Source organism: Centruroides vittatus, unplaced genomic scaffold (genome assembly GCF_030686945.1).
Source record: "Centruroides vittatus isolate TY-2023 unplaced genomic scaffold, ASM3068694v2 contig_854, whole genome shotgun sequence".
NCBI classification, from domain to species: Eukaryota; Metazoa; Arthropoda; class Arachnida; order Scorpiones; family Buthidae; genus Centruroides; species Centruroides vittatus.
This window is the reverse complement of record NW_027122558.1, coordinates 1,089,552-1,195,848: the sequence shown is the minus strand read 5'-3', so window position 1 is coordinate 1,195,848 and position 106,297 is coordinate 1,089,552. Positions and strand designations below refer to the sequence as shown.

General features: G+C 31.6%; 1 protein-coding gene across 2 annotated transcripts; it reads right to left on the bottom strand.

The window, feature by feature from the left end:
- Positions 1–2,396: 2,396 nt before the first annotated feature.
- LOC136982556 (G-protein coupled receptor-associated protein LMBRD2) lies at positions 2,397–102,660 on the bottom strand. Of its 2 annotated transcripts, none has more exons than XM_067279054.1 (15): positions 102,611–102,660; positions 95,703–95,900; positions 91,136–91,283; positions 86,213–86,315; positions 82,947–83,114; positions 79,387–79,597; positions 68,845–68,922; positions 62,869–62,970; positions 56,379–56,556; positions 52,128–52,309; positions 48,782–48,915; positions 42,732–42,840; positions 35,716–35,917; positions 29,024–29,128; positions 2,397–4,776 (listed from the first exon to the last, which is right to left on the bottom strand). In XM_067279054.1, exons 1-15 carry the CDS (start codon positions 102,641–102,643, stop codon positions 4,544–4,546), a joined length of 2,184 nt encoding a protein of 727 aa, XP_067135155.1. In that variant the 5' UTR covers positions 102,644–102,660; the 3' UTR covers positions 2,397–4,543. The 2 variants fall into 2 exon arrangements, with proteins under 2 accessions (XP_067135155.1, XP_067135156.1); XM_067279055.1 differs by having other exon boundaries at positions 102,511–102,658.
- Between the last annotated feature and the right edge of the window lie 3,637 nt (positions 102,661–106,297).

The following is a 106,297-nucleotide window of genomic DNA, read 5'->3' as shown; positions in this document are numbered from 1 at the left end:
TCCGCCTTAATCGAAAATCCAATTTATTCTTCCGGCCGGGTTAAAAGCCCGGTGATTCGGCGCGGTTCTTTTAAATTTCTAAACAAATCCACCGAGTGTCTTTAAAAACACCGTATTATTATTTACCGGATACGGCCGCGGTCCCGGCTGAGGTAAAATAAAACACCGGCCGTTTTATTAAAGGCCGTCGGTGGGGGACTTTTTCGGCTTAACCGTCTAAACGACGGCGGTGCCGGCCGCGAATTCGACGAGGTTTTATTATTTTCCGACCGACGAAAAAGGCTTTAGTCGAACCTAACATTAAGACGGTTTCGAAGCTTTCGTCCGCTTTGCGGAAAACAAAAGGCGAATGCGTTTTATTTTCGGAAGAGAAAAATGCGCCGAGAAGAGCGTATTTTTGCCAAAAGTTAACGAATTAAAGAGTTGATATTTAATTAAACGCCGGGAAGATTAACAAAGTGGTCGGACGAGATCGTTATTACTTCGCCACTTTTAATCGCGCCTTTATTCCAAAAATAACCTCTCTTAACGAGGGCGGTTATAACGACGTCGTCGTCGGGCTTCCGTCGAAACCGACGCCCGTCCCCGCCGCAAAACGGGCGGCCCACCGCCTAAAGACCGTTTCTCGCAGTCTCCTAATTCCGTCGCGCCGTTTTATAACCGGCCTATCCACGCGCTCCCGATTTTCCGGCCTCGGTGACTTACGGACTCGAACGGACGGCGCTAAAGACGAAAGCGAACGGCCAAAGGCCGGGCTTCCACTCCCTTATTAACGACGCGGAAGGAGAGGGCTTCGTTAGAAGCCACCGGCGGCGGAACGCGTCGGGGCACGTGCCACCGGCCGAGAAGACGCGCTTCCGGTACCGATCGATACCCGCCGGAAACGCGAACGTAGGTCGTCGACCCCAACCCGCCGCTAACGACTTTCCCGGGGAAGGAGAGAAAAACAGATTTCGCCGGCCTCCGGCGTTTAAAGCGGGTTTCTCGATACGACGACGATCGACGACGGAATATCGAGAGGGGCGGAGCGCGCGGTCGACGACCGCGCCAGCGTTTTTTTATTCTCCGCAGACGGAATTCTGTGGAAAAATCGATCGAGTCGGAGGAAATGCGGAAAGATGGATCTTGTCGGGCAGCCGACCAGTATTTTTGCGCCGTCTGCAAATTCGTTTTTTGCCGGACGGATCTACCCGAATCGAGAGAAATGAAAAGAACTCTTATTAATATTCCCCCGCCCGGCCGTTCCGTTTTTAGTAATAATTTTACGAATATTCTTCCCTAAATCGTCGCAACTTAACTACGAATAGAGAAAAGACCTAAAGTCGTTAGGCTAGCGCCTAAGTTTTTTCCTGCGGGAGAGAGAGAAAATGTCGAATATCCGGAGCGGGAGATCGATAGAAAGCTTTCGGGACGCAGTCTTCCCGGCAAAACATTTCCCATCGACCCGAACCCGGAGGAGAGTCACGTTTTCCGGTAAAAGAGGAGGCGCGGCATCGATCGTCCCACTTCTGGCCGAGTTAAATATAGAAACGCCAGCGCCCGGTGGCTACCTGGCCCGAAAGCTCCCGGTTAAGGGCCTGCGACCAAGCCCCCTTTTCGCTTCTACCTTTCCACTGGTAATTTCTCCAAAGAAGAGACAAAAATTACCTCTTCTCCGGACTTAATTATTAAAAAACGGGCGGAAAGCGGCGGTGTTTTCGTCGAAAGGGAAAAACCAAAGATATTTCCATTAATTTTTGCCGTTGTTTTCGAGAAGGAAAGGGGTACGGTAACCGACTCTTCCCTTCTTTAACGATTGTTAATTCGGTGGCGGGGATTCCGCCCTCTTTAATTACGCTTACGTACGGCCGAGGTTAACGCCGACCGACGCGAATCTCGGAACGTTACGGATCCGGTTTATCGTCCTCCCGTCCGTTAATAATTGCTCCGGTCTTCAAAAATCCAGTTTTAATCCAAGAATTTCGAAAAAACCAACTATTTTTTCTTTTCCGCCGTATTTATCTTAAATATTTACAACCGGCAGACAAAACTTTCCGCATTAATTCGAATCGCGGGCGCCAAAACCCGTCGGCTCCCAACGTTTTAAGCGGCTCCGCCCCAAATTGTGCTGGAAACGAAAATTGCCAATGCCGGTCGATAAGATAAGCCTATCCGCGGGTTTAGCTATGGCGGCGCACGAATTCGAACAAAAAAAAGAAGAAAAATTGGGAAGATGCCATCGAGGAACGGTTTTACCTGGGAATTTCCAGTCGGTCCGGATTTTATCTACGAAAGGTGGGAAGAGGCGGCCGAAAAAATGTCGGTTTAAAGGCGGACAGAAATCTCCCGGAAAAGACGTTTAGTCGTCCGGGAAAAATCGAGAGCGGAATTTCCGAGAAAGAAGAAAACGGAAGAAGTGCGGAAACTTTGCATTTTATTACACCATAATGTCGTACAGAGCGAAGAAGTCGATGCTAGAACCAGACACTCCAACCCTTATTTAACAGACTTTGCCGCCGACCGCTTTAACGCCCGCACTACGAATTTCGTTTCTATAATATTTAAAAGAACGTCCGCTAGGCGTAAATTAAGCATCCTTCTACCCGACGTTTTAAACGTCCAGACCGCCCGTTCCTACGGAAAATAGACGCTTCCGTCCACTTATTTTCGGTAGAAAACGGAGAAAATTACGGAAACGAGATTGTCTCGACGTGTAATTGGCTACAAAAATTATTTTACATTTTCTTGCAAAAAACGTACAGTTAAAATATGGCACGCGTGAAAACAATTTCTTACATTATTTTACTTTTCGGTAACAATAACCGAGTGTTCTTAAACAAAACAAGATAGACACCGTCGATTTCTCCGAAATAAATTATTACAAAACGAGAAACAAGTAATTTATCCCCGCAAAACGCGCCGGGCCTTCTTCCCGTCGGCGGAACGTCCCAATCTTTCCGACGCCATTTCGGGCGCTTCCTTCCTATTTTACAGAATCTTTACGCGGCGCGACAAAATTCGGAAACGGGATCTCGGCGGCCGGGTTAAAATCGTATTTTAACGGCGTTCCCGGTGGGAGGAGGAGCGGGAGATTTTTTCCTCGCCCGCGAACGGCAAAGGCCCCGCGGACAAAGCCGGCAGCCCGGCGATGTCGTAACCCTTCGGTCACCATCGCCGTCGCCTACGTCCGGTACGTCCAGACTATCGTTGCATCCCCTAAAGCCGTTGCCCGGTACGTATCGACTAATAATTTTGGTACGAATTTTGTCTCGGGACCCGATTATTTACCCGCATATTTTTTCGAATTTCGACAAATCGACCTTCTCCCACGCGTATTCGATCTAACAATGTCAAAGTAACCTTCGAACGGCCGACGAAATTTCCAAAATCCGCGTACTTCCGGTTTCTGCCCTACGAAGATTTCCACGCAGAAAAACGCAGTAACGCATTTGGGTCCCGCAGGCTGACTTTTGCGGCAAAAATCGGATATACGTATTAATTTCCGGGTGACGTAGGTAGCGACGTTGCCACATTCGACTTTGTACTTTGACTTTAAAATAACGCTCTTAACTGCGGCAATCGATACCGAAAGGGTTACGGTTAAATTTTTAAGATTTTTCCTTCGAGTCGGTCCATCTCCGGCTTACGCTTTTATCGTCGGTATCTTTACAGCCTTATAACCCAGGCCCGCTAATTATCTACGTTAATTTTAAGAATTGAATTCCGGGCCGAGTCTCGTACACTTTAGCTGGGGCAAAGGCCTTCGGTGGGTTTCCTTCGGCCGTTTTACGCCCGGTTATTATAAAACTGGCGCTTCCTCCTCCCGGCCCGATGGCGCCAGGCCGGGACCGGGATTAAACTCCCGAAATATTGTAAACGACAGAAAAGTTTAAAAGCAGCCACCAATTATCGTTTCCGAATCGTCCGTTTTTTCCCAGCAACGATTAACTTTCGATCGATCGGAAATTAATTACGATTAAATTTAAATGTTTCTACGGAAAAACCGTTACTATTAATGGCGGAAAAATTCCAAAAACTCGGAGGAAAACCACTAAAAACATTTTCGTAAGTGGTAAATTTGCTCTCCGTTCCTTAAATTATAACCGACGAATGTTTTCTCCTAACAAATCTACTTCCGTATTTAAAACGGAAATTATTTTAACATTTTTCTATATTGGAATCCGCACCCGGAAGGGGTTTTTTAAATTTATCTATAACTTATAATACGACAAAAAATATATATATTAGAAATAGTCCGGTCGAGGCGGGAATGTAAGTATAAACGATAAAATTTAAACGCCGCGTAATCGGGCAAGGTGCTAAATGCTAGAATCCGACCACCGGAGAAAGGGGAGTCGGGTACAAAACGTAACTAAAAGACATCGGTACGTTCTAAAAGGTCGACGTAACGACCGACAAAAAGATACAACTGGGAGGCGGTAGACGTCACGCAATAAATAAGTGCTTCCGGTTTGGTATTTACACCCGCCGTTTCTGACAAAAGGCTAAGGGAACGAGAAGGAAAAGCGAAAGAGAGGAAGTGGGAGAGAGAGAGAGAGTGGAATTAAACGTCGTCGAAGAGGCCCTTGGGGGGTTGTCCCGCCCGGTTCCAGAAGACCCGGTCGTGGGGGCGGTCGCCCTCCGAGTATCGATCCCGGGAGACGGAAAGCATCTCGGTGGCCCCGCCGTTCTTGGCCGGGTGGCTCGTCCTCTCTTCGGTGTAGTCCACCGGCTCCACGTCCCTCAGCAGCTCGGTCCGGGCGTTTTCGTCCGACGGCGTCCGCATCAGCGCGTGACCTGACGGAAGTAGAATTTCGTCTTATGAGAAAAGTAGGCAATTCCTTCGGATTTATTTCGCGTCATCAAAATGAATAATATATAATATATATAATATATAATGCCACTAAGAATATACCAGAGTTTAACGTAACCTTAACTCCCAAGATATACATACGTAACACATACGTATATCTCGAATTTAACGGAACATTCACTTAATGTAATACACGCGCACACTCGCGGAACTGGAGCAACCTCGGATGAAAAAAGAAAATTAATACGAATATACAAAATCTGCCGTAGAAAGACTCTTTTACGCGAAGACCAGACCTCGTGTCGACCTTCTCTATAAACAAGTACGTGATTTTTACTTTCGTACGTCCTAAATATCGTAATTACACAAAGTATTCGTATAATTTTGATACGGCGAAAATAATATACCGCAAATCTGCGCGCTCTGGACCTAGCCCGTGTTTTGTACGTATCGCGCTGTTAAATAATGGCGGGTTCGGGAGGAGCTCCGCGTTACGTATTCCCGAGAATTTACTCGAGATAACGTTAATAAAAGTGATGATTTGGAAATACCTCTTTTGCCAGCCGCAAGATGAATAATTCATAAAATGAGTAATTGTCATAGAAGATCGAATCGCGAACAAAACAAAACGTGTCTCAAAAAGATGGAAGGCTTATTTTCTACAAATGTCTGCCGCAAAAGAATTAGTGGCCTGCGGAAAAAAATTTTGATTTCAATTATGACGAAAGGGGGGATGGCAAGATGCGCAAAATCCGGCAACCGGTGGCGTAACTTCCCGGTGAAAAATACTTACGTTTAAGAAAAACGCTGCGACTCGTTAGCACCCGGTTAAAATTGTGCCTGGCGCCATCTGTTACCAGATGTTATTAAAAAATAACTTTTATATTATTAATCATCGAAAGACAAAAAAGGCTTAATTGTCGATAGAGGCGCGTTTGTAAAAATATTGTAAATACCAACAGCCAGTAAAATTTTCATTAAGTCCGACCGCACTCGACCCGTTTCTACCTCCCACCACACCACCACCAAAATTTAATAGCATCGATGCCGCTTATATACGAGTTATCGGCAAAAATGTCCTTTCTTAATCTTTATCCCGTCTCGAGATATTAGACGCCAACACGGAGACGTGTCCCAGATTTGACTTTTTTTTTAAAGTTGGGGAGTCGAGATTCCGAACACCCGGAGGGTCGAATGCGGCGCGATTACAATACTTCCGGTGTTATAACAACCGGAAAATGATATCTACGCCTATACAGAGTTGCAAACTCCTCTACTCGCATCGAAACATCGTTACTCGAAAGTCGAACTCGAACGAAAACACTGGCGGACAAAGGCTGGACGCGGAATCAATCCTACCAACAGAGTTACATTTCGTAACACTGCTTAGTGCTTACCTCTCGCTCTGTTTCCCCACGGAGGGCATTTAAAATCCACCGTAAGGTGGATTTTAAATAAAACCCAAATTTTGTTGGTCTTTTAGAATACCGGAGGAACGATCCTCGGCTCGAGAACCCCAGCATTTAAACAGTTTTGTTAAATTTCGGAAGCCAATAAATTTGGGAGTTGGCAACTTTAGTGCCATGCCTTTACGTTTTATCCTATTACAATGCAACACTTTAAAACCTACAAACGCAGACACGAATCTAATGCAGTACATAAAATTCACAGTCGCCATTGGGCCCGGAAGGACGAGCACCCTAACGACACGTTGACGGAATTGCGTCAAATTGCCAGCCGAATCCGGATGCCTCTTTGTGGAGGAGTTCGCGACTCCGTATAAGACGGGATCGTAGACAGACAAAAAGTAATACGGTATACAGAAAGCATATTTTAAAAGACGACACTTACGGATGACAATTGTAGAAAATTCCACATCGTGCACTAAAATATACAAGCGACTTGGGATTGTAAGCATTTAACACAGACAGACTAAAACACACTGAAATAACCAAATAGCAAATGTAATACATTAAAATTTTACTCACGAACAAACTACTACATACCCAGAAACCATACTACAAATACATACTAAAGATGATCCTAGAAAATACAAAATATACGGGAAAGTGGGGCAAGAGCGCAAGTTTTGCTGTAACGTGTAATGCACAAAAAACAAAACAATCATTGTTCAGACTTTTCGATCATTCTAGATTTTAAAAAAGTGGCGAAACAAAACCGCGTGGAACGAAATTAATATAAAAGCGATTTTTCGAAAACAATGAACGCGCGCAATTTTGCCCGTTAGGGGGGCAAAATTGCGCGCGTTTTTGCCGTTAAAAAGGGCCTTTCGAAAAACTACCAACGTGGCGCACGTTGGTAGTTTTCGAAAGGCCGAAAAGAGTGGTTTAAGAGTGCGCGGTTAGCAGTGGAAGTGTGTCGTTTCTTCGAATGTGGAGCATTATTCGTGCCACCATAAAAAACGATTTGAACCGTTATGTAGGAAACATTAAAAATTAAGATCGATGTCAGAATAAAAATTGTGCTTTAAAATTCTTAAACGATGCCGAAATGTCAGCAACTGACACTAAATAGTTTCCCTTTACCGAAATTCTCGTTAAAACATTATTTTCATGAATCGAGGAGGGAAGACACTCGCATTTTGCCCCATAACGCAACTTCGTAAAAGCGAGTTAAGGAAGGACGTCCGTATGTCCTTCCTTAATCTCGAGAACAGTTAGATAGATGAAAGTCGAGACCGAATATGGAAAGCTTAGGGGCGGGAGGCCTAAATTAATTATATACGAACTTATGGTTTGGACTAAAAATCGCGTTATTTTAATTTTACAATTTTCTCCCGAACGGCGTTAGATAGATGACCGGCACGATTCTCTTGTTAACAGGAAAAGTAGGATGTGCGGGGGCAAGACTACTAAAACCGAGAGCATTGTGACCGTGTCGTAATAAATAATTGCTCGTTCTTTTATCTTTGCTTTCGTTTTGTTTAAAAACGTTATACGAGGTATAAAACGTGAATTTTTTTTAAATATGTGCGCGCGATCAAAGCGACTCTTGCGATCAGGGCCGGCCTTCTCGATAAAGGGGCCCGGGTGCAAGAAACTATTTGGGCCCAAATGTTTTTCTAAAATAAAAAAAATTTACAAACACGAACATATATTAATGCATGTTTATTTAAAGCGTGATTTTGTTCTTGCTAATACATTAATTACTTCAGAAAAATTACTAAAAATACTGCATTCTTGATAATGTTGGGGCCCCCTCAATCGCGGGCCCCGGTGCGTAGCATCCGCCGCACCCCCCGATGTGCCGGCCGCTGCTTGCGATAAACGATAAGAATTCCTAGAAAATTCGACACGGACCTTTCTCCGAAACCTACTTTTAAACAAAGCGTACCTTTTACATACCAAGGTGTAATGGTGTGACGAGGATTCTTAGAAAATGTGTGTACTGTAGATCTTTACTTGAAGAGCACCTTTGGGGATGAACATTCCTATTGTGATTTCTCTACTTTAATAAATTTGTGATCTGCCGAGTTAAAAACAGTTGTTTATAAAAAATGTAGCGCATAAATGTGTAACGTAGTATTCGGTGTACAGTTTGTAATAACTATAAATTGTAGACATTCCTACTGTAATTGTTTGTAATAAATTGAGTTCAATTATGAAAATTTTTTTATCCTCTGTGTAATGTTATCGGCCGGTTATTGTCATCAAAACTTGCGAGTCCCGAAGTGACCGAAATAAGCGGATTCCCCCGTATAGGCCTAAATGCTAGTTATATGATGTTTGAATAGGTAACAATTTTTCTGTAGCTATTGGTCTGGCATAACACTTGGCACAAAAATTAACCAAATAAGATACACGATACACAATAATACATAATAATAAAGTTTGACGACCAGATGGACGAGTCAAGCCTACCCGCTGGGGGGATCGAATAGGAGCCGTCAAAAAACCCCAGTTTTTCGGAGGTGGTCCGTCCCAAACGTGTCTTGCTTCGTCTTTCTCCATCCGACCAAACTCACAGAAGGGTCCTCTTAGTGGCCACAGGACAGAGATTAAAAAAAATTACTCATCATTTCCCCTAGAAATAGTCATTATACAAGATAATAAAAATAGCACGCATCATCAATTGTAGTCAGGCTAATTAATAGTTTATTGAGTAGTTGAAATTATAATGATGTTTAGTGTTAAAAATATATTATAATTTGCAGAAATGATCTAATTAGATTCTTAACTAGCATCATATCATTTTCTTTAATTACTATTATAAGCAAATTTTAGTTTGATTGATATTTTATAATTGCTCTTTCCTGAACTTATAAAGATCGAACATTTAAAATGATTTAGGAAAAATAGTAGTAAGTATAGTAATTATCAAAAACAACAACACGGTCAAATTGTATTGATAATATTTGATCATTTTATTATACAGTATATAATTTGATAAAATTATAATAATAAAATGACTGATTATATACAAAATCTTTTATAAAATGAAATTATAAGTACAGTATTAATTTATATTTATTTATAAAATTTAAAAAATCCCATAATTTCAATACCTTGCATTAGTTTATAAAGAAGAAACTTATTTTTAAAACATGAAATACTCTTATACAATGTATTAGAATGGTACTAGAGACATTTTGAATAAACAAGAGATACCGTGGATCTTTATGGACACCAAAAGTGCAAAACCAGAATCAAATTGTGTATTTCGGCGATCGCTAGAATAATTAGAAAACCACAAAAGATAATTTAAACGGTAAGAATCTCTCTCCCGGCCGTTTCGAGGAACCCGATTTAGGTTCGGATCCGAAATCTCGAAACTTTTCTTCAACGATTCGACCCGACCGGTCGGGGATGCTTCTTGCCGCCCGGCCGGACGAACCCGGAGTCGACACGATTAAAAAGTTCTCTTAATGCCTTCGGGTAGATAGTTAAAAAATAATAAATTATAAAAGAAATTACTTACATAAATAAATATGAAAAAGTAGATTTATTTCTTGTTAAAAATAAAATACTGAAAATAGTTTTTCTATGAGAGGATTATTGCATCTCTAAGATAAACAAACAGACTTTTACCAAAAACAATGATTTGTATTGAATGCAAGTCTGTAAACAGATACTGTTGTTATATTGATTATCTTAATATGTAGGCCTACATGATTATGCTTACAAATATACACCTCCCTAACTCATTACACAGATTGATAGATTAAACAAGAGGCAAGCACTTGTTACAATGAAACTAATTTCCATACAGGTTTTATAGGAATTACTTATTTAATCCAAGGAAAAATCTCAGTTATCTTGACCTACATTTGGCACGAACTAGCACACATTCAAATGACAATAGTATAACAATTTTCATTTCTAACTTACTAAATCCTTTTTTACAAATTTTCCTTATGCTTATGCATTTAAACATTGCATACAGTTTACGTAAAAATCATAATTTTTATATCTTTAATGAAATTGAGTAGGTATTACTGCTGATGTCCGGCAAGATTTTCATTTCTAATCCGAATGTAAACTACAGTAAATGAACTGGACATAATCCATTTGCCGAAAATTGAAGATTATCGTCTTTCGGATTCCATTTGTATTGGAGATTGCAAATATCGATAGGAAAAAAACAAATACTTTTTTCAATTTATACACCTCTTCAATTTACTGTAATTTTGACATAGGGTTTTAGAAAATAGGCTAAATGTCCCAAATGTTTAATTATGAAAACTGACTTTGTTTTTATTTAATAACATACTTATCATTATTAATCTCTAATTATAAATTGAAAGATCATTTAACTTCCAACAAAATTCCAAAGTACAGATTAAGCTTCTGATAAAATCCTGTCTTCAGGCACAACTAATTGCTTAATAAAAATTACATTGAAATGTTAGAAATATTTATAACAAAACTTTTTAGATCATTTTGTCAAAAGAATCTTGCAATTTATGGCCCATTTCATATATGAAAAATTTGTTGTTAACAACAAACACATTAAACTATTTTTATTCAAAATAACAAATAAATAAGACAAATACAGTATACATTTAATTGAAATTGCTTTTTAACAGTTTACATTTCTTTATTTAATTAGTCTACATTTCAAGTTTTGTTTTGTAAGGTTTGAAAATTAGAACAAAGGAATCCAAGAAATCGAAATGCTAATAAATAACACTATTTAGACTATTAAATTTATGTATCATTGACCATTGAAAAGACAAAATTAATATTCATTAAACTTCTGTTATTTTTGCTGCAAGAAACAACCACAGAATCCATTTTTAGGTGTTCTATTAGATTTTAAACACATTTCAGTTAAAACTAAGAACTAATAATATTCTTGAGATACTGAAAACATTAAAAATCTGCAAATTGTTCATTCAAATAAATATATACACTGGTTGGCCAATGAATTAGAAACCCCCATGCATATTAAATAAATGTAATTTTGCAGCTTATATGCAAAACACTTGAGTCGCGTGAGTTACCACGTGTTCGTAAGCTCTTATTTAAGAATGATGTTAGTTAGTATGGTCATTAAGTTTATGAAAATCGGAAAAGCAAAGGACTCGACAGTTTCAAAAAGGGCCGATTGTGGATGTCCATTTTGCTGGAGCCACCGTATCAAAAACTGTAGAGCCGATTGGTTTTTCCAAAAGGTGAGATATCCCGAGTGTTCGATCAGTGAAAAAATAACCCGCAGTCAATGTCTAAAAGAAGTAACTGTGGCTCCAAAATAGTTAATCAGGAACATAATTGATGTCTGAAAAGACTAGTGTGGAAAAAAAGTACTTCTTCTCTGCAGCAATTGACGAATTTAATGAATCCCATCCCCAACCCATATCTACCTGAACTATGCGCAGGGAATTGAAAAGAATCGATATGAACAGTTGAAGTCCTATACGAAAATCTGATTTCTGCAAAGAACTGGAAAGTTTGTCTACAGTGTTGCCAAGAGTGCTGCAATTGGACATCTGAGGACTAGAAAAAATTAATGTGCTCAGACGAGTTGCAGTACACTTTATTCTGTATCGACAGTAGACAGAGGGTTTGAAGGGAGCCCCGTGAAGCAATGGACCCTGCTTGCCTCATTAAGCAAATACACCAACAACTGCCGTAAATGATTTACGGCAGTTGTTGGTGTATTTGCTTATGATATCGGGTTTTGTTTGATGTGTATATTTGCCTCATTAACATGACTCAAGGTTCTGGTGGGAGGTATTATTGTATGGGACATGTTCTATTGGGACGTAACTGGTCTTCTGATATTCCTGGAAGGTCAGGTGACTTCCAACGAGTACCTGAACATTCTTGCCGATCAAGTTCGTCCTGCAATGTTGCATTTTTTTCTTGCACGTGACGGCTCTTTCTTTGACGACAATGCTATTGTCCATCGCACAAGAATTGTTCTTCAGTGGTTCGGCAAGCATGAAAACAACAACTTTTGCTACCCACCCTGGTCACCACAGAGTCCAGATCTTAATCCCATTGAAAACGTATGGGACACATTAGAACAACAGACCAGCTAGTAAAATCCACTTCTGTCAAATCTATGCAAACTAAAGCTAAGTCTAGTGAATGCCTGGTATGCATTGGGATTAGAAGCACTTCAACATCTTGTAGAATCCATGCCAAATTGAGTAAATAATGTAATTTGAGCTAAAAATAGTCCAATAAAATATTAAACTGCTGTTTCTAATTCATTGGCCAGGGAGTTTATATTCTAATGAAATTTAATACAAAAATAGAAAAATTATCAGTATATTTTAAAGATTAAATCTATGGGTTTCTATCATTTTTTAAGGATAATTCAAAAATTCTAAACAAAATTGTATATTACTGCAAGAGAAAATTTTATAAAGTCAATTACATTTTAATCTAGTTTCAGTTAAAACTTTATTAGTTTGCTTAACAAATTTAAAATTTCACATTATTAAATTAAAGCATTTTTAAAAAGGATTTTTTTCCTTTAATATTTTAGAGAAATAAATATCCATTTCAAAATTTATCATAGTACTTTTATCTTAAGAATAATTTTGCTTTTTACACTCTGACATAGCAATATCATAATTATCAGAAGCAAGACAATGTATTCTATAAATAATAATGGTTAAACCCGATTTGTAGTAAAAGATTACATAGCATCTTTTACTACAAATGTTCACCTTTGATTTCTTAAAATTCATGCTAGAGGGGTTTTGTGTTTCAAGTCTTATGTGATTTTTAATTTTATTATAAATTTATTCTTCTTATAAGACACGTATGACCGAAATGGCTTGCGGAGTAAATTGTTTGCCCATTTTGTAAGATGGCACAGATTCCTTGTAATGTTTTGTTTACTCACAACAGCATTAAATTATATTGTTTTGCCAACAATATCAAAACTGGAAAACTTAAGATGACATCACTAAGCTGCAATTTTAAAAAAATTAAAAAAATAGACCGAAGAGGGGTGAAAGCCCGAAACGCGTCTCTGTAAAGATTATGGATTAAATAGATGAATTTGCCAAGTGTCTATGAATTCACCAAGTCGTGACACCAAACAAAACAAGAAGACACGGTTTCGACGAAACAAATAAACAAGATTTTAAAAAATTGTAGGCCTATAAATTCCACTGTCGTGTCTGTCGGTCTGTCTTTCCTTAATGTTGATAACAGTATTAGATAAATGAAATTCAAGATCAGATATGGAAATCTCAGGCAGGAGGTCACAGTTAACTATATACAAACTTCTGATGCAAACTGGAAGTCACATTATTTCAATTCAATAATTTTCTCCAGAAAGGAGTTACATAGACGACAGGCATGACTCCATTGATAACGGAAAAGTACGACGTAAGGGGGCAAGACACTACAGTACTAGTTCGGGGTGAAGAGCATATATTTTAAATTAAATAAATTAAAAATATGATTAAAATTTGCAGCCTGGCATGTCCCAATAAATAATTGCTCATTACCATTTTTATTTTCTACTTTTTAAACTCTAATTAATATAAAATGGATTTATACATTGAAAACTAACATTTGTATCTTATTGAAATTGTTATTGAATAATTTTTAAGTTTGAAGACAATAGTAAAATATATTTTTCTTGTGTAACATTTTCTAGATAGCAACTGGATGAAAACAAAACAAAACTTCAGCATCCTATTAATTTTGCCTGCTCATTACAATCCACAAGGTCTTTATCGTATCATGTATATATACGATAAAGACCTTACACACAAAGATTATATATATATATATCTTTGGTTGAACAAGTATTTATTTATTTTCATTTATATTTTCAATACTTAATGCACTTTAGGTGATTACATCCAAAATATCTATATATTAATTGAAAGAATGTTTCTAGTTGTCCAACTTATTTTGAGTAAGTGACTGGGTATCAAATTAAAACTCATTTGCCACTGCAGAGAGATTTGTGAAAAGAGCATTGATTCGGGTGTGGCAAAGTGGCAAAGGTACAATGTTAAGTCTATGGGACAAACACCTCTTGTTAACTTTAGCCCGATCAATTTTTTTCTTGTATTTTGCAGTTTCATTATTATAAATACTGAGGTCAATAAATATACATTTTAGTTATAGGACCATTTTTTTACCATCCTCTTTGAACTCAACTTCACCAATCCCCCACCCCTCAAAAACCCAAATAACGCAGAGCACGAGGCTAGTTCTTTTTTATTTTACTTATTTTATAATTCCATCTATACTGAATTACTAATGAAACCAAACAAAACATGAAAAAAGTGAAACATCTGAGGAGATGCCTTTTGAACTGTATGTGAATGACACGTTTTCAACCAAAGATGTGGGATATACAGCCATAAGGACTACATGATGATATTACTTACTAAAATAAAAGTAATATCATGTAGCCCTCGTGCATATTCTAATGAGGAGAATAAGATAATATCTATTTAAGAATTAAATATTCCATAATTATTTTAAAATGAAGTGAGTGATTATATTGCCTAAAATGAAACCTTTCTATTATATAAAAGGAATCCTTTTCAAGTCTAAGCAATCCTGATTTTACAAATGGAGAAAAAAGCAATTCAAAAGCAAGACAATATATAAGAATTTATATGGAAATTCAATACAAGTAATTTTGATCACACACTATAAAGACAGAAATTAGATTACATTTAGAATTGCAATATACATTTTCCAAATATTTCTTTATCATAATTAGAAAAGAAGAATAGTTTTCAACAAAAACAGTAAGGGTTAAAAAAAAATTACACACATGTGGTAACAAAAGATAAGTGAATGAAACTTAACAATATCCTCACAATATCGAATTCATAAGATTTTTGTATGGTGTTGATAGGTACAAGACTTTGTCAACAACTTTGTACAATGTTGATTGTTGTAAGTTGTTGACAAAGTCTTGTATCTATCAACACCAGAAAAAAATCTTAGATAACAAACTGCCTAACTGACTCAACTTTTTATGGTGTTATTTAGAATATTTTTGGCATTGCTAATGCAAAAAGTTCACTTTATATACAAACTATAAAAATAAAATATATTCTAGTTTCATCATAAAAGTTGTCACTTCAATCACCAGAAATAAAAGTTTCTTCAATTATACAATGGTCACCATAATACAATTTGTTCAATTTTGGACAAATATAATACACTCAAACCTGTTTTTGTGCAGTATAGTTGGTGACTAGTCTCATGCTTTGTTTTGTTTTAACCTTTCCATGCCGGTATATGCCCTTAGGCGTATGTCACGACTTGCCATTAATTCGTGATGCGAGATTTGCCTTTAGACGTAATTAATAAAAAAATTCGATTAATTTGCGTTATATTCGAGTTTTCCGCAATCTTAGCTTTGATTTGCTCTTTTGTAGGTCGATTGACTTTGTTTAAGCCAATAAGTGTTTTGTTACCACCCCTGGGCCATAAATATTTCGGTAAAAAGGACCCCCTACCATTCTACAGCAAATAAAAAATTGCACAAAAAAAGACCGCACAAAAACAGGTTTGAGTGTATTTTTCTACGTGAGACTTTTTTTATGCGGTCCCTATTCGCCGCATAAAAAAAATTACTTTTTAATTGTGTTGCGAAAACTATTTTTTATAGCTATTCGTGAAGTTTTGTGTGATTTTTTTAATGCATTTTCTTTTATGCAGTCCCTATCCACTGCACAAAAACAGGTATGAGTGTATATACACACATCAATGAACAAAACAATAGGGCACATGAATGTTGATTTAAATTGAGAATGCAGAAGTTAAAAATTTTTCAATATGTCCAAATTACAGTAATATAAGATGAATTACATTTAAATAATGCTTATTTTCCCCAATAATCAAAGCATATAATCAATTTGATCAAATGTATTGCTAAGAAGCAAAATTATATAAATATTTACTGAAAAACAATAAGCAATTATGTGTGACATTGTCACATTGCCAAGCTGCACTTTTTAATCACATTTTTAATTTAATTTAAAATGTATGCTCTCCACCTCAAATTAGTATTGGCTTGCCCTGTAGTCATACTTTTCCTTTAACGATAAAGTCACGCCGGTCATCTATCTAACACCTTTCGGGGAAAAATTTTCGAATCGAAATAATGGACTTCCCATTTGCATCAGAAGTTCGACTATAGTTAATCGGGGCCTCCCGCCCCTAAAGTTTCCATATTTAGTCTCGTCTTTCGTCTATTTAACTATTCTCGAGACGAACGAAGGAAAGACAGAGACGAATGGACGACAGTGGGAATTTATAGGTCTACAATTTTTTCAAAGTGCAGCCCAAAAACATTAAAGAAGTTTGATTTGATGAAGTAATTGTAATAAATTATTCATATGGTAAAAATTGAAATTCCCAAAAATTTATATAAATGAATAACAAATGGCATCAATGATTTTTTATCATTGTGTTTACTTAAATTTATTTAAAAAGTAATGAATTATAATTGCACTAAATATATCTGTACAGATAAATGCTATTTTTAATCTTAATAATCAATTAGATCTAAAATCATAATTCTTACACAATTTTAACTAAAAATTTACAACTTTGATTTTCATTTTAAAATTTTTTCTGGTACATATATTATTATAATTATATATATATATATATATATATATATATAAAATCTAATCTTTAACAGTGTAAGTAGTGATTATGAATTTTAGATTTTAGTTTGATCAAATTTGTTATTCCAATATTTAATTAATTCATACTTATATCTTATAATACAAATCTCTCTCTTTTATTGTACTTCTGACTTTTGATTCAAATATAGACTTTAGATTTAATCTGTATCGTTGAAATTTTTATAGGCATTGGTCTTAATTTGGTTAAAATAAAAATTTATTTATTCAAAGACTATAAAACACTATTGGTGAAAAAATTTTTATTTTTAAATTATGATATTTCTTACAGTTACGATGCAAATTTTCTTTCCAAAAATAAAATAATTGAATCTAGTGAATTGTTTTTTCTGAAATATGTAAGTGATTCACAAGCTCTTTATAATTATACAAATAAGATTTCTCTCTGCCAAATTTATTTTCAAAACCAATTTTCAACATGCAACGAAAGCGGTATCATTATTACCAAGTTTGCTGCCAGTTGATGAGATTTTGCTCGTGTGGCTTTCACCCGACGAAGAATTACGTCGACTGGCAGCGAACGTATTAATTTGAAATCGGTTATTTATTTACATATTAATTTTCAAATAGTACAAAATTTCAGACTATACATTTTGAAGTCAATAATTCTTTATAATGTATTAATTAATAAATCTGCAAATATAAATGTCCAATAACCCAATTTTTAGTTTAACACCGGTTCTAATAATGGTACTAATTATTATAGCCCAATGTAATCCGGCAACCCTTTAGTAATATCTACTATTACAATAATGCTTTACTTTATATTTTACATCTTAACAACATGAATTTCATTTCATTTACTAGGAATTTTGTAATTATAAACAAATGTATGATAGTAGTACAACAGAAAAATTACTAATGCAGTATATTATTATTTTTTTAAAATTACTGTATAGGAGCATATTTACAATTTTTGTTTTTTATTAATATTAATATTAACAATAGAATATTAATTATACTGAATTTAAAGTGATTTTAGAAATTGGTCTGAAAACTGTTTTGGTATCTGATATTTAAAACTAGCATTACCTTAACCATAGATCAGACAAAGGGTCTATTTGAAGGGTCAACGGACACTTCCGACATGCCCTAAAAACATGTTTGTAACTGCTGACTAGGTCGTATCAGTAGATTGCACAATTGCTCCTTACATCCTTATAATATAGCAAAATTGAGAAATGAAAGTGGGCATACTGCTTACTTTTTGGAATTGGTGGTTGGTCTTGGGCACATATTTGTTGTTGTCACCTTTTTTTTTCACAGAAATGCAAATCACCACTGGTCAAAAGATTTTTGGTAAATGGTAGAAATCTTGCTAGAAGTTTGTAAACTACAAAATATTGAAGTTCAAGTACTGTACCTCAAGTATCTGAAAATGTACTTTTCAGATAATATGCTGTTTGATTAATTAACATGTTCAGTATGTTCTATGTTAATAAAATATTGCATTTAATCAGAGTTTTTTTTAATTAAGCAGCATTCAAAATGAGCAGAACTAATCTGTATTATTGCTGTCAGCCTGTGGTGCCTACATTCATCCAAATCATTATTAAACAGCAACAGTTTCATCCTCAATGTTTTCGGCCTAATTTATAGACTATTATCAGACGTTTCTTTAATATCAAATTATAAAACATTTGTCTGTTATTGAAAAGTTTTGAAATATTTCAAAAAACTTGTACCTAAAAAGGATTTTTTTACTAATTTATTCTTTCATACTAAGTAATGTTATTGACTTTTGTGAAATGTATGACTTTTTTAGTAGTAAAATTTGAAAATTATCAAACTGTATATTAAACAGATTCAAAGATTATTGTAATGAAAAGTTTTTTCAATATACAAAATATTTAGTCATCATTTTACGTAATAATGAATTGATAATATATATATATATAATACACGATTAGTCGGTCACGACGGTCACTGTATATATACAGGGTGTATTTTTTATCTTGAGACAATGAAATAACTTAATTGGATTTCATTATTTTGGGAAAAAGGTATAGACAAAAGTTGTGGGGTTTCAAAGAGCCAATCAATTGGTGACCTTGGATGTGACTTTGACCTTCAAGGTCATTTGAGAGTCGAGTCTATTTTTTTTTCAATGGGGAACACATATTTTTGACCTTGGCAATAGAAAGAGCGGAAAATTTCACAACTGTATCCGGTTGTGAAATTTCCTTTGACCTTATGGTCTAGGTCAAAGGTCAAGATTATTTTAAGATTTAAATTATAAGCTTTTTCTAATGGGAAACCATACTTTTTATTACTGGAATAGGCAAGGAGGTAAAAGTTACATTTTTTCATGACCTTATTACTTTGATCTTTAAAAGCATTCACTACTTTTAGCACTACCCAGGAGTAACAATATGGACATAGTGGTTTTCTCCTCCCTTTGAGATGCTTATTTTCGGTGCGTTCTCTTGCCTCTCACAATCACAATGCTTGTTTTTGGTGAGTCACTTTACTTTTCTTCATTGTTTGAGATGCTAGTTTCGGGGGAAAATTTTATAACAAATGTTCAAAATGATGCCCTTCCACTTTAATGCATTTGTTGAGCCGCACTTCAAATTATCATGCTTGAGATGACTTTCAGAGGTCAAATTTGGGGTACTCAAGGTCATGGCTGATTGTGAAATTTTCCACTCTTTCCATGTAAATGTAACTTTTATCTCCCTGCCTATTCCAGTAATAAAAGGTACAGTTTCCCATTAGAAAAAGCTTATAATTTAAACCTTAAAATAATCTTGACCTTTGACCTAGACCATAAGGTCAAAGGTATATCAGGTTGTGAAATTTTCCACTCTTTCCATTGCCAGGGTCAAAAATGTGTGTTTCCATTGAAAAAACAGACGACCTTCAAATGACTTGGATGTGACCTTGACTTGAAGGTTAAGGTCAAGGTCACCAATTGATTGGCCCTTCAAAACCCTACAACTTTTGTCTGTACCTTTTTCCCAAAATAATGAGATCCAATTAAGTTATTTCATTGTCTCAAGATAAAAATACACCCTGTATATATCTTATAGAAACTTTTCCTGACACTTGGAGTCTTATAAATTAAATTATAACTATCTTAGAGTAATCTCCACAAAACTGACAAGCAAAAATACAAAATGAAAATATATTGAAAACAGAAGGAAATCTTACAAATTAACTTCACCTAACAGTCATCAAGAAAATTCTACATTGTCAATGGTACTTGAAAGTCTTGCTTTTTACTTCACTCGATCCTTAGATCCACCTCATTCGATCTTGAGCTTTACCTCCTCCTTATAGTGCAGTTGTAATGATGTTACATGATTAAATCCACTCAACCCTATTACATACTCAAGTGGCTAACATTTGTTTTATTCATTTAATTTTATAATATAATCGAGATGGGTTGATAATGATGATTATGATAATAATAAGTGCAGAGCCCAAATGATTAGAAGGTAAAAGTTCAAATTTGGTACACAGAGTACGTCACAAGAACGTATACTAAGAAGGGATTTTTCGAATTTCTCCCTGGGGAGAGGGACAGTATTAAGGCTTACTGTGAAGAACTCAGTTTCTATTATACTATTTTAGATGCAGTTTTTTGCGTTTTTGACTGCATTTTAGTAGAGTATGCTATTAGAATGCACATTGAAAAGGGATTTTTGGAAATTCCACCCCAAACGGAAGAAGGGAAGAGAGTTAATTTTAGTCAGTATAAAACGTAAATAATAAAGAAGGAAAATAAATAGTGGCATATATAGCATATATTTTTGTATATTACATATATAGTATACAACCCAACTAACAACAATGAAGGTACAGAGCTGCGAGAAGACAGCAGGTAAATCTCCAAAAGATTGTAAACTCAGAAAATGACAAACAAGAAACAGTACAGCATGTAACAGCAATGTCAAAGTATGTAATATAGTTGGGATCAAATCTGGCCAAGCTGGCCATGACCTGTAAATCTTGTTTATGTCGGTGTTTTCGATTAATTACAGCTACCCAGTGTAGGGTAGGTTACTGGGATAAAATTGTTATGCACAGCATTGTAAAAAATTGTAAATAGCATGTAACAAAGTATGTTTATTAATTGCAAAGCAGATGCTTCTTTCCCACTTTTCTATCTCACTTTACTTCTTCCCTCTACAGAGGGATTTCTAAAACCCTTCTTTCCAACTTCCTAGGGCAGATGTCTACGAAACACAGACAGATCCTTTAATCTTTAAATAAATAAATAAATATACATTTTGGCAATTAATAAATATTTTAATCATTTCCACTTTTCAGGTAACCCAAAAACAATAAATCCAAAATAAACGAATTTGAATGAATATTTGAATTTGTTTCAAATTCAAAAATTTGAAATATTGAATTCGAAATATAATGTTCCAAACAAGTTCTTTTAGATTTTAGAATTTAAAATTAATCATTTTATTCAAGTAAGGTTATTATCAAGTAAGTTCACTCTCTACTATAATGAAAAATTGGCTATAAATTAATAATCTTAATCTTTGCTATCTTTACTTTTTGCCCGAGCAACGCCGAGCTTATCTGCTAGACTATTATAATTTTTCATTGTTTGTATTTGGTAGCAATTGAGGCGGGAGATCATACTTTTAACTTCCTGTGGAAGTCTCTTCCAAGATGTCGTTTCAGGGTTCAATGATGGAATAGGTTGCTTCCAGAAGTCATTGGATGTGTTTGTTAATAGCGGTCGCTCTGCATCTCCACTACTACAAGAGTGCACTGTTGTTTTTAGGCATTTAGGAACGACGGTGAAAGAAAGAAAGATGGCAGCGCCTGCACTATCGATAGTATTGTTCCGTCTCGACACCTATCAACTTTAAAATGCAGCCTTCTCATTCTAATTCCAAATGTTTCCTCCATCACGATACTATCATGATGGAGGAATCTAATATTCTAAAATATGAGCTTTTAAAGGAAAACAAAAAGGGTCCCAATTGTAAAACTTAACGAAAATAGCCACGAAAAAATTATAATGCCAGCTACCATTCGAAAAAAATTTGAAAAGACACTTACATCACTGCGTACACTAACTTGCACTTTCACAACTTCTAAATTTTCATTCATGAAACCACATAATGGACCCCAAAACAAAACTATCTGAGCCATGGAAGACGCCATGTTGCTTTCCACTGTAAACTACTGCTACGAGCAACCGTTTTTGCCGTTCGACGGCGTGCACTTTGACCGAAATTTAGAAACATGATCTGCAGGAATTTTTAAACGGATGTTGCTCACGCGGAGTTATGCAGAGGAATAAAAGAACATACCCATCATAGTAAGGTGAGTTTAGAGTTTAAAATTTTGTCCAGGCAAGATGCGGTAGTTTATCCTTAGTGAAATAAAATGCCCCAAAATAAATAAGAAAATAAACTAAAAATAATCCCCAAACAAAATATAATGAGTCGGCATTGACTACTTACATGTTAATCACAATCTTTAGGTTTTACACCATATTGCTTAGTATCCTCTATATAGCTGAAGTCTCTATAGGGGATTATTTTTAAAAACATGTATACCCAAGGTTTATTTGAAATCCCAAGTTTTTTTTTAGGCTTATTACCTTGTAACAAGAGACAAATACGTAAAAATTGAAAGAAATACCTCAATTACTTGTACATTTTCAGAACTATTAAAACTGTTTATTGATTATATTTATGAGCTACAGTTATAACATTTGAAATAACTATTGCTTTCATAGTTAATCTAATTCAGCATCATCTGATTCATTTGTTACAATGTTGTTGTTGGAATCAGGATCCTGACTACTATACTCTGATTCAAGCTCACAATCTCCAATTTGAGTTTTCCTAATTACCCTTCGGCTGATAAACTCTCAATTGTGATTTTTCCATGCTTGGTACTCAACAATATTTATAATTTTACTTCCGGAACTGTTCCTATGAACTTTGGAATACAATGTGCTATTTGATTCTAGACAATTTGAAGAGGTAGAATTTTATAATTAAATTTCTTACCTTTCTCGCTAAACTACAACATTTTGTATTTTGCATTATTTCAACATGCTTCCCATGCTTTTCAACACGAGGTTTATTTTTAACAGCACTTTTGTTCTCTGGGATTTATTTGAATTCCAGGGTTTAATTGAGGAAATTTGGTAATCTTTTTTTTATGAAAATGTTTTCTACATGTCCAGAAATGTCATTATACCAGATATGGTTGCATTTGGACAGTTAAATCTCTCTCTAGATAAAATTAAATAAGGATAGTATTTTAATTATAATCATCCTGTATTTCATACTAAACTAAACCTGATAAAATCACTGATCACTGACTTTATCACTGATAAAATAATTAAAACATTGTTTTGTCTGTTATTTATAACCAATAATATATTTTTTTATTTTTTACTCTTTTCCTGTGGGCACTAAGCAGACATTTTTAATTGTGCCCATCACAAATTCAGCCAGGGCCACAATAATGAATGGTCAAGTGATGAAGGACAGGACCAGACATATCAAGGACAGACCACCACCTTGGAAAATTGCTGGATTCTCTTACCTGGATTTAACCTCAAGTTCTCCATAGTAGTAAAGCAATGTCTTAACTGCCTCAGCCACCTCAACTGATTATTGTATAATATCTTACAATCATAAACTTTTAACAAGTTGTTTATGCATAACTAATTTATGCTGTGTTAATTAAAAAACATTGAACTAATTTAAGTCTAACTTCAATACTCTTTCTGGAGGGATAATGAAAGACAACTGCTCATGTAACGTTTTATAAAATAAAACATATATATATATATACTTGACGGTCAATATATTTTATAACTAACACACACACACACACACACACACACATCACACATATGTAATATTTTTATTTACTTTGAGAATAATTTGAATTATGTATGAATCATAAAATATTTTCAATTAAAATTTAAAGTAGAAAAATTGGTTTTTCATTTCATGAGCAACAACTATAACTGTGGTAAAATTTGAATAAGCTTAGCCAAATTCAGTTTTATAATGTTATTAGAATGGATTCTTACTATGCAATATTGCTGCACAATAAAATACTTTCTTCAAAGATTCCATTACCAAAAATAGTTTTTATTCTTACGAATGACAGTTGAATTGAATTAGTATTTACATAAAAGTAATCATATTAAAAATTGATGTCAATGGTAATTATAATCCAAACAAAAGCAACTAAGATGTAAAAATATTGTACCACGTAAAAAATTATGACAATTTGGATGCAGTCAAATTTTTTCTTGGGAGTTTTTCTTTGATAAAGATAAACTTGGTGCTTCAAAGCAAAATTAAGAAACATTAATACAGGTAAAAATCTTGTGGGTACCACTTCAAAGCACAAAGGTTATTTTTACCAACAAAAAACTGCTAAATAAACTTTGACTGTCATCCATATTGTCATAAATATTTTACTTGGTGGAATTTTTTTTATATCTCAGATGTTTTGGTTTGGATATCATTTGTTTTTGGTTAACGATTGTGTTATTACGTCGAGATGTACGGTTTGGTCGAAGCTTGGCAACGCTTTGATCAAATGGTTTTCGATACACCTTTTAGTAAAAACATTATAAAAAAAAATTTAATTGGCATAAATTTGAGCTTTTGTTATTCTGGATACCATTTTGAATAAAAAATCATTTGTTTTGATGCAATTTTATCCTTATGACAGAAAATTAAGTGATAAAAGTAAAATTGCTCTGTGGAGAACTCCGGTGAACTTTGACCTATCAACCCCGAAGTTTGCCAGCACCTCACTGATAACGAAAAAGACTTAGGTTAAAAATTTGAACTTTCCAGATACAGTAGTTTTTTCTATAGGAGTGTCTGCAGTGCTGGTTGAAGTAAAGAAAAAGCAAATACAGCTTTTTCAGCAATGTTTGCACTTTTCAAGTGCTTATTATTTTGTCAACCTTTTTATAGAAAAACCTGAAATTTGCACATTATCCAAGAAGACAAGTATCTTTCCAATGAGATATTCAGAATTCCAATACAGTCTCTCCAACCTTAAAATTCCCGGTACATAAGACGACAGTTAACACATAAACTAACGTTTTCGATCCTCCACCGAGGTCTTCGTCAGGTTCGTTGATCATGGAATGCGAAAAGAATCGAACGCTTTCGAAATTCAAAAAAATCGAATATCCCCGCGTGCAGTAATGACGAATGCTACATCGTAAATTTAATAGACAGGAGTAAAAACATGATTACCACTGCGGATGTATCTCAGAGGCATATCGCCACGCGCACGATAATACGTTACTTTCCTTGAAATTAATACATTTCCCCGATTTGGTAGCCTTGTAAATCTCAAGAGTCTCCAAAGCCCTGATGTGGTCCGTCTTAAACGACTTCTTAATGAGTCTGGTGTTATCGAAGTCTGCTCTTATATCGGGGTCCGTAGCGTACGTCGACAGGGCGGTGGTGTGTCTTTTTTTGGCCACATCATATCTATGCTCAGAAACCCTTTTTTGAACAGATCTCTTGGTAGACCCAATGTATACCAGGTCCCTTTGGAACCTGCGATCTCTTATCGGGATACTATACACCCCTGGTGCCCTTAACATATCTGATTTGTCTTTAGCGTTTCTGAGAAGCGAGTAGATAGATCGCGTCCTCGAGTATGCCAACTCGGTGCCCTTCCTTAGCGCTATTTCCTTGTACAAGGAATGCAGACGTTTGTTGTATTGTACAACCGTGCGTTGGTGTTGGTCGGGATTCAAATTAGACTCACTCCGCACCGCGGAGGCGTGTCGCGCTGTACTTGTATCAGGGAAATTACGGGCTAAACTACGGATAAGGTTACCTCCGTACCCATGACTAGCGGCAATGTCTTCAATGTGTTTAAGCTCCGTGATCATATCTTCTCTTTTAGAATTATGGGTGAATGCCCTACTAACTAACGCCCTGAACGCCGCTATCTTGTATGGATATGGATCTTCAGACCCAGCGGGTATGTATATAGGCAGGTAGCTGGGTTTGTAGTACACCCGCGTCTCAATATTGATCGTATTGAGTTGAATGGTGACGTCTAAAAAGTGCACTCTGGTGTCTGATAGTTGATCAAGTTTGAGCGTTAGAACGCGCACGTCACGGTGTTTGATTTTCAGGCTCTGTATCCATCCATCAAACTCCAACCTTGCTTCTGCGCCCTTAGGGACGTCTTACTATCCAAGTACAACGTTCCAGCACACCGCAAGCATGTACTTGAGCTCACGCATCTAATGTGCTACAATTCGCTGTTTAGGTTCGGCAATACCACATATCTACAAAAGAGGGGAGTACCCATGGGGAGCCCTATTTCGGGCGACCTATGCGAATTAGTGTTACGGCGGTTAGAGAGGGAAGTCATTTCCAGGTTCACACCTGATATTATTTTGTACCGTAGGTACGTGGATGACGTGATTATCATATGGAAGAACGAGCCGAAGGTTGATGATTTTTTGCACAGCGTAAATGACAACCCGTATGGCCTAACGCTCAAACTTGATCAACTATCAGACACCAGAGTGCACTTTTTAGACGTCACCATTCAACTCAATATGAACAATATTGAGACGCGGGTGTACTACAAACCCGGCTACCTGCCTATATACATACCCGCTGGGTCTGAAGATCCATATCCATACAAGATAGCGGCGTTCAGGGCGTTAGTAAGTAGGGCATTCACCCATAATTCTAAAAGAGAAGATATGATCACGGAGCTTAAACACATTGAAGACATTGCCGCTAGTCATGGGTACGGAGGTAACCTTATCCGTAGTTTAGCCCGTAATTTCCTTGATACAAGTACAGCGCGACACGCCTCCGCGGTGCGGAGTGAGTCTAATTTGAATCCCGACCAACACCAACGCACGGTTGTACAATACAACAAACGTCTGCATTCCTTGTACAAGGAAATAGCGCTAAGGAAGGGCACCGAGTTGGCATACTCGAGGACGCGATCTATCTACTCGCTTCTCAGAAACGCTAAAGACAAATCAGATATGTTAAGGGCACCAGGGGTGTATAGTATCCCGATAAGAGATCACAGGTTCCAAAGGGACCTGGTATACATTGGGTCTACCAAGAGATCTGTTCAAAAAAGGGTTTCTGAGCATAGATATGATGTGGCCAAAAAAAGACACACCACCGCCCTGTCGACGTACGCTACGGACCCCGATATAAGAGCAGACTTCGATAACACCAGACTCATTAAGAAGTCGTTTAAGACGGACCACATCAGGGCTTTGGAGACTCTTGAGATTTACAAGGCTACCAAATCGGGGAAATGTATTAATTTCAAGGAAAGTAACGTATTATCGTGCGCGTGGCGATATGCCTCTGAGATACATCCGCAGTGGTAATCATGTTTTACTCCTGTCTATTAAATTTACGATGTAGCATTCGTCATTACTGCACGCGGGGATATTCGATTTTTTTGAATTTCGAAAGCGTTCGATTCTTTTCGCATTCCATGATCAACGAACCTGACGAAGACCTCGGTGGAGGATCGAAAACGTTAGTTTATGTGTTAACTGTCGTCTTATGTACCGGGAATTTTAAGGTTGGAGAGACTGTATTGGAATTTATTTGTACCGGTAATCACGGGTGAAGACTGTCTTTCTATATTCAGAATTACTATAAGTATTTGGAGGTAAAGAAATTGGCAACTCTGATTCCTGTATATAGTCAGTCAGTGACTTTTTCACTTGGCATGGAATCACTGCCATGACTCTTGATGAAATATAATGAAATACACTTGAAAAATTTCAAGAATAATTAATTTTTTGGCGACAACCCATATTTCATATATATATGATATAAAACACTTAAAATGAATAATATATACTTAAAAATTATATTTTTATTCTAAAAATACCATAAAATAATAATAAGTGGAAAGTAACTATCAATATTGTCAAAAAATTATTTTATTTAACAATGTCAGTAGTTACTTTTCATTTATTATTGTTATTTTAAGCTTATTTTCATCAAATTTTTGAAATTCCCTCTCAATATTTCTATCAAATTTCATTTATCTGCATTTGAAATTTGAACATGTGATAATATTTATTTATTTTTTTTTATGAATATAATTGAATGTTTTTAAATACAATGCTAAGCTACAAATAAAATTAAATACTGAATGATCTTTTCCATTCCATTAATATCCAAGAAATCAAAATGTATAAAAATAAATAATAAATGAACATGTTATTCAGATTATTAACAATAATTTATTAAGCATAGACTATTAATAATTTATTTAATAGTCTTGTAAATTTTAGCTGATTTTTTTCGGAACAAAAAATTTGTCCAAGTATCTCTTCCAAAATAAATTAACCATTTTCAATATAGAAATCTAAAATGCTTCCCTATACATAAAAAAGTAAAAATAATATATTAATAAATACAAAATAACAATTCAGTTAATATGTTATTTTTTTAATACTTACAGTTGAATCTGATTAATTCAAATTATTGAGTACTTTGTATTGATTATTACTCTCCTCAAAATTTGTACTTAAAATTAATGTTTAAAAGTGAGTTAATTCAAAAAAATTTTTACTATAAATTTAAATTATTTAAAGTCAATTTTTCCTGTTTTAGTGACATTTGTGTCTAGAGAGAGTTGTTATGCTATATTTTTACGACGTCCAAGTGTGGAACGCGAAGAAGTTTCTCTTTAGCTTAAAAAGTCGAAATGATTAAAAAGGTAAAAATGAAAGTAAGAAAATATCAAAGATACAGACTATTCTGTATACTAGAAACATAAAAAATATTGTAAACTTTCAAAAACAAGTAATTCAGATTTTGATATTGCAAACTTTTTGAGATTCAAAATTAAGAAGATTCAACTGTACTAAAATTTTGAAGCAATTATTGCTGTGATATCTATGGAACAATGTTTTTGGGATTAATATTTTCTTTATAGGATTTTTTATTTCTAAACTGAAAATATTTATTGAATATGTTTCAAATTCCAAAATAGTTTCAAAGCTTCATTAATTGAAAATCAATATTAAATTCAAAAATTGATCAAAATTTTTATTAAAAGCCTTATAAACTTAACATGAAAAATATTTTATAATCTATTATCAAAATATTTTTAGACTAATTTCATACTGTGATTTCTCGAAGAATCTTTTCTGTTATATGCCGAACCTCCGAATCTCGTGTGAAATTGGCGCCGTTGTTCTCCTTCTTCTAAACGCTGACGCTTGTTCTTTTCTGTATTAAAAGCATTTTAAAGAAATCGTTAATTCCGACATATGCACTATTAACTATACACGTAGGACGTTTCAAATAACGAGCTACTTCGTTTTATTTTAAATTTATAAGTATAAAATTTAAATGTACGATCACTTTCGCCAAAGACAAATTTAAAATCACTTAGATCACATTTCTTAATGTACAGAACGTTAAATAGAGAGAGAAGTACGGTAACGAGAATCTTGATCGATTCTCTTTATATGGTGTCGAGTTCTCAATTAAAAGAAGTAACATTTATTGTTATTAAAATTTAGTTTTTCTATATTTAAAAAAATCATTTCATTATTTTCCAATAAAAAAGTTAATTTTTGAATGAAATAAAATGACAGAAAATATCATATGCAAATGCATTCATCTGATGAAGAACGATTAAAAAAAATTAATTTTTCTTTCATATTAAGATGTCATAGAATATTATTATTTTGAATTTCAATTTGAAAACAATAAAATCTGCTGGCTTTCTATTAAGTTATTTTTAAAAAAATTTTAATAACTTTCAGTGTATAATAAAGATAAGATATAAATAGTAGTATGTACTTTCAACAATTTAATAAAAATTAAAAATTTTTTTTATAATTAAAATTATATTTGCTTAGAATCAAATATTTATTTTTAAATAAAATTATTAATATTCTTGTTTATTTGCTTTAATAAACTTTAAGGTGAAAATCAACAATCCATTCTCATCAGAAAAGTAAACTAATATAACCAAATTTTATTTACATAGACCAATATTCACAGTCATAGATTATGAATAGGGCTAGATTTATATGCATTTAAAATCACAATAAATGTGCATATATAAACACAAAAAATGCCAGATACAGAATATAAATGTTAAAATGCTCATAATATGCTTTATACACATTAAAAGCACCAGTAATACAACAAAATTTGTAGGTTGAAATGCATAAATATTTTATACTTCTGTTTACAAGTAAATCATTTAACATCTGTTATGTCATACTTTTTAGGAAACAGGAATAAACGTGTAACAATAGACGACACGAGGAATTTACAAATTACGACATCGCAGAATACGTAATGATGTTCCAATTAGAAAGCGTGAAGTCGAGTCAAATTACGAACAAAATTACATGCTCGATAGCATTTTATACTTTCCTTTTCTATTTAATCAATTGTTATTGAAGTTATTTCTATATATACAATTGTTTACAAGATGTTTGAAGATGACTGAGTTAACCTAGCTTCTCTCATCCTTTATTTTGCTCCTGATTTAAAATAGTCTATATTTTTGTTTATAGCCTCATACAAATGGCAAAAAATGAGTAAATGCTGTTGAAATTTGAAATAACATTTGAAATTTGTGCACGCATCTGTAATTTGATGAGAGTGATATTTCTCACAAACTATAGATGCACAGATAGCAGAAAAACTATAGATCATTTTAAAAAATTAGCACTTTCAATCAGGCAAACAAATTTATAAATATAAAGCAAATAGTTAGTCCTGAAAATGATCAAATCTGTAAAATATGAAGAATAAATCATAAATGCATATTTTGTGTGTGTTTTTAAAAACTTATAAAAAAAATATGTCTTATTGGAAAATCTTAATTTGATGCACTTGGACCCAAATTGTATTTATATCAAAGTTTCAAAATCATAACACTTAAAGAAAAAAATATGCATGTGCAATCAAATTATGAATTAATAAAATGTGAAACCAGACTATACGGTCGACCTTCTCTAATCCGCCTCCTTATCCACGGCAAAAATTTCCGAGAATGGAACGGCTTGAATCTAACAGACGTATTCCCCTCTGAATTTACTACGTGCCATCCACCACACTATTGGAAAAAGATAATTTCCTAAAATATGGTTTTATTAGCAGGTTTAATGTATTTTATTTACAAACTTCACAAAGTACACTTGGATCAAGTGGATATCCGGTTCTCTCGGCTGTTCGATCCTCGTGGAAGTGTGGATTAGTTTGCTCAAGTCGGGCTTTGATATGAAGCCACTTCACTTCCCAAGAAATGTTAACGTCAGGGACATTCTATCAGAGTTGGAATAATGAGACAAAAACGAAAAACTTCATAGCCAGGTTAAGTGAGAAGGGAAGGTCAAGCATGGTAACTCAGAAATAGACTCAATTTGTGGACTGACTAAGTAAACACTTTTGGTACTGTTGTCATAGATGAGCAAATCCAGGCAAATGATTTATGCATGAAGCTCAACATGGTAGACTTTCACTGCAATAATGGCTGGTTATATAAGTATAAAAAGCATTATGGGATTGCAAAAAGAGATTAATGGGGGAAACAGATCTGTCAATCTTCAGACTATTGAGAAAGATCAGCAGAAGTCACATGAAGCAATGAGTGAGAACAATTTGAGACACACACACAACATGGATGAAATGTCTTTCTTTTTCTGTCTCCCTCCCAATGCAACATTGCCTTCTCGTGAAGTGAAGGGATCAAAAAAACTCGAAGGAGAAAATTACCATTGCCTTTTCATAAATGTTGATTGAAGTGACAAGATGAAACCAATGGTAACTGGAAAAATCAAAGAAACCTCAGTTGTTTCAAGAAATTCAATCCAGAGCTTTATGTCCATTTTTGCTAAACAAAAGCTAGATGACATCAACCGAATTCAATGATTGATTGACTATATTTAACAACGAAATGAGGAGCAAAAGACAGTTTTGCTCATCCTGAACAATACAACTTTTCATACACATGACAATCTCAATAATGTATGTTTGTGCTTCTAACTCTACATCAATATACCAGCATCAAGTAGTTGCAGTTATCAGATATTTCAAAGCACACTATAGGAATTTGCATTGCAAACTAGTCATGCATAAAATCAATGCTGGAGATCCTGACAACTGGGATTTGCTTGTGTTATGGATATTGACTGATAGCAATAGTTTGGCATAAAGTAACTTTAGTGACAATTTCCAATTGTTGGAAGTATTTTGGTTTCTCACATCCTGATGTCACTGAAGATCAGACACTGCTCTTACCAAAAGTCCAGGAGCTTTCCAATTTTCTGGTTACTGATTGTTCTTTAGTTCAAACAGATGCTATCCTTCAAGTTAAAGACAAATGTACGTACAAGTTTGGCAAGATGACTCAATGAATTTGTGAATTTGTGCAGAGAGAAAACAAGGATATGCCATCAGATGACATTGATAAAGATGATGATTCTGAAATTCTTTCCATTAGAAAACTGCTGGAGTATCTGGGTGAAATTCAAAGGTTTTCCAGAAAAAGAAATTGGCAAAACTGTATATCATGGCAATTGCTTACATGCAATGGTATGCAAGAAAATTAGTTTCAACACACACACACACACACACACACACACACACAAAAAAAACTGCAAGCAAAAATTAAGGATTTTTTAATTGAGTCAGTTAAAATATCTGTAAAGCCATATCTCTATATGTAAAGCCATATCTCTGCTAAATGTATCCATGATAATTGAAATGATATCTAAGATGATTTCAAAGTTAATATTATATCCAGTGTACATGATGACAAGACTTACTGTAATAAAAATTACTTACAAGATAAAAATCTTTTTGTCGATACCATTGAATTTCTCTAATCCCCACCCCCTGTATATGCCCAAAATTCTGTGTGAAGAAAGGTGAATAAATTAGGTAGGTTCAACTGTATTTAAAATTGAAAAGGCAAAAAATCATACTGAACAATATGTAGTATTGTTCAGTATGGATTTTTGTATTTTTTTAATTTTAAACTGTTGTGATATATTTCCTAATGATCAGTTTTACAATTATAGGTTTTATTATTATTTTGTGCTTAAATCAATTGTTTCTAAATTTATAAAATTCTATTCTACAACTATTTATATATATATTTCATATATATTCATATATATATATATATATTTCAATAACATATGTAATATGATGAGACCTCATACTTCAAACAACTAACTTCAAACACTTCAGAGTTTGAATGCAAAATTTGACAAAACTTTGCTTCGGAGTTTAAACAATGCTCTCGAAAATTCGAAATGCATGCACAGTGAAAAATGCACTTGAAGTGTAAAATAAGCTTCTGAACTAAAAATACAATGTCAAATTAGCAATAATGTGAAAATTAATTTGAACACGCAGTCTGTCCAAAACTGGAAACCAAAATTTCTAATCTTCCAGAATACAAAAATTTGATGACCCAACCTTTCTTTTTAGGCTGCTTGGCCATCAAATTTAAAAATGTCCTTTAAAAAGCACAGAAAAATATCCAATTAAAATTAGAAATTTAAAAATTGGAACTGCCAGATCTTACAGACATCTTCCATTTTCTTTCCATCCTTATCACTCAGTGATATTTGAGCTTTATATCTACTGAGGAAAAGGTACTGGTAAATGTAGATTTTTTAATCTTTCCCCTTGTGACGAATTTTTGTTAAATGTCACAACTACTGTTATAATTAAACTTCTATGTTAAATAGGAACAGATGTAAAAAAATACTCAAAAACTTTCTGTTCAATCCAATATCACCTTTACTTATTAATCATGGCATCCAAGAAGTGTGTAAAGCAACAAAATGTAATAAGTTAGAAGAAGGCCGTAATATTGACGACCGAGACAAAAAAGGAAGTTAAGCGATACGTGCACGGCAGATCCGGCCGCCACATTTAAGATGCCAAAGTCGACGAGTCGACGGCGTGCGACCACTAAATGCATTTTTCATTTTATTACACGGTATTTACGTGCTTAAATTTATTATTTCACCATTTAATTGTGTTATTTTTACCTTAAATTATAGATATTTGCAGCTTTAAATTTATCAAAGTTGGTATGGTTTAGGATTCATAAATAAATTAATTCACTTCCATTGTTTCTAATGGAAAAAAATTGCTTCATACTTCAAACGATTCGAAGTTTGAACATCCTCCTGGAATGAATTAAATTCGAAGTAAGAGGCACCAATGTATATTAAAAGGCCTTTTAGTAAGATTGAAAATGTTAGTGATAAAAAGTTTTATTTATGGTATACTTGTTTTTCTAGCTTCAGTCAAAGAATTGATAACAATAACAAAATTTAAGTAATATCAAAAATTTTCTTTTTCAAATTGTTTTAAGGCAATATACATTCTATTTCTAAATAAATTTAACATTTTCCAGTTTATTTAGATTACAATTTTATATTTATAAATGCAAGAATAAATAAAATCTTAAATATAAAATTTATATATCTAACATATCATACTGATTACAATTAATCATAGTGTCATAAGATTAAATGTTCATAAAACCATTAACATCAGAAAAAAATGTATATTTTAAAAGTACATGTAAGTTTTATAACATCAATATTTTTATTTTTAAATTAATTATAAATATTTTTAAATATCAAAAGATACATTACAAAAGTATTTTCTTCCTTCATTTCAATTCATCATAAATCAAGAGTTCATGTTTATTCTATGTTCTAATATTAATTATACTGTTTGTCATATTGGTTTTTAGTAATAAATGTTTGCAAAAGATACAGAAAAAAAATCTAATAGAAAATAAACAAAACAAAGACTTTTGTTTTGTAGAATTTCATATCCTAACTCATTTTTTTAACAATCATCTGTTTCAAAAATAAAATAAAAAACTAAAGTTAAAATATATGTAATTATTATTATTTTTAAAAAATCAATATTCTTTATTGAAAAATATTACTTTCATTTCTTTGTTTCATTTGTAAATTGTATTAAGTTCAACAATCTCAAATTGAGCTTAAATAGGAATAAGAACAACTCAATTACTTTTGAAAATGACATGTTGATCATTCCATTTAAAATCATTAAATATTTAAACTCTTAAATTAATACTGTTAATTGATTTTCTATAAAGTTTTCTATTTTGAAATCCATTTCTTTGATGTTTTGAACTAAATACACAATAAACAAAACATTTATAATAGAAGAATTAAAGAATTAATTCAATATTTTTTTCAAGTAAAGATATATTAACAATGAAATCATAATATGTATGGTTAAAATACAGATGAGTGTGCAAACTTGTAATCTTATAATTACCTTTGGTCTTGATAAATATATTAAAATATGTATAATGTTGAAACCCAATTTAACTTCTATTGTTAAAAATTTGTGAAATTCTTCTTCTTATTTAGTAAATTTTTATGTTATATTTAAATTAATTAAATTCAATTATATTTATGAATACCTTGACAATCCAGTGTGTTTATACAACTGCTAACGTTTTCGACCCCTTCGGGGTCTTCGTTAGCAGTTGTATAAACACACTGGATTGTCAAGGTTTTTCGTGGAAGAAAGAATTATAATTCATCCAGTCTACAGTAAGAAGTATAGTTATTTATGAATACGTTACTAATTAACACTGACAATATTGTTTATATTAAACAATTAACCTTTTCTTCGTAGTAATAACTATAAATGTTACTTCGATTTGATTTATTTAAAATTATTTTGTCATATATTTTTAACTAAATTATATAATTATTTGAAACAATAATATATTATTTATGTATAATTTAATAATAATTATATAAATACTATATTATTACCTCGTTTTATAAGTTCTCTTCCTTCTTCGATCAGGTCGGACGTCATTTCGTCGTCTCCCAAAAACTGCTCGAAGCCCAGCATGTGAAGAATTCTACTTCCGCAATTAAAATAAGTTGCCAAGCATAATAAAAAAATTGCCATCGGAAAATAAATGTTGAAACCGTCGGATATAATAGAAATGACATCCATATGACCCATTATCTAAAAAAGTTTTATCGATAAATTAATATCGAGTCTTCAAATCTCATTGTTTTACTAATTTTAAACAACGTAAGTAAAATATGGTAAGTAATAGAAAAACATTCATATAATTTTATTAGATTTTTTAGAATTTCAATTAAAAACTTCCAAATTTAATAACTGTATAATATTATAAAAAAAGTAATTTAAAGCATGAAAAGAAAATATACTTTCAATTTAATACTGTAATTCTTCAACTTTGTATTATAGAAGTTTATCCAAAAAAGCCAAAATAATGAAGACAAAACTATTTGTTTTATCTTCGTTATTTTGGCATTTTGTGCTTTATTTATTTTTCCTGACAATCACAAGTGGTTCAGTAAAAAAGTGGTACAAGTGATAAATAGTATAACTTGAATATAATAATAATAAAATTTAATATTGGTTAAAAAGTCTCATTTTATCAAATTAAATAGATTTATTTCCTTTCATATTATTGATATTTATTATCCTTCCATCTTTAAATTAATATATATTTTTTAATTTTCTATTTTTAAAAAGAAAACTATTTTGTCACTTATACTACTTTTCCACTCACCGGGGTGTGAGTTGGTTGTTGAAGGTGTTGGTGAACTTTTCGCAGAGCTTAACAGTTGTATTATAACGTACCAGGAAATTATAACCGTATTTTGGTCGAGTTAAGGATGTGGATATTCGTCAATAGATTGATTTTGGAATTAATCATATGCCTATTATTAATTGGTGGAATAGAACCTAATCCAGGTCCTCTTTCCCGTTCTCCCCAACATTTGAGTCAAATGGAGATGCAAAACAGGGGGCGTGGTAGGCCACGTAAGCAAAATTTTAAAGAAATAGTTAAAGAAAATCAAGTGGATAATCTATTGAATGAAGAATTTCTTCAAATTGAGGAGGAGTGCGGTGGAGGTAGTCTTGATACCACAAGATCTACGAAAATACCTGAATATTTTCAAGCATTAAGAGATAAGGATCCCCTGGTACAGGAAGATTCACAATACACACTAAAATCAATATACGAACTACTACAAAATAACTTTTCACAGCTTAATAGGGAAATTCAAGGAATCAAGACAGAACTTAATTTAATGAAGGAAGAAAAAAAGCATTTTCAAGAAGAACTAGTGAGAGTGTCACAGAAAATGGAAGAAATAGAGACATTATCTAAGAACAATAGCCATTTCAGAGGTATGTTCGAATTTGAACTAGATAAATTAAAAAATGAGAGAACTAATAGAAATATCATAATCATAAATTTTCCTTTTACTTCGACCGATTATGCTAACGAAATCAATCAGTTTATTAAAGAGGATTTGAGAATTAAAAATATCTCTATAGAAAGCTTAACCAGGATAAATTATAACGGATCTAACCGTATTGTGAAGATTGTAATAGATTCCTTGTATAATAGAAACTTGATATTAAAAGAATTTTGGAAATTAAAAGCTAAAGTTAATAACGAAGAAAGGAGAAAAAATAAAACAATTTTTACAGCCGATTTATGCAAAAGATCCAGATTAAGAAGGAAAAAATTACAAACGACAATTAAACAAGAAAGATTAAAAGGTAACAAATTTATTATCAGAGATGACTGTTATATCATAGAAAATAAAATATTCACGTACGACATTAATTTAGATAAAGTAATACAATTAAATCAATTTCTTCCTAAAAATTACTTAAGTTCCTCCATTGAGAAATCCGAATAGTGATTCGAATATTTATAATGTTACAACAATAAACCCAGGAAAATTCGTACTGGATGAAAGAAAATCGGAAATACAGATATTCAATTAGTCAATGTAAATTTAACAGTAAATTTTCCTTCTATAAATACAAACTGTAATAATAATAATAAACGTCTAATGGGTTCTGGAATTTCCAAGTCTGTAAGGAAAGTTTCATAGTGTTGCCTAAGCTAATATGAAATTCTACTTCATCATTGGTTTAATAGTGACATGGTTATCTGGAATGCGTAGAAACTAAGGATTTTTACTACGAAAACATACATTGGCAAGGCGCGGTGTATTAGTGGATTGTGCATCTGTCTGGTGACCTATTGCTACTGGCCAAGGAATAAAGATAGACGAGCTATATCTTTTTCGATACAACTAATACTAAGAGGGAATTCCGAAAAAGTAAATATTGTAGTTACCTAGGCTTCACCTATACCAAGTTATGGAGATGAGAGGAAGGTTCATGTGACAGTGAGTTCTAGCAGAGTTCGGAACAATAGTATCGGCATATTATCGCATGAGGGAATTAAAAATCTTATAGGAACTAGGACAATTTAAAGGAGGTACTATAATTACATCATTTTAAAAGTATTAAAAAAATATGACAGTTAACCTTAAACAAAGTTGATATGATATTGTTATGGACGTAGGGATCTTTCCCAATTTATGTTTTGTTCTTGTTAAGAAGCATTAGTCCCAAAATGGATATTACTTCCGTGTGTTGTATATGATTATCAACGTAAATAGCAAATACAAATTTCTTCTCATACAGCAGAATTGTAACTAATTATAAGATATCCAATTTGTTAAAATTTTTGTAATTAAGTTATACAGCATCTTATTTAAAAGTTAAACCTTTCAATAATGAATATATGTCAATGTTAAACTAAATAACTAAGATATATTATATGGAACTAATATGTTGTAATATGATTGTGATTGGTTAATAATTGAAACACCCCATGTAACAGGTTCAATCCTATTACAATAAACATTACTTACTTACTTACTTACTTTTCCACTCACCTCTTCATATATTTTTGGATTGTTCTTTAAAAATTTATAATGGACTTAAAATTTTAATTTAAGAATAATTTCTGTATCTTCCATACAGACTGGTTATTGATAAGTAAAACATTTTATCATAATTTATTCTAAACTTTGTTGTAATGCTAGAACAATTATTCAAAGTGATATATAAGAAATTATTAAATGTAATGCTTTTTTGAATAATTAACTAAAAACTTTATTATTAATTAAACAAATTTGTTACAAAGCAGATTCCAGCTAACAAAAAATTTTAATTACAAAAATTAATTTAGAAAAGTTTAAAAGAAACAGAATGGAAACTTGTGCTATTCTGAGCTTTTTGAATCAGTTTTTTTCCACAGTTATAGTTTGTACTTATTTAATTTCAGATGATTATTATTTTTTGTACATTTTATGATGATTTATATAATTTGTAATGAATGTAAAATCTTTCAAATGCTTCATTAACCAAGCTCTAAGTAGCTGAATTCCTCAATGGTAACTTATTGAAAGTGATCATCCTCTAACTTTTAAAGCTATTGTTTTTGATACTTAGCAATTAAAAAGAAAAAATGAATAAAACAACTTGTGGATAATATTTGAAACTCTTCGTTGTTGGCCAAGTGTATTCCTACCAAATACACTTTTTATTTTATGAACCCATCTAATGTGTGTATATAAAAGTGGCAATTAATTTTACCCCTTTTAATATTTTAGAAATAGCAAAATTAATCCTCAACTCCTTGCTTTAATAGAGGATACTTGAAATACTTATTTTAAAAACAAAGTCCATAGCAAGTAAATGTTTAAAATTTGCATTCCTTATGATGTAAAGTAGTGCAGCAACTAGTATGGCTGACTCGAAGCATAACTGAATTACTCCTCGCAAGTGTTTTTTTCATTTGATCACTTGGTATGTATAAATGTTATGGACAAAGTGACTAATTGGTCATTATTTATAATGCCTAAGAAGGCTGCAGTCTGATAAATATTGAATACCATAATTTATTAAACTGATCAGTCATTATAAAGCTACATTATTATATTTGGGAAATTTGATTTAAAAAAAATTATTTCAAAGTATTTTAAGAACAACACCTTCTATTTTATGCATAATATTAATATAGGTATATTAATTACATAAAACTCTTTAATAATCAACAGACATTATAAAAATTAGAATCACGAATATAAAATGTTTACTTCAGTAATTTCTTTGCACATAGCTTTGACAAAATAATTTGTGAAAATTTCACTTACAAAGTGGAATATTTTTAAAAAAGTAAGTATTAAGTATTATTAACTGTACTAACTAAACTAATGTTGAAAAAAGAACACTTATTGCTTTTTTGAACGGCGGATATATTCCAAAGAATGCCACACAAAAAAAATATAGCTTAAAAAAAAAAAAAAAAATTACAGTAAATACATCTTACCAAGTATTTTTCTAAATGCTTGGTAAGATCCACAGCTTCAATGGAACAAAAAACTAAAAAATTTACTAAGAAATATAATGTTTTTTATTCTATCATCATTTATCATTGACATTATTCATATAAATATAGTAAACATAGATAGCATAGGAAACATAACATCAACATACAATATTCTCTGATACACACAGTACTGCATTGTACTTCAAAAGATAAATGAGGTCTTGATTTAAAAACATTTAATTTTAAAACAAATCTTTCTACAATAAGAATGACTTTTTTTCTTTTTAACACAACTTTTATCAAAAAGCTAAATTTAAAAAATTTTCAATAAACTGTTTTCTGCCCCATGTAAAAAAAGATTAGCTTTCTTTTGTGAACTACATTATTTCAAAATTGCCAGAAAGAAGTGACAAGTGTATTATTAACAAAATTATATATTTTGATCATAAAAACCAACTTAAAGGAAACTACTGGAATGTCATTTTTGATATACAGTGCACAAAACAGTATGTGGTATAGTTTGTCGAACGATCACTCCTCCGGGTTTTGTCGTCACTTTGCCCAACCGGATGATAGCAATATTCACACCGACCCGTCAATGTGACAAATTATGATATAGAACAAAAAATTTATTACAAAGGCTGTTATGTAATAAATGATCTTTGTGTTCATGCTTCTTGTTTCTTGCTAAAAAAGACAGGTCGAAATTTGCTTTAACTAACGATTGCCATACCAGTTCTCATTCTTGCCTTTTCTCATGAGAGTTATCAGACTCATTTATTAATAACTTAACAGTGGTTACAGTTGTAAAAAATGTATAAAAAATTAGAATAAATTTACAAAACATAACTGTGAAAAATAAAAAAAACTCTGCATTGTGGCAACATCCATCACTGCACCATCCATAGGCTGATTTTGTTTGTCATTATTCATAATGGCCAGGCAATATAAATAATGCCCATATTAATCACTTGGTCCATAACATACATATAAAGGCAAAATTTTCTTACATTTTATATGATGTTCAAATAAAGGAAAATAAATATGCTAATACATACAATGTATATATGAAATATACAGAATTAATTAGTTCTGATTAATTTGAAATATATTTTGTATCTATCAGTTTTCCTTGCTCTGGTATTTTCCTTTAATTAGATAAGTATATCACACACATTAAAAACAGTTGACCACAGAATTGTAGTTTGATTGTTTTGACATTTTAATATAATACACATCCCAAAGCCCTATGAATAGTAATAATCAACCAATGATCGCCTAAATGATCGGGTTATAATATGGCTATAATCAAATAATTATAATATAAATAAATTTGTTATTAGAGGTAGACCATGGAAGGTTATATCAAAATTTAAATATTTCTGGAAGCGAAGGTCCACTTGGGGTCCAAGTGGCGCAATTGATAGTGCGCCACACGGCAAGCGGAGGCTGCGGGTTCGTGCCCTGCCCGGGATTGGCTCTTTTCTTCCAGAAAGTTCTAAATTATTTATTAAATTATTAAAATTATAATTATTAATTTAGAAAAGAGATGGTACATAGCATCTATCTCTAATAGCAAATTTACTTATATTAATTATTTGATTATAGCCATATTATAGCCTGATCATTTAGACAATCATTGGTTGATTATTTGACATTTTAATTTATAAAATTTTATTAATGTAATTAAAATTAATTTCAATTTCAAAAAGAAATACAAATACTTAACTTCAAAAATAATATAATAATCTAAAAAGATAACTTTAAAATAAAAAAAATAAAACATTAACAAAAATAAACAAACAATAATACATAGTAATATTATTCAATCTTATGATTAATATAATATAAAATCTATAGAAGATGTAATAATTTTAAAGAAATCCAAATGAAACTAGAAATGTGCAAATTGTCATTATTAAAAGTATATAAATATATATTAAGTCATCTTCAGATAGAAAATTCAGGGATGTAGCCACATAGGGTGGCAAGAGATGGCATTTCCACACTAACCACCACTCACTGCTGCCTCCATACAAGTTAAAAAGTAAACGTGCAAAAACAGTCACAAAGCAGTTGACCACTGGATGAAACAGAAAACGGACACATCGGTCTCAAATACTAGGCTACATAAACAGCCATGAGGTAAAAAAAAATAAAATTTAATACCTGTTTTTGTTCTGCCATTTATTTATTTTTTTATTGAGCATTGTCACGATACAGTATTACTGATTTGCATATGACACATAAGGAGCTGTCTTACCGACGTGGCAGTTCCTTATACAACAACATGCTGCTAGTGATCTTGGTTGTGTTATTCTTACGTAACCTACCTACCTATTATATGTCTATGCAAACTATCAGAGATGTGGGTGACCCACACTCAGAAATTCTAGTTACATCCCTGAATATTTTAAGTTATTAAAAGATCTTGAAAATAAACAAAAAAATTAAAGCCAAAAACACTTTTGTGCTTAGATAAACATTTTTGATGATTTATCTGGAAGAAATTAATGCAAACTATCAACTTTTATACCTTTCCTGATCTTTTAAACATTATAAATATTCAAAATATACTTTAAAAAAATCAAATCTTACTTTTGTGTATGATGTCTCAACAAAAGAAGGATTCTTAGAAACGTGGCTATCCAAGTGGATAAGACCGAGGAAATTCAAGCAGAGAGGAGGAGTTAAGCGACATAATAACCTAAAAATAATTTATACAAAAATATAGTTTAATAAATTTGTGCATCTTAACATTCTAATAATCAAATTTAAAATTATTAATATATCAAATAATGAATTTTAAAATGGAAAAAAAGACATCATTTTTAAATTAAAAAAAATATTAGTCTTAATTTAAATGGTAAAACTTAAAACTTTTACAAACATTTTTTTTTAGAATTACAGTAAATTGTTAAGAGAGTATGAATTTATTACATCAAATTTTATTTACATATATCAAAAGGAAAATAAAATTCACATTAAAGAAACCAATATAAGCAATAAAAAATTTTTGTTTTAATAAGTCCAATCATTTTTGGTTTATATTCAATGTTCTTCATACAATTTCTCAACACAATGTAATTTATATTATATATTTCAGATACAATATATATACTGTTTATGTAGGATATGAAAAGCCAAAAGACAAGAACAAAATACAGTAGAGCGTCGATAAGAGGAACGTCGGTAAGTGAAATGGCCGTAAAGTGGAGTGATTTTCAGTCGGACTGTGTCGTGCTGAATCGAATGTTTTTGATACTAAATTTACTTCTAATGTATAATTTTCATGTTTTTTATATTCTTTAATATATTTATTTTGTTTGTACAAAATGCAGAAATAATTTTTAACGATACGATAGCCTCGATGATTATTATAAAAATTTTCGTTAGGCTTAAAATCGACGAAAATTCAACACGAAGCGACACGCGACGGAGAAAAATTCAACAGGAAGCGATACGCAACGGAGAAAAATTTGAACGTCGGACAGGTTAATGTATTTTTTCGTACAAAGTCGGAAACTGGAACAAATCATTAACTGGAAGGACCCCAGTCCCCAACTGGTTCCACTTATCGACGCTCTACTGTAATGTCCATTTCCACACCACAATGTCCTGGTCTGTCTTTGATCTCCTTTTCCTATCTTTCCTCTCTTAACTTCACAAATTTTGTTTTCCTTATCCTCTAATTGGGCAGATCCTTTCATTGGGATGTTCAGGGCCACATTTAGCCTTCCCTGACAACTCCTCGGTCTCCAAGGGGAAACAGTTTCATAAAATTTGAGACGAAAGAGGCTATCGAGGGCCCTCGTCCCAGTCACAAAGTAGGTAACCGAGAAGGGCTATCAGTCACTTACTTTTGTGATTTTATAGTGGTTATCTTTTACCTTTGTTATGTAATAAGACCCAAGAATTCTGGCAGGTTCTTTTGGGTGGGTCTGTGGAGATTCCATATGGACTACAGTAAACACACAGTCTATGTTTTCTGCAAGGCAATACTTCTTAAAAGCATCTGATTTAAAGTCGCCTCTTCTATCTGTGATAATATGATGTAGATTTCCAAAAGTCTCTTGTTGTGAAGCTAGTTGATCCTTAACTTCTGAAGCATTAAGCATCTTTAAGGGCTTCATGAAGTTTACTTGGATATATCCAAGTAAATTTCATGAAGCCATCAATGATGATGATAAAATACTTATATTGTTTTTAAATGTGGCTGTCACAGGACCCTAGTGGTCTAAGTAGTAGGCAGAGTATCACCTTTTGGATTAGGAATGAATGTTCCTTTCTTTTCTTCTTCTCTACCAGAAAACAACTAAAACAAGCTTATAAAGTTCTCTTGCAGTTATAAAGCTAAAGTTCTCTTTTTGTGTATATTTGGAATATAACATTCTGACTTGATTTTTCTATTATCTTTTTTATGCCAAAATACATAATATAGTAGGCAAAGTGAGGTCAATAACACACAGTGGCTGACATTAAGCTTTAAAACTCATTTGCTGTGATGCTGTCATGTTATGCTGATGAAAAACCAAAAATCAAATTGAATTTTTAACATTATAGTGACTTGAAAGTTTATAGATGACATTCCGTATTCAAAACTGTTTTGATTTGCAAATATAGGTTGATCTTTAGATGAGAAATGACTTTCTTAAAAACATTTAATTGAAGGTTTTAAAAAACAGACTTCTATGAACATAATAGTGAAGTATTGTCATTTTATTTTTATGTATTTCAATATCAAATGTTTTGGCATTAAAAGATTTACTTTTGAAAGTTAAAAAAATCTTTTAAATTAAGAATGTTTTTAAAGATTAGATTTCCAAATGAAGTTGTTCCAGAGAGAATACATTTTTAAAATTATTTCACATTATTTTAAACACAGCATTAAGTTAAAAATATACAATTACTAAATCATCAAGTTGATTAAAATTATTACAATTTATGACAAACTAATCAACTAATAATCTTGAAACATTATTCAGGAACTTTAACATATAAATAATTATACATATTGAGAGGATTTACCAATAACTCCCCCCCTAGATAATTTTAAAAAATATAACAATTACGAAAAAAAAAAATTAATATCTCGTCTTCTAATTCCTACTTTTTAATAAACTAGGCAATATTTTCTTCTGATCTGACTGTGTTGAAAAAAACCAATTATCCAGGAAGAGACAGCAAGTAGGAATTCCTCCTAGATGCCACTTTTGTCTTTATGCTAGAAAATTCTATGCTAAATCTCACAAAACTTAAAAAACCACATGAAAAAATAATTTTATATATCTGTTAATAGATGCCCTAGCTGTCTGTAATGTTTTACATTTGTCTATAAATATACAAACATACTACAATTACAATGAGACAAACTTGAATGTATATATATAATAATGCTTACTCTGTTCAGACCACTACACACAGAATATATATTTGCAAGAGCCTCTCTTTGTACATCAACTAGTTCCACAAGGGATGAAAATTTCTAGCACCTTTTTTTTAAATAAAAAAGTAGAAGAAAAAATAAGGAGTCAAAAATGTCAAAATAAAAAAGATATAGCAGTTACAGAAAAACAGACTAGACAAAAACTTAAAAATAACAGAAGACATTTTTATTTCTGAAAGATCAATATGAAATGACGTTAATGATTATTTGGTCAGTGGCCCTACAGATAGGCCCTAACTTTGGGCTTCAGTAGCATGTAAACCTGTTCTGCTAGCAGGACAGATCCTTTTTCACATTATACTCTACATTGTTGAGAAGTAGCAAAATCCACTTGTTGGCAGTCCTGATGTGAACAAAGATGGTGGCATCCATCATTAGTCATGGCACGCATATGAGTGTTCCGGCTACCTACTTTAAATGGAATGATGATAATTCCTTGTCGAAAGGCAACTTTGGCAACAACTAAAACACTGCTAGATGCTTGGGAACTGTCCATTACGTGAAGAATGGCAGCTAGTGCTATGTACAGTGGGATTTGGATGACAAAATCACACATGTAAATATGTATGTTATGAAAATTGTCCATGATTATACAGAAAGTGCAAGAAATGTTGCTGGTAAGCATTTGTTTACTGCAATTATATTGTTTACAACATAGCTAAACAGTACAGAGCTAACGTGTCAGTAGATACATGTCTCATATCTGTTGTATTGTATATCAAGTTAACAAAAAATATATACAGTAAATCCTTGTCAGTTCAAAATTCAAGGGATGAAATAATTGTGGCTTTAAATTATCAAGTTTGAATAATCCAAAATTTACATATATCTGTACAATATGCCAAATGCCATATAACTGATGTAATTTATTGAGTAAACGGAATACGGATACTTATACAGAACACTATTTTCTTTAATAAATAATGATAATATACCATATTTACTCGCATATAAGACAAGGTTTTTATCTATTTTTCACTGCTTCGAAAACCTAGGTTGTCCTATACGTGCGAGCAAAGGATTCTTTTCATTTTTGTATAATTTTTGTAAACTGTATTTGCATTTTTACCAGATTCTCACCCTCTAGTGTTTAAAATCAAAAGTGAAATGTGAAACTGTAATAGCAAAGCCATATTGACCAGGTTAGAGTTGTTCTTGGTCCATTGTTCTCTTATAACATGGACACACTTCAATCTAAACGAACCAGTTAACGTATGCATATCACAGTTCAGACAATTTTCACTTTGAATTACAGAGTAGCCGTATTTTGAACTAACCAAATTTCTTAACGTATAAATCTCTATATCCTCAGCCGAGACAATAGCACAGTTACAAACTAACGAATTTTCGAACTATCAGAGTTTGAATTAATGAAGATTTCCTGTTAAACTGTGCTGCTGCTACTAATAAAATGTGATCTCCAGCTTATAGTACCATTTTTTTCCCATGTTTCAGTTTCCAGTCAATGTGACTTACTGGCAGTACAAGTTGGTCTTTTAAATTTTCCCTTTCCACTTATCCTGATGGAACGAACCATTTATGGAAAAATTGTTTGTCCTAGAAGGAGGACTGGTCTCTGACAAAATAAAAATTAAACCTTTGAACAAGAGTCTTTGTTGAAAACATTCGGATTGTTTTAATTTTCAACTCCTAATAAAGTATTTGATTCTGAAATGAAATTTTTTTAATTCTTTGAAATTTATTACTGTATTTTCACGAAATGACCAGCATGATGGTCTATCTGAGGAGACTATGAAATCAGATATTTCCATATGTAAAAACCTGCATGCTGGTTTAACCCAGGGAAATGCAGGCATGCTGGTTTAAGTGAGGTTATACATCCCTCTCTACCGGCACATTAAAAATCAAGTGATTTATGTCGGGTAAAAATGAATGCGTTTTTATTCTAAAACTGTGAGACTGTAAGCATTACATCAAAAACTACGATTATATGTTTAATTTCTTCATTTTATCCTCTTTCTATGGATGTAAAATACTTTTGGAATTCTGAAAGTGATTTTTTTATGTGCATTTTATTGTTATTTGATTCACAAATGCAAAAATAAACATATTAGAATTAAGAAACTTGCTGTAAATTATCTCAGCTTACACCTATTAACATAGTTTTTCATGAAATTTGAGAGGAAGATGTTATTTTTAAGGCCAGAGTAGATGGTCATTGTAGCCAACACTAACTACTACTATTAACGTCAATAAGTCATTAATTGTTTTATTGTCCAGTAAATGAAAACACTCTTCCTGATTTTAAGTTGGTCAAATTACCAAATTACAATACTATTATTTTATTTTACTTAGAAGAATGTTTTTTTTAATGTTTAATTAACAATTAGTTTTGTTACATCTGATTAATTTTATATTTTCTGGCTCTCCTGTTTGTATGTGGCATACTGGTCACTCCATGAAAATATGGTAATAATTTTCAAAATTAGTTTTTATTAAAAAGCAATAAAATTATTATAATTATATATGTTAAAATAAATAATCATAAAAGATGTTATACTAGATAACTACATACAAGTAAAGTAGGGCCCTGCCATATATGGTTTCATGTTTAAATTATTACAGATAAAAAAAATAAGAAAATACTTAAAATACTCTTATCGTGCACTAAATCTGAGCTATTTCTTTAAGGTACATGAAGTCTCTGCTTAAAAAATGGTTCAGATTTAATTTTACAGTGGAACAGGCATCAGTCTTTATCTGGAGTTCTTGCTTGTTCTTGTTCTTTGCCAACTCATCACTGTATTATCAGTATTTCTGTTTGTTTTCATTTATGCCAATTACTTTGCAAATATAGCTTCAAAATGCAATAATAGTAATCCCAGCAGTTCTGATAAGCCAAAGTAAAGTGCTTACTTTTTCCTTTAAAATCTGAGAAAAGAAAAAAGTCCGCTTATAATAGTTTTTTAAAGTTTTCATTATTTATAGTATTGTGCTATTTATTGTTAATATAATACTTATTTGCTTTATATATATATAAAGCAAAAGTGAAATAGGTATGATTAGTATATGAAATACTCAATAATTAATGAGGCTCATTATTTTTTGTGAATTATTTATGCTTGCATAAGGGGTTGGAGTGTATATGGCAGAGTCATGCATGGAGGAACCCTACAGTACTTAGTAACATTATTTCTCACAGTTAGCTAGAGACCACAATATTAATTTAAATATTACTTACATTCCACTGAAAATAAGGCTGTACTCATCCGTTTGATGATGTGGAGCAAGATAATAATAATTTAAGACACGAACTTTGAAAACCGTATAATACGCACAAACACACAAATAAGCAATAGTGAAAATAGAAATTATCTGAAAAATTAAAATTACATTTTAAAAATTACTTTAATGTTATATATACATAAACTAAAACTAACCTCTACTCAAGTTAATTAAATAAATGTTATTTAATTTATATTAATTTACAAAAATCTTAATTATTCAAAGTAATATTCATGTAATAAAAATATGTCTCTGTACAGAAATATTTAATAAATAACACAAAAGTACAACGAAAATAAAGTTTAAATCTCAATTACATACATAATCATAAAAATCGTAAAGAGAAGTTTTAAAGAAATAACCTATTATAATTAAGACAAAAATTAAACTGTTTTTAAACAGTGAAAAAACCAAGAGAAAAAAAAAGAATAAATAATTTAAATGCAAACAGTAAATAATCATAATGGAATCAAGCCCAAATCATATTACATATATTAAAAAAATGAAGCTTCATTATTGGATTACATTTTGATTAAAATATACAAGTTCTAAGTAATTTGTGTATCTAATTAGCCAAAATATAACTGGCTCAATTTTTTGATTAGTTAGTAAATTTAAAATAAGTAAAAGACAGAAATTTAATTGTATTCTAGATTCAGACAAATTTTTCCTATTTAAATTCTGGTTTCTTCTATGAATGAATATTTAGTTTATGCACTAGAATTTATAAAAAAAAAAATAGTATTTGATTATTTCTTGAAATAATTTATTATTATTATTATTTAATTCTATTTTAAATAAAAATTACTCTATAATTTTGTTTTTATATTTGGATTGATCATCGTAGCTATTTTAGCTTCACGAAAAATTTAAAAGTTATCTATAGGAAAGTTTTCAACATATCAAAGCATTTGTTATATTATCAAACCAGTTTTTCTAAAAGATTTACATTTCCTTATAATATATAATATTTTACAAGCACTGGGTCAATTGAATAATTTTTTAAAATTGTAACTTTTAATACAATAATAGGTTAAAACAGCCAATCACCAAAAATGATTAATATACAGTAATGTTATCATTTAAATTATTAAATTTTTTTGTAATAGATATTATGTAATTAAGAATCTCGTTTGTAAATAGATATATGTTCTTGAAATTATAATATATTTATTATTAGAATATACAATAATCATCAAAACTTAGTTTTCAGAATTCTTCTATAATATTTTAAACAAGTATTCCAAACATGAAGCAATTCAAGTAACTAAATAAACAAAACAGTAAAAATATTTTGATAAGCTTTGAAAACTGTTTTTATTATAAGATTTATGTTTTATTGATTTTTATGTAGATTATAAAATACAAATATAAAATTATGCAAACAATTTCTTTATCTAAATCAATTCTTAATCACTATTCTAATCTACTTTCTTTAAATCAAATGATTTTATTTTATTGATATAATATATAGATTATAAAAATAAGTTTATAACACATGTTTTAATTAGAAGGTAGAAAAAATTTTAAGAGCATCCTATTAATTAAAACTCCTTTAATTCCATAATTTCAAAAAGTTGATGCATTTGCATATATAATATGTAATTATTATAAACATTAAAGAATAATATATAGCCAGTATTTATAAAATTTAAAAATATTTTCTTCAAAAATAATAAGAAAAAATTATATAAATAAAATGAGCAATTATTTATTGTGACATTATCACAATGTTAAGCTGCAATTTTTAATCATATTTTTACTTTATTTAATTTAAAATATATGCTCTCTATCTCAAATTAGTATTATCTTGTCCCCGTAATCATATTTTCCCGCTAGCAATAGAGTCGTGCCGGTCATCTGTCTAACACCTTTTGGGAAAAAGCTTTTGAATTAAAATAACATGACTTCCAGTGCAAACTGGAAGTTCTTATATAGTTAATTGGAACCTTCTGTTCCTAAGCTTTCCATATCCAATCTCTGCATTCATCTATCTAACTCCGTTCTCTAGATCCAGGATGGGCAACCTGTGGCCCACATTCGTATATTTTGCAGCTCGTGACGCATAAAATGTGAATAAATATATCAATTTCCCAGCTTAAGGAAGTATGCAGCAAAAATTCAAACGCTATTTTCTACAACTTACATATGTGAATAGTTTTCCCACAATGAATTTAGTAAAAATTAAAACAAGAAACCGGCTAACAGATACGTCGAAACTAATTTAAAACTAGCAGTGACGAATATTTAACCAAATATTTCCAATATATTACGTTTACGTCGGTTCCAGAAGCTAAATTAAGTATACCTATGCTAATTTATAATTATATATGAATAAATAATTCTGATTTACCAACATTTTTTTTCTCTTTCTCTTGTATGTGGCCTGCATCGGTTCAAAAGTCTTAAAATGAGGCCCTTACATAGAAAAAGGTTGCCCATCCCTGCTCTAGATTAAAGAAGGACAGACAGATGACAGTAAGAATTTATACGTCTAACAATTTTTTCAAACTGCAGCCCAATACAATATGTAATATGAAAAATTTTACGAGAAGTATTTTTTTTGTTTCAAATCAAATTTATCAAACAAGATCAAAATTTACTGATTTTTGTTTACAAAACAAAAATCAATAGAAATCACTTTATAATTTATAAAACATTGCTCTATTCTTAATTCATAAAATATGCTCTATTTAAACAATCTAACATTTTCAAATTAATTAAATTCATCTCCAAGTTCCTTTCAAATTACATAAATTTTTCTCTAGTGAGAGAAGGATACAGTTTTAAATTAGTCTGTTGTCCCAGATGTACATTAATTAGAAACAGACGATTACATCATTCTAAATTAACACAAATAGCTTTGTCAATGTATGCAAAAATAACTGTTTTTAATTAATTCAAAGCCTGTGATAATCGATCAGTTCAAATTGTTAATACCTTGAGAAAAAGAGTATATGAATATTTTTAAAAATTATTTTTTTTATTATTTAAAATGAGTCTCTATGAACAGATAAAAAAGTTTAATGATTTTAACTTATTATAATATATTTTAAATATGTTTATTTGAAGCAATTATAGTAAATTTTATTTTAAAATTTTTAATATTTAATCAATTTGATATTTACAAAATGCCAATTCCCAAAAATAAACAAACAAATAAAGAGATGAAAAAAATAAATAATTATGTGGGATTTAAATAAATCCACTACCTGAAATAAACTTACTTTAAGATATTATTTTACTAGTTCAGTCAAAATTAAAAAATATAAATATATATAAAATATAATAATAATAATAACCTCAATGAATATATAATTGTAGTGTTTTCCGGCCAATTCCACAAAAACGGCAAATAACGAAAGTGTCGGCGATGCCGTAAAAAATGTCATTTCTGACCAAACAACAATGATGCTGAATATTGCCAATACTATAGCTAGAGTTCTCAATCCCCACACTCTTATTACACATTTCCAATACCATTCTGAAAATAAATATAGTTAATTAACTCAATGTGTAATTAAAATTTTAATACAAATTCATTTAATTATCAAGTACACTAAAGCCAGATTTTTATAATAAAAATTATTTGCAATACTTATTAAAATCAATAAATTTAATTCCATAAAACTAAAAATGAAACAGAGCCACATTGAGGCTTCTTTAAAAATTACTTTACAGTAGCGTGTCGAAAATCGGAATCAATTGGGGACTGGGGTGGTTCAGATTAGTCATTTGTTCCGATTACCAATTATGTAGAAAAAAATATATTAACCTGTCCGATGTTCAAATTTTTATCCGTCGCGTGTCGCTTCGTGTTGAATTTTCGTCGATTTTAAGCCTAACGAAAATTTTTAATAATAATAATCGAGGCTATCGTATCGTTAAAAATTATTTCTGCATTTTGTGCGAACAAAATAAATATATTGAAGAATATAAAAACATGAAAATTATACTTTAGAAGTAAATCTAGTATCAAAAACGTTCGATTCGGCACGACACAGTCCGACTGAAAATCGTTCCGATTACCGGGGCTCCGATTAACGACTCTCTACTGTATTTTTAGTCTTATAACGTGCATTTTTTTTGTATGTACAGTACAATTTATCTGAAAACTAAAATGTGTCTTACAAGCCAAATATATCTTATACCATAAAAAATATTTTTTTCTGAAAAAATTTAATGTGAAGAATGTGATGCATCCAATATAATGAGTCTTACAAGGTAAAAAAATATATGATATATTTTTTTTAATAAATCAATAAACTATAAAAATTTTAATACAATTATTGAGCAAAAGCAAAAATAAACATATCAGTTATATTTGATATAATTGAAACAGTTGTAGTTGAAAATTTAGATTAAAAAAACAAACTCTTATTCTCACTATTTCTTTTACCTTATAAAAGGAATTAAAATTTTAATAAAATTCAATAAAAATATCTATAAATCTCAAAGAAATATATATATAATTAGTACTTATAAGTGTAAAAATAATACATATTTTAAAATATAAGTATTATTCAAATTATTAGTGTTTATTAAATTCAAAAAATGGAAAATGCAAATTTTGGATCTAGAGAAAAATGACTAATAAGTGATAGAATCCAAAATAAAAAATGTTTAATATAATCTATCATCTTAATAGTATGGTACACGTATTTATAGAAGATTTTTCAAAATAAACAACTCTTCTGCAATTACACACTTCAATGTTTGTATTATTTATTAAAACAGTGTTGCAGCCCATTCTGTGTTATGTCAAGTGCAATTGTTGTAGAACTTTTCATCTCTTCTGCCAATTTGAATTTATGATCTTTCAAGTAGACCTTTCATCTCTTCATTAAAATGAAAGTTTGCAAGAGTGAATGCCAATAAGTAAAGGCTGTGAAATTACAGCTATTTAATGTTTTGCCAAATAATCACTATGAGAGCACAATACAGTATGTTGGGTTGTTGCTGTGATGGAGAACCCATATTTTTGCTTGCCAGAGGTGAGTGTTTCCTTCTTACTGCATCACAAGGGTAACCGTGAATGTCAATGTAGAAGTCCTGGTTAATTGAGCTACCATTGGGGACAGACTTATAATGTACCAGATCTTTTGCATCAAAAATGCTCTGGCAATTGCACTGAAGAAAGTAATGCAGCAAGACTGTTTTAATAAGTGATAAGAAAGGTGGCAGAAATATGAAACTGAAGATGCTTATTTTGAAGATGTCTTTTGTGATTTTAGTTGAGTGGAACTTTGCATAAGTCAGACAGCATTTTGTCTGTGAAGTTTAAAGCAACTGCACGACCACTAAACGTTATTTTTTGCAAATATATACAATTTGGCAAAGCCAATGTTGTGTCAAAACAAGATTTTTGAAATTCAATCTATAAACCGAGATATTTAAAGTCAAACTTCATTGTGTAACATCTATGGATCAATTGCCAGTTTTCAGCTGCTCGCACACTACTTGCCAATCAAGTTTCTGATTGCTGTCAATTTACGTTGATCTCTAGGATAATTTTTTAATTTTATATTTAAATAAGTTTTAAACTTTTTTTCCATACAGTTTTAGTTTTCTACACTATGACCCATAATGCTGTTTTCCTAGAAAATACTTAGTATAATTTAACTTTTATTATGTTAATAGTAGAAGTTTGCTTCATTTCTGACTAAATATATATTGTTTTTCTTTTGCTATATTATACACTTTTAAACCCAATTCTTTGTTTTAAGTATTAAAATTTGTAAGTTTTTTTCAATATTACAATTTAAAAATTCAAACCGCTAAGTTTATAATCAAAAACTATGTTTTGATTATAAATAAATTTTTTCAACATCTAAAATAATGTTCATTCTGATCTTGTTCACGTAGGTAATTAAAATTGTTTGTTCTTTTAATTTTGTCTAACAACCTGATTTAGTAACATTGATTTTGGTAATATATTGCATTGTAATTGTTATTTTACTATATTTTGATTTGTCAACTTTACTCTCGATGTTATAAAGATGTCAACTTTATGGTTGTGTTAACTGTCAGTAGTTAAAAAAGTTTGTTTTATTTATATGTGGTGTTTTTCATTTTTCAATCTCTGCTGTGAGGACACAAAGATGTTCATTCTACCATGTTCACTATGGGTTTGGCCAAGTCTATAACAGCAGTGACTTGATGGTGAAGTGACAATCTCCCATATATTTCAGGAACAAACCTGAAATATATGGGAGACTGCCCACGAAAAATTCCTGGAGTTCCCTGCTTAAATTTGATTCCAGGTCCCAAGGGTAGCAGGCTGATGCTTTTGCCATTTTGGGACTCTGGCCATCATCCTTATATATGCAGAGTGATTATAATTAAAGTTCCAATTTCACAATGGTCTGAAATAAGATCCACTGGTCAGAATGACTTGACATTTTGTGTGAATATGTATAAAGCAATGGAACTTTAATGGAAAAAAAATTTAGTTCAAAAATTTGTTGTTAGGGGAAAAAATTTGTGCTTTATTATGGTGGAAAGCAATACAAAAGTAAAAAACATTTACAAGAGACATAACAAATGTTCAATATGCTGGCCTTTGTATTCTAATACAAGCTGAAATCACAAAATATCATGTTCAATACTAGATCTGAGTATTTCTGTAGCGATGTCGATATGATGAGTGATGCTGGCTTTCAGTTCCACTAAATAAGCAATACGTCTATTAAACACAACATTCTTTAGATGTCCCCAAAGCCAAAAATCACGTGGAATCAAATCTGGTGAACTTGCTAGCCATGTCACAGGAAAATGGTGGCCGATTATTTGTCATTTTCAAAATACTCGTGGCCACTTCACACATATTTTGAAAATGACAAAAACTTTTGAGGTGAACATTTCATGTATAATTATTTATTTAATTTATTTTTAAAAATAAATAGAAAAGTCCTAAAGGACAATTGATATATATCCCCCAAAATTAATAAATACACAAAAACAAAGACAACAACATAAAATAAAAAATTTTATAATTCATTTTTACAGTTTAATTTAAAACAATTTGCATCTTTTGATACTGCCAGTATGCATCACAGGTCTCCCTAGTGGCAAATTTTTGAACTAAATTTTTTTCTTCACCAAACAAAACTCTATTGCTTCACAAATATTCTTGTAAAATGTCAAGTCATTCTGACCTGTGATTCTTATTTGAAACCATTGTGAAATCAGAACTTTAATTATAATCATCCTGTAGTTATGAGCCTCCTCTTATTCAGTAAAATTTCATTTCTTCTCCTAAAAAAGTCTGTATGTGTGTTTAATTTTTACATTACAAATTTGAATGAATTTGAATTTTCGTTTGAATGAGATATTCGGAACTACTTCGAGTGTTTGGGGCGAAGAAATGGACTCCTGAAAATCAGCAACTCTAATTCCTGTATGTATATATATAGTCAGTAGGAGACTTTTTACTTAATGGGGAGTCACTGCCATGACTCCTGATTTTATAAAAATAAAAAAAATACTAATAAATGTTAAATATATGGTATTTATAAATATATCTTTCAGAATTAAGCATTTTATTTTTTTACCGATTTTTGGTGTAAGTAAAGCTCTCACAAAAGAAGACCGTCGTGGCATGAAAGTCGATTTAAAAAGACGATCGTGATTCATTTCGTTACGAACGATATCTTCCCATTCAAAGGAATGCTCGACCAACATGTTCCATTGACACTGAGTACGTTTGTACGTTTGTAAAGCACGAATTATCTAAAATAAAAATTTGAAATTACTAAAAATAATATTAACATTTATATAATTTCACTTTTCATATCCTTTTTAAGTCTATTCCAAATAAACTTACAAAGGATATGAGAGAATACATTTTTTTCTATTAGAAGTGGTATAAAAGTGATAAAATTAAATTATTGACAAACTTATCTGTATATAACACTGCAAATGTATTAAGAAATTAAATAATAAATATTTAAATTACTTTTTAATAAATTTCATTACTTTAGAAAATAAAAATTGATTACCTACAGTTATCACAAGATGAACTATTGACAAAATTGAAAAAAATTGCTTGAAAATTTAGAAGAATGTGTTATAATGACTCAGAAATTTTGATGTAATTAAAATCTTTCAAAATTACATAAATTATTTTAGAAGGGAAAACAAACCAAAATAAATGAATGAACAAACATTAATGGCTTAAAAACAAAAAGTACTACTATGAAATATGAATTATGTAAGGAACAGATTTTTTCTACATTTGGAAAACAATCCTGGTTAATGCAAATGATATTTTTATCAAGTTATAGGGCAAACATAATATATTAAAAGGATTCTAATTTGATACGAATTATATTAAACATATTTATTTTCTAATTAAGAATGAAAAAGATCTTAATATATTTTCTTCTATACAGTATACTCTATTATTTAAAAAAATTTAAAACTTATGTTTTATAATTGAATAGATTTTATTTCTACTTTAAGATGATGATTAAATAAATTTTTCTAACCTTTTAACCAGTGTCGATCTATTTTTAGAATTGCAAACGTTTTGCTAGAAAACAGTGTTTGAAGGGAGGAGCATGGAGCATGCGCAGTACAAATATCCAGCTGTTGCACGTGACAACATTCCGAAAAGAAATTCAAATGGAATATTTGAATGTTAACAGCCTATACGACGAAGCCTGAAGAAGAGTCCAGGAGGGGCTGTGAAAACGTTTGCGATTCTAAAAATAGATCGACACCGGTTAAAAGGTTAGAAGAATTTATTTAATTATTACAAATTCCGGTGTGTAGAGAGATTATATTTAAGATGATGAAGGAAACTTATCAGAATGATTCTGAAATTGAATTATTTTCTGTAGAATCATTTGTGTTAGATTCTTGGTATTTGGAACCATTCTTCATTTTATAATCTTGATGAGCCATCCTCTTCATTCTAAAGATCATGAAAATGTTACCCTCAGATGAATGAGATGTCCAAAATAATTCTTCAGTGACATTGGACCAGAAAGTATTTTACCCAGCATATTAGTTTTATTTTTATATTAAATACAGGTATCCCTCATACAACACAGTTTCGCTTTAACACATTTCAAGAATTGGACAAAACATCACAATTTTTAAGTGCAAACTCTGTCAACTGATATTTTTTAATTGAAGCAAACATGCATGTTGTCTCATATTTGCCAATAGATTTTAGAATATTGAAATTTTCAATCTTGTTTTGTCTCTTTCGTCTAGTTTTCTTTGATGAGTATCGATTCTACAAGTTTTCTTTCTTATAAACCAGATATCACTATTGTTGTTGATAGTGTACTAAACGAACCTGAAAGACAGTCACTGTATTTTCTTTTTATATTTCAAATTAAAATAATAAAACCTACTTAAAGCCTGTTACCGGTGAGCTTCGCTGAAAATCGTTACAAACGTTTTCGAACTATAAAGTTCTTCTTCAGGTAACTGACGACCGTTAATCGAATGCAATTCGAATAAAATCCTAATGGAATACGATTCCGAATTCTATCGCTTGGATCGTTGACGTCATCCAGGCATGCGCTCTTACCGGCTGTGTACTATCTTAAGTTCTTGTTTATGAGTGCTTGCCATGCCGTTGACAGGGCGATTTCGTCCTTATTGTTGATGCAGTTATCTTCCTTGAGATTAGCCTTATATATGCACAGAGCTTCTAGCCATCTAAGATGGTTTACGCATTGAGTTGTGTGAATTATTTTGGCTTGATTGAGAAAAGGTTCTATTTCCGGATCCGAGGCATAGATAGCAAGAGCGGTGGTGGACCTCGCGTGTAAAATATCACTCTCGTGTTCTTTTAGTCTTACTTCCAGGGAGCGCTTCGTGGATCCTACGTAGATTAGACTTCTGTCTGTTCTATGGTCCATAATCGGGATGGAGTACACGCCCGGAAGTCGTTCCTTTCTGGAAATGTCTTTACCGTTCTTTAATATATCCGAAATTGTAGCGCATCTTCTATAGGCTATGCGTATATTCTTTTTCTTAGCTATTGATCTGTATATTGCTTCAAGATATGGATTATATGTGATCGGTATGAAATTAGGTCTAACCTCCTCGTGAAGCTGGTTAGGTTGTGGATCTTGTCTATTGTGTTTGCGGATCAATTTACTTGCAATCCCTTGGTAACCATGTTTCTCGGCTATGTGATGTATACGATTCAGTTCGGCTTGTAAAGAGCTCTGGGATGACGAGTGTGTATAAGCCCTCTTAATTAAAGCGTTAAATGCTGCTGTTTTATATTGCGGCGGGTCGCAGGATCCTGCCGGTATATAGAGATGTTCGGCTTCTGGTTTACGGTAGACCTCCATATATTGAAGCAATATACAGATCAATAGCTAAGAAAAAGAATATACGCATAGCCTATAGAAGATGCGCTACAATCTCGGATATATTAAAGAACGGTAAAGACATTTCCAGAAAGGAACGACTTCCGGGCGTGTACTCCATCCCGATTATGGACCATAGAACAGACAGAAGTCTAATCTATGTAGGATCCACGAAGCGCTCCCTGGAAGTAAGACTAAAAGAACACGAGAGTGATATTTTACACGCGAGGTCCACCACCGCTCTTGCTATCTATGCCTCGGATCCGGAAATAGAACCTTTTCTCAATCAAGCCAAAATAATTCACACAACTCAATGCGTAAACCATCTTAGATGGCTAGAAGCTCTGTGCATATATAAGGCTAATCTCAAGGAAGATAACTGCATCAACAATAAGGACGAAATCGCCCTGTCAACGGCATGGCAAGCACTCATAAACAAGAACTTAAGATAGTACACAGCCGGTAAGAGCGCATGCCTGGATGACGTCAACGATCCAAGCGATAGAATTCGGAATCGTATTCCATTAGGATTTTATTCGAATTGCATTCGATTAACGGTCGTCAGTTACCTGAAGAAGAACTTTATAGTTCGAAAACGTTTGTAACGATTTTCAGCGAAGCCCACCGGTAACAGGCTTTAAGTAGGTTTTATTAGTTTAATCCGGTGTAGTAGCAGTTGTCACGTATTAATTAGCGATGCCGGCTAATAGCTACAAGCGAACGCTCATACGCCTAACTAAGGCAAGAGCCAGATACGACTTTCTGAGAGAATGCAAAAACGAAAAAGTACTACCTATGTCTTTTTTCCGAATTCGACTCCCACCGGGTAGTGAACCTTTGCTGCCAAAAGTACAGAGTATGTGCTTGAATCGAGCAATACGCATAACGAGGAAGCAAATATACTCCAACATCGCAGAGCTGATCAAGATTGAGAACGCACTGTTTGATCGGAACCCCTACTTGTTATCCCAGGAAAACATACGTCTAGTAACCATACAAGAAAAGCTCAAGAACTCATTGAAGAAGAGATATAATCGAAAACTCAGGTGGATCTTTCGTTTGCAGACACCACGAAAACCGCGACAACCCTCATTCCCGTACCTCGTGTGGGACGACTTGAAGATACCCGATTACGCACACAAAGTCTTGAGCTTGGGTCCCAAATTTGCACCCACACCGTCCACAGAAGAAATAAACACCATTCCGGAATTAGAATCCCTGATAACAGGTTTAACGCATGTGGAGAAGGAATACTTTAGATGGAAAGCCACACACAAACTTAAAAATTCCAAGCAGCCTCAGGACAGCAAACGAATAATATATAACGTGGAACGCACAAAAAGATGGATGCAACAAAATAAAGTCACCTTAGTCAGAGCCGACAAAAGCCATTCTTTCGTTCTCATGAAGCGGGATACGTACAATAGTCGTATAGAGGAACATATTAACAGCACTCAATGCACCAGGGCTCCCATTAATGCCATAGATGGCTTACAAGTGAAAGTCAAAAGATTTTCCAACACGAAGTTAGCTAAACGCCTTGGATTAAGGAATATCGTAATAGATTCTCCGGACAGTCCTAGGATCTTCGCCTTCGCGAAGACCCACAAACCGGGTCAACAGTTAAGACCCGTTATTGACAAAGCGAGAGCTCCAACCATTGAACTGGAGAGACGCGCACATAAGCTACTATCGAACGACTTGGAAGGATACCCATATGCTCTGACGAACCCAGCGGAACTATTATCCAAACTCGGAAAGTTACCAGCATCTCCCGGCTTCATAACAGTGTTGGACTTTAAGTCGTTATACCCGTCAATCAAACTACCGCCGGTATTTTGCGCCCTTAGAGACAAACTCTTTAACATCGTAAATGACAGCTCTCTGCATCAACAGGTTTTAGAATTGGCGCATCTATTATGTTATAACTCCTTTTTCCAATTCAAGGGGGTCACATATGCCCAAGGTAGAGGGGTCCCGATGGGCAGCCCCATCGCAGGAGATCTATGTGAGATGGTGGTGAGGCAATTGGAATCTAAGATCATCGCGAAGTATTCACCGAACATCTTACTATATAAAAGATACATAGATGATATTCTCATCCTGTGGAGACGGAAACCAGACATATCAGAGTTTGTCGGGGCATTCAATGATAATCCTTATGGCATGACCCTAGAGATAGACCAAGCACACGTTACGGAAGCACATTTCCTCGACATCAACATCAAAATCGACCAAACGTCCATCCACACAGAGGTCTACCGTAAACCAGAAGCCGAACATCTCTATATACCGGCAGGATCCTGCGACCCGCCGCAATATAAAACAGCAGCATTTAACGCTTTAATTAAGAGGGCTTATACACACTCGTCATCCCAGAGCTCTTTACAAGCCGAACTGAATCGTATACATCACATAGCCGAGAAACATGGTTACCAAGGGATTGCAAGTAAATTGATCCGCAAACACAATAGACAAGATCCACAACCTAACCAGCTTCACGAGGAGGTTAGACCTAATTTCATACCGGTCACATATAATCCATATCTTGAAGCAATATACAGATCAATAGCTAAGAAAAAGAATATACGCATAGCCTATAGAAGATGCGCTACAATTTCGGATATATTAAAGAACGGTAAAGACATTTCCAGAAAGGAACGACTTCCGGGCGTGTACTCCATCCCGATTATGGACCATAGAACAGACAGAAGTCTAATCTATGTAGGATCCACGAAGCGCTCCCTGGAAGTAAGACTAAAAGAACACGAGAGTGATATTTTACACGCGAGGTCCACCACCGCTCTTGCTATCTATGCCTCGGATCCGGAAATAGAACCTTTTCTCAATCAAGCCAAAATAATTCACACAACTCAATGCGTAAACCATCTTAGATGGCTAGAAGCTCTGTGCATATATAAGGCTAATCTCAAGGAAGATAACTGCATCAACAATAAGGACGAAATCGCCCTGTCAACGGCATGGCAAGCACTCATAAACAAGAACTTAAGATAGTACACAGCCGGTAAGAGCGCATGCCTGGATGACGTCAACGATCCAAGCGATAGAATTCGGAATCGTATTCCATTAGGATTTTATTCGAATTGCATTCGATTAACGGTCGTCAGTTACCTGAAGAAGAACTTTATAGTTCGAAAACGTTTGTAACGATTTTCAGCGAAGCTCACTGGTAACAGGCTTTAAGTAGGTTTTATTAGTTTAATCCGGTGTAGTAGCGGTTGTCCCGTATTCAAATTAAAAGTTACTACATAAAAAAATTAAACTTTTAAGATCTCTTAAGCAAATACAAGCAAATGAAAATATCAAATTTTATGAAAAAAAGTATAGATGTTGCCGATACTTCAGATTCTGGTAAACAGGAAAGCTTAGAAGATGACTATATTTTGCCAAAACTAAAATGTTCATATTTAACAGTCTTTAGCAGTGAAGAAATAATTAATATTAACATGACACTTTTTCAGAACATGTGTTATATGGGGGATATCTGTATTTTATAGTTGGTACCCATTTATTTTACATACTAATACATCATTTTTTTTTCCAATAAAACTTTTAACTATACATACAACATATAAAAAATAATTACTAATTTGAGTATACCTTTTAAAATTTTTATATTTAGGTAAGCAGAACAAATTACATTAGTCATTATTTCATTAAATTTACAGACTATAAACAAGCTTACCTGCTGATGAAGACGTATTAAAGTTCTGTCTATAGGACCAGATATATCAAAATCTCTAAGACTCTGACGATTACAGATGACATTTTGTTTTTCTTCGGGAAGCTGAAATTTATTTTGTTTGTTATAAAATGTGAATCATCATAAAAAATTGAAAATATCAAAAAATTTATAATTTACATTATTATTAATTATAATTCTAAAAATAATAAATTTATGCAAAACAATTTGACCTAAAAATTATTTGTTGGCACAAAAGCCTGGGCAGACCAAAAAGTGCCAAATCTAGTCAGTTCTGTAAACTAAAACTTTAAAAAAATATAAGATTAAAGTTATATTCCATTTTAACTTCATTATGCCAAATTAACATGTGAGATTATCCTATATAACAATACTTCTTCATTATTTAAAAAACTGGATTTAATTATAAATAATGAAATAATACCAGTAACATCTGGCAATTTACTAAATAATAACAAAAACAAATGTTTCATGATTTTTAAACTGTCTCCATCTTTAGGTTAAAATAGCATTCAAACTTATATATACAAAAATTTCAACATCACTTTAAACAAAATGGGATAATGATTTCATTGGTAGAAAGTGCAGACGTCAACAATGACGTAACCAGATATTTTTTAAAGATAAGACTTAAACTTATAGGTGTACTTCAAAGATAGACTTCCATGCTTTAGAGAATGTCTCAACATCTCTAATTTATTGTGGTGTTTCAAAAAGTCAAAAACAAAATAGAACAGGACGGCTAACAAAAATTGAATGCTTTTTTCAGATGTTCCAACTGATTATGTAATTCGAACATGGGGAGACTAATCACTTCTTCAAAAAAATTGGATAAACTGTTGTTTTTATCATTTTTTCTAGAAGGAACATTTGCATGTGTGGTGCGGCTGACTCACCATTGGATGCATTTCATTTCATGTTATTGCTGTTTGTACTTTTTTGTCAAAATTGCATGAAGAGATTTTTGGGGTTCCCTGTTTTTCATTTAATAAGTTTAAAAAAATTATTTTTGATTCTGATTTGTTTTTTAAGGTTTAAAATGAAAGTAGTTCTTTTATGTAAATTACATCTTGGGGCATGGTCTGTCTATTATTTAACTTGTGGCTGCTTGAACTGCTTGGGCGACTATCTGATTTTTTTTAACAAGTGATTAAACTGTTGTTTTTGTCATTTTTTCTAGGTAAGTTTAGTTTATAATTATGTCCCAGGCTCGGAAGAGGAAGACCTTTTCTCCAACTGTTCCTGAAAGATCAACAGCTAGATTTAGGGGTGAGACTTCTACTGGTGAAGAAAATATTGCAAATTTAATACAGGACTCAAATTTTGATGTGGCAGGAGTTAGGCTTCTATTGCAATTGTATGTTTTGTTGAATGGTAAGATTGATGAATTTATCAGAAGATTGGATCACACGACAGAGTAGATCAAGAATGTAGATGAGGCATTGATTGATTTCAAGGTGAGGTTAGGGGAGGTTGAGTCGAAGGTTGGAGGGGATGTAATTGGTGTTAGGCATTCGTTGGATATGGATAAAATTTTTACGAAATTGACTTTTTTTGAGAAGGAACTGGATGCTATGGATAATCAGAGAAGGATCAACAATGTTGTTATCCAGGGATTGGAAGAGAGGAAAGAGGAGTCGTCTTTGGAAATATTTGACACTGTTAAATCTTTTGCAGTTAATACATTGAATTTATCCTCGTTGCATATTGTAAATGTGCATTGGGTTGGGAAGAGAGTTGGAGATAAACCCAGACCAGTGATTTGTCAATTTGATTCTTTTAGTGACAAATTAAGGTTTAAAAAGGCTGTATTTGAGAATTGGAATCTTAAAGTTGCTATGTATGATAATTTCTCTAAATGCTTAAGGGATATTAGAGATCGAGGGAGGTAGGAGGAAGTTGTATCTCCCCTTTCTGGCAACAGGTCGTTGACCTTTCACTTGTCAAGATGGCTAAGTTTACGATTTTGGTCCGAGAGTCGGGACTCTTCTTGTCGGGCAAGTGGATGGGAGGTGAGATGGGGTCGATGATAAGGCGAAAGTGATATTCGAGTCAAAGAGGACACCATTTAACCATTAAAACAAGATTTATTGGAAGTAAACAAAGGACACAATTACAAAAGTTGACTAATTTCCCTAATTCGCGTAGGGTTCGAGATAGAGCTTACAGGTTCAGTTCATACCTAATTATTAGTTTCCTTATTGAGTTAGCACTTAGATATCCAAGAAATGTATATAGGTATCCAGGAATGGCACACTTTTATGAAGTCATGACTGAGTGCGGTGACGCTGGAACTTAAGGTCCAGAGCGGCGGTGACCTGCAATGGCGTTGGTCAGGCAGAGGATAAGAGACTCCCTGGGAGGGGGGAAGAAGCGACTTTTATAGTTTTAAATTGGTAAAATCGATCATGTGATTGATGGTTGATGGCAACTTGGGTCATAGGTGTTCCTGGGACCAAAAATATATGACGAATTCGGACGTTAACTATAAACTTAAGTTGCAAGATGATCTGTATACAGCTTAAGAACAATGGATAGTTGACAGTTATACGGCCAGGGACGCATATTTTCTCGGCTAGGAATTTTTTCTATCGAGGATGTTTACAATAGGGAAAATTATTACAATTTTGAGTCTGATGGAATTCCAGATCTCACATTAGATATAACCTAAGGGTATTTGGGAAGAAAAAAAGGAAAGAAGGTGCAAGAAGTGTTCAGTTAAGTTATGATAAGTTATTGGTAGATGGAGTTTGGTATAAAGTCGATGAAGTATCAACCAAGGTGGAACCGATTTCATAGCAACCATTAATGACTTCTGTGTTTTCTATTATGGCATGGAATTGTGCTGGGATTGGTAATAAACCGCAGTCCTTTTAGAGTTTTTTTTATTGAAGTATGATGTGTTTTTTTATCAGAAACTTGATTTATCAAGGGTGGGAGTAGATGTTATTGGGAGGAATTAAGAGAATATCATTGTATTGTTGGTGATGCTGTGAGGGTTTACAGTAGGGGCCCTCACTGACCTATGGCCAGTTGGTTGCTTTGTATTAAATCTTCTTTAAAATTTATTATTATTTATAGAGATAGTTATATTGTATTGATTAATATTCTGCTACCATTAGGGGTGTTTAATGTTTGTTTTGTTTATATGCAGGAACAAAGGTGGCAAGAAATTTTTGATGTATTGTCCAGGTTTGAGGTCGACGAGTCGAACTGGATTTGGTTGGGTGATTTTAATGCACAGACCAGTGACCATAATATGATTTCGACAAGTATATGTGATAGTTGTCGTATTGTTGCCAATAAGAGTAGTAGAGCCTCCGAGGGTGTAAATACAAATGTGAGAGGATGGAAAGTACTTCAGTATTGTGCGGATAATGATCTAAAAATTCTAAATGGCAGAGCTTGTGGTGATGAAGTGGGGGAGTTTACTTTTGTTTCTAATCAAGGGTCTTCAGTAATTGATTTGGGAATAGTTACTCCTCCTGTGTGGAATTGTATTAAATGTTTTAGAATAGAAAGTTGTTTTTGGTCTGTTCACTGCCTGATAGTACTTCATTTGGAAGATTTTGCTATAAATTCCGTGGGTGGTTCTGGCACTTGTTATGAGAGGATTTTCTGGGACAGTGATCAGTTGGAGTTGTTGTCCACTGATTTGAAGCACTGCTTGGTGCAGACCTCTAATTTATCTCTGCTGGAGCTCAGTAAGGTGATATTGGAATTCGCTAAAGTGAAGGGATTGAGTCAAAGGAAAAAAACTTTGGTTGGAATTAATGATTGGTTTGACGTGGATTGTCAATTAATGATTAAAGCCAAAAATAGAGCTTGGTTAGAATTTTTAAAAAAATTGGTTTGGTGGCTCAGAGGTGTTTTTTGTGTTGTACCAAAGTTTGGTGAAGAGATTATGTTTAGCAAAAAAAAAAAAAAAAAAAAAATGAATTCTGAAAATGAAAAAGGTTACAAAATGTAAAAAACTTTTATAAAAATAATAGATTATTTTGGAATTTATGTAAAGCAAGAGAAAATTGTGTAAGGGTAAATATTAGTTTATTTGATTGGTTTAGTTATTTCTTTTCCCTTTTGGCTCTGAGAGACCATATAATGTTGATTTAGTGGTTTTTAATGACTGTGTGACTTGGTCAAACTGAGAGACATTTTAAGTAAGTTGAGTATTGGTGGTGCTCTGGGAATAGATGGTATTCCTATTGAATTTTGGAAAATTAACAGTGCTTTCCCTTATTTATTAGATAATTTTAATAAGGTTCTGAGAACTGGTGTTATTCTGGATGAGTGGAAAAGTTCTTTATTGGTTCCGGTGACTAAGAATGGCTCAAGGTCAGTACTTAAAATTATAGAGATATTTCATTGTTGTGTTGTGTTTCTAAGATTTTTTCTGTAGAGTTTTGTATTATAGGTTAATAAATTGGGTGAATATGAGCAATATCCTGTCAGAGAGTCAGGCTGGTTTTCGTGCAGGTTACTTGACTCTTGACAATATTTTTAGTTTGTATACTATTATTTCTAAGACATTAAGTAGGAAACGGCATAAGATTTATGTTTTTTTTATAGATTTAGCATCTGCATTTGAATCTCAATTAGTGCCCAATTGATTGTAATTACATCTGGTCAAATATAAATTTTTAATACATTCCTGGTAGAAATAAAAAAAGAAATTTGGAAGAAAACAAAACAAGCAAGAATGTAAACTTTTTTGAGAATTTTCATATTAATGTTTATAAAGTAATCATGGATCTAGTAATAAATTTTGTTAAAATAAAGAAAATGTTAAAAAATACAAGATTTGAAAAACTGCATTCTTTGTTGTTATTTAATTTGCATACTTTAGCATATGCTAATATATTTTTAGGGTATAATTTGTTTTAAGTGTATTGCCCATTTGGTATCTTTCAAAATATCATTTTTGAAATTAAAATATATTTTAAATGGACTTTGCAATAATTTAAGTCAATGGCATTTGGAAGCATTAATGCTTATGTTGTCAGAAAAAGATATATTAGTGAGAATAGAAAATGAAGGAATTACAAATAAAATGCATAAAAATAGTAATTTATTAAAACGTAAGTTAACGTTGTGTTTTTAGTTAATGTATTAATTTTATATTTATGTATCTTATATGTCTAATGTAGTAAATATAAAAGTTTTAAAATTCATTTATAGTTTTTTATTTATGGTTGTGGGCCTGTGTTGGAGCTTTTTCCAAGACCTAATTTTCTTTCTAGTCTGATCTTAATAAATGTGAACTATATATATCATATTTAAAACAATTAATAAAAATAACTAAGATAATTAGTTAACAATTTTGAGAATCAGTGAATGACAGCAATTGAAAAGATGGAAAGATGGTGGGTGGTATTGGGAGAGAGACTAAATCTTCATCACTGTAGATGGATAAAGATGAGTAATAAAGAATAAATGTTTGCAAAGGAAAAATTTTAAAAAGCATCTCTTACCACCATGCAGTTCAAAACAATCAAGGATTTCAACAAATCATAGAGGTCACTATAGAAATTTAAAATGGCAAATGCAAATAGGACACATTTGTTTACTTTGACATTAAACGATGCCTTATGTATTGTTAATGTAAAGTCTTAAAATTCTGTTTTAAGACACTGTTCTATTTTTTTGTTTAATATCTCATTTTTGCTGATTCTTGGTGTCTTTGTGGTTTTATTTATTACTACATAAAGCCAGTATACTGGTAATGACTGTCTTAATAGAATAAATTTTATTGTTTATAAATAAAATTCAATAATAACTATAAATGATTACAAATATACTCGTATCTTTCCTCAATAACATTACAATAAAACAAGGTTAAGGGAAGACTTTCAAAATTATGCCAATTTGAAATTTAAAAATTCTTGCAATACTTAAACTATTCAAATTGCTTTACTTTTAATATTAAATTAAGTATGAGTGGCAATTAATTAATATTACCTTATCAAGGATAATTGCTAAATAATTTTTTAAGTAAGAATGTCTTCTTGAAACACATTCTGCAACTTGCTGGACTTCCTACAAATAATAGAAGAAAAAATGTTTTACTTTAAATATTAGAATTTTGATTCTAATATATTAAGAACACAAATTACATAAATATAAAATATTAAATTAGTTAAAAAACAAAAACCTTAATGTTTCCAGCAATAAAAACTATTTAATAATAACGTTTTCGACTGTTTTAAACAGCCATCATCAGTTAAAACGAACTTAAACAAAAAAGAATGCAGAAAAAAATAGAACACAAGCAATACAAATATTTAAAATTCAAAAATAATTCCAAAGTAAAAAATGCCGTCGTATATTAGAAACTAACAAAACTGCGCATGCGCTAAATATCGTAGTAAGAATAAAAATAAAAACAAATAACAAAAAATACTGCCGCAAAAATATTTCTATTACAAGAAAGAAACGTTATGCATTTCGGTAAAACGACTTCCATGCCGTGGATAAAGCATCTGCGTCCCTATGGTTAATGCAACCCGTGTTAACGTGGGCTTTGTAGATTTCCAGCTTTTCTAGATGTTTCAGCATTTGTTTGTTGGTCGTGGCCCTAATAATAGATGCTTTGTCCCAATGAACGTCGACATCTTGATGCTTAGCGAAAGCTGCTAGCACAGTAGAATCTAAGCTCTTATTGATGGAGTATCTATGCTCCTTAAGCCTCTGCTTTAAATGTCTCATAGTTGCACCAACGTATACCAGATCTGTGTTAAATCGGCGATCTTTTAAAGGTATAGAATATACCCCCGTCTTAAAACTCTGGTTTTCTTTCTTCTTGTCGTTTCTTAATAATCGATATACTGTAGGATTACGCCGATACAACACCTTCATGTTGTTATTTCTGGCTACTTTCTTAATCATCGTGTGCAAGAATGGAAAATAATTGAGAATCACTTTTCTTCCTTGATTCATAGGAGGAAGCTGCCGATTTTTTGCCTTCCGAAATTTGTCGATAAGCCCATCAATCTCCTTACTCCGATATCCGTGTTGTAATGCTGTAGTGCGGATGTAATCTAACTCCTTGTAGGTGTCAATAACACTGGTGCAATGTGTGTGAGCACGTTTGATCCAGGCGTGAAAAGCTGCATACTTAAAATTCATAGGATCGAAAGAATTTGGATAAGAGGGGTAGCCTATGGGGAGCCCTATGTCCTCTATTTTATGTGAGCTTGTTTTACGTCGCTTGGAAAACAAAGTCATACCCTTCTTTCAACACCAAATCATTTTATATGCAAGATATGTTGATGATGTTTTCATCCTTTGGAAAAATAATAGTAGCGCTCTGCAGTTCCTTCAAGAAATCAACAAAAACCCGTATGGTTTGACTTTAGCGCTGGACCAAGAAAGTGCTTCTAATGTAAATTTCCTTGATCTTTCAATCACATGCAAGGAGGGTCAAATATGGACGGACGTTTATAGAAAACCCAGCTATCAGCCCATTATTATACCAAAAAATTCTTTCGATCCTATGAATTTTAAGTATGCAGCTTTTCACGCCTGGATCAAACGTGCTCACACACATTGCACCAGTGTTATTGACACCTACAAGGAGTTAGATTACATCCGCACTACAGCATTACAACACGGATATCGGAGTAAGGAGATTGATGGGCTTATCGACAAATTTCGGAAGGCAAAAAATCGGCAGCTTCCTCCTATGAATCAAGGAAGAAAAGTGATTCTCAATTATTTTCCATTCTTGCACACGATGATTAAGAAAGTAGCCAGAAATAACAACATGAAGGTGTTATATCGGCGTAATCCTACAGTATATCGATTATTAAGAAACGACAAGAAGAAAGAAAACCAGAGTTTTAAGACGGGGGTATATTCTATACCTTTAAAAGATCGCCGATTTAACACAGATCTGGTATACGTTGGTGCAACTATGAGACATTTAAAGCAGAGGCTTAAGGAGCATAGATACTCCATCAATAAGAGCTTAGATTCTACTGTGCTAGCAGCTTTCGCTAAGCATCAAGATGTCGACGTTCATTGGGACAAAGCATCTATTATTAGGGCCACGACCAACAAACAAATGCTGAAACATCTAGAAAAGCTGGAAATATACAAAGCCCACGTTAACACGGGTTGCATTAACCATAGGGATGCAGATGCTTTATCCACGGCATGGAAGTCGTTTTACCGAAATGCATAACGTTTCTTTTCTTGTAATAGAAATATTTTTGCGGAAGTATTTTTGTTATTTGTTTTTATTTTTATTCTTACTACGATATTTAGCGCATGCGCAGTTTTGTTAGTTTCTAATATACGACGGCATTTTTTACTTTGGAATTATTTTTGAATTTTAAATATTTGTATTGCTTGTGTTCTATTTTTTCTGCATTCTTTTTTGTTTAAGTTCGTTGTAACTGATGATGGCTGTTTAAAACAGTCGAAAACGTTATTATTAAATAGTTTTTATTGCTGGAAACATTAAGGTTTTTGTTTTTTAATAGTTTATTTTTCCAGTAGCTGATTTAATTATTAAATTAGTTCTTGTTTAAATATGAAATGACCAATTTAAAATTTAATTGCAGTAGCATATTAATTTTTATAGCATATTCTTTCTCTTTTCAAGGAGCTAAATATATTGATTCATATTATTTTGTACTAGACAAATACTCTAACATAATTATTATTATAATAATAAATAAAAAAAATTAAAAACTTAGAAATGTTTGAGTATAATCTCTCAAAACAAATCACAATTCATAGTAGCAAAGTATGATATACCATATTTCCTGTAATAATTGGCCATTGAGAAATTTTTTCATTTTTGGTGAGTGATTATTGGATTAAAACATATTGATATTGCAAGAAGGAAAAAAAGAATGATCCCAAAAGAGATGTAAAACTAACTTAAAACTAGTTAAGTCAGAATATTGTAACAAATACAGGGTGCGGCAGAAAGAACGTTCAGATTTGGCAGAAGCGTTGCTTTGCTCATAATAGAGGTACAGCAGTAGGCGTGGTCTCTTTTGATCTGTTTGTGCATGCCATTTGTAGTTACCATCATGGCGTGGAACAGAGAGCATCGTGCTTTTGTTGTTGAAGAGTTTGTTACGAATGATGAATCTGTGATAACGACGCAACGGGCCTTCCAAATATGCTTTCGGCTCGAGCGTCATGATCCGGTTCCGGCTGCACCAACAATTCGTCGTTGGGTTTCAAATTTTAAACGAACAGGTTCAGCTTTAAAAAGAAAGAGTCCTGGCCGCCCTACAAGCGTCACAAGACCGGAAGATGTGGAAGCTCTTGCACGCAAACATGCAGCTGCATTAAACATGTCTGATCGAAGTCTCCGCAGACTTTTACACAGCTTGCTCCACATGCATCCCTACAAAATAATGGTCGTTCAGTAGTTGAATAATAGGGACTATGCAATCCATAAAACTTTGTGTCAGGATATTCTGCAGAGCATTCCCCCAACAGCGATACCGATCTTTAGTGACGAAGCCCATTTTCATTTATCGGGGATGGTCAACAAACAGAACTTTAGGTACTGGTCTGACAGTAATCCTCGAGAACTCCACCAGCGACCACTCCATAGTCCGAAAGTTACGGTTTGGTGTACCTTAGGTGATTTCAGTGTGTGGGGTCCTTATTTCTTTGAAGAGGGCGGTGTTACAGTGACAGTAACGTCAGAGAGCTATTGTCAATTGCTTGAAAATTTTCTTTGTCCATTAGTTAACGGTTTACTCGATGATCATGATCCGGAAGATGTATGGTTTCAGCAAGATGGCGCCACGTCGCATACCTCTAGAAGGTCACTTGGAATTCTCAGAAACTTGTTTCCGGGCCATCTTTTCTCTTTACGGGGTGATATTGGTTGGCCACTGCGTTCACCAGATTTGACCCCATGTGATTTTTTTCTGTGGAGCTATCTCATATCAAAAGTGTACCAACACTGACCAACAAATTTGCAAGAACTCAAGGCAGCAATTACGCAAGAAATCAAGGCAATTCCACTGGACATGGTCCACAGATCAATGCAAAATTTCCAAAAAGGACTTCAAAACTGCATCGACATTGACGGTCGCCATTTAACTGATGTACTCTTCAAAACCTAATGGATGACAATGGCATACTGTGTACTTATCATGTATAAAAGATTTTTTTCTCTATCTTGCTTTGTATTTTTTTATTGTCGTTCCAAATCAGAACGTTCTTTCTGCCGTACGCTGTATATAAGAAAATAATTTGAATGAAATACTTGAATTACCTTAATCAACTTCATAAATTTTGATAATTCTAGATATCAGTAATATTGAATGTCTAACAATATTAGCCAGTATTTATTTTTCCAACTTTGATATTGAGAAATATCGTATCTATAATCTATTATTCAATATAGACTCTCGATAACTAGCACCGAGTTCGACGTTAATACAGCTTTTCTTGTCTCGCAAGCACTTTCGACGATTATAAGTTCGTCATTTTCAGGCGAAAAAGAATGGATTTGAAAAAATAGAACGTGCAGAGTTTTCCAAGTAGAAAATTTTCCGTTTTAGTTATCAAGAGTCTATATAACTTTGGCGTGAGCTTTTTTATTTATCTATTTCTATTATTCAATATCGTCAAACACCACTAATATACCGATAATTAGATCAACCGGTGTAGTTTACCTTGCAATACAAGTTAGATGAGTGATTATTACAAAAAGAATATGTGTGTGTGCAATTATTACAGAAAATATTGTAGATTTGCACTATCAAACTGGCTAGAATTAATCTGATCTTGTCATCTTGTTAAAAAGGAAACAAAAGCATTTCCTAAATAAATCAGTTTTCTATGTTATTTCTAATCAAATCTATTCTTTCATCCAATTTGATTAGTTTTATTTTAATGTCTAGATGCAATATTAGGTTTGTGTCATTCTTATTAATTTTAGTTTTTCATTTACTGTTTCTTGTGTATCTCTAATTTTCTACATTGCTTCCTAATAGAGTTTATAGGCTTTTGTTTTGAATCTACTTATCTAATGCACTGATTATGAAAGCTTACTTTGTGCATTATCTGTACACAAATCTAATTCTACTCTCCAAGACTAACTACAGAAATTTTTCAGCCTAACTTACTACATTAAGAAACTTGAATTTTCCAAAATAAATAATTTCATTAAATGCTTAACAATCAAGTATTTGATATGTATAGATTTATTCATTTCAGGCAATTACACATTTGCAAATTAATAATCTATCATGTGATCACAAATTATATTTTACAATAGACAGGATTTCTCCCTTGTCCTCTGTAATAATTATTTTTTGACTAGATTTTATCAAAATTGCACCAGATATTTAGGAAGTACAAGTTGAAATAAAATTGCAATTATTTGGTTGCTAATAATGGATAAAGGATCAATTCAGTTACTTAGAATTTCAAAATGTAACAAACTGAAATAATTTCTTCAAGTTTAATTACAGAAACATTAAATTATGAAATGTTAATATTGTAAAATACAAAATTATTATAGTAACAAAACAAATTTTATTGTTCTTTGAATTCAACTTCTAAAAATATTTTATTCTGTATGGTGTAAAATGTACCAAACAAATACAGATGACAAATACTATTATTATTATTAGCTAGTATCATGCCAATACCAGTAAAAATTACAGTAGTTCAATTTATATTAATTCTTAATAAAATTGTGAGCCAATAAATAAATCACAAACTACTGCAAATTAAAAAACCTCAACCTGTATTGAAGCTTATAAATTTGTTTCCAAAAACTTTCAGAAGGTATTAAAATCATCTTAACCATTTCAGCAACATTTTTTTACAAATATTTTTTAATGATTTATTAATAATCAATATAATCAATACAGTGAGCAATACATCATTCATTTGGCAGAAATGTTTCACTTTCCCAAGTCATTTTTAAAAAATTGATCATGTAGCACATAAAAGAATAGCCAAAATAAAGAAACATTATTTCTTCCCCAAAAATTATAACTACAATTATAAGCAAACGTAAAATAATGACAAAAAACTGATTATACAATTTTGTTTATACAGTGACATATCTCTCTCAATTATTAAACTTAATATTTTGTGGGACAGCTTGCTTTCAATTATGATCACACATCATTTTGGCATTCATACCACCAGCTTTTCACAAAAGCTGGTGGTATGAATGGTTGGTTGTTTCCCAAACATTTTGTATGAGTTCCTTCATATCTACCTTGTTTTTTGGTGGACCATCTGCTTCTGGGACCATATACTTTGGTCAGATGGGAAAAAATTTAATCTGTTTGGAGCAAATGGTTCATCAAAAGTATGGAGGAAAAAAAGCAATTAAACTCCAACTGTGTAAAGCCAGTTAAGCATGGTGGAGGATCAATGGTGGTTTGAAGGTGTTTCAGTGCAAAAAGATGTTGACAAATCAGCATTTATTGATGGAAGAAAAAAATTGATTTAAACATTCTAAAGAAATATTGGAGCAGTCAGTTGGCAAAATGGCGTTGGAAAATAACTTTGCTTTCCAACAAGACAATGACCTCAAACATAACAAAGATTATTACAAATTATTTTTGATTTGATGATATTACTAAGTCAGATTTGTCCCAATAACCAGATTCAATCCAATTGAAAATTTATAGAAAACTGAATGATAGAGAGGATGCCAAAAAACAAGGCAGAAATGAAAGAACTCAAATACAAAATGTTTAGGAAACAACTAACCCAAATCTTTGAGAAACAATGGTAGCAGTCAATGCCGGAACGATGTCTGATCATAACAGAAAGCGAGCAGCCCCACAAAATATTAAATTTAATAATTGAAAAATGTATCACTGTGTACACAAAATTGTATGATCAGTTTTTTGTTATTATTTTACATTTGCTTATAATTGCAGTTATAATTTTGGGAAAAGAAATGTTTCTTCTCTATTTTAGCTATTCTTTTGTTGCCCTACATCAGGGGTGTCAAGCTGGCACCCCGATGTGATTTTTTGCGGCCATGGGCCACAAAAAATCACACCAGTGCATCATATGCTATGATGCACTGGTCAACTGGGGGAGACTAAGTCGCGGTTACTTACCTCGCCAGTAACTCCAAGCCAATTTCAATCTAGAGATGCCAAGCTTCAAAACTCATCAAAAAGTCTTCTTTTTGCTTACAGAGCCATATATGGCGAGTAAGCATAGCTGCCACAGTCAAGGTGCATAACTGTATTTTCTTCAAATTTTAACAAAAGGCATTTGTGCTAGTTTCTTTGTCCCGATTGGCAAGTTAAAGATTTGTGTGATTTGTAGGTTGTTTTCTTTTATAACTTATTCAAAAAAATATAAGTATATGTAGTTGCAGTTATCTGAAGTTTTAAAATTTAAATGTAAACCCTAATTTTTATACAGAAAATGTCACTTTCAACCTGCTTTCAATGGTAAATAAAAAAACGAAAGACTGATGACAAGAGAAGAAAATTTGAAGAAAGGTGGGAGTCAAACTATTTTTGTGTGGAAGTGAACAATAAAATTACATGCTTAATTTGCAAAGAAACAATTAGTGTCGCTAAAGAATACAACATTACGCGACACTATAGCACTAATCCCAAAAAACAATTTTTATGCTTCGAAGGAAAAATAAGAAAAAGAAAAGTTAAAAACTGTGAAGAATTCACTTAATAGTCAGCAATGAGTGTGTACAAAATTCATGAAAAGTAATGAATTAGTAACAAGACCCAGTTACGAAATAAGCTATTTATTTTGTAACTGGCTAAGCAGTTTATTAGCAAAACATTCAAAATCATTCACCAATAGTTCTTTAATCAAGGAATGTATGATAAAAGCTGCTGAATTCATCTGTTCAGAAAAGGTACATGCATTCTGAGATATCTCATTATCAAGAAATACGGTGGCAGACAGAATTACAGGAATGGTAGATGGCATCAGTTCACAACTACAGGAAATATTTAGCAACGTCCAATGCTTTTCATTTGTGATTGATGAAAGCACAGATGTAAGAGATGTTGAACAAGTTACAGTTTTTTCTGTTGTTCTGATAACAACATGATGATCATCAAAGAATTGTTGGAAATGATCCCTCTCCACAGAACAACAACTTACGAAGATATTTTTGATGCCATATGAAAGCAGTTCAGAAAAATGCAAGCTTCCTCTTGACAAGCTTGTTTCTGTCACAAACTGATAGTGCTAAATCAATGATGGGTGAAACTAGAGGATTTGTGTCACGACTGACGAGAAAGTTACAAGATGAGTATTCAGATAAACCGAAAATTAGGGCTTTCCATTGCCTTATTCACCAAGTTCTATGTTTAACCATTGCCAATTTACTTTCATTCCTTAAAGATTTAGAACCCTTATTGCACAGAAGCTTGTTGGTTGTCCTGCCACAAAGTCCTGAAGAGCTATCTGCTTTTGGAGGAAATATTATTATTTCTTGAAAATGAAAGATGAAAACAACAAAAATGTATCAGTTATAAAAGTTCCATTGTGTGTAAAAGACCTAGCAGTTTTAACAGATATTACAAACCATTTGAATAATCTTATTATTACATTGCAAGGCAAAGATCAATTAATAATGAACATGTATGATGCAATTGCAAGTTTTGTAAAAAACTGACTGTTCAAAAATCATTTGCAAAGGAAAATTTTCATGTATTTTCCTACGTGTGAGCAGTTAAAAGCACAAAATCAAAGTTGCTTGTTTTCAGAATATGTTGATAAAATTGAAGAAATCAAAAACAAATTCGATAAATATTTTGATGATTTCAAAAAGTTACAAGAAATTTTCTTACTTTTCATTGGACCTTTTTCCTTTGAAGCTGAAAATTCTCCAACTTCAATAAAACTGGAACTGATTTCCAGAATGATTTGGTTTTAAAAGACAAATTTTGAGAAGTAGGAACTCCCAAAATATATTCCTATTTAGGTGAAAAATACCTGGAAATTAAAAAGTTTACTGCACAAATTTTATGCTTTTTTGGAAGTATGTACTTATGTGAGCAATTATTTTCATGCATGAAATTAAATAAACTGGCTTACAGATCAAGATTAACTTATAAACATATATCTGTCATAATGAAGATTGTTTGTTCTTAATCTTTGAATCCAGATGTTGGAAAACTAGGGGAGGAGGAAGAAAGTGCTGGCAAGTTTCCAGAGAAAACAATTAATTTTAAGTTTTATAAATATGTACATTAAATAAAATAAATGTTTAAATAAAAGCAATACTATAGCAATTATATATTGTTGAGTTGAATTCACTGAACTAATGAGTTTTACATAAAATAATTTACATAAATACATAATGTGTTTTAATTGCCCTATTTATATTCCTGCATTCTCACTTCAAATTATAATTTTAAGAAAATTTGTAAATGTGTTGTGGCCCGCACAAATCTTATCAGTTGCATTAAGTGGCCCGTTGTTTAAATGAGTTTGACACACCTGCCCTACATGATCACATTTTTTAAAAATAACTTGGGAAACCGAAACTTTCCTGCCATATGAACAATGTTTTTACTCACTGTATGTGTATTAAAAGTTAATTTTGAGGAGACAATAAATCTAAAAATAATTTTTTTAAATGTGATAAAATTTCAACAAATTATACTACTTTTAAAGTACTTCCATCTTTAAAAAAAATTGAACAAAAAATTTTTAGAAAACAATTATTGAACATAATATAAAACTTTTCTGTTCAGTCTATTCAATTGTCTATTTGTAAATTTTTAACATTAGTATTATAGAGAGACTTATTACTACTAAAACAAATTCTAATACAAAAAAATGTGATTAAAAACATAAAAGCAAAGATATAATAAAAGTATTGATAAAAATAAAAAATAATAAATAAGCATTTTTGAGAGAAAGATTAACATCATCTTAAAAATGATGTTAATTTGTTATATTCAGTCACTATTTCTGACTACACATGTATATCAAATTAATAAATTAACAGGACTGACTGAGAATTTAGATGATTAATCTTCAATTTTTAGTTATGCTATACTGACAGTTTGAATAAGTCATTCTTTTTTCTTAAATCTACAAAATTATTAGATTACTCAAATCAACAAAAACCAGATAATTAGTATCAAATTGTTCTAATTATACACTACTTCTAATTTTTGAATTATTAAGTACATTAATCTAATCAAATATAATTCAGCCAATTTAGTTTCCTAAAACATGTTAAACTGAATTTAAAAAATTATATCGCATTATTATTTTTTTAAAAGCGATTAGACAAGTGAAGTTAAGAATGAGCAGACAAGAAATTCAATAGTCATTTCAATAGAACATAATATAAAAAAATAGATGCATCTCTTATAGAGCCTTAAAACATTGCATTTAGCCCTTAATTTCATCAGCAGAGTTTATTATTAAGTTTTTATAATTATATTACATAAAATTAGTTATTTTTCCATTAAATTAAAAATATTTATTTAAATTCACTCTAGTTTTGTAATTATTTCTTTAAATTAAAATACTTGCAACTCTTACTTCCATGAGATCATCAACTCTTTCTTCTGCTTCACAACGCTCAGTACTAAGTTTAGCAGCTTTAAAATACAAATAATTAAGCATATAACCTCTTTTCGTTTTATTCCAACAACTTCTAGGAATTTCTACCAAACCATAACCCAATAACAGGACTAACAGAAATAATCCCCAAGTATTGCTTGCTGTTATACAAATCACTTTTAATTTTGATCTGAAAATATAAAAAATAGCATAAAATTATGATTTGCTATATATAAAAATTGCATAAAGGAAGAGTCTAATCACCAATTTTCTTACAATGCATACTATTAATTATTAATAAAAAAAATTAAGGAATGTTTTCATATTTCAAAAATTAAACAGACTATACCTAATAAATACAATTTAAATAATTAAAATTAATTTTAAAAAATTATTATTTAAACTCCTGATAAGCTTAAAGTAGTAACTGCTTCAGTAAATAAATTAATTACACAGAGGAAACCTTCAACCTCATTTTGAAGTTTCATAGTTGTATGTTGCTATAACTCAAGACACTTCTATGATTATAGAAGAAGTACAATAATCATACAAATCACAATATTGAATTGTAAATGTCAATTGACATTGTCAATAAATGTAATACAGCTCTAGTAGCTTTTGGGTCCATTCCCTCATTTATTATACAATGGGATGAGGCCAAAATTCTTAAGAAGGTTCCTTATACATCCAAAACTAGAGCCACTACCAAAGTTCTGTAAATTTATAAGGCATTACTGTTGGATGCATTAATAGGAAGGACACTTACAATCCATCCAGCCTGGAAGTTCCTCCTTATATACTCTTTGAATTTATTGTTATTAGTTGCAATTTTTAATTTTTTTGTTATTTATTATTTATATAATTTTTGTGAATGCAATATTATGCATTCTAGAATTTGAATTTCATACCAATCCATTTCTTGGAACTTGGAATTAAAGACGACTGTTTACACAGCCAAAAACATTTGTTTGAATATAAAGTTTTATAACAAAAATAATGTACACCAACGAAGCTTAAAATAAATTCCAGTAGGAGTTTAATGCAAGTAAACATACATAGGGGTTGTGAAGTCATTTTATATATTTATTACTTCTTATTTATTACTAAATGGCAGATTAAAAATATTACATATTACTCATACCTACTGCTGCACATTAAAATTTAATGAAAGCACAAATATTTGAGTGATGCTTCCATTGTTCCAGTATACAAGGTATGAATGAAGTGCAGTGTTTTTACTCAACAGTTCTAGCTTTTGAGACTGTTCAGATAAAATGGCAGATGGTATTTTTACAATTTAAAAAAATATTTTAAGTTTTAATTGAAATTATGTATTTTCCTTTTAACTATTGGCTGATCATCAGTGAATGTTTTAACTGTTTTACATAATTTTTCTTCTAATAAAAGTCTCTGAGAAGAAAGGCTATTTTGTTCTTGTAATTAGACATGATGGAATTGAAGATGACTTAGTTTCTTCCGTATTTTTTAAAATTGTAAAAATACTGTCTGCCATTTTAATTGAAAAAAAATGAAACCGTTGAAGTGTAGTTTGATATAATAATAATAATGAATGTTGTTGTATTGAAAATAACAAATCATTAAGGTTATAAAAATATATAATGATGTGATAGTTATGATATATAGGGTGTTCCCAAAACTAATGCAGAATTTAAATTTTGAAAAGAATATATTATTTATTAATTGGCAAAGTTGTTTCATCATTTTAGAGGATAAACATGCAATTAAATATGGAATAGAATATTTGACAAATGCTCCCAAACTCTTCTGACACTCATTCTTTTGACAAAATTTTCAATTATGGCTCAATTTTGACAATAACTTTTTGAATTTCTGCTTTCAAATCAGAAATTGCTCTTATTTTAGTGGTATAAACTTTGGACTTTACAAATTCCAAAGAAAAAGTTGCATGATGTCAGATTGCACAATCTTGGTAGCCAATTCTGATTGCTGTTGTGTGAGATGATTTGCTCACAAAACTTTTGCCACAACTCCATTGTTTCGTGTGATGAATGACAGGGAGGACCATCCTGTTGGAACCACATGTCACTCAAATCCATGCTATCCAAATAAGGCCACAAAAACTCTGATATCATCTTGTGATAATGCATACAATTAACAGTAACTGCATTTTCAGCTTCATTTTCAAATAGAAATATTGTCCAATCACTCCACCCATCAAAAATCCACTCCAAGCTGTCACTCATTGGGCATGCATCAGTTTTTGTTTTCACTCTTTTTGTACAGTCATTTCATTTGGAATGTTTTTCCAATTGGAAATGCCATGTAATTTGTCACAGTCACAACAAAACTTTCTTTGTACTTGTAATAAGTTTTGATAATCATTACGTGCTCCTCCATCATGTATTGCTCCATATTAACTAACTGCAATCTGTTTACTACAAGATGTCACTTCGTATGGCACTGCCAGCCAATGAGAAAAAAATGTCATGAAATTTAAATCCTGTATTAATTTTGGGACACCCTTTAGAGTTATAACTAAGATGATTAAGCAGCACAGAAGCCACCGTGCATTGAACAGATTCATAGAGTCTCTGTGGTTTATGCTATCTCCATTACAATGCACTTTTAGACCTCTAGCATTTCCTAAAATTTGTGGATCCAGGTTGCACCATCATTCAAAGGAATTGTGTACGCTCCTGATGCCTGGAAAGATATCTGTCTCTTCCTTATCATTGCATAGAATGTTCCTACTTTTGCTACCTTCTTGGTTTTCCCACTCAAATGGTTGTAAAGCTCATTTTGATCTAAAAACCCAAGGAAGGAGGGAATAATCCCCTCACAGTCCATGCAACCATATACTAGCATATGATAACATTTAACAAGCTTGCAAAAATATACAAGAAGGTAACTAAAGTAGAAAATTTTGATGTCACATTCAAGCATAACCTGACTTTATATAGCTTTTTACACTAGGATAAGGCAGAGAAGAACATCCTCCAGGTATGAGGAGTGTACACAATTTCCTTGAAGGGCAGAAGTTTCAGAATAGACAATGTCTATTGTAGAATATACTTCTAACCCCTACCCACAGGAGTCAAAGAACATCAATATGACTAATAGAGGCCTTATTCAACATTCCTTGCATCATCTGCTATGCAGCAGGGTAATAATCTTTTGGGACATAACTCCATAATCATGAAAGTCTGCAACCCAGTCCTAGACAAATTTTTGTAAATGATATAAACTGCTAAATCATCTTACAGTTATGATTCAATAATAATGCATTTTAGTGAGAACACATTATTAGTGAATTAGTGGTGGTGATGATGAATTTACTGAAAAATATTTTCAATTAAATTTTTATCTTATCAATCTCTAAATCATGTGTATCAATTTCTTATTTACAGAACTAATAACTCAGAATTTTATTAGTCAATATCAGCATACTACAAATATTATTTAAAGTATAGTACCTACACTTTAAATTTTAATGAAATGAAATAAATTAAAGTGTAAAAGATCTTACACATTTATTTATAAGATATATATCATCATACCCATCTAAATTGATTTCTGGTTGAGCAGCAACATATATTAGAAGAACACCAAATATCAGTAAATAAGTTCCATAATATATAGCATTTTCTATTACAGCTGTCTTCAGTTTACCAACAACAGTAAAATCCCCTGCAGTGGAATATGATTGCATCATTGGAAGTATAATCCTAGAAAAATATTTGAAATTTTTTAAAGAAATGCAAATAATATCTTTCAAGAAATATGATCTTTTATTATGAAAAAATTCCAAAATAAGATTTTATGGCTCAATACAGCAAATTTATTGTATCTTGTTAAGTCATTTAATAGAGTTATCATACAAAAAAGTCAACCTTTTAAGCCAGTAGAAAACTATTTCTCTCTCTGGACTAGTACCTTTTATCCAAATACTGATCATGATTGATCTATATTTGAATCAAAAGTACTAGTTGAAAGAGTGCAATAATTTTTTGTTGGTTGACTCTTCATATAAATATAAAAAGTATATAATTTAATGTTTGAATACAATATATATTAATAAAATCACTAATATCCATATTTCATTTTAGAAGAAACAACATAAGATTCACAAAACACATGAAATTACTAAATCAAATTTAATTATTTAGTCTTTATAGAAATATAAAAATGTTTTTGTACATTAATCAATGATAACTACAGATAACATACAGATATTTGAAGGTTTAATTTAACAATAGAAAAATATTTACACACTTTAAATCATTTAGTCAATTTTGCAAATTAAATCAAAATTCTAAATTACACTACCAAGATTAGCAAATCATATATCATAAATATATAATACAGCATATAAAATTTGTACTGAAAGAAATAAGTGATAATTAAAAATGAAGGATCATAAAAATAATGTTTCAATAAATTTGAGTAATGCAGGCTTAGCTTCTATTTGAGACAAAATTGAAAATTAAAACTAATATGAAATGTATTGTGTTATAAACTGCTTAACAAAATTTTTCCATAAGACAATTTTTCTAGTATTTTTATTGATTTAATATATATCTCCAGGAACTGCATTAGAAAAACTCCAATTAATTTGAAGAGATACAAATAAATCAGATATTATACTTTTGTCCATTTTGGACAGTCTTGTAAACTAGGACTTGTTGTACTAAGGGAAAATAAACACAGTTTCCCTGTACATTAAATTAAACCCTGTAACATTACATTAAATATATTTTAATTGAAAATTGTGTTTTTCTCTTCCTCATTATAACAAGTCCTAGTTCACAAGACTGTCCAAAGTACACAAAATTATATAAGTAATTACAGACAAGAAGCACATATCAAAATAAATGAGGTATTTATATATATATAAACAACTATACTTGCTAACTTTTAAACTACAAGCATATACAAAAAAGTTAACTTTCATAAAATGAAAATTATTTAAGAATAACTAAAATAAAAGTTACAAGTCATTCAAGAGACTTTTTACTCTGAAATTGTCAGGTATTAAAAATTGATTAAATGTTCTGTATATATAAATGGTAGTGCTTTTAAAAGAGCACTTTCAATCTTAACACACAACATTTTCCTGTCTCAAGTTCATTTGTTTCTTATGATGAAAATGGTTTTGCACATGTATTAATATTTTGATTATTATTAACAATCTTTGATCTTTTAAATACTAAAGAAATACATTTTAGTTTTATTAATATGATATATACTGAAAAGAAAGATTATTCTTTTGGATACACTCTAGCATAAGTTTATTATTTCAATTTCTAATAATTAAAAAATCTTTTGAAATCTGTTTAAAACACACACACAAAAGTTGGGATACTTGATTTCACTTGAGAAAATCATATACTAAGTAAATTTATCTACAGGACTCACTGATAGCCTGACACAGTTAAAAATGAAATTAATCACACATTCAGTACTGCATATATTTCACTCAAATAACAGACTGACCAATCAAATTTCATTTGGCCAGTTTTCGCTGATGTCCATTATCACCTCTTAATGACCACAACATTACCCTACTGTATTTGAATTTCTTGGTTTATTTCACATTCACTGGCCTCCAGACAAAACTTCTTATTCATGCCTAAGACCTGATAAGAACCAAGTGTAAGCTATTTAGTCTCACAAATGATATAATTCTACCAAAGCTTATAAAATTGAATAATTTTGGAAATGGAGAGTAGCCTATATCCTTCACAGGAATATCCTGAATATATGTACAAAGTTTCATAAAAATCAGTTCAACTGTTCTCATGTAATACTTGAACAGAAAGAGAGAGAAACTAAATTCAATTTTATATAAAAAAAAGATTAAACAATTGTTTTCAATTTAAAAGATCCCATAATTTTTATATAATAGGATCAAGAAAAATATTTAAATTAGAGAGGAATGAAAAAGCAAACGTTTCGGGAAACATGAGAAAACCGACAAATTTCATACAGACTTATCAATTTCATTCTATGCTGAAAATAAAATTGAAAGCTTTTTAATGATAAACATAAAAATACAATGTCATTTATTTATACTGCTTTACAAAAGATTTTGCTTTGAGTTAAATTTAACTGAAAACAAAACCCAATAAGAAAAAGCAATGGATGCTTAGAACAGTAAAAGATAATAAAAAATAACAAATCATAAATACCTAAATATAATAAAAAGATTATAAGACAAATGTGATAAATGAATTTATACTTTTAATAAAATTTCCTTTCTATTTATTGTTATTTTAAAATAACTTATTTCAACTATATATTATACATAATAAAACTTTAAATCAGAAATGGGCAACCTTTTTCTATGTAAGGGCCACATTTGAAAACTTTTGAACCGACATGGGCCGCATACAAGAGAAGAGTAAAAAATTGCCAGTAAATCAATTATTTATTCTTATATAGTTACAAATTAGCATAGGTATACTTAATTTAGCTTCTGGAACTGATGTGAATGTAATATATCGGAAATATTTGGTTAAATATTAGCCACTGCTAGTTTTAAATTAGTTTCGACGTGTCTGTTAGCCGATTTCTTGTTTTAATTTTTACTAAATTCATTGTGGAAAAACTATTCACATACATAAGTTGTAGAAAATAACGTTTGAATTTTTGCTGCATCTTCCTTCAGCTGGGAAATTGATATATTTGTTCATATTTTGTGACATGGGCCACAAAAAATATTAATGCGGGCTGCAGGTTGCCCATTCCTGCTTTAAAGTATCAATTTAAACTGTGCATAATGTTGAAAAAAATTATAATCTTTTTTGAAAAATTTATCATCTACCATGTAAGTGCTTGTGCTGTCCAATAGACAACTCTCCATAATGTAGGCAAAACTCCTTCAGGTATCTGGCTCCAAGGAGCTTGACAAGGATTTTCAGGAGCTTCTGTCAATTATTAAAACAAATTTTTAACTACAACAAGACAAAAATATTAAGGCCAAATTTAACTGAAATTTTAAAAAATAATATCTTCATACAGAGTACAATTACATCTTAAAAAACAATAATTAAAATTTACAGTGATTTTAAAATTATTATTATAAATTTTTTCCATAAAATTAAATCTTTTAAATGTTCAAAATAAATTATTTTAAAAAGTTTTAAATTTTCAAAAGTCATTAATAAAAGTAATAAAAGTAAGATGAATAATTCTTTGTTGTTCCAATAAATAGTTTTTTAAATTATTAATCAATTTTAAGTTTGATTAGAAAAGAAAAAATATTTTATAGCTACAAAATTAAATTAAAATGTAATAAGTTATAAAATTAATAATTATTGGGGTAGTTGCATATGTTAATTTAAATATCAAACAAACCATTGACTTTTCATTGGGCTATTTAAGACTAACTATTAAGTAATTTGGCTAGCAGTGTGTAATTATGTTGCTGTCTTGTGTTAAATTTAATAATTAAAAATAAATAATTTAATTTAGAATATTGTGGAAGAAACATTGGCCTCGAGCAAGACTACACACACACTCCAGGCTGGGGGTTAAAAAAGTAAGTTGGCTGAGAGCCACGAAGGGCCATAAGTTGTCCGAAGTCACAGTCGTGAATGACCGGTATGATTATATATAATTAATTGGTCTGGAAGCCGAGATCAGACAGACGTCCAAGTAGCATAACTGGCTACGTGTCTTCATGGTAAGCAGGAGTCAAGAGTAAGTTCTGTTTTAGACCAATCTTTTCTTTGAAAAAACTTTATGGTCTTGATTTATTTCTATCTTTCCTCTCCTTTTCTTTCAAATGCCTTTCCTGATGGAATGAGATAAAAAATCTGGACTGAGTTTGAAGCATCATAACTTTTGAGCCAAAAAAGATAATTTTAAAGTATTTGCACCAAAAATTACATTATTTCACATGCTTAGTTACAGCACTAAGTTTTCAAATATGTAAGAGTGAGTTAAAAAAAAGAAAAAAAACTTCAAAAGAGATATATTAAGACTGTTGTACAAATATACAAAACTAAAGCAAACCACACAAAAAATTGGCAATAAGAGTACTTTTTAGCTGAAGGCCATATCAAATCAACTGTATATAATATTTTGAAATATGAAATATCCAGAAGTAAAAAAGAAGACCAAGAAGCAGAAGAAAATCAGTTGTTATGAATGCTAAAAACCAAAGAGCATTGCAAAAAATTTTGACAACAAAGATGCAGTTAATCAGATAAAGAAAGCTAAAATGTTCAATTGTCATCAAACATATGCTGGTAAGACACTTAGAAAACAAACGCAAAGAAAAGGAAGATAAAGAGCACCCCAGAATACACTGCTGAAAAAGTTGCCAAAATCTGAATGCAATGCAGATGCCTGTAAGAAATTTTAGAAACAAAATGTTTGCTTTGGATGATGAGAAGTACCTCTCTCTCTGGCATGCAAATACCAGGAAAGGAAATTTATTATGTGCACAATGAAAATCAAGCACCTCCTGAAATGAAGTACAAATTTGAGAAGAAATCTGAAGGAAAGACATGCTGTACATTGTCATTTCATCAGTAGGTGTTTTGAAGCTTTTTTTTTAAGAAGGGTTCCCTTGCAATTGATGCCAGCATGTACTAAAACAAATGTCTAAAGAAAATTTTGTCCAATCCCTTTTCTTAATTAACAAGCATCATCAAAATGAAGATTTCATCTTTTAAAAGCTTCATCTCACTATGCAAAGTCAATCATGGAGTCCTCAGAGCCAAAAACATTCTTTTTGTACTCAAAAAAAAATAATCCATTAAATCTGCCATAATGCCAGCCAATTGAAGATTTCTTTGAATATTTGGCACAAATAGTATATACAAGAAAGGCTGGTGAGCAAAAAATACCACACAACTGATCCAAAGAATCAAACTTTAACTTAAAAAAACTGATACAAAAGTCGTCCAAAGAAAGTGCAAGTCTATCGAAACAAACTTATGGCATGTCATCGACCATGAGCCTATATGATCATTAATACTATACTATTGTAAATAAAATATCTTTTAAAATGATTAATAATATTTAATAGTTACTTCAATTTTTTGATAAAATATTATGCTTTAACAAGCTATTATTTATTTTGGCATCGTCACAATGCCAGGCTGCAATTTTTCATCACAGTGCTCTCAATTTACTAGTGTCTTGTCTCTGTATATAATACTTCACCTGTTAACAATAGAGTCATGCTGGTCATCCATCCATCTCTATTCAGGAAAAAATTTTTGAATTGAAACAAGCAATTATTTATTGTGACATTGTTACAATGCCAGGCTGCAATTTTTAATCATATTTTTAATTTATTTAATTTAAAATATATGCTATCCATCTCAAATTAGTAATGGCTTGCCCCTGTACAACATACTTTTCCTGTCAGCAATAGAATCATGCCAGTCATCTATCTCAGTGATTCTTAAAGTGGGGGTCGCAAAAAATATTTAGGGGTCGCTGAAAAAATGATGCCAGATCAATTTTTTTCCAAATATTTTATAAATTGACTATGGATTCATGTTTAGAAATAATAGAAATCAAAAATACATAAAATAATTTTTACTTAAATAAATTGCACATATAAATAATGAAAACAGTACAGTCAAACCTGTTTTTATGCGCTCTTTTTATGTGCGATTTTTATTTGTGCGATTTTTTTAATGCGAATTTTTAATTTGTGCGGTATGGTTGGCGACTAGTCTCGTGCGATTCGTCATGTCTCACGTTGACTTATTATAGCTAAATAAACTTATTATAGCATAAATGCACTTATTATAGTAATATTATTGCATGAATATGCGAAAAATGAAATAATTTACTTTTTAAGTCAACAAAACACCACCTGGACAAAAATATGTAAAACAGACGATAGACCAGACGATGCAGTCAAGTGCTGACATCTGTTGTCAATAAATTCTATTTCGTACGGTTTTGAGTTATTTTCTATGTGAGACTTTTTTTATGCGGTCCCTGTTGACCGCATAAAAAAAAATATTTTTTAATTGTGTCGCGAAAACTATTATTTACAGCCATTCGTGAAGTTTCGTGAGATTTTTTTTATGCGTTTTTTTAATGCGGTCCCTATCCCCCGCATAAAAACAGGTTTGACTGTATAAATATTTAAATATGAGCCTAAATATAATATTCATAAATTTGTGTGCTATTGGCAAATCCCCGAGTGCCACTCTCTGCCTAAACTATGATAGAACAATGTTGTCATTTGGAACGGTGTTCACTAGCAAAACTTTATAATATTTATTGTATTTAAATCTGTTCCTGTTTAGAATATTCACATTCTCAATCTACTTTAAAATCTAAGCATAAATATTTTGAAAAAATTAAATTTTATATTTTAACAATGAATAAGTATTATTTAAAATTTATAGTAACAATCTGAGTTTTATTCTTTTGATTTTACAGGCTTTTTTCTAATTATCTGAATTTATTAAAAAAAATAACTTATGATTAAAAAAGTACTGTAATATGTATAAATTAGTGATGTAACGAATATTTGGTTACTACCCGGTATTCAACCTATTTTTCGCTATTCGGCCGAATACCGAATACCTAAAAACAGGAGCAAGAAAGAACAAAAACACAGTAAATTAATCATTTTGGTAACTTTAATAATTATAATTTAACGTTCAGAATTAATAAAAGTTAATAAAAAATAGCATCTAATTCTAGTATTAAATTATTTCGTAATTAAATAATATAGCCTTTATCTAGCCCGATATCTTATGGCATTGATGGCGTGTAGGTTAGAATGTATCGGGCATTAATGTTATTGTTTAGTTAATTATGTTATATTCGTATTCGCGTGTATTTTAATATTTTTTTACAATATTTTAAAATGATTTACGAAAAGTTTTATCGAAACTTATCGTATTTAATGAAAGAATTATTTATTTATTTCTAGAAGATGAGTAACTAATATATAATTTATTTTATATATAAAGCAAAGAATGAGCATTTCTCATTATATACAAAGATAACATTTGAAGTCGTGTTAATTTTAAAAATATTGACAAAAACAATAGTGACAAAATATCACCAAACTTCATAAATAGAAACCCCCAATAATATATTTGAACTGTTCCACAACCGGGGAGAAACTAGACCATATGTCCCCACTAAAGTATATCCTTAGGGTACTATTCAGTCTACAAATACGTAGTAAAAACAAAATTTTAGTGCTTAATTAAAGAGTTAAAAAGATCGATTGCAAATAAAATAACTTATAAGTTATAACTTACATCTAAATACCAACAACTGCCGAATCGTATCGGGCTATTTACGGCTATTACATAAATTATAAACCATTTTGGCACTAGAGGCAGACGTTAGGCTCCATCTCATATAAACTTTAATAATTATAATTTAATAAATTAATTTAAATAATTTAAACCTACTGGAAGAAAAAATCATAGTGAAAGCGGGCCAATAGAGAGCAGGGTGTGCGATCCTTGCCATAATGCGGTTTGCACACCAATTTTCGTACGTGCGTTAATCAAGCCGAATATTCGGCCATTCGACCACACTCCTGGCCGAATATACTATTCGTTACATTACTAGTATAAATTACATATTTATTAAACTAAAATAAAACTTCAAACAACAGGACTTGAACCTTGTTAGAAATCAGATTACAAAAATTTAAAAAGCATATATAAAATCTCATATTTTTCTGTTTAGAAACTATTCAAAAGAAATTATATTAAATTATCATAATTTTACTACTATTAATTACCTTGTAACGATATATATGGTTCTGTAGGGGTAATAGACATATTTGTTGTACTATTTCTAAAAGAAGTATTTGGAAGTAAAGTAGTTTCTGTAACTGGAACAACAGTAGTAGCTGATTCAGAATTTCTAATGCATTGATGATAAGCTGTCTGTAAAATAAAAATTTTTAATACACACTCACTTCGTTTAACCTTAATTTAGATGTGGTAGTTTTAATTAATAAATTAATTTATTAAAATATTAGATAATATTTTGAATTTTATTAGAGTATAAAATATGAATTAATCTAACTAAATGTCTCTGTGTCTCTGTAATAAAAAAATTATTATTTTAATTCAATAAACCTACTTTTGTCATTACTTTTCTCTAAATTTTTTAGATACCTGTAACTTTAACTTAAAACCTTAGATTAAAGTAACTAAATAATTTAAAAAATAAATCAAAGAACTGTTGTTATAAATTGAATGACAACTAGAATGATGCTACAGTTTTTTTATTGAATGTTTCATTGAATAAAAAACTGTAGCATCATTGTTTGAAATGTAAATCATAAATATGCAAATAAATTATTGACCAAACTATTGTGAAAAACCAATAAATCATGTAATACATACATATATATATATATATATATATACACACAAAATAAACATAACATAGAAGACAAACTGCTTTTGTGGACACTTATTATTGCCTTACTGTCCTTTATTTCCTTATTGTATATTTTTTGTCAACGTGGACATTAATTATTAATAGGACAATTATACTGGTTTTAAGCTTTTATGCAAGAATTGAGGAAAAAAGTTCTTAGTTCTCAATTCTTGCATAAAAGCTTAAAACCAGTATAATTGTCCTATTAATAATGCTTTTCTGGAGTTCACCTTTATTTATGAATTATTCTCTAGCACATTCAGACAAAGTTCATTGTCAGGAGATGTATATGTACAGTACATCTGTTATTTTGTACCATCTGTACCAAAAATGCATTCCCATATTAATAAAAGTTAAATTTGAATAATTGAGTCTGGTTCCATCTCATCCTGATGTGATAAGCCCTTTTTATTTGGCTGTGATCTGATAGGCTATTAGTACAAATAAATAAAATCTGATTTTCTTGACAATAGATCCAATTAAAAGTCACAATTATCACTAAATTGCCAAAAAATTCACATCTTTATGTAATTGAAAGTATATATTTGAAAACAATATGAATATATGAGAAACTTGTCATCAAACATTTTAATGTCAGTTCAAAAATTTCATTTTGAAACAAAATAAGTCTGATCTGTCAAAACATTTTTTTAAAATAAATTATTCATTTCCTTAAATTTCTTGTGTATTAAAAATAGTATTATTTTCTATTAAATATTATTATTATTTAATATATATTACATGTGTTTATAACTATTTTAAAATATATTAGGATTTGTCATCTTTTATGTTACATGTATCCATGTATCCATTTTGTAACATGGATACATGGATCCTGTCTCCTGTCATACATGTTACAGTAAAAAGGAAAAAAATGCTAATTTAGGTGAAACTAAAAGTTTTAAATTATTTTATCACATTTTAATTTAATGAAAACAAAATCATTTATTGTTGTTTATTCTAGTTTCCTGTTTCATTTCTTTTACAGTTTCAAACATACAAAATCACTTTTTTACAGACTTATCATACAGGAACTTAAGACACAATATGGCTGAATTCAGACTTTATTGATATTAATTGCAAGAAAATGCATTTTAGGTGTCATATCCTTCCATCAGTTTTTTATCACTTTGAAGAATACAGGTACTAAAAGTGAAGAAGAACTGATGAAGGCTATGACACCCAAAATGAATTTTCTTGCAATTAATATCAATAGAGTTTGAATTCAGCCATATTGTGTCCTAAGTTCCTGTATGATAAGTCTGTAAAAAAATGATTTTGTATGCTTGAAACTGAAAAAAAATCATTCCAGCATTCCAAGATCATTCAATTACATATTAGGAATATAACATTTTCAATTCATTTTCAGATATAAATTACATTAAAACAATCAAATATATTTAATTTCTTTGATAATAGTAATACAATGACAGCCTGAAATTAGATTTCTGTTCATTGTAAATTGAGATCAATTTTGCAAAACAATTTTCATTGTAAACAAAAAATGAAATCAAGAGAAACTATAAAATTATAAATTAGATATAAATATGTGCATCAATGTTAGTTATTACGGTCAATCATATCAAAGAATAGAAATGTGTGATTTTACAAAATAAAAATTTAATATGCATATGTTGTCCGAAGTAATAAAATTACATTTGCATGTTTTTTGGTATGTACGCTTGTTTACCTTTCAATTAAAAAATCTTTTATTTTATTAAGTATGAAATTGCTTATAATTTTGTCCCAGTAAACTATATAATATAATATTTTAAGTACAGGGTAATTCAAAAGTTGTTACCATTTGAAAAAAATCAATATTTCAGTGAATTTTTGATGTGTGGTAATGTGATTAGCATGAAAATGCATAGAATCACATGGGGTTTCTTCCAGAAGTATCAAAATTAGTTCCAATTATGTCCACCAGGTGGTGCTTTAATCCACAACACCATAAAGAACCACATCGTAGCAAGCGTCAATGAGGTGGACTTTGTTGCCGAGCATACCCGAAGATCGGTGATAACATTATGGACCATATGAAACATCATTTGTCAAGGTATCATTGATGTCTTCCATTGTATGGAGTCTTTTACCATTGCTAATGATGTGGGATATTCCCCACAAACCCATGACTTCAAGTAGTCCTGTATCAAAAATTGCAGGGCATCAGCATAAGGAGTCAAGTCTGAATTTTACTTTTATTTTGGGGATTTTTATTTGAAAATGTTTTATTTTGTTAAAAAACATCCAACTGAAAAAGAAAAATCTAAATTTTAAAAATAATAGTCTTACCATAACTGACACCTTCACTGCCTATCTTGCCAATCTATTAAGGCATCTCAGAATAAATTATTTCCAAATAGAAATTAAAGAATCTTTTCTGAGAAAGAATCTGGTCTCTTAATTGCAATTGTAACTGATTCTAAAAATCAGAAGTAATTTTTTTTGTTTTGAAAAGATTGGTAAAGACAAATGTTTGAAAGATTGTGAAGAAAAAAAACGATTGTTAGTATAAATATGTGAACGAGTTGGAGTGGCACAGCTGTTTGTTACGTCACACCAGGAAGTATAAAACACCGACAAGACTGAAAAAGACAAGGTGAAACTCCTGTTTGCAAGCAAGGTAAAGTTTCTGAGTGTGTGCAATTGACAAACAAAGATTTTGAAATGACTAAATTTAAATTTAATTTGTATCCTAGTACATTTTATATGTTAACAGGACTTATTATACTGGAAAATATGGATGCAGATATTTAGTCTTACAGATCAAAAAGAATGTTTTTTATTTAGTTCACCCGAACACATACACTTTAAACTTATGTTTTGGACTTGTTCATCCCTCCTCGGCAGGCCTTTAAACGACACTTTCTACAATTAACAATAAAAAAAAACATTTCTTTGGTACAATTATAACTAATTTTAGTTAAAAACACACAATTGTCTGATAGTGTTTTTCTGTTGTTTTAGAAGTTTTTTGCTTCAAAGTCGCCTGCTGTTTAGTGGTTCCTGGTTGGAATAAAGAATGTAAGGATAAAAACTCAAACATTGTTTGTATTACCTTAAGAAATTCATTTTAGAATAGATAAAGTATCTTTGAATTTTATAACTTGCACAGTTCTTTTTTACTAACTTATTTCATATTTATTACTATTAACTATTGTATAGAGTCGGTCATATAATAATAAATTTAATTCTTTTTTGACGCAGAGTCAAGTAGTTATTTTGAAATTTTTCATATATTAACTGATTTTTGCATTTGAACAAATCCATTCATGTTTTTGCCCATTTAAAAGTCCAGGCCTGGCACCAACTAACACTTGATTTCATTTTTCTGCTTATGTAATGCCATACGTTAGATGATTTCTGGACTTTGAAAAAATTAGACATTACATCAGGTCTGGACATCTAGGTAGCCATTCAATCTGAAAGTGATGGCTTATCGCTCACTCCTCTCCAAATGATGAGTATAGGGTGGTACTCCATCTTGTATGCATTTTACAACATCCAATGCTTGTCTTTTCTCCAGGTTAACATAATGCTGACCTGTGACAGTGACAGTTTCAAAAGCAGACACCCCAGACATCATTTGTGGTAAAGTACCACCTGATGGACATAACTGGAACTAATTTTGACACTTTTCTGGAGGAAATCCTGCTTGCTTCTATGCATTTCCATGCTAATCTTGTTACCATGTGCCAAAAATTCACTGAAATATTGATTTTTTAATGTTTACTGACTTTAGATCACCCTGTACATTTTAGCTGAATATCGATATTGTTACTTATCTAGAACTAAACTAAACATGCTATAATGAAAAGTAATCATATAAAAAAGAAAATAATTGATAACTGGTTGATTATTACAACTAGTAAAGTAGAACTAGAAATAGTATTTTAATATACTGGCATTTTACTTACTGTTGAAACATCAAGAGGCAAGATGAAAATTATTATAAAAGAGAAATACCAGGCAATAAAAACATTTATTGTCACCAATATGTGATGTTGACTCCAATTTCCATATCTGTGCAATAGAAGAGCAGCCACAAAGAATGTGCAGCAGATTTCTGTCACCAAAGGTCCAACAGACATCCTTCCAGTAATTTTATAAAAATTCTGAAAATATTTAAAAATAGGAATGAATTATGAAAGGAAAATTATTTCAACAAATTAAGGATTACAGACATTATGACTTATATCAGTATTTTTGACCTTTTTCTAATACTGGAACCAGTCCAACTAGTTCATTTTTTATTGCAGCACCCCTACTTCTTTATCAATGTACAGTTAGTATGCCTTTGCACTTTCAGCATACACAAACTGGATTTCCAGAAATTAATTTCATAAATATATAAATGTATTATTAAATTTTAAAAGTTCAATAATACTATTTTCATACTTATGTAGAAGGATAGAATGCATAAAAATAGTATTATTGAACTTTTAAAATTGAAAAACACAGTTGTGCTCTACTTTTGTTCATTAAACAACCAATATTGGAAGAGCTTAGCACATATATCAAGTCCAATGCATAATGATTTTTTCTCAAATGTAATTAACCGGTCCTATTTATTAATATTAAATTAAACATCTACTTGTTAGATTAATTAACTATATAATTTTACTAAAGGTTGGCAGTTAATCTGCAATTTTGTATTAATACTGTCATTCCAATTTGGTGATTATTTAATATATTTAAATTTGATATTTAATTTACAATAATCTGGAAGAAAAGACTGACCTGGAGCAGATTCAAAACCCATTTCCTAGACACCATACATTAAAGTCAAACGACTGTCAAATTATATTGAGCTATATTTTTATTATTAGTAATTACATGCTAAGTTATTCGGCATTAGAGGAGGGCATTAGGCACCATTGCTTGCTGAATTTTATAATAATGATAATTAAATTTATATTTTAATTAAATGCTAAGTAATTTGGTGCTAGAGGCATTAATTTAATTACTTAGCATTTAATTAATAATGGTAGTATAATATAGCCTTATATAATTCGGTTTGTTCAAATTGCTTGGCTTTAATATATAACTGTCAGGTTTAGATGTTTATATTTATATGTCAATATTGTACAGATGTATCTTCAGTTACACTGCCTGGATGTCTATCCAATCTTTGCTTTCAGAATTTACCTGTATGATTATATGATTAATACAATCAGGGTACAGGGTAATTCTGATTAAAATTAAAACTGGTCATGAAATAAAGATTGGACAGAGGTCTAGGTAGCACAAGTATCCTATTCCCATAGTATAGATAATCTAAGGATATCTACAGTACAGTATTAAAAAGTACATCAGACTATGCAGAGTATGTACAATACAAGGGAAAATATATGAAAAAAATGCAATTAAAAATACTGGTATCAATATTCATTTTATTTCAAATCACTTTTACATTCATATTACATTTATTGAGAATAGTCAAAATTTCGGTCATCAAACTCATCGTCATTGTCTGAATGTGATGAGTCTATTGATAATGTATCTTCATCAACATGCTCATTGTGTATCTCTTCATGTTCACTAACAGTAAAATCATAAGACTGTTGCCATAGCATCATCAATTTCTTCTGAAGTAAAACTTTACATATCAACTCTTTTAAATCCATTTTTTATTTAGCTTGCTGGTACTTGTTTTTAAGATTTTATTACCCACTCAAAATTTCATACAAAGCTTGTTGATGCTTTTCTATATAGGCAAAACTCTCTCTCACTTCATCTGTAATCCATTCATTCCAGTTTTCTCATGTGTCCTGTGAATAATTTGTTAACTGTAATATTAAGAAGCTGCAGTTTACTGGTCAGTCTTCCAAGAACAACTGCAAGCTGGCTGCTTAGGCAATTAAAGCAACAGCCTATTCCTCTGGGAAACCCAGGATCAAATCTGGGAGAACAAGAAGTATCTACTCTTGTATCTATTCATGCTAATAAGAGCAGGTCTCTTCAAGATTTTCTGTTGCTGGGAACAATGAACTGAGTTAAGTCATCATCAGTAACTGTATTGTCCACAGACAATATACTAAATTTTGAAAGAAAAGATCTGTAGAACACTACACAGATTATCTGTAAGGGCAGACTATCACTGTTAAAATAAAATAGTAATGTTTAGTGGTACCTCAAACTTTGAACAACCCTAACTTCGAACACTTCAGAGTTTGAATGATGCTTCAAAGTTTGAACTGTATATGCAGTGAAAAAAATGCACTCTAAGCATAAATGAAATCTTTTGTGTGTCCAAGTTGTCTCTTGCTCTCGCATCATGCTTGTATGTTTTCAGTGCTTTTTTTTCACGTTTTTAAGCTGAAATTTGAAAAAATTCTAGACCGATAAATTCCCATTGTCGTCCGTCCGTCTTTCCTTAATCTCGAGAATGGAGTTAGATAGATGAAATCCGAGACCAAATATGAAAACCTTAGGGGCAGGATGTCCTGATTAATTATATATGAACATCTGCAAACTGGAAGTCATGTTATTCCAATTCAAAACTTTTCACCTGAAAGCAGTTAACTGGCATGACTATTATTAAAGGAAAAGTATAATGTACAGGAGCAAGCCACTGCTAATTTTAGATGGAGAGCATATATTTTAAATTAAATTAATTAAAAATATGATTAAAACTTGCAGCCCAATAAATAATTGCTCGTTTTTTGTTTGGTTATATATACTATATTGTGTGTTATTCATAAATATTTAACAAATTCTTCAATTTTTCTTTGTTGACAGCTTTTTGATGCCCCCACACATTTTGTATCCTTTAGTTCAGAATATCCTAATAGAACTTTTCAAACCATATTTGGCATATTCGAAATTTAGGAGCGTCTTCCCATATACATTACAATTTTTTTATTGTTATGTTATATCCTTTTCAAAAGTCAAAGAATTATATGCCTGATATGCTTCCAAAAACATGACAACTTGATTTTATTCAAACAAAATATGAAGCAAGCAGTTTAAAGTAAAATTCTAAACAAAGAATGAAATCTCACATTATCTGTAACACATTAAATTTCACAACTGTTATAATTAAATCACATCTATGTTAGCCAAAGTCCATGGCATAGACCAATAAATGCAATTTTCATTATATAGTACTGTATTTATGTATACTATTTATAGCTTTCATGTTTTAATTTATTATGTTATTTTTACTTAAAACAGCAAATACATATAATTTAAAGTTTATCAAAATGGATATTGTTTTGTATCTGGGAATGGATTAATTCATTTTGTTATTTCTAATGAGAAAACTGCCTCAGACTTCATACAATTTGGAGTTTGAATGACTTCCTGGAATGAATTAAATTCAAAGTACAAGGCACCACCATATCTACACAGTTTGTAGATGTGGATTTAAGCCTTGCTTTGGGTCCTTCCAGATTGTTGTAATGATTTAAATTTTATATCTAATTATTAATAATTTAGTTAATTATTAGCCCCAAAGAGCCTGATAAATATAAAAATTAGATAGATAGTTTAACTTTTTTCACTTCAAATATATATTAGAAATTACTATATATACAATATATAAGAAATCAAATATATGTTAGAAATTACTTACATTCATTTTTTAATAAAATTATATTTATAAAAAAAAATTATAGAAAATGCAGTCAAATCTCTCTAAAATAATACCCTTTACAACAATAAGCCCCAGTACAATGATAGAACTTCTACAGTCCCAGCAGAAGTTCTATCATTCCATTTAGTGCAGAGTGTATTAATAAACATCGAAAAAAGTTAATAAATCTGTATAACATGAACATAAAAGAAGCATGCGAAAAATCCAGAATTCTTTGCACGTCAGATAATATATCTATCCCAACAGATGGACTAAAGAAAACGTAGGTACAGTACATATATAATTTCATAAAGTTATTTTTTAATTTTTAAAATTTAGTATTATTTTTATATAAAAAGTGAACAAACTTTTTGATCAACCCCATAATTATTATCTAATTATTTTGTTACAAATTTTTTTCTGTTTTTATTATTGCAGCAAGGTGTTTTATTTTTTAAACAGGATGTGATATATTATTGTATTTATAATAATATATTGATGAAATTTACATTATAATTAATATCATGTAGTATTTCCTTCTTATATTTGTATTATATATGTATAAAACTATCATCCCATAAAATAATTAACACAACAGTATTGCAGCATTACAACCATGATTTATTAGCATAATTAAGATGTACTCGCTAGCTAGTACTTTCGATAGCTTACAGCTACCATCCTCATGCAAAAATTAAAAATTCAATACAATTAATTTTTGAACATTTAGTTTTTGAATGGACTTTTTCAAATTATCCAAGGCACGTGGATGGAATACAGAACAAACTAAAATTAAATTGAAATATTTTCAAAAAATTATAGATGTGCATAGTAATTAATGTCATATTTTCCAAAAACCCTTAAAAAGCAATTTAGTAAGCCATGTATAGTTATAGTACATGTGAATACAAAATTGCAAATTAATTCAATTGAATAAGGTTATCCACAGTTACAGGATTTCTATGGTCAGTGTATTGCACTGTGTTACTGCAGATATATAGAGGTTCTTCCATATAAATAACTCTCTTCGATCATTGCACTGCTTAAGTAATTTGGCGTGTGCCCAAAGCGGTAGTTAATAATCTAACGTAAGGAAAAACTCAGGTCTTCTAGTATTAAAGACTTTTTTTTTTAGTTGCTATTAAACTAGAAATGTTTTTGATGAATTCTAATCATGCCATCTGAAAAAGCAAATAATCTTGTGTGCAGAAAAAAGTTGTTAAACCTTCAATATCAAAAATATGCCAAATTCTTACCAGAGAAGGCTCTAGAATATTATCTAATAAAACTGAAGGAAACTATCATAAACATAGTCTAGATCCTGCAACAAATGTTCTTATGCAAGTACTGTGGTGGTATATTATACAATATAATTTGTTCAATTTTCAAAACATTATGAATATGAGTGTCTCATTAATGAAACAGTATTAAAAAAAAAAAAAAAAAAAAGCTAGATCAACTATTCAAATAAAAGTTTATTAATTATAAGAAGTTAATTATTAGTGTAAATTTATTTTAAAAAATTTTTAATAGTTTTAACGTTTTAAAATTACCCAATTCAATAAAACTGGAATTCCCAAACCGGTGGCTGCTTTCACACGATTTGAGCATTTGCCCAGATAGGTAAAAATTTGGCACCAAACATCATCTGGACAAGTAGCGGTGCATTGCCGGGCACGAGAATTTCACGCCACGACAAAACCGTAAAACGTCCGCCAGAAAAATCTTCTCGAATCTCGAGGCCCGGCGCAAACGTTTGCCCGCATCACAACCCGGCAGAGCACCGGAGCAAACGAGCGTCTTCGCACAATCTAGGTAATTAGTCGTTCGGTATCTTCGACAGTTTCCGCACGGGCTCCGCAGCACCGTTTTGTCGGTTCTGTCGGGCATTAGTAGTAGACGAGGAAAGCGGCGCGGCAATTTTTCCGTGCACGTTATCCGTGGCAAGAAGTCTAAAAACCGCTCTCTACGGAACAAGAAGACAACTAGACAGTACCAAGATATTGTGCGAAAACATCAAAACAGATAGCCAGGCAATCACCCAAATTGCCCATCCAAACAAACACTAAATCATGTGAAAAGAACATTAGGAGATGCCATATCTTGATGTAGCATCTCCTAGTAATAAGTGTATATATATATATATATATATATATATTTATACACACATTTTTTAATGGAAAACTGAAATTTATGTCATTTTTTTAACCATGGAAATTATTTGTAGAAAGCATTCAAAAAGTCATTAGTTTTGTAAATTAAAGAATATAACTCAAATTTTAAAGCAGGAAGAATGAGAAATAGATTAGAAAAAGTTTATATTTTAAATAGTAAAACTCCATTTTAATTACAGAGAAAGAATAAATTGTTAATTCTCCGCACATCTATCTAAACGTCGGGAACTCCTTTTGAGACGACAAATCATAACATATCCAAGAGATATTTCAAACAGTAAATACGACAAATCGTAAAATATTAACCCGAAAATCACAAGACTTTGACGTTTACACACTTTAAATTACATTCAGATCTATCTTTTAATACTAATAAATGTTAGTTATGGTTTTACTTAGTTATTAAAAATAAAACGTATTAATTAAATATTCCCGGAATTCAACACCACAGATGAATATTTCTGTAACGAAAAAACTGTTAGAAATTTCGTAATTCATTTCTGTTTCTGTTATTAAATCAGTATTGTACGCCAATATTCTAAAATAAAATTTCGTAAACTTCCATTCATTAACATTTACAGCACAAGTTGCACTCATTATTTACAATCTAAAACTTTCTTATTTTCCTTTTTGATCAGTAATATAGATTCAGATACTGCTTTAAAAATATCAAAGTAATCGACGATTTCGCACGAAACTGATGAAAAATAATTGTTTACATAAACACATCTAAACAAGTATTAAAGCATATGGCAAAACGCAGTTGTATTCATTAAACATTAATATGAAAAAACATCTATAAGCAACGAAAAATAAATTATCTTTAAATTATTACTCTTTTAAAATAACTTTTACGTCCGGGGCAAATAATATCAATTCGTTTTCATTCATTACATTATTTTATTTCGTTAAAAATTCGATCGCAATATCGCCAATTAAGAATTATTATTAAAGATATCAAATGTTAAAGCTTACTTGTAATATTGTATGCCAAGAATATTTTAAACATTATTTACACGTAAGTTTAAAAACGAAAATTTTAGTTAATTCACAAAATTTACGAATTAACGTGCACCCAATTTATTTTACCATCACGTCTGCGCGACATGTTAAAGTTCTCTGCTCCGACTGGCATCCACCTGGTGGAATGTTTATGGCCCAGATTATTATTAATAATATTAATATTACTAAGTTTTAGATAATTATCATTAAAGATGATAACATAATTATTCGATAATCATAAAATAAAAAAATTATTTAAGGATATTTTACGACGATATTTTCGCTTGTTCTTCGAAAAAAAGAATTTGCCGGATTCGCCGCTCGAGGGCAAATCGTAAAAGTGGTTAATGTTACCTATGGTTCCAAGATGGCGGCTTTTCCGGTAATCTCCAATCCGGGTTTCTTCGGGTAATAGCGATAGAGGGAGCTATCGTGTAATTGATTGACGTAATACGTAATGACGTTTAACGCGATGTAAAAAAGAATGTGAACGATTATGTAAATTTGTAAAATATGACGTGGTAGACGGTAGTTTTTCGTGAAGATATGCAAATTATGTAGAAATTAGTTTCGATGAACTTTTGGTTAGGTCGTACTCCTCGTAAATTCCAATAGATAGATGAAAACGAATATTCGGAATTAGGGTGGAAAAATGATATTAATAATGGCTTTAAATTTGCGTTAAAAATTAGGACTACAACAAACTCGTGCAATGTGCAACTCGTGGGCTAAAACATGTTAATTATAGTATTGAAGTGACATGAAATCATGTTTTCTAAGATTTGTAAAAGTGGTAATAACTATTTAGCATACGAAGGAAACCTTTAAAAGCACATTTGGCAATGTCCATTGTGGTGGTCGTTCGTCGTTCATTTCGCCCTCACATTGTTTGAAATGAACGGCAAAATGGAATTATGGCATTCGGCACTGTCTGAAGCATACATCTGATTGAATCAGTGTAAAGAAAACCTGAAGAAAGTTTCCAATTTTTTGTAAGACAATTGGTTATGATGTATCTAGAGACTGGGGCAACTCCAAAATGGTTAGATCTACAAATCTGTTCCGTGTGCACTACTTCCGAACGTTAATAAGAAGCAAAAAGCAAATACTAAGAAAAGAGAAGGAAAAGGCAACAGCAAATGTGAATAAAAAGACAGCCAAAAAGTCTTTTACGGTTGTAGCAGAAACGACATCAGGGAAGAAAAGACTTGCCAAAAATGAAGTGGAATCTACCAAACTAGGAAAAAAGTAGGATCGAAAAAAAAGGATCGTTAACGTGAGTATTTTTTTTTCCCAATATTTTATCTTAGTTTATTATATTTTCGGAGACACGTGATCTCCGAACAGAATAGCGCCAAACGCGCAGTTTCCAGACCAATCAAAGAGGGCGACCGGAAGAGCCGCCATTTTGGAACCATAGGTAACATTAACCGTAAAAGTTAATATCGCGGTTGCCATCTGTACGATAATTATCGTATAGAGAGATTTCAAGGTCGCGTGTCGCGTGATAAAACGCACGTTTGCTTCGCCCCTTCGCCATGTTTGTGGTCTACCTTCCGCTTGTTTGCACGTGATTTGTTGTTTCACAGGTTAGCGGTGCTTTTTTTCAATTTAAACTGCAATATTTCTATATCATTGCCGACAAAGTTAAAAGAGATGCTTTTCTGACGGGTTATTCTCGCAGTCTGACAGGACACGGCCGGATGGCCGAGCGGTAAAGGTGGCAGCCTACCGCTCTGGGGGACCCGGGATCGAATCCGAACGGGTCGAATAATCCCCAGGAATTTTTCGGGGAGTGGTCCGTTCGGATATGTCGGGCCCCGTCCCTCACCACCCGGTCGCTCCATTGTGGGCCTGGCCGAACCCATAATGGGCCTACTAAAAGAGGCCCTCTTAGTGCCCACAGGGCGGAAAGAGTTTAAAAAAAAAAGTCTGACAGGACAAGATGCTGCTTTATACGAAGAGAGAGTTTCATTAGCGAGGTTGAGGCCAAAGTTTTAAACGCGAAAACGTGTACGTCGGACGTTCGGCGCCGCTTTCCTGTAAGCCTAGAAGTTTGACAATGGCGTTTGGAAAGTCGGTGGAATCGTGCTCGACTTTCCAAATGCCGCTGTCAAACTTCTAGGCTTACGGAAAAGCGGCGCGGAACGTCCGACGAACACGTTTTCGCGGTTAAAACTTTGGCCTCGACCTCGCTATTATGTCAAGGTTCGATCCGTACGAAGGCAGCATCTTCGTTGTAGAGCAAGAATTGTGGCCTGAATAGAATCTGGTGACATCATAAACTATTTGGTTTTGACGTCACATTACTACACTCTTTTACAAATGAAAGGTTACAAATCTTTAGAGGTCCATAACTATCTTACAAATGGCTGTTTTTCCTCTGATTACGTGCTCTTTCATAACGCTCCTGAAACGCAATTGGGTTGTGGCCACTGTTATACCCCATGTATAATGTTGGCACTCGGTCTGGCGATGACTCGTAATAAAATGAGAAAGGTTTTCTTTTGGGGTAAAAAAAAACTTTTTCAATAATGTATTACAGTATTATTTGAAAAAAGAACTTATCATTATGGTATGTTATATATAAATAATAAATAAGAATTTGTCAGGAACAGCTTGAAGGTTACTATGTAATAATCATTTGTTACAAATGTAAAAAAAAAAAAAAAAAAATCATTGTAAAAAGTAACATCTTCAGACAAGTCGGAGAAAAATTGGACAACGGGGAGGGCATCGGTGAACGTCCGCATATTGCATTAAAATTTATACAGTTTATGCATTTTATATTTATTTCAAAATCTGTATGTTTCATTTCCACTTATGGTGTAAAGTGGTTTAATGAGGGTCAAGTTTCGTTGGGCGTCCGAAGAGAGGAGGGGGTTACGGAAACTTCGAAAAACTGTACGAGGGAGAGGGGGTAAAAATTTCAAAAAAATATGCGGACGTAATTTGTGGAGAACCCGTATGAATATTTTTAAATGCAGTAACCTATCAGTAAACGTACTTTATTGACCTTTAAAAAGAACAAGTTTGGTGCACATTTGTCTTATAGAAACACCACGACGAGCCCGATTATCTTATGTTCTGGGTCAGGCATTCGAGCTTCGTCTCGCCGCTCGTCATAGGTATCATCAATTCGTTAGGTATCGTCGTCTACGTTAGCCAAAGATATTAGCTTTAGTGGTCCCACTGGCCTCGGATGCCGAGTAAAATCAAACTTTGCAAGAACCGATGTTTCGTGAAAATAGGTGTATCCGTTCTGTGTGTAGAAACAGTTACGTTGAAAGCGCCGACTGCAAAGAACGCTACTATTGCTCGGTTTGCATTTGTCACGGCGTGTCTCCGTTAGCCACCCACCGAAGTATTGCTAGTTTTTAGGAAACCCGTCAACAAAAAATATTTGTTGTACAAAAAAGGATACCTTATCGTCGGTCGGCGATCAAAACCAATATATGCTCAAATTTGAATTACAGCATTAGTGCATAACGAAACACGTTTTCCGTGATCTGTAAAACTCTCCTAGGTCCCGAGTCAAACCTAGTTCAATACGTAAATAATAATAATCAACACAGGGTAATTACAGTAATAACGGACTTGTGAAGGAAGTTTAATGTTTATCCAGAAATAGTTCTTCAGAAGGAGTTACAAGCAAAGTTGCCAGATTTGGGGACTTTGCGCCAAATTGGGTTACTTTTTTCAATTTGGCGTTAAAAAAAGCATTTGGCGCACTGGCTACTTTTTGGGCTACAAAATTTGA

What these genes read in the sequence shown, in the direction of transcription:
- LOC136982556 (XM_067279054.1), bottom strand. Translation starts at nt 102,643, where the DNA reads ATGTCGCGCAGACGTGATGGTAAAATAAATTGG. An exon ending in ACAGCACAAGCACTTACATG is followed by an intron (nt 83,115 to 86,212) that starts GTAGATGATAAA and finishes ATATTTTTCTAG; the next exon opens with GATTATACTTCCAATGATGC. An exon ending in AGATTCTTCGAGAAATCACA is followed by an intron (nt 4,777 to 29,023) that starts GTATGAAATTAG and finishes TACTTCCGTCAG; the next exon opens with GTCACGCGCTGATGCGGACG.